Source organism: Mus musculus, chromosome 11, assembly GCF_000001635.26.
Source record: "Mus musculus strain C57BL/6J chromosome 11, GRCm38.p6 C57BL/6J".
NCBI classification, from domain to species: domain Eukaryota; kingdom Metazoa; phylum Chordata; class Mammalia; order Rodentia; family Muridae; genus Mus; species Mus musculus.
The window spans coordinates 99,570,427-99,714,605 of record NC_000077.6 but is presented as its reverse complement, the minus strand read 5'-3'; the positions used below and the strand labels follow the sequence as shown (position 1 = coordinate 99,714,605).

Genomic DNA, 144,179 nt, shown 5'->3' with positions numbered 1-144,179 from the left:
AAATGATAGACCTAAGCTCCGCCTTAAGATCAACGGAAAAGAGTTTGAAGGCATCCTTGATACCGGAGCAGATAAAAGTATAATTTCTACACATTGGTGGCCCAAAGCATGGCCCACCACAGAGTCATCTCATTCATTACAGGGCCTAGGATATCAATCATGTCCCACTATAAGCTCCGTTGCCTTGACGTGGGAATCCTCTGAAGGGCAGCAAGGGAAATTCATACCTTATGTGCTCCCACTCCCGGTTAACCTCTGGGGAAGGGATATTATGCAGCATTTGGGCCTTATTTTGTCCAATGAAAACGCCCCATCGGGAGGGTATTCAGCTAAAGCAAAAAATATCATGGCAAAGATGGGTTATAAAGAAGGAAAAGGGTTAGGACATCAAGAACAGGGAAGGATAGAGCCCATCTCACCTAATGGAAACCAAGACAGACAGGGTCTGGGTTTTCCTTAGCGGCCATTGGGGCAGCACGACCCATACCATGGAAAACAGGGGACCCAGTATGGGTTCCTCAATGGCACCTATCCTCTGAAAAACTAGAAGCTGTGATTCAACTGGTAGAGGAACAATTAAAACTAGGCCATATTGAGCCATCTACCTCACCTTGGAATACTCCAATTTTTGTAATTAAGAAAAAGTCAGGAAAGTGGAGACTGCTCCATGACCTCAGAGCCATTAATGAGCAAATGAACTTATTTGGCCCAGTACAGAGAGGTCTCATGCTGGTTAATCAACTCATAGATCTTGTCCAGATACAAATAACTCAGCAGGGATGTGAACAAAAGTTTCCGGGATTGTGTGTTATTTCCATTCAGTATGTTAAATTTACTAGGGCAGCTAATTTGTCAAAAAGTCTTTTTCAGTATATGTTACAGAATTGGATGGCTGAATTTGAACAGATCCTTCGGGAATTGAGACTTCAGGTCAACTCCACGCGCTTGGACCTGTCGCTGACCAAAGGATTACCCAATTGGATCTCCTCAGCATTTTCTTTCTTTAAAAAATGGGTGGGATTAATATTATTTGGAGATACACTTTGCTGTGGATTAGTGTTGCTTCTTTGATTGGTCTGTAAGCTTAAGGCCCAAACTAGGAGAGACAAGGTGGTTATTGCCCAGGCGCTTGCAGGACTAGAACATGGAGCTCCCCCTGATATATGGTTATCTATGCCTAGGCAATAGGTCGCTGGCCACTCAGCTCTTACATCTCACGAGGCTAGACTCATTGCATGGGATAGAGTGAGTGTGCTTCAGCAGCCCGAGAGAGTTGCACGGCTAAGCACTGCAATGGAAAGGCTCTGCGGCATATATGAGCCTATTCTAGGGAGACATGTCATCTTTCATGAAGGTTCAGTGTCCTAGTTCCCTTCCCCCAGGCAAAACGACACGGGAGCAGGTCAGGGTTGCTCTGGGTAAAAGCCTGTGAGCCTAAGAGCTAATCCTGTACATGGCTCCTTTACCTACACACTGGGGATTTGACCTCTATCTCCACTCTCATTAATATGGGTGGCCTATTTGCTCTTATTAAAAGGAAAGGGGGAGATGTTGGGAGCCGCGCCCACATTCGCCGTTACAAGATGGCGCTGACAGCTGTGTTCTAAGTGGTAAACAAATAATCTGCGCATATGCCGAGGGTGGTTCTCTACTCCATGTGCTCTGCCTTCCCCGTGACGTCAACTCGGCCGATGGGCTGCAGCCAATCAGGGAGTGACACGTCCTAGGCGAAGGAAAATTCTCCTTAATAGGGACGGGGTTTCGTTTTCTCTCTCTCTTGCTTCTTGCACTCTGGCTCCTGAAGATGTAAGCAATAAAGCTTTGCCGCAGAAGATTCTGGTTTGTTGCGTCTTTCCTGGCCGGTCGTGAGAACGCGTCTAATAACACTTTTTAGGTTAAAATCTAAAATAAAATGTGTCTTTTGCTGCAATAAATTGTATTAAAAAGAAAAATAGCCTTAGTAATATGAATGGTCAAGGAAAATATTCATTCAAGTTTAGGTCCAAGGATGACGCCAAGGAGAAGTGGGAGGGGGGAGGAGGGGGAGCTGGAGAGGTGGCTCAGCAGTTAAGAACACTGACCGCTCTTCTAAGAAGTCCTGAGTTCAATTCCCAGCAACCACATGGTGGCTCACAAACATCTGTAATGGGGATCTGATGCCCTCTTCTGGTGTGTCTGAAGACAGCTACAGTGTACTCATAATACATGAAATAAATAAACCTTTTTTTAAAAAAGGGAGTGGGTGATTCTGTTATGAGTGTAGAAGAGAAAATGGGTGATTTCAAGACTTCAAAAATGAGATCTATGACAGACGACATATTTCTTAGTAAGAACTTTGTTAACCTACAATAAAAAATTTTCGTTTTCAACTTGTAATTAATATAAGGAGCAAATAGATATATCTAGTGTTTTGGGCTCATAATAAGGAGCATATAGAATAGAAGATAGACAAAACTACTGCTTTGAACTTATGCTGAACTTGTAAAAATGAAAGATACAGAAAAACTATTTATTTAGTTAGTAATTTAATTGAAAAACATATAATCAAAACTTGTGCTATACCTCCCTCCTGTGTAACAATTTTACCTCTTTTTGAAGGAGGCAATGTTTCTTAGTATGTAGAGAAATTTGTCTTAGGGGGTAAAAATAGGCCAAGAGAAAAATAAAGTTCGTAGGGCATGCTCACTATAGCTTTGCTTTATCCACCAAATGCATGTATTTGTATATACAGATGCTCAGAGATTTCTGAGCGAAGGCTTTAAGTTTTAAGAACCAGATATTAGTTCTGTGAGCATACTTTGGTTCATCAGGGAGACCAGCATCATCTTGGGTCATCCCACCCTCCATCACCAAAACATAACCCTTCTTACCTCTCTTCCCCCAAAGACTGATGGATAGACGACAACACACCGTTGAGTAACCATGGATTGGAATACAGGATTTGACATTGTCCATTACATAGCATGTCCAAATTTTGCACGTTTCAAACCTGTCTGCAATGAGGTGTTTCCAAAATTGAGATGTAATACTGTATAAAGTCTGTCCATTTAATGTAACTAGCAAACTTTAGAGCAAAGCATATGGATGATTCTAAAACATGCCATATAGTGAGAAAGCAGATGTCTTTGGAAAGTGAAGTTTTTGAAGATCCAGTATTGGTTCACTGAAGGCAGAGACAAGCAGTCCACAAAGAATGTCCTAGCTTTCCAAAGCTGGAATCTTTGACAAAACACATTTAGAGCAATCCTGAGATTCTGGAATAGATTTATCTGCTCTCTTAGTAACTGCACTTTAGAGACAATACAACAGCATCTTATTTAAGAGAACTGAAATTAACCATTTGTTTAGGGTCATTTGGCAAGCAGGGACAATGTTCCTTAGTCATCTGAAGCCCAATGAAGTGCAGTTCATGCATAGGAAATACAAGATAGGTGGCATATCTCCAAGAGAAAAATGTGCGGTTTATAATTCCACCAGAAGGAAACACTCTAGATGCATTTCCTCCAAAGATTGACCATGGATAAGAAGGAGATAGTTTGTAATTTCATTTACCACCCTTCAGTCAACTGACTGAAAAATGTGTCTAAGAATTTGAAGTGTAAATGAAGAAAATACCTAATTTTTAAAAACCCCTTGTTTGAGAGCTGCAAAATACACTCAGATTCAAACTGAAAAAAAAAAAAAAATAATAGATTTGTTTCATTCACATAGCCAAGGAGATTAACTAAAGTAGTCTACCAGTCCAGCTCATTATGTTCCTTAGACTTTGGCTGGCTTGCATTCCAGTAATTTACAGGTCTAACATTTAAATTCTGTTTCAATATACTCTTCTCATAACCATAATCCCAGGAAAACCACACAGCACAGCATGGCATTACCCAAATCCATCCAGGACAGAGCAAATTCCTAAAGGCCTCTGTGTCCTCATGCCAGTGGCCTTTCATACTCCATACTCTCTGTAGAAACATGACCCATTAAGTGTGAGCCATCAAAATAATAAGGCCCCACAATCCTGAAGAGAGTCAAGTTTATGCTACAAACCAAAATGGAAACACAAAGCGTGAATACCAAGATTATCAGGTGTCACTTGGATTGGAAGCAAAGACAGGCCAAAGTAATTCCCATAGGCTTCAGCCTCCTTTGAATTGACTCCCCACCCATCATGAGTAGAAACCCACGATTTTCATTCATCTTGAATATTGACTCAGGAGAAGACTCTGGCCACTTTTGATAATTTATTTACTAACAATCCATCAGAAGGAAGGAATGCAGCACAAGAGGACAGAGGACCCTCAGCAGGGTATAAAAGCACACCTGGGCATAGAGGCTTCCAAAGTATCAAAGCCTCCTTCTTACCAACTAGACCCACCCTCCAGCCTCTGACACCATGCAGTGTTGTGGCCCATGCTGTTGCCAGTCATGCTGCTGCCAGCCATGCTGCTGCCAGACTACCTGCTGCAGGACCACCTGCTGCCGCCCCTGCTGCTGCCAGCCCTGCTGCTGTGGGTCCAACTGCTGCCAGTCTGGCTGCTGCTAGACCACCTGCTGCAACAACAGCTGCCATTGACACACCTGTTACTGCCCAACTTCTTCTCTTAGGTCTTGCTCTGGGGTATGCTCACCAAATCTTGTCCCCTACAATGTGAAATTGACCTCATTTAGGTCACTTATAACCTTGACCCTGAAAGGCCATTCCATATAATCTGCTCCAATTGATAATGCTTTTGTCCAAAAAAAATGTATCCCAAACCTCGCTCTCCTTTTCTGAAACTTACACATTCCCCTACCTTTCTTGGGAAACTCTTATCTGGAACCTATAAAACCTTGGGACTTTTGCCATGGCTTTGAAAATTCTATAAATAAATGTGACCTCAGTACCAATACCCAACTACAAGTGTCATGAGTATTCCTTTCTCCTTTATGCCAATATCTGGTCATAAATTTGAAAAACAATTACATCATCTCTGCAAGTTGAAAAAAGCTACAGCAGCCTTTGTCACAACGCCACTTCCATTTGCTTGGGAGTACAAAAATATTTGAATAAACAGACAGATATATATGAGTAAGTTGATCTCCAGTGATAGAATCATATGGAAAGGATTGGGAGTCAGAATATTGTTGGACAGGTAGACAAGTAGGGAAGGCTTTAGTGTTGCTTCAAAGGCTCAGGACTTTCTCAGTTACCTCACTTGTCTCATTGTGGTACCTCCAGCGTTTCAGCCTCAACACTTGTTCCACTGCCTGCATTCATTATCACTGCTCTGAGGTTCAAGCCATCCAATCTCCCCGAAGTTAAAGTCAAAGTCCCATTGGCTATGAGGCCTCAACTCAGGAAGACTACAGGGCTTGAGTCCCCAGATATTCCTTCTGTGTTCTTCTTGAGGACTTAAGAGGCATAAAGACCAGACACATAATGACTCCTTGATGGCATTTCTGAATCATAGAGAAAAACTTAAGGAAGTGCGTTGGAAGTGACACTAAAGCTGTGAGAGGAGGAGAAGGATCACCCACTCTTCTTCCCTCTGCTTGAATCCAATCATGGCCCCATGCACTTTCATTAGCATTGTGAGTAACTTGGAGCACTGCTGAACCCAGGGATGTCCTGTTTGTCATTTCCCTCTTGTGGAGAACATTCTTGCTCTCAAGCCCTTATTTATCTCTCTACAAGGCTTTCTAAGTTGTTTTCCAATAGTAGTATATTTGATATGAACTTTAATTAGCAGACTCCATGAAGGAGGAACTGCAGTGGGCAAGTGACCTTCTTGTACACTAACCACCATTTTTCATGGCTCTGATAGGTGTGCCTTACATAAGTCCAGCCCCAGGGCACTTGTCCTGAGATTGCTTCTTGTTTCTGATGTTTTTTTTTTTTTTTCCATGTTCATCATTGTTGTATTCCTCATTGTGCTGACAGGGTGTGATTGGGCAATGAGAGACAATTTTGGTCTTTAGTCTTTATGATTGATTCCTGGGAATGAGTTCAACCATATTGGGCAAAGTACCTGCAGATCAACACGAAGATGAAATTTCATGAAATATTGCTGGTTGCATGAATTGATGATTTTATAGTCTGTTATAATGAGATTACATAATTACTGATTTGATTCAAATTATTTTATGTCTTTAGATAGTTAAAAAACATTTTAGGTTAGAATCTATAATGACATTAACCTCCTCCTGCAAAAATAGTAAAGACTCCATAGGCTGTAACTAGGGTATTAGGAACTTACATGTGTTTCAAGCAACTAAACTGCATTAGAAAAAAAAAACCCATGGGAACATGAATGATCAAGGAAATCATTCCTTCAATGTTAGGTTCAAGGATGAAGCCACAGATATACATGTGCACCATGATAAGAAAGATTATGAAGAAGGAGTGGGTAATTCTGTTTTGAATATAAGAACAGAAAATGGGTGATTTGCTAGACTTCAAAAATAAGATACCTATTTCTTGATAAAACTTTGGTACATAGAGAACTTTGTCTTGGGGGTAAAAATAGTCTAAGAGAAAAAATAAAGTTGGTAGGGCATGCTCACTACAGCTTTGCTTTATCCACCAAATGCATGTACATGTACGTAGGTAAAATGGGAAGGGCTTGGTCACTAAAGCTTAGCTCTATCTACCCAATGTGGGAATGTCTGATAGACTGCAGGTGTGTATATCTCTCTGTTTATTTGCCTATTTTTATGTATATATATAAATGAATGTATTTATATACAAATGTACTGACATATGTAATTATGTATGTATGTGTGTGTGTGCATGCCGTTAAGTGGAGTTGTTGGAACTTGTACCTTGGAGCTTGCTTCTATGAGAGTGCATTGCTTCATGCAGTAAGTATGTGTTTGTGAGTGTATGAATTTTCTCTCCTTTTCTTCTTGGCATCTCCTAAAGATTTAAAGAAGTTCAGAGCATATTGCCCATTACAGAGAGCACCAACCCCAAATAATTAAGTGTATTCATGTCAACATTACCAGCCCTGTCTCTGTAAATCACCTGACACTATCAGAGTGGCACAAGTAGGTTGCTCTCAGCATTGGCCCAATTCAGTTACTACAAACTGGTTTCTCCTCAGTTTATCCTATGACATTTGAGCTTGCCTTCCTGAACATGGTTCTTTGTGTTCTTCCAAAGATACCAAAACCATGTTGGTATGGTTCTCATTTAATTATTGTTGCCATTCAAACATGATTTGTGCGGTTTAGAGAGTTCCATGTTTTGCTGAAATTTCTGATTCTTCTGCCCACCCATGTGGAGAAAGATTACTGGCCACCTTTCTGTCTTAAAATGTATACACAAGACTGTTTCATAAAACTCTTTCCTACCTTATATATTTTAATAAGAATACTGGTGTCAGATGTATTAATTAAATGAAAATATAAGCTAATTCAACATCATATATCAGAAACCAATAGAACAGGTTTTTAAAAAATCATTTATCCTCATATTTTAAAGATTGTCCTTATGATCATCTAACACATGGTGTGAGGATACCAAGAAAAATATCTACTCAGTGAATATATTAGAAATACCAGAACATTCCTCACATGTAACACAGTTCAGCCATGACCACAGAAACTTATTCACATTCTAGAAGAGTTGGGCAGTAGCTCAAGATTTTCATTCATGTTGGAAACCTTGGTGCTCACTTTGATGTAGATATCCATTGATTTCTGATGGGAAGCTCTAAAGAGATTGAGTGAGACTTAAGGGGCTTTTGAGAATAGGACATGGGTTCTGTGAACATGTTTTGGGTCATCAGGGAAGCCAGAATAAACCTGACTGTATTCAGTCTATTTTCCATCACTACCACATAAACTTTCTTATCCCTCCATCCCCAACAGCTGAAGAATAGATGACAACACATTGTTGAAACACCATGGATTGGCATATAGAATTTAATATTGTCCATCATATACCATGGCTGAATTTTGCAAACTTCCATCTTGTCTGTACTGAAGTCTTTCAAAAATTGAGATCTAGCAGGGCGTGGCGGTGCACACCTTTAATCCCAGCACTTGGGAGGCAGAGGCAGGTGGATTTCTAAGTTCAAGGCCAGCCTGGTCTACAAAGTGAGTTCCAGGACAGCCAGGGCTTTACAGAGAAAACCCTGTCTCGAAAAACCAAGAGAGAGAGAGAGAGAGAGAGAGAGAGAGAGAGAGAGAGAGAGAGAGAAAGAGAGAAAGAGAGAGAGAGAGATCTAATAATCAAGAGTGCCTGTGCAATGAGGCTGACTAGCTGACTTCAGAGCTGAGCACAAATGTGATTCCAAAGATAAAATATCATCTGGTGGAAAACCAGATATCTTGGGAAAGAGAAGTTTTTGGAGATCCTGTGTTGGTTCACTGATGGCAGGTTCTGCAGTATACAGAGAATTCCCTAGTTTCCCAAAGCTGGAATCTTTGACAAAACACATTTAGAGCAATCTTGACATTTCTGCTCTCCTTTTCAGTAGCTGAACTTTAGAGACAACACTCCAACACTTTGTTTAAGGGAACTGAAGAAAACTGTGTGCTTAGGGTCACTTGGCAGGTAGGGATCATGATCCTCACTCATCTGAAGTTAGGATCCCAAGGAAGTGCAGGTCATACAGAGGAACTAGAAGAAATGTGGCACATCTCCAGGAGGAAACTTCCACTTTTCTTTCTACAAGAAGGAAACACTCTAGAAACACTTCCTCCAAAGATTGACCAGAGATGAGAAGGAGGCAATTTGGAATTTCATTTACTGCACTTCACTGAAATGACTGATAATTGGGTACAAGACCACGTTGTGTGACATTCACATGGATAGATGAATGACAGTAGTCTTTCAGTTTCTCTTGGCATATTCCTTGGAATTTGATTAGGATGAGTTTCAGTAATTTATAGGTCTGACATGTAGATTCTGTTTCAATATACTCTTCTTCAAACCATCCTCTTTGAAAACATACAAGGAACAGGATTGCCTTTACCCATAGACATCCAGCAGGACAACTCCTAAAGGCCTCTTCATCCTCATGCCAGTGAACTTCATATTCACACTCTCTGTACCAACATGACCCATTATGTGTGAGCCATCAGACTCATGAGGTCTGACAGTCAAGAAGGGAGGTAAGTTATGCCACAAACCAAAGTTCAAACATGGGATGAATACCAAGAACATCAGGTGGCACTTCTCTTGGAAGCAAAGACAGGCCAAAGTAATTCCCTGAGGCTTCAGCAGCCATTGACATTGAATCCTCACCTATCACGAGTAGCAACCCATGATTTAAATTCCCCATGAATACTGACTCCTGAGCGGAGAATCTGGCCTCTTTTGATAATTTATTTACTCACAATCCATCAGGAGGAAGGAATGCTGCACATGAGGACAGTGGATCCTCAGCAGGGTATAAAAGCACACCTGGGCAGAGAGGTTTCCAAAGCATCCAAGCTACCTTCTTACAAACCAGACCCAACCTCCAGCCTCTGACACCATGCAGTGTTGTTGTGGCCCATGCTGCTGCCAGCCATGCTGCTGCCAGCCATGCTGTTGCCAGACCACCTGCTGCAGGACCACCTGCTGCCGCCCCTGCTGCTGCCAGCCCTGCTGCTGTGGGTCCAACTGCTGCCAGTCTGGCTGCTGCTAGACCACCTGCTGCAACAACAGCTGCCATTGACACACCTGTTGCTGCCCAACCTTTTCTCATAGGTCTTGCTCTGGGGTATGCTCACCCAATTGTGTCCCCTAGAACATCAAATAGACCTTGTGTTGGTCACTGTACCCTACACCTAGAAGGCCACTCCACAGAGTCTGCTCCAAATGATAGACACTGCTTTAATCCAAAAAAAAAAAAAATGCTCCCCTATGCCTTGCCTTTCTTCTCTGAATGTTACACATTCCCCAACCTTTTCTGTAGTCAGTAAACTCTCATCTTGGAACTATAAATCCTTGGGAGTTTTGCCATGGATTTGAAAACCACAGATTTCCTCCTATATAAATAAATGTGACCTTGGTACCAACACCCACCTATAAGTGTCATGAATTTTCATTTCTCCTGTATGTCAATACTTGATCCTATATTTGAGAAACAGTTTCATCATCTCTGTACTATAAAAAGAACGTCAGCAGACTTTGTCACAATGCCACTTCTTTTTGTTTGTTTGTTTGTTTGTTTGAGAGTGCAGATATATTTGAATAAACAGATAGATATACATGGAATCATTTGGGAAGAATGATTCAGAAGACTGCAGAATGCAGAGGGAAAGAGGAAAAAAGAAGATGTTGCAGAGAGCAGAAGGAGCAAGCAGGCTTCTACTTACCATGGGGCAGAACAGATCCCATGGTAAGGACAAGGCAGGTTTAGTCTTATTTAAAGAAAAGAAACAAAGCTTTTTTTTTTTTTTTTTTTTTTTTTTACAAACATGGGTTCAATTCATTTAGCATTAAAAGAGTAGAAGCCTTTTTCTTTCTCTATGTTGGAAAGATTGGAACGCATTATTCATCCAGAATGAGTGAGTTCTTTTTGTACCAGTGCTTGGTCTTTTGCTCCATATGAATATGTAAGTATGGATGTGTGTGTACGTATGCATTTGTGAGAATGTATACATGTGTGTGTATAAGTATGTAATTGTGAGAATGCATGCAAGCTGAGCCCAGCCTAGTGTGGGTGAAAATGAATAAATGAGCATGAATGAAACTGAATATGAATTTATGTGAGATTATGCACATTTGCTTATGTAAAAGTTTCTCCTTCTGCGAGTGATATTCTCTTCTCCTGGTTCAATAGAAATTTTATTGCTCTAAACTTCCCCCTAGCCCAACAAGCAAGAGGCATCTGGACAATAGGGAAAAGGCTCTAGCAATTAATCCTTTACTTCATCTCCTGCTGTTTTAGGATGAGGTGCTAAGTGCCAGAGACTGCAGTTTCTGGCTCCAGAGGATCACAGAAGGCAGGTCAGCTATAATAGCATAGTAACTTAGATTTAGATAAGTAAACTTTTTTATTATACAGCAACCTTAAATTTCTCATAAAACAAAGTCTTACCCCAGAAACTCGTAAGACAAAATCTTATGCTCTTCCCCTCTCGGCTGCCTGAAGAAGAACCAACAAGAAAGAAGAAATACCTCACGCAAGGAAGGGCTGGCCCCTGGCAAAGTGGCAGACTCCATGCAGGAGGATCTGCAGTGGGCAAGTGACCTTCCTAGAGACTAACCACCATTTTGTATGACTGTGAAGAGCATGTATTAGGCACAGTCCCAGGGCTCCCACCTTTGGACTGCTTCTTTTTGCTGATGGGAGTTCTCATGTTCATCAGTGCTCTGTTCCTAAATGTTCTGATATGGTGTGGTTGCATCATGAAAGACATTATCTGGTATTAGTCATTTATGATTAATTTCTGGGTATTGATCCACCCAATTGAGAATAATTCCTGCAGATGAACATGAAGTTGGAATTTCATGAAATAATGCTGGTTGCATGAATTGCTGATTTTATAGTCTCTCATAATGCACTACATAATTCCTGATTTGATTCAAAGAATTATAAGTCTTCAGATAGTTGAGAAAACATTTTAGGTTAGAATATATAATAAAATGTGATTCCTCCTGAAAAATAGTAAAGACTCCATGGGCTGTAACTAGGGCATTGTGAACTTTCATGTGTTACAAGCATACAAATTGTATTAAAAAGAAAAATAGCCTTGAGAAAATGAATGATCAAGGAAGACATTCATTTAAGGTTAGCTCCAAGGATGAAGCTATAGATCACTGAGTGCACCACGATAAAAAAGATCATGAAAAAGGAGTGGGTAATTCTGTTCTGAGTGTAAGAATAGCAATATGGGTGATTTGCTAGAATTCAAAAACGAGATGTATGATACATGACCTGTTTCTTGGAAAGAACTTTGATAACTTATGGCATGAAAATTTTTGCTTTGAACTTATACTTAATACAAGGAACAAAAGATTAATAGCTTTGGTCTCATAATGAGCAGATCGAAGAAAAGATGGATAAAACTAAGGCTTTGAACTTATACTGAACTTGCAAAAAAAGATACACTAATTAGGTAGGAGTTTTAATGGAAAAACATGAAACCAAAAATTGTGCTGTATGCTGCTCCTGTGTAATAAGTTTACCTCTTTTGTTAATGAGATAATGCTTCTAATATGGAAAGAACCTTCTCTTTCGGGGGGAGGGGGTATAAATAGGCTAAGAGAAATTATAAAGTTGGTAGTACATGCTCACTACTGCTTTGCTTTATCCACCAACTGCATGTATATGTATGTCTGTAAAATGGTGAGAGCTTGGTCACTAAAGCTTTGCTCTATACAACCAATGTGTGAATGTCTGTAAGTCTGCTGGTCTGTTTGTCTGTATGTCTGTGTTTATATATGTATATATAAATATATTTATGTACACATTTACCTATGCATGTATGTAGGTATGTATGTATGTATGAATGAATGAATATGTGCATGCCTGTAAATGAAGTTGTCTGAGCTTGTTTCTAGAAAGTTGTTTCTAAGAGAGTGCATTGCTTCATCCAGTAAGTTTGAATTTGTGAGTGTGTGAATTTTCTCTCCTTCTTTTCTTCTTGACATCTCTCAAAGATTTTAAGGAGTTCAGAGCTTATTGCCAGTCAGAGAGAACACCAACCCCAGACAATTAAATTGAATCATGTCGACATGATCAGCGCTATCCCTGTAAATCACATGCCACAATCAGAGGGTCAAATATAGGTTGCTCTCAGCAATGGCCCAATTTGCTTACTACAAACTAGTTTCTCCTCAGTTTATCCTATGAAGTTTGAGTGTGCATTTCTGATCTTGGTCTTTTGTGTTCTCCCAAGGATACCAAACTCCATGTTGCCATGGACCTCATTTCATTATTGCTGCCATTCAAACGTGATTAGTAAGGTTCAGAGAGGTCTATGCTTTGCTGAAAACTCTGATTCTTCTGCCTACCCATGCGGAGAAAGTCACTGGCCAATTTCTGTATTCAAATGTATGCACAAGAGTGTTCCAGAAACTCCTTTTTCTGCCTTACACACTTTACTGAGAATACTGGTGTCAGATTTATTAATTGAATGGAAATATAAACCAATTCAATATCACATATCAGACAGCAATGGAAAATTTTTTTTAAATCATTTATCCTCATATTTTAAAGATTGTCCCTAGATCTTCCAGTACCTGGTGTGATGATAGCGAGGAAGATATCTACTCAGTCTACATATGAGAAATACCAAAGCATTCCTCATATGTAACACAGGGAAGACATGACCACAGAAACGTATTCACATTCTGGAAGAGTTGGGCAGTAGCTCAGGATTTTCCCCCATGTTGGAAACCTTAGGTGCTCACTTTGACATAGATGCCCATAGATTTCTGATGGTAGACTCTAAAGAGATTGAGTGAGACTTAAGGGACTTTGAGAACCAGATATGTGTTCTATGAGCATGCTTTGGATCATCATGGTGAACAGCATAAACTTGAATGGGTTCAGCCCACTACCCCCAACACCAAAACATAACCCTTCTCATCCTCCCTATTCCAAAGGCACAAGATTAGATGACAACACACTGTTGAATCACCATGAATTGGAATGCAGAATTTAACATTCCATATCATACACCTTGGCCAAATTTTGCAAGCTTCCATCTTGTCTGTACTGAGGTCTTTCCAAAACTGAGATCTAATACTGTGGAGAGACTGTACACTGAGGCTGACTAGCGGACTTCAGAGCTAAGCACATAGAGGATTCCAAAGACAAAATGTCATCTAGTGGGAGAGCAGATGTCTTGGGAAAGAGAAGTCTTTGGAGATCCAGTGTTGATTCACTGATGGCAGGTATTGCAGTCCATAGGGAATATCCTAGTTTCCCTAAGCTGGAATCTTTAAAAAACACATAGACCAATCCTGAGATTCTCCAACAGATTTGCTACTCTCTGAGTAACTGCACTTTGGAGACAACACTCCAGCATCTTGTTTAAGAAAACTGAAATAAATTAATCATATGCTTAAGGGTCATTTCGCAAGCAAGAAATTTTGTTCTGTAGTTATCTGAAGTTAGTTTCCAATAAAGTACCGGTCACCCCGAGGAATTGGAAGATATCTAGCATAGCTCCAGGAGGAAATGTCCAGTTTATAATTCCACAAGAAAGAAACAGTCTAGATACAATTCCTCCAAAATTGACCAGGCATAAATGAGGTAGCTTGTAATTTCATTTACCACACTTCACTCAATTGACTGATACTTGGATCTAAGTCCAGCTTGTGTGTCATTCACGTCGTGGTGGATACTAAGGAAGGTAGTCTCCCAGGCTAGCCCTGTCATGTTCCTTGGACTTTGGTTGGGATGAATTCCAGTAATTAAGAGTTTTGAAAAATAGATTCTGTTTCAATATACTCTTCTCATAATCATCATCCCAGCAGACCTTTACAGAAAAGACTGTGTTAACCACAGACATCTAGCACAGGACAAGGTTGTAAAGGCCTCTGTATCCTGATGCCAATGGACTTGCATACTCATAGTTTCTGTACCAACTACCCATTATGTGTGAGCCATCAGACTAATGTGTCCTTACAGGTCTGATGAAATGCAAGTTATATAACAAACCAAAGTGGAAACACGGGGTGTGAATACCAAGAATATCAGGTGTCATTTCTCTTGGAAGGAAAGACAGGCCAAAGTAATTTCCATAGGCTTCAGCAGCCATTGACATTGATTCCTCATCCATCATGAGTAGTAACCCATGATTTGCATTCATCTTAGAAACTGATTCCTGAGAGGAGACTCTGGCCTTATTTGATAATTTATTTACTCACTCTCCATCAGGAGGAAAGAATTCTGCATATGAGGACAATAGACCCTCAGCAGGGTATAAAAGCACACTTGGGCAGAGAGGCTTCCAAAGCATCCAAGCCACCTTCTTACGAATCAGACCCACCCTCCAGCCTCTGACACCATGCAGTGTTGTTGTGGCCCATGCTGCTGCCAGCCATGCTGCTGCCAGACCACCTGCTGCAGGACCACCTGCTGCCGCCCCTGCTGCTGCCAGCCCTGCTGCTATGGGTCGAACTGCTGCCAGTCTGGCTGCTGCTAGACCACCTGCTACAACAACAGCTGGCACTGACACCTGTTCCTGCCCAACCTTTTCTCCTAGGTCTTACTCTGGAGCATGCTCACCTAATCTTGTCTACTACAGCATGAACTTGACCTCATGTAGGTCACTTGTACATCAGAACCAGAAAGGCCATTCCATATAGTCTGCTCCAAATGGTACTTTTTGGTCCAAAAATTAATATGCTTCCCAAAACTTGTATCACCTCTCTGAAACATACACATTCCCAAACCTTTCTCTGCAGTTAGAAAACTCTTACCTGGAATCTATAAAACCTTGGGACTTTTGCCACAACTTTGAAAACTGGACATTTTCCCATCTAAAAATAAATGTGACCTTGGTACTAACACCCAACTATAAGTGTCATGAGTTTTTCATTTCTCCTTTATGTCAATATTTGTCTTAATTTTGAGAAACAATTACATCAACTCTGCACTTTGAAAAGAGCCTTTGTCACAATGCCAATTCTGTTTGTTTGAAAGTGCCAACATATTTCAAGAAACAGATAGATAGATAGATAGATAGATAGATAGATAGATAGATAGATAGATAGATAGATAGATAGATAGGAGTAACTTTATCTCCACTGGTAGAATCATCTAGCAAGGATTGGGAGTCGGAATATTGTTGGAGAGGTGTACAAATAGAGTAGGATTTAGTGTTGTTTCAGAGGCTTAGGCTTTCTCAGCTGGCTCACTCATCTCATTGTGGTACTTCTTGAAGTTCGGCCTCAACTCTTGCAGCCTATCTATGCTCAGCTGCCTGAATCCATTACCACTGCCTTGAGGTACCAGCCATCAAATCCCCCAAAGTGAATGAATGTCACATTAAAACACATTCGTCTCTTAGGGCTTTGGTTATGAGGCCTCAACTCAGAAAGAGTATAGGGCTTGAGTCCCCACATAGTCCTTCTATGCTCTTCTTGAAGCCTTGGGAGACACGAGGACCAGGCACAGAATGACTCATTGATGTCATTTCTGGATCATAGAGGGAAACTGGAGGAGGTGAGTTCCAATATCTAGGAAGTGACACTAACGCTGAGAGAGGAGAAGGAGCACCCAGTCTTCTTCCCTCTACTTGAACATGATGATGTCCCATGCACTTTCCTCAACCTTGTGTGTTCTGGAGCACTGCTGAACCCAGGGATGTCCTGTTTGTCACTTCTGTGGAGAACCTTCTTACTCTCAAGCCCCTATTTATCTCTCTACAAGACTTTCCAAGGTCTTTTCCTGGAGTAGTAGTTTTGATATGAACCTTAAGTGGGAGACACCATGCAGGAGGAGCTGCAGAGAGTCAGTGAACTTCCTCGACACTGACCACCATTTTACATATTTGTGATGGGTGTGCTTTAATCTTTATGATTGATTTCTGTGTATTAGCCCACCCTACTGGGCAAACATCCTGTAGATCAACACAAAGATGAAATTGAGTGAAATAATGGTTGTATGAATTGTTGATTTTATAGTCTCTCATAATATCATTCCATAATTCCTGAGTTAATTCAAATAATTTTGAGTCTTCGGATAGTTGAGAGAACAGTGTAGGTTAGAATATATAATGACATGTGCCTCCTCCTGCAAAATAGTAAAGACTGCTTAGGTTGTAACTAGGATACTGTGAATTTTTGTGTTTTACATCACCTAAGTTGCATTAAAAAGAAAAATAGCCTTGGGATAAATGAATCATTAAGGAAATCAATCATTCAAGCTTATGTCCAGGGATTAGGCCACAGATCACGATGTGCAGCATGATAAGAAACATCAAGAAGAAGTGGGCAATTCTGTTATGAGTGTAACAAAAATTGGGTGATTTGCTAGAAATCAAAAGTAAGATACATGACCTGTTTCTTGGAAAGAATTTTGATAACCTATGGCATGAAAATTATTACTTTGAACATAAAATTAGTACAAGGAACAAAAGATTGATAAACTATTACTTTGGTCTCATAATGAGCATATAGAAGAAAAGATGGATAAATATAATGCTTTGAACTTATACTGAACTTACAAAAGATAAAAGTTACACAACAAGAATTTAGTTAGATAGGAGTTTTAATCTAAAAATATGCAACCAAAAATTGTGCTCAAACAGAGTGTCCTGCTCTCCCTTTCAGTAACTGAACTTTAGAGACAACACCACTCTAGTACCTTGTTTAAGAGAACTGAAGTAAATCACGTGCTTAAGGTCATTTGGCAAACAGACAATGATCCTTAGTCACCTGAAGTTAGGGTCCTGACGAAGTGCAGATCACAGTGAGGAACTAGAAGATACGTGGCACATCTCCAGGAGGGAACATTCCATTTATAGTTCCACAAGAAGAAACCACTCTAGATAGACTTCTTGCAAAGAATGACCAGAGTTATGAAGGAGCCAGTTTTCAATGCCATCTACCACACTTCACTGAAAGGACTGATAATTGGGTCCAAGACCAGATTGTGTGTCATTCATATAGGTGAGGAGATTAATGACAGTAGTCATTCAGTCTAGCCCATCATATTCCTTGGAATTTCATTGGAGGAATTCCAGTAATTCACAGGACTGACATGTAGATTCTGTTTTAAAATACTCTTCTTATAACCATCATCCCTTAAAACCTACAGAAAACAGCATTGTCTTTAGCCACAGCCATGCAGAACAGTGCAATTCCTAAAAGCCTGTGTGTCCTCATGCCAGTGGACTTCATACTCATACTCTCTGAACCAACATGACCCATTATGTGTGAGCCATCATACTAATGAGGTATGATAGTCCTGAAGGGGGGCAAGTCATGCTGCAAATGAAAGATGAAACACAGGGTGTGAATTCCGAGAAGTATGGTATCACTTGGAAGCAAAAACAGGGCAAAGTACTTCACTTAGACTTCAGCTGCTATTGGTCTGGATTCCTCACCCATCATGAGAGCCAATCCATGATTTACATTCACCTTGAATACTGACTTGAGAAAAGAATCTGGCTTCTTTTGATAGTTTATTTACTAATAATCCATTAGGAGGAAGGAATGTTGCACGTGAGAACAGCAGACTCTCGGGCAGGGTATAAAAGCACACCTGGGCAGAGAGGCTTCCAAAGCATCCAAGTCACCTTCTTACAAACCAGACAGACCCTCCAGCCTCTGACACAATGCAGTGTTGTGGCCCGTGCTGTTGCCAGCCATGCTGCTGTCAGCCATGCTGCTGCCAGACCACCTGCTGCAGGACTACCTGCTGCCGCCATTGCTGCTGCCAGTCCTGCTGCTGTGGGTCCAACTGCTGCCAGTCTGGCTGCTGCTAGACCACCTGCCTCATCAAAAGCTGCCATTCACACACCTGTTCCTGACCAACCTGTTCTTATAATTCTTGCTCTGGAACATGTACCCTAATTCTGTCCCCTACAGCATGAAATTGACCTCATGAAGTTCACTTGTACCCCAGAGCCAGAAAGGACATTCCACAGAGTTTTTCCAACTTATACTGCTTTGGTCCAAAAAATATATATGCTTCCTAATATCTTTCTTCCCTTTTCTGAAACATAGCCTGTCTCCAACCTTTCTCTGCACTTGGGAATTTCTTATCTGAAAAGAATAAAACCTGGGGACTTTTGCACTGCTTTGAAAACTTGGTATTTCCCCTATTTAAATAAATGTGACCTTGGTTCCAACACCTAACTACAAGTGTCCTGAACCTTCATTTTTCCTTTATGTCAATATTTGGTACAAAATTTGATAGTTTCATCATCTATGCAATATGAAAAAACTCTAGCATGCTTTGTTACAATCCCACTTCTTTTTGTTTGATAGTACAAGCCTATTTGAATAAACAGATCAATATACATGAGTGACTTGATGTCTGATGGTGGAATCATCTGGGAAGGACTAGGACTCAGAACATTTTGGGATAGCTGAACAAGTAGGGCAGTCTTTAATGTTTCAATGACCCAGGACTTTCTTAGTTGTTTCTCTCACCTTATGGTGGTAGCTCCATCTCTTCAGCTTCAGCTCTTGCAGTGGATCTCTGCTAGCTGCCTTCACTCATTCCCTTTGCCTTGTGGTACAAGCCATCTAATCCCCTCCAAAATTAAAGTCTCATTAAACACATTCTTTTCTTAGATGCTTTGGTTATGAAGCCTCAACTCAGGATAAGTGCAGGGCTTTAGGCCCCAGATATTCCTTCTGTGTTCTTTATAAAGCTGTGGGTTATATGAGGACCAGGCACAGAATGTCACCTTGATGCCACTCCTGGTTCATAGAGGGACACTTGAGGAGGTGTGCTGCAACTACTAGGAGGTGAAACTAAAGCTGAGGGAGGGGGGAAAGGAGCACCCACTCTCCTTCCCTCTACATGAATGCAAACCTGTTTCCAAGCACTTTCCTCAACCTTGTAGTAGGTTGGAGCACTGCTGAACCCAGGGATGTCCTATCTGTCATTTTCCTCTCTTGTGGAGAACCTCTTGCTCGCAAGTTCTTATTTATCTCTCTACAAGACTTTCCAAGTTCTTTTCTCACCATAGTAGATTTTATATCTACCCCAAGTTCTAGACTCCATGCAGAAAGGGCAAGCGACCTCCTTGGACATCAACCACCATTTTTCATGTCTGTGATGGAGGTCCCTTAGGTAGGCACAGTCCCAAGGGTCTTGCCCTTGGACTGCTTCTTGCTGCTGAAATACCTTCTCATGTTCCTTATTGCTGTATTCATCATTGTTCTGACATGGTGTGAATTGGCAATGAAAGACATTTCTTTTCGATATTCTGGTATGATTCAGTTCTGGAAATTAGCCCACTGTATTTGACACTTTTTTTTTTTTTTTTACAGAACAACACAAAGTTGAAATTTTATGAAATAAAGGTTTTTAGGGGTATTGTGGATTTTGTAACTTCTGGTAATAATTTTACTTAACTCATGATTAGATTAAAGTGTTTCTAAAATGTTAAGATAGTTGATGGAATGGTTTAGTCTAAAACCCAAAATAGATTGTGTCTCATCCTACACGATATTAAAGGTTGCTTCAGTTAGAGAAGGGATGCATTTGGCACAAGCTGGTACATTTCACTATGGAGGAAAAGAGTCATGAAACAATGAAAGGTCATGGAAAACATTCATTCCAGGCTACGTATGGGGATGAGGACGCAGATCTTCATGTGCACCATGATAAGTAACATCATAAACAAGCTTGGGTAGTTCTGTTACTAGAGTAAGAATAACAATACAAGGATTAACTAGAGTTCTATAAGACATAAGATAGATGACCTCTTTGTTGCTAAATACTGTGCTAACACATGACATTAAAAAAGTACTATTGACTTGAACATGTAAGTAACATAATGAACAAAAGGTATATAAGTAGTGCTTTGACCTTATAATGAATTTGTGGAGTAGATAGCAAGGAAAACTATTGCTTTGAATTTTTAATGACCTTATCAAATAAAACTACTATTTTGAACATATAACAATCTTGTAGAATAAAAGATATATAAAAATATCTAGTTAGGTAGGAGTTTAAAGGAAAAATAATTGTGCTGTACCTTCATATTATGTAACAATTTTATCTGTTTTTGAATGAAGTAATTCTTCTTTATAAGTAAAGAAATTTTTCTTAGGCTGTATAAATACGCTAAGAGAAAAAAATAAAGTTTTCATGGTTTTCTCGCTACAACATTGTACTTTCAACTAAGATGTGAATTATATTCATTGATATGTCAGTTTCTCTGTCAGGGTGTATAAATGAATGTATATACATATGTATGTACATAGGCATGTATGTACATGTACTGTATGCACATGTGTGTGTGTGTGTGTGTGTGTGTGTGTGCAATTATTGGAAATTACTCATGGTAGCTTGTTTGCATGTGCCTCCTTTGCTGCATGCCCTAAGTTTTTGTGTGTGAGTGTATGACTTTTCTAGCTCTTTTCATTCTTGACATTTCCAAAGAGCTTATAGTGTTCAGAGTTTCTTGCTATTCACAGAGTACATGCCCCAGATAATTAAATTTGATTATGTTAGTACTTCCAGTTTTGCTCCCTTAAATCTAATGAAATTCTCAGAGGGGCCAATGTTGTTTGCTATCAGCACTGGCCCAAATTGCCAGATCCATTCATTTCGTTTTGCTTTGTTTTGTTTTGTTTTGTTTTGTTTTGTTTTTGTTTTTGTTTTTTGAGACAGGGTTTCTCTGTGTAGCCCTGGCTGTCCTGGAACTCACTCTGTAGACCAGGCTGGCCTCGAACTCAGAAATCTGCCTGCCTCTGCCTCCCAAGTGCTGGGATTAAAGGTGTGCGCTACCGCACCTGGCTGCCAAAACCATTCTTAATTCTTCTCAGTTTAAACTATAGTGTCTAAGCTGGCCTTTCCCACCTCAGTACTGTGTGTACTACCAGAGATCACAAAATCCATGATGCCACAATCCTCATTTCATTATTACTGTCATTCAAAACATTATTTTAATGTGTAGAGAGCTCCACGTTGAGTTGACACCTCTGAATTTTCTTCACACACATGTGGTGAATGATCATTGGCCATCTTTCTACTTTGTAATGTATGCAAGCTAGTGTTTCACCAAATTGATTTCAATATCATGCCCATTTTAATTTGAAATACTGGTGTCAGAGTATTGAGTGGAAATAAAAAACATTTCACCATCATACATCAGACAGCACTGAAAGATTTTGGTTTTTGTTCTTTGAGGGTTTTTTTTTTTTTGTCATTTATCCACATACGTTAAACACACTGTCCCTCTGATCACTCAGCTCCTTGTATGATGGTAGCAAGGAAAATACGTATTCTGGATACACGTGAAGAACACCAACCTTGATTCCTCAGGAGGAATCTAAGTTAGCTATGAATACAAAAACTTAATTTGCTTGTTGGAAAGTGGGGAAATGCCTGAGAATTGTCCCTCATCTTTGGACACCTTACTTTCCACTCTGAGCTAATTGTTCAGATTGGACAGGTGGAGAAATTAGGACTTAGGGGAATTAATTAGGGTGAGCTAATCTTTTCACTAGATCTTCTTACATTGGTGTCATTCATCATGTATTAAAATTGTCTGTGTCTGTAGGTGTGTGAGTTAGAGAGAGAGAAAGATAGAGACAAAGAGGGGGAGAGAAGGAGAGAGAGAGAGAGAGAGAGAGAGAGAGAGGAGAGAGAGAGAGAGAGAGAGAGAGAGAGAGAGAGAGAGAGAGAGAGAGAGAGAAAGAGAATCTATACCAAATTGTTAAAGATGTTTACAGATTATTGTTGTTAGTGTCCAAACAGTTTGAGTGAGAGTTATAGGCCTCTTAGAGAAACTGACATAATGTCTGTGAGCACACCTCAAGTCACCATGGAGACGAGCGCATCCTTGGATGGATTCAGCCCACCCTCCAGCACCAAAACTTACCCTGTCCAAGCCATCCTTTCCCTAAACTCCAGACTACATGATAAGACACTGTTGAATCATCAGTCCATGGAATGTAGTGTTGAGGTTGCCTATCATATACCATGGCCAAATGTTGCTTGACTGTCCTTTGTTTCTACTGAGGTCTTTCTAAAATGGTGACCCAAAAATGTAGAGAGTGTATCCACAGATACTGACTAACATACTTCAACGATAAGTATGCAGATGCTTGCAGAGACATAATGTTATCTTTTGGTAAAGTAGATGTCTGGTTAATGTGATTGGGAAAGTCAAATCTATGGAGATCCAGTGTTTGTTCATTGATGCTAGATACTGCAGTCCAGAAAAAGTGCCCTGGAGTCCCTGAGCTGCATCTTGGACATAGTACATTCAGGCAGCCCTGTGATTCTCTCACAGATTTACCTGCTCTCTCTTTCTCTGCAGCTACTCTTCAGAAACAACACTCCAGCTACTTGTTTAAGAGAACTGAATGAAACCATGTGTCAGGATCATTAGGGGGAAATATTCTTTAGTTATGTTAAAATTATAATGCATATGAATTGCAGGTTAGGCAGAGGGATGAGTGGAGATGTGGGATATCTCCCAGACGAAACGACCAGTTTATAATTGTTCACCAAGTAAACACTGTAGGTACAGTTCCTCCAAAGATTGGCCAGGGATCAGGAGATAGTTTGTGATTTCATTTTCCACACTTCATTCAATCAGGCCTAAGAGCAGGCTCTGTGTCATTAACATAGATAAGGAAATTAAGGACTGTAGTCCTCAAGTCTACCTGTCATATTCCATGTGCTTTGAATGGGATAAATTTCTGTACTTAACAGGGCTCACATGGATTCTGTTTCACTATACTCTTCATATACCCATCAACTCTGTAAAGCTACACAAAACAGCACTGGTATTACTCACAGTCATACAGGAGAAGACAAGTTACTAAAGACCTCTGTGTGCTCTTACCAATAGCCTTTCATATTCATAATCTCTGTATCTACCTGAATCATTAAGTGTGAGCCATCAGACTAATGAGACCGGATACTCATGATTGGAGGTAATTGTTGCCACAAAACCTATGTTAAAAAACAGATAGTGCAGAGAACATCAGCTGACTGCTCCCTTAAAAGCCAAGGACATGCAAAGCCCTTTCCCATGAGCCTTGGTAGTTATTGACATTGAGTCCTCACCCATCACGAGAGGCAACATATGATTTGCATTCGTCTTGAATACTGACTCCTGAGAGGAGAATCTGACCTCTTTTGATAATTTATTTACTCACAATCCATCAGGAAGAAGGCATGCTGCACATGAGGAGAGTGGACCCTCAGCAGGGTATAAAAGCACACCTGGGCAGAGAGGCTTCCAAAGCATCCAAGCCACCTTCTTACAAACCAGAACCACCCTTCAACCTCTGACACCATGCAGTGTTGTTGTGGCCCATGCTGTTGCCAGCCATGCTGCTGCCAGCCATGCTGCTGCCATACCACCTGCTGCAGGACCACCTGCTGCTGCCCCTGCTGCTGCCAGCCCTGCTGCAGTGGGTCCAACTGTTGCCAGTCTGGCTGCTGCTAGACCAATTGCCTCAACAACAGCTACCATCGACACACCTGTTCCTGACCAACCTGTTCTTATAAGTCTTCTTCCTCTGGGCCATGATCACCCATTCTTGTCCCCTAGAGCATCAAATAGACCTCTTGTAGATCATTTGTACCTTAGACCAAGAAAGATCATTTCACAGAGTCTTCTCCAACTGATATGCTTTGGTCCAAAGAAAATATGCTTCCCCACACCTTGCATCCCTTCTCTGAAGCATACACATTCTCCAATCTTTCTCTGCACTTGGAAAACTTTCAACTAGAATCTATAAATCCTTGGGACTTTTGCAATGGCTTTGAAAACTGGGCATTTCCCCCTATATAAATAAATGTGACCTAGGTGCCAACACCCAAATACAAGCGTCATGAGTTTTTATTTTTCCTTTATGTCCATATTGGGTCTAAAGTTGAGAAGCTGTTACATAATCTCTGCATTATGAAAAGAACTACAGCAACCTTTGTTACAATACCACTTCTGCTTGTTTGAGAAGAGAAACACATTTCAATAAACAGATACATGTAAATCAGTGACTTGATCTCCAATGGTGGAATAATCTGGGAAAGATTTGGTGTCAAAACATTTTTGGAGAGCTGTGCCAGTATGAGAGGCTTTAATGTTTTGCTAAAGGCTCAGGACTTTCTCAGTTGGCTCTCTGGCCTCATTGTGGTAGTTCCAGTTGTTAGACCTTGACACTTACAGCCTATCTATACTCAGCTGCCTGCATCTATTGCCAATGTCTTGAGGTACAAGCCATCTAATCCCCCTAAAGAAAAAGCCATATCACACATATTCTTCTCTTGGGAGCTTTGGTTATATGGCCGCAACACAGGAAAAGTACAGGGCTTGAGTCCTCAGATATTCCTTCTGTGTTTTTCTTGAAGCCTTGGACACATAAGGACCAGGTACGCAATGACCACTTGATGCCATTCCTGGATCATTGACTTTAGGAGGTGAGTTGCAACTACTAGGAATTGACACTAAATCTGAGATGAGAAGGAGCACCCAGTCTTCTTCCCTCTACATGAATGCAATCATGTCCTCATGCCCTTTCTCAAACTTGTGAGTAACTTGGAGCACTGTTGAACCCAGGATGCCCTGTTTGTCATTTCCCTCTCCTGTGGTGAACCTTCTCGCTCTCAAGCCCTTATTCATCTCTCTACAAGACTTTCCAAGTTCTTTTCCCATAGTAGTGGATTTAATATGACCCTTAAGTGGCAGACTCCATGTAGGAGGAGCTGCAGTGAGCAAGTGACCTTCCTGGACCCTAACCACGATTTCCCATGCTTATGATGGGTGTGCCTTAAATAGGCACAGCCCCAGGGCTCTTGTGCAGGGAATGCTTCTTATTGCCGATTCTACTTCTCATGTTCATGATTGCTCCATTCCTCAGTGTTCTGATATGGTGTGATTGGACAATGAAAGACACTCTCTGGCTTTAATCTTTATGAATGATTCCTGGGTATTAGTCCATCCTATTGGGCAAACTTCCTGCAAATCAACACGAAGATGAAATTTCATGAAATAATGTTGGTTGCATGAATTGCTAATTTTATAGTCTCTCATGATGACATTATATAATTCCTGATTTGATTCAAATAATTTTAAGTCTTCAGATTGTTGAGAGAACATTTTATGTTAGAATATATAATAATATGCCTCCTCCTGCAAAATAGTAAAGACTCCATAGGTTGTCATTAGGGTATTGTGAACGTTTATGTGTAACAAGCACATAAATTGCATTATAAATAAAATTATCCTTCGGAAAATGAATGATCAAAGAAAGCATTCATTCAAGGTTAGATCAAGGATGAGACCTTAGATCTCTGTGTGTACCATGATAAGAAAGATCCTGCAGAAGGAGTAGGCAATTCTGTTTTGAGTTTAAGAACAGAAAACAGGTGATTTAAGTGAAATTCAAAAATAAGATGAACAATACACGACCTGTTTCTTAGTAAGAACTTTGATAACCTACAACATAATAATTATTGCTGTCAACTAATAATTATAACAAGGCACAAATGATTGATAAAATTATAGCTTTGGTCTCATAGCATATAGAAGAAAAGATGGATAAAACTAATGCTTTGAACTTAAACTGAACTTGTAAAAATAAAAGCTACATGAAAACTATTTACTTAGGTAGGAGTTTTAATAAAAAAAAAAACATCTAACCAAAAATTGTGCTGTACCTCACTCCTGTGTAACAATTCTCTTTTGTAACTGAGGTAATGCTTATTAGTATGTAGAGAACTTTATCTGAGGGGTATAAATAGGCTAAGGAAAAAAGTTGGTAGGTCATGCTCACTACAGCTTTTCTTTATCCACCCATGTACATATATGTATGCGTGTATATGTATGTAAGTAAAATGGTAAGAGCTTGGTCCCTAAAGCTTTGGTCTATCCACCCTAATGTGTGAATATCTGTAACTTTGCTGGTCTGTCTGTTTATCTGTTTGTTTATTTGTCTGTTTCTATGTATATTTCTATGAATATAGTTATGTACATGTGTAACCAATGTATGTAAGTATGAATATATGATGTATGTATGTACATATGTATGTATGTATGTATGTGTATTTATGAATGTGTGCCTGCCTGTTAGTGAAGTTGTAGGAGCTTGTTCATGGGAACTTGCTTCTACAAGAGTACTCCGCTTCATCCAGTAAGTTTGTGTTTGTGAATGTCTAAAATTTCTCTCCTACTTTTATTCTTGGCATCTAACAAAAAAATTTAATGAGTTCAGAGCTTATTGCCAGTCATAGAGAGTACCAACAACAGATAATTAAGTTTGATCATATCAAGATTATGAGCATTGTCCCTGAATATCACCTGACACTATCAAAAGGGCTTATTTAGGTTGCTTTCAGCACTGGCCTAAATTGCTTACTCCAAACTGGTTTCCCCTCCATTATCCTATGGTATTTGAGCTCACCTTTCTCTCCTTCATCCTTTAGGATCTCTAAAAGATACCAAAATCCATGTTGCTATGGTCTTTATTTCATTATTGTTGCCATTAAATAGTATTTAAGAGGCTCAGAGAGTGCCACATTTGGCTGACAACTCTGAAATTTCTGCCCACCCATGTGTAGATGCACAAGAGTATTCCAGAAAATCGTCTTCTGATCTTACACATGTTAATAGAAATACTGGTGTCAGATGTATTGAATGAAAATATAAACCAATTCAACATCATATATTCAGACATCAATGAAAAAGGATTTCTTATCATTTATCCTCATATTTTAAAAATTGTCCCTACGATTATCCAACACCTAGTGTGAGGATAGCAAAAAAAAAATATTTACTCAGTGTATACATGAAGAACACCAGCAGAGGGTCATTACATGCATAATCGGGCAGCCATGACCACAGAAACCTATTCACCTTCTAGAAAAGTGCAGAAGTAGCTTGAATATTCCCTCTCCTTGGGTGCCTTAGGCTCCTATTTTGAGATAGATGTCCATAGATTTCTGATGAGAGGTTATCACAAGATTGAGTAAGACTCCTGATACTTTTGAGAACCAGACAAAGGTTCTATAAGTGTGTTTTGGAACTTTAAGGAGAACAGCATAAATGTGAAAGGGTACAGCCAACCCTCCATCACGAAAACATAACCCTTCTTATCACTTTTTCCCAAAATGCTCAAGACTAGAGGACAATACACTGTTCAATCACCATGGATTACAATGCTGGATTTGACAATGTCCATCATGTACTGTGGCCAAATTTTACATGCATGCATCTTATCTGTACTGACTTCTTTCCAAAATTGAGATCTAATCGAGTAGAGAGCTTGTAAACTGAGATTGACCAGCAGACATCAATGCTAATCACATAGATAGTTCCAAAGACATATGTCATCTGGTGGAAAAGGGGAATTCTTGGGAATGAAAAGTCATTGAAAATCCAGTGTTGGCTTACTCCTGGCAGGTACTGAATTCCAAAGGAATGTCCTAATATCCAAAACATGGATCTTTGACAATACACATTTAGAGCAAACCTGAGATTCTCTAATACATTTGCCTGCTCTTTCTTTCAGTAGCTGCACATTAGAAACAACACTCTAGCATCGTGTTTAAGAGAACTGACATAAATAAATCATGTGCTTAGGGTCATTTGGCAAGTGGGGACAATGATCCTTAGTTATCTGAAGTTAGGATCCCAAGGAAGTGCAAGTCACCCAGAAGAACTAGAAGATATGTGGCACAAATCCAGGAAGAATCATCCAGTTTATAATCCTGGAAGAAGGAAACACTCTAGATACATTTCCTCCACAGACTGTCCAGAGACGAGAGGGAGTTTGTTGGGGATTTTATTCCCCCCACTTCACTTAGCAGAATGATAATTGGGTCTAAGAGCAGATTAGGTGCCATTCTCACAGGTAAGGAGATGAACTAAGGGAGTTTTTCGCTCTAGCTCATCATGATGGTTGGAATTGTTTGGGATGATTTCCAGTAACAAACAAGTTTGACATGTATTCTGTTTCAATATATTCTTCTCATAACCACAATCCCAGCGAAGCTACCCAGTTCAGCATTGGCATTACCCACAGCCGTCCTGGACAGGGCTAGTTCCTATAGGTCTCTTAGTCTTCATTCAAGTGGAATTCATACTAAAACTCTCTATACCAACGTGACCCATTATGTGTGAGTCATCAGAATAATGAAGCCTGACAGTCCTGATGGGAGGCAAATTATGCCAGAAACAAAAGTGGAAACACAAGGTGTGAATAGCGAGAACAGGCCAAAGTAAGTCACATAGGCCTCTGCTGCCATTGACATTGATTCCTCCCCCATCATGAGTAGCAAAACATGATTTGCATTCACCTTCAATAATGACTCCTGAGATGAGATTCTGGCTTCTTTTGTTAATTTATTTACTCACAATCCATCAGAAGAAAGGAATGGTGCACATGAGGACAGCGGACCCTCAGCAGGGTATAAAAGCACACCTGGGCAGACAGGTTTCCAAAGCATCCAAGTCACCATCTTAGAAACCAGTCGGACCCACAAGCTTCAGACACCATGCAGTGTTGTTGTGGCCCATGCTGCTGCCAGCCATGCTGCTGCCAGCCATGCTGCTGCCAGACCACCTGCTGCAGGACCACCTGCTGCCACCCCTGCTGCTGCCAGCCCTGCTGCTGTGGGTCCAACTGCTGCCAGTCTGGCTGCTGCTAGACCACCTGCTGCAACAACAGTTGCCCTTGGCACACCTGTTCCTGCCTAACCTATTCACATAGGTCTTCCTCTGAGTCATGCTCATCCACACTTGTGCCTTAGAGCATCAAATAGACCTCATGTAGATCACTTGTACCTCAGACCCAGAATGACCATTCCACAGAGTCTTTCACTATCACTATCCAACTGATACTGCTTTGCTCCAATAAATATGTTGTCCCACCCTTTGCTTCTCTAAAACTTACACTTTCTCCAACCTTTCTCTGCACTTTGCAAACTCTCATTTGTAACAAAGAAATCTTGGGACTTTTAACCTGGCCTGAAATCTTGAGATTTCCCCCTATATAAATAAATGTGACTTTGGTACAAACACTCAGCTACAAGTGTCATGAATCTTCATTTCTCCTTTATGTTGATATTTGGTCCTAAATTTGAGAAAGAGTTACATCATCTCTCCACTGGGAAGAGAACTGCAGCAGCATTTACCATACATAATGCCCATTCTGTTTGTTTGAATGCACAAATTTATAGGTATGAACAGACCTATATGAATAGCTGTAACCTCCAGTGGAGGAATTGTGTGGGAAGTAAGCGTACAGATGCTTCTAATGACATAATGTCATCTCCTGGTAAAGCAGGTGTTTGGTAAATGCTCTTGGGAAAGACAAGTCTGTGGATATCCAGTATGTGTTCATTGATGGAAGATACTGCAGTTCAAAAGGAATATCCTGGTTTTCCTATCTTAAGATTAGCGTCTCTGTGTAATTCATGTTAACAAGAGGAAGAAGAGGGGATGTGGCACATCTCCAGGAGGAAATGGCTAGTTTATATTTCTTCATGAGGAAATCACTACATATATACTTCCTCCAATGAATGACCAGGGATCAGAAGGAGATATTTAGAGATTTCATTTTCCACACCTTATTCAACTGACTGACAATCAGACCTAAGAGCACACTGTATGTCATTCACATAGGTAAGGAGAAAAAGGACTGTAGTCCTTTAATCTACCCTGTCACATTATTTGTGCTTTGGTTGGGATGAGTTCCTGTAGTTAACAGAGATCACATGGATTCTGTTTCAGTATACTCTTCACATAACCATCATTCCAGCAAAGCTATATAGAACAGCAATGACATTACCCATAGACAAACAGGACTGGGAAAATTCCTCAAGACCTCTGTGACCTCATACCAATGACCTTTGACATTTACACTCTCTGTACCTACCTGACCCATTACATGTGAGCCATCAGACTAATGGACCTTATACTAGTATAGGGAGACAAGTTATGCCACAAAGGAAGTTGGAAACATGGGTTGTGAATACTGAGAACATCAGGTGTCGCCTCCAGTGGAAGCAAAAACAAGCCAAAGTACTTAGACTTTAGGCACCATTGAAACTGATTTACTTGCCCTTCAAGAGAAGCAACCTATGAGTTGCATTCTCCTTGAATACTGACTCAAGAGAAGAGTCCGACCTCTTTTGATAATTTATTTATTCACAATCCATCAGAAAGAAGGAATGCTGCAAGTAAAGAGAGTGGACCCTCTGGCACGATATAAAAGCACACCTGGTCAGAGAGATTTCGAAAGCATCCAAGACACCTTCTTACAAATCAGACTGGCCTTCCAGCCTCTGACACCATGCAGTGTTGTTGTGGAACATGCTGCTGCCAGCCATGCTGCTGCCAGACTACCTGCTGCTAATCCTGCTGTTGCCAGCCATGTTGCTGTCAGTCCAACTGCTTCCAGTCTGGCTGCTGCTAGAACACCTGCTGCAACAACAACTGCCATTTGACCTGCCTGTTCCTGCCCAACCTGTTCTTTTAGGTCTTGCTCTGGACCATGTTCACACACTTTTGTCCCCTATAGCATCATATAGACCTCATTTAGGTGACTTGTACCCTAGACCCAGATGGCCATTCCACAGAATCTTCTCCAACTGATATCCAACTGATACTGCTTTGGTTCAACAAATATTCTGTCCATGACTGTGTTTGACATCACTGAGATCTACACATCCCTGAATGTTACTGTGTACTGGGGAATCTCTCATCTTGCAATTATGAAACCTTATGACTTTTTCTGATTTTGTAAACTGGAAGTTATCTCTTAATAAATAAATGTGACCTAGGTACAAACACCCAAGCATAAGTGTCTCGAATCTTCATTTCTCCTTTTGTCAAGTTGCCCTAAATTTGAGAAACAGTTACATCCCCATTCACTTTCCTCCACCTTGTGAGTAGCTTTGGTGCCCAGTTGAACCCTGGAATGTACATTTTGTCATTTCCATCTCCTGTGGAGATCCTTCTTGTTATCAATCCCTTATTTATCTCTATACAACACTTTCCAAGTTCCTTTCCCTCCATAGTAGATTTGATATCAATGCTAAGTGGCAGACTACATGCAGGAGGACCTGTAGTGGGCAAGTGACCTTCTTCCAAAATACCCACCATTTTGTATGCCTATGATGGGTGTACCTAAAATAGGAACAGCCCCAGGGCTCTTGTCCTGGGACTGCTTCTTGTTGTTCATGCTCATTCTCATGTTCTTTATTGCTCTATTCCTCATTCTTCTGACATGGTGTGATTAGGCAATGAAATACACTTTCTGGCTTTAGTCTTTTAAGATCAATTCCTGGGTATTCGTTCACCCTATTGGGCAAACTTCCTGAAAATTAACACAAAGATGGCATTTCTTGAAATAATGCTAGTTGAAAGAATTGCTAATTTTACAGACTCTCATAATGACATTACATAATTCTTGATTTGATTGCAATGATTTTAAGACTTTAGATATTTGAGAGGATATTTTAGGTTAAAATCTAAAATAAAATGTGCCCTTTCCTGCAAAACAGTTAAGATTACACAGATTGAAACTAGAATACAGTGAACTTTTATGCTTTCCAACACACAAATTGCATAAAAAAGAAAAATAGCCTTGGTAAAAATAAATGATCAAGAAAATAATTCATTTGAGGTTAGGCCCAAGGATGAGGACACAGATTCCCCTATGCACCATGATAACAAGGAACATGAAGAAAGAATGGATAATGCTGTTATGAGTGTAAGAACAGAAAATGAGTGGTTTGCTAGACTTCAAAATTAAGATGTATGATAGGTGACCTGTCTTTTGGTAAGAACTTTGTTAACCTAAAACATAAAATATTTGCTTTCAACTTATAATTAATACAAGGAACAAAAGATAGATAAAACTATTGCTTTGGACTCATAATGAGCATATGCAATAAAAGATAGATAAAATTACTGCTTTGAACTCATACTGAACTTGCAAAATAAAAGATACATAAAAACCAATTAGGTAGGAGTCTTAGTACAAAAACATGTAACCAAAGATTGTGTTGCACCTCCCTCCTGTGTAACAATTTTACCTCTTTTGCCAATGAGGAAATACTTCTTAGTATGTAGAAAACTTTCTCTTAGGCAGTCTGAATAGGCTAAGAGAAAGAATAAAGTTTGTAGGGCATGCTAGATACATCTTTGCTTTATTCACCAACAGCATATATATGTATATTGGTAAGATCTTGGTCACTAAAGCTTTGCTCTATCCACCCAATGTGTGAATGTCTGTAAGTCTGCTGCTCTGTCTATCTGTTTATGTGTGTGTGTGTATACACACATATATATATTTGTTTGTATGTATGTACAACACTCAAGCATCTTGTATAAGATAACGGAAATAAATCATGTGCTTTGTGTCATTAGTCAAACAGAGACAATGTTCCTTAGTTACCTGAAGTTAGGGTCAGCAAATGTAGCTTAACCATAGGAACTAGAATATAAGTGGCACATCTCCAGGAGGACACATCCAGTCTCTAATTCTACAAAAAGGAAACACTGTTGATATATTCCCTCCAAAGATTGACCAGGAGTAAGGAGATAGTTTGCAATTTCATTCATGACCCTTCATTCAACCGACTGATAATGGGTCCAAGACCAGATTGTGTCACTCACATAGGTGAGGAGATGAAAGAAGGTACTTGCCCACTGTAGCTGAACATATTCCTTAGATTTTGGTTGGGATGAGTTACAGTAATGAACAGTTCTGACATATAAATTCTGCTTCAATATGCTTCTCATAAATATAATCTAAGCAAAGCTAAACAGAAAAGCCTTGGCGTTGCCCACATCCATCTAGGACAGGTTAAGTTCCTAAAGGAGTCTGTGTCCTCATGCCAATGGATTTCATAATCATTCTATCGGGACCTATATGACCCATTATGTGTGAGCCATCAGACTAATGTGGTCTGACACTTCTAAAGGGAGGCATGTTATGCCACAAACCAACATGCAAACATGGGATATGAATACTAAGAACATCAGGTGTCACTTCCCATGGAAGCAAATGTACGACAAATTACTTGCCATATGCATCAGCCACAATTGAAATGGATTCCTCACCCATCATGAGTAGTAACCCATGATTTGTGTTCACCTTGACTACTGGCCCAGGAGGAGAATCTGGCCTCTAATGATAAGTTATTTTCCTGAAATCCATCAAGAGGAAGGAATGCTGCACATGAGGACAGCAGGACCTTCGGCAGGGTATAAAAGCACACCTGAGCAGAGAGGCTTCCAAAGCATCCAAGCCACCTTCTTACAAACCAGACCCACCCGCCAGCCTCTGACACCATGCAGTGTTGTTGTGGCCCATGCTGTTGCCAGCCATGCTGCTGCCAGACCACCTGCTGCAGGACCACCTGCTGCTGCCCCTGCTGCTGCCAGCCCTGCTGCTGTGGGTCCAACTGCTGCCAGTCTGGCTGCTGTTAGACCACCTGCTGCAACAACAGCTGCCATTGACACACCTGCTCCTACCAAACCTCTTCTTATAGGGTTTGCTCTGGAGTATGCTCACTCAATCTTGTCCTCTACAGTACCAAACAAATAGACCTCATGAATGTCACTTATACCCAAACCCAGAAAGGCCATTCCATAGGCTATGCTCCAACAGGTAATTCTTGGGTCCAAAAAAAAATATGTTGCACTACACCTTCATTCCTTTCTCTGAAACATACACATTCTGCAACCTTTCTCTGCACTTGGGAAACTCTCATCTGGAACCAGTAAAACCTTGGGACTTTTGGCATGGCTTTGAAAACTGGGGACTTCCCCCTCTATAAATAAACGTGACCTTGGCACCTACATCCAACTACATGTGTCATGAATCTTCATTTCTTCTTTATGTCGATACTTGCTCTAAACTTTATGAACTAGTTGTATGATCTCTGTATAATAAAAAGAACAGCAGCAACCTTTGTGACAAAGCCACTTCTGTTTGTATGAGAGTACAAACTTATTTCAATAAACAGATAGATATACAACAGTAACTTGTTCTCCTCTTGTGGAAACATCTGGGGAGGATTTGGAGTCAGAACATTTTTGGAGTGGTGTACAAGTAGGGTAGGCTTTAGTGTTGTTTCAGAGGACCAGAAGTTCTCAGTTGGCTCACTTGTTTTATTGTGGTAGCTCCACATATTTGGCCTCAACTCTTGCAGCCTATCTATGCTCAGCTGTCTGCATCCATTGCCTCTACCTTGAAGTACAAGCCATCCAATCACCCCAAAGTGAAAGTCACATTAAACACGCTCTTTTCTTAGATGCTTTGATTATGACGCCTCAAGTCAGGAAGAGTACAGGGAACGAGTCCCCAGATATTTCTCCTCAGTTCTTCTTGAGGCAGTGGGTAACATGAGGACCAGGTACACAATAATTCCTCAATGACATTCCTGGATAATAGAGGAACACTTCATGGTAGAGATGCAACTACTAGGAAGTGAAATTCAAGCTGAGAGAGGGAGTATCTATTCTTCCCTCTACTTGAAAGCAATCTTGTCCACATACACTTTCCTCAAAATTGCAAGTTCCTTGGAGCACTGCTGAACCCAGGTCAGGGATATCCTCTTTGTCATTTCCCTCTCCTATAGAGAACCTTCTTGCTCTCAAGACCTTATTTTTCTTTCTTTCTTTCTTTCTTTCTTTCTTTCTTTCTTTCTTTCTTTCTTTCTTTCTTTCTTTCTTTCTTTCTTGGGGGGGTGCAGCAAACTTTATTGATGGTATTCAAGAGGGTAGGGAGGGCTCCCTAGGCCCCTCCTGTTATAATGGGGGTCTGGGATGGAAATTGTGAGGGAGATGCTCAGTGTTGGGGGCCGGGTTGGGATAGGGACTCATCAGCAACCGAGGGCCTCTCTCTTGCTCTCAGTGTCCTTGCTGGGGTGGGTGGTCCAGGGTTTCTTACTCCTTGGAGGCCATGTAGGCCGTGAGGCCCACCACCCTGTTGCTGTAGCCATATTCATCGTCACACCAGGAAATGAGCTTGACAAAGTTGTCATTGGGAGCAATGCCAGCCCCGGCATCGAAGGTGGAAGAGTGGGAGTTGCTGTTGAAGTCGCAGGAGACAACCTGGTCTTCAGTGTAGCCCAATATGCCCTTCAGTGGGCTCTCAGATGCCTGCTTCACCACCTTCTTGATATCATCATACTTGGCAGGTTTCTCCAGGCGGCACGTAGGATCCATGACGGACACACTAGGGGTAGGAACACAGAAGGCCATGCCAGTGAGCTTCCCGTTCAGCTCTGGGATGATCTTGCCCACAGCCTTGGCAGCACCAGTGGATGCAGGGATGATGTTCTGGGCAGCCCCACGACCATCATGCCACAGCTTTCCAGAGGGGCCATCCACAGTCTTCTGGGTGGCAGTGATGGCATGGACCATGGTCATGAGCCCTTCCACAATGCCAAAGTTGTCATGGATGACCTTGACCAGGGGGGCTAAGCAGTTGGTGGTGCAGGATGCATTGCTGACAATCTTGAGTGAGTTGTCATATTTATCATGGTTCATACCCATCACAAACATGGGGGCATCAGCAGAAGGGGCGGAGATGATGACCCTTTTGGCTCCACCCTTCAAGTGGGCCCCGGCCTTCTCCATGGTGGTGAAGACACCAGTAGACTCTACGACATACACAGCACCGGCCTCACCCCACTTGATGTTAGCGGGGTCTCACTCCTGGAAGATGGTGATGGGCTTCCCGTTGATGACAAGCTTCCCATTCTCAGCCTTGACTGTGCCGTTGAATTTGCCATGGGTGGAGTCATACTGGAACATTTAGACCATGTAGTTGAGGTCAATGAAGGGGTCGTTGATGGCAACAATTTCCACTTTGCCATGTGGAGAGCAGAAGGCAGCCCCGGTGACCAGGCGCCCAATAGGGCCAAATCTGTTCACACCGACCTTCACCATTTTGTCTATGGGACGAGGCTGGCACTGCACAAGAAGATGTGGCTGTCTCTGGAACAGGGAGGAGCAGAGAGCCCCTTATTTATCTTTCTACAATACCTTCCAAGTTCTTTTCCCTCCGTAGCAGATTTGATATCAACCCTAAGTGGCAGACTCCATGCAGGAGGAACACCAGTGGGAAAATGACCTTCTTGGACACTATCCACCATTTTTTGAGCCTGTGATGGGCATCTGTTAGATAGGCACAGCCTAGAGCTCTTGTCCTGGGACTGCTTCTTGCTCCTGACCTGTGTTCTCATGTTCATTATTGCTGTATCCCTCATTTTTCTGACATGGTGTGCTTGGGCAATGAAAGATGCTTTCTGGCATTACTCTTTTATGGTTGATCCCTGGGTATTGGTCCACCCTATTGGACAATCTTCCTTCCTACAGATCAATAAGAATTTTAAATTTTGTGAAATAATGCTGGTTGTAAGACATGCTAATTTTATAGTCCCTCATCATGATATTACATAATTCCTTATTTGATTCAAATGATTTTATGATTTCAGATAGTTGAGAGAACTTTTTAGGTCAAAATCTAAAATAAAATGTACATCCTCCTGCAATATAGTAAAGATTGCATAGTTTTTTAACTAGGGTTCACTGAACTTTCATGTGTTCCAATACATGAATTGCATTAAAAAGAAAAATAGCCTGGTGAAAATGAATGATCAAGGAAAACACTCATTCAAGGTTAGGTCCACGGATGAGGCCGCAGATTCCCATGTACACCATGGTAACAAGGGTCAAGAAGAAGGAGTGAGTGATTCTGTTATGAGTTTAGAAGAGAAATGGGTGATTTCTAGACTTCAAAAATGAGATATATGATAGACTACCTGTTTCTTAGTAAGAATTTTGTTAACCTACAACATAAAAATTATTATTTTCAACTTATAATTAGTATAAGGACCAAAACATAGATATATCTATTGCTTTAGAATCATAATGATGAGCATATAGAATAAAAGATAGATAAAACTACTGCTTTGAACTCATACTGAACTTATAGAATGAAAGATACCTAAAAACTATTTATTTAGGTAGGAATTTAATTGAAAAACACATAATCAAAACTTATGCAGTAATAATTTTACCTCTTTTTGAAGGAGGTAATGCTTCTTAGTATGTAGAGAACTGTGTCTTAGGAAGTATAAATAAGCTAAGAGAAAAATAAAGTTGGTAGGTCATGCTCACTATAACTTTGCTTTATCCACTAAATGCATGTACTTATATGTATATAAAATAATAAGAGCTTGGTCAATAAAACATCCATCTAGCCACCCACTGTATGAATGTCTATAAGCCTACTGCTCTGTCTGCTTATTTATGTTTCTATATTTCTATATACAATTGTATTTATATACCTACATAAATGTATGTATGCATGTATGTATATATGCATGTGTGTATGTGTGTATGTATGTATGTATTGTATGCATGCCTATAAGTGAAGTTCTTGGAGCTTGTTCATGGGAGCTTCTATGAGAGTGCATTGCTTCATCCAGTTTGTGTTTGTGTTTGTGTTTGTGTTTGTGTTTGTGAGTGTATGGATTTTCTCTCCTTCTTTTCTTCTTAGTATTTAAGAAAGACTTTAAGGAGTTCAGAGCTTATTGACAGTCAGAGAGAGCACCAACCCCAGATATTAAGGTTGTTCGTGTCAACATTACCAGCACTGTCCCCATAATCACCTGACACTATTAGAGGAGAACACATAGGTTGCTCTCTGCAGTGGCCCAAACCACTTACTCCAAACTGGTTTCTTCTTAGTTCTTCCTGTGCTCTTTGAGCAGGCCATTCTGACCTAGGTCCTTTCTGTACTTCTACAGATACCAAAGTCCATGTTGTCATGATCCTCATATCATTATCATGGCCATTCAAACATAATTTGTGAGGTTCAAAGAGCTCTATACTTACTGACAACTTTGAATTTTCTGCCAACTAATATGGATAAAGATCACTGGCTGGCTTTGTCTTCAATTGTATGTACAAAGGTATTCCAGAAAATTGTTTTCCTTCCTTATACATTTTACTATGAGTACTATGGTCAGATGTATTAATTGAATGAAAATATAAACCAATTCAACATTATATGTCAGAGACCAATGGAAAAATTTATCCTCATATTTTAAAGATTGTCTCTGTGATCATCCAATACCTGGTGTGAGGATAGCAAGGAAATTATCTACTCAGTGTTCATATGGGAAATACCAGAAGGGATTCCCCAGGTACAATATAGGACAACCATGAACTCACAAATTTATTCCGATTCTGGAATAATTGAGCACTAGCTCAGAATTTCCCCTCACTTTGAAAACCTTAGGTACCCACTTTGATATAGACGTCCAGAGATTTCTGATGGGATGCTCTAAAGAGATTGAATGAGACTTAAGGCACTTTTAAGAGCCAGACTTTGATTCTGTGAGGAGGCTTTGGGTCATCAGGGAGATAAGCATCAACTTGAATTGGTTCAGACCATCCTCCATCACCAAAACATAACCCTTCTTATCCTTCCTTTCCCAAAGGCTCAAGACTACATGACAACACACTGTTGAATCACCATGGATTGGAATGCAGGATTTGACATTGTCCATGACATAGCATGGGGCCAAATTTGTATGCTTGTGTCTTGGTTGTATGGAGTTCATTCCAAAATTGAGATGCAATACTGTAGAGAGTCTGTAAGCTTAGGCTGACTAGCAAATTTCAGAGCAAAGCATATAGATGATTCCAAAGACATTATGTTATATAATGGAAACGCCGATGTCTTGGTAAAAAGAAGTCTTTGGAGAGCCAGTGTTGGTTCACTGATGGCAGGGACAGCAGTACACAGGGAATGTCCTAGTTTCCCCACGCTGGAATCTTTTACAAAACACTTTTAGAGCAATCCTGAGATCCCCTAACAGATTTTCCTGCTCTCTTTAAGTAACAGCACTTTTGAGACAATACTTGTTTCAAGGAACTGAAATAAATCATGTGCTTAGGCTATTTGGCAAGTGGGGACAATGTGCCTTAGTCATCTGAAGTTAAAGTCCCAATGAAGTGCAGGTCACACAGAGGAAATAGAAGATAGGTGGCATATCTCCAAGAGAAAATGTCCAGTTTATATTTCTGCAAGAAGGAAACACTCTAAATGCACTTCCTCCAGTGATTGGCCATGGATAAAGAGGAGTTCATTTGCAATTTCATTTGCCACCCTTCAGTCAACTGACTGATAAATGTGTCTAAGAATAGATTTGTTACATTCACATAGGTAAGGAGATTAATTACAGCAGTCTACCAGTCTAGCTCGCTATGTTCCTTGGATTTTGGCTGGCTTGCATTCCAGTAATTTACAGGTCTAACATTTAAATTCTGTTTCAATATACTCTTCTCATAACCATAATCCCAGGGAAACCACACAGCACGGCACTGGCGTTACCCACATCCATCCAGGACAGAGCAAGTTCCTAAAGGCCTCTGTGTCCTCATGCCAATGAACTTCCATACTCCATACTCTCTGTAGCAACATGACACATTAAGTGTGAGCTATCAAAATAATGAGGTCCCACAGTTCTGAAGAGAGTCAAGTTATCCTACAAACCAAAATGGAAACACAAAGTGTGAATACCGAGATTATCAGGTGTCACTTGGTTTGGAAACAAGGACAAGTCAAAGTAGTTCCCATAGGCTTTAGCTGCCATTGAAATTGACTCCCCACCCATCATGAGTAGCAACTCATGATTTGCATTCACCTTGAATACTGACTCAGAAGGAAACTCTGGCCTTTTTTGATAATTTATTTACTCATAACCCATCAGGAAGAAGGAATGCTGCACATGAGGACAGTGGACCCTCAGCAGGGTATAAAAGCACACCTGGGCAGAGAGGCTTCCAAAGCATCCAAGCTACCTTCTTACAAACCAGACCAACCCTCCAGCCTCTGACACCATGCAGTGTTGTTGTGGCCCATGCTGCTGCCAGCCATGTTGCTGCCAGCCATGCTGCTGCCAGACCACCTGCTGCAGGACCACCTGCTGCCGCCCCTGCTGCTGCCAGCCCTGCTGCTGTGGGTCCAACTGCTGCCAGTCTGGCTGCTGCTAGACCACCTGCTGCAACAACAGCTGCCATTGACACACCTGTTCCTGCCCAATCTATTCTCTTAGGTCTTGCTTTGGAGCATGCTCACCCAATCTTGTCCCCTACAACATAAAATTGACCTCATCTAGGTCACTTGTAACCTTGACCCAGAAAGGCCATTCCATATGATCTGCTTCAACTGATAATGCTTTGGTCTAAAATAATATATGCTTCCCATGCATTGCTTCCCTTCCCTAAAACCTATACATTCCCCAATCTTTCTCTGCACTTGGGAAACTTCATCAACAATAATATTTTGAAACTTGTGCCATGGGTTTGAAAACTGGGGATTTCCCACTATAAATAAATGTGACCTTGGTCCCAACACCCAAATACATGTGTCATGAATCTTCATTTCTCCTTTATGTCAATACTTGGCCCTAAATATGATAAATAGGTTCATCATTTCTGCGCTAGGAAAAGAACTGCAGCATGCTTTTTTACAATGTCACTTTTGTTTGTTTGAGAGTACAAATATATTTGAAAAAACAGATAGCTATATATGAGTAACTTGATCTCCTGTGGTGGAATCATCTGGGAAAGATTAGTAGTCAGAACATTTTTGGAGAGGTGTACAAGTCAGGCAGGCTTTAGAATTTGAGAGTCTCAGGAGTTTCTTAGTTAGTTCTCTGCCTCTTTGTGTAGTCTCTAGATTTAGCACCTTAGCTCTGGCACTAGAGTTGTGCTCAACTGGCTTGATCTGTCACCATTGCCATGAGGTACAAGCCATCTAACCTCCCAAAGTATAAGTCAAAATAAACAGTCTTTTCTTATGTGTTTTGTAATGAGGCCTCATCTCAGGAATAGAATCATACTTAATTCTCTAGGTGTTATTCTGTATTCTTCTCCTTGTTAGAATGGGTGACATGAGGACCAAGCTCACAATGATTCCTCAATGCCACTCCTGAATCATAAGGAAAACTTGAGGAGGAGAGCTGCAACTACTAGGAATTGACACTAAGGCTGTGAGAGGAGGAGAAGGATCACCTACTCGTCTTCCCTCTACTTGAATCCAATCGCATCCCCATGACCTTTCTTCCACCTTGTGAGTAGTTTGGAGCACTGATGATCCCAGGGATGTCCTGTTTGTCATTTCTCTCTCCTGTGGAGAACCTTCTTGCTCTCAAGCCCTTACTTATCTCTCTACAACCCTTTCTAAGGTCTTTTCCCTTAGAGTTTAATATCAACTCTCTTTGGCAGGCTTCATGCAGGAGGAACTGCTGTGGGCAAGTGAGCTTCTTGAAGTCTGCCCTCTGTTTTGCATGGCACTTCTGGGCACATCATGGAGAGGCACAGCCCCAGGGCTTTCATCCCAGGATTGCTTCTTGTGACTTATATGCCTTCTCATATTTGTCATTGCTGTATTTCTCATTGTTCTGACATAGTGTGATTGGGCAAGGAAAGAACCTGTCTGCGTTTAGTCTGTCATAATTGATTTCTGGGTATTGTGTAGGTTTGTATGTACGTATGCCTGCATGTATATTTGTTAGATCTTGCTTGTGGGAACTAGCTTGTATGAGCCTGCCTTGCTTTATTCACTAAGTGGATGTGTGGGTGTGTAGATTTTTCTCTCTTTCTTTTCTTCCTCCCCATCCTCCTAAGAGGTTAAAGAGTTCAGATTTATTGCCAGTCACAGAGAATACAAACCCCAGATAATTAAGTTTGCTCCCATCAGCAGTACCTGTGCTGTCCTGGTAAACCATCTGCCACTATCAGAGGGGCCTCTATGGGTTTCTATGAGCACTGACCCGAATGGGAAACTCTATCCCTGGTCCTCCTCAGTTTACACTATGGTGTTGGTGCTGGTCTTCCAAACCTCAATCCTGTATATACTCCCAAGAATGAAAATTCTATAATGCAATGATCTTCATTTTATTTTATGCTCATTCAAATCATTGTTTTTATTGTTTAGAGGGCCCCACATTTAGTTGGCACCTCTGAATTTTCTGTCTACCCATGTGGTGAAAGATCACTGGCAATTTTTCTATCATTTTGGGGGGGTGTTTTGGTGTTTGTTTGTTTGTTTGTTTGTTTTAGGCTTTTCAAGACAGGGTTTTTCTGTGTAGCCCTGGCTGTCCTGGAACTCACTCTGTAGACCAGGCTGGCCTCGAACTCAGAAATCCGCCTGCCTCTGCCTCCTGAGTGCTGGGATTAAAGGTGAGCACCACCACATAATATTTCTGCACAATATTTCTATCTTGAGATGTATACACAACAGTGTTACCACAACTTCTTTACACTACCTTGAATGTTCAATTAGAAATACTGGTGTCAGAAACATTCATCACAATGAAAATAAAAACCTTTCAACAACATATATCAGCCGTTCCTCTGATCATCCAATGACTAGTGTGAGAGTACAGAGAAAAATATCTACTCAGGATACATATGAAGACTACCATCACACATTATGGTTCTTTAAATAGATTTGAATGTTTGAAATGACTTTGATGTGTGTCCTTGTTCATGGGGTTTTGTCACTTGAGGTAGCTTTTGATGTTTTGGTATCCCATGGAATTTTCATTCGTGTATATGTCAGTGTTAAGGTATATGCACATATGAGTACAGGTCCCTTGTGAGTTCATATCAGAATGCCCTATCTAATGGATCTAGAGTTCCAGAGAATGGGAACAATCACACATGAATTGGGTGGTCTGTAGGTTCAGTTGGTGATTGCCTGAAAGAATGCTAGAGAAGAAAAAAAAAATACTGAGAATTTTTTGTAACAACACAGCATGCCTGTTGAGCATTCTGAGAGGAAATTTACACTGGACAGGTACTTGGGACATTGTTCATTCACTATTAATCTTAATAGGATATTCATTTTACCTACCTATCTAGAATATTTAAACTAGAAAAGAAAATTGTCGAATTTGACAACTTGTCAACAGAAACAATAACAAGGGAAGAATGCTGCGTGTGAAGACAGCAGCCCCTCAGCAGAGTATAAAGTAGATGTGGTCAGGGAGATTCCCAAACATCCCAAAGCCATCTTCGTTAAAGCCAATCTAGAACCTCCAACCTATAAAACCAAGGTCAATTCCTGCAGCAACTCATGCTTTGACCATGACTACTGTCAGAGCACATGCTGCCCACAAGAAGCTTTCGTTCTTGTGGTTTCAGCTGCTGGGTATCTCACCCAAGGGCTTCTGCTCTTCATCAACCAATGTTCCTGACATAGACCACCTGTGAGAGGAATACTTCAAGGCCTGCTCTAAAGCGTCTGAGATGATTGACATTAATTGGGACGTCAATTATGCTGCCTCCACGCCTCCTGCTTACTGTCTCTAAAGTGTACACGAGTGTCAATCTCCTCTGGAATTTTTGTAACATCCCTGCATGCTCATGGAACCAATTTGCTCCTTGCCATGTTTTCGGTACTAAAATATTTGACATTCACAAGTAAATGTGAATTCTCAAGTATATGAGTAACAAGCCATCGTGTCTTCTGCTCAAATTGTTGTTCGATGTTTTTATTTCGAAACTCTTTACGCAGTGAGCAGACTCCAGCAGTTGACTTCGGAAACATCAGCTTTGTAGCTTCTACCTCTTCCCCCTAGTACAGAGAGGTGGTTTCATGGTCTGCAGGCATGAAACTCACTCCCTAAGGATTCTCTTTGACTGAGGATGAAGCTTAACTAAAAGAGAGAAACTCCAGGGCAGAGTTCCCACACAGTGAGAGGGTCAGCACATACATGTTCTTGATCCTTTGTCCTTGAATGCAAAAGTATCCTCCCAGTATCCCAGAGGAAATGAGTTGCTTGTAATCCTGATGCCTCCAAAGCAGCTCACATCATTATAGCACTTTCTGCTGGCTTCCCTCCCTGACCTTAATAACGCTCTAGTCCTCACAACATGTTCTCCAACTATTCCTGCATGGAACATATTTACTACAACCTTCAGTATCATGTCTACTCCTGTGGCCATACATTTCTCAGACACTCACGGCCTTAACTTTAATATTGCTGCCATTGAACATATCTTCCAGACTATAAGGGGATTGCCAGGTGATAGCTATTCATCTTGCATTTGCTGTCCCCTGGATTGTCGCGTCCACTCTCGACCAGCAAGAATGACAAGACCACCAGTCCTTCTAACAGCAGTTTATTCAGTCCTGTTTCTTCTTGTTTATATCTCCCCCGAACCCTGGGCCTCTCACTCTTTTATACTCTCAGTTCCCATCCACGCACAGCAGGCCACGCCACCTCACCAGGCACGCAGCTTCAGCTAATCAGGGCAGCAGGGGCATATCTCCATCAAAATGGATTCGCCGGTATCCTGGTACACCTGCGCAGCTCTCAAGAAGTTTGTGGCTTATATGAGGAAGTCAGGTGCAAGTCATATGACTTAGCTGCAGTCCCTGGCGCCTTTGGGACTGCCGCCACACCCGCTCCTCACACTGGATGGTAAGTTTGTAGCACATGCTCTTGTGTTTTTGTTCTACTTTCTGCAAAACGTTGGTTATTTTTGGTGTCATCAATATCTTCGTGATGTAACTTTCAATAATGTTGGTACTGTCTGTTCATATTATGCAAATTAGCATCACATATGTGATACATACATTGTGTGGATGACATTTTGCATTTATCCCATATATTACCTACACCTGTCTCCCTTCTGCTTGGTTAGTTCCTCTTCTCTACTTTCATATATTTCCTTCTCATTTCTCAACTCTTTCTTTTTCTGTGTATGGGGTGTGTGTGTGTTTGTGTGTGTGTGTGGTGCAAGTATGTGGCAATGTGTGTATGTGACACATATCTGACAAAACTTTGATATGTGTATTTCTGACTTTGGCTGATTTTGCTTAACGTGACAACTTTTCTCCTTAATCCACTTTCTTACAACTAGTATGATAAATAGCTTTGCTGTTTTCTTAATATGTAAATAATTCTCCACTGTATAAAGGTTTCAACATGTATATCCATGCATTCATGGGATCCATTTAGTCTGTCTCCATTATTGCCAGTGAGTAGTCCTACAGAGTACATGGATGTATAGAAGTCCCTCTTGTATTCTATTTTTTTTTTATTTCTTTGGACATAATATCTGAAGCAGTGTAGCTAGATTTGATAGTTTTATTTTAGTTTTGAGTAAATTCTGTTTCCTCTGGCCAGAACCATTGATTGTATGGGGTCCTGAAAAGCTGGACACTAGCATTCAATTGCTCTCTGCTTGCACACTATAGACTTGACCAGCTTCTTCAATTTCCTCCTGCTTCACTATGATTGACTGTCTCAGAATAAATGTTCTCTTCTGTTGGGTTTTTTTTTTCTCATTATTTTATTACAGGAAGGGAAGCTCAAATCTGAAAACTTCCAAAGTCTTGATTTATCTGTTCTTACTGGATTGTTTATATACAGTCAGCATATCTCTACCTAAGAACTTCTAGAGTGCCACAATGTGTCATTTAATGCTTAATGTGTTCCTCTCACTTCTACTGCCCAGTGCTGTTCCAACTCTCAACTTCCAGGATTGTCCACTGACATTTGAAGTCTAGAAGGATGGTAGCAATGGTAGCTTTCAATCTAAGGAAGCATGGATGTCTCTCTCTCTCTTGGAGTTCCCTCACCTATGGAAAAACAACTCCGATATATACAGAGCCTGAATTTACATCAAGAACACATCTTCCCAAATGATCACTGAGAGTGTGTCTGGGTAATTTAGCTCATCCTTTGATGCAGTCATTTCCCATATTTAGATTCTGTGGTGGTGGCATCATGCTAATTTCTCATTTGTATTTTGATGATATAGTGTGGAATACAATAGAACAGTGGATCCCGTGCCTGCATCCATGTTTTCAGTGTTCCACAGCCATTGTTCTCTTAGGTGTGGTTATTCAGGATTCCATGTGCCAGTTCCAAGGTTTGGGTCTAAGAACACTAAGACACTGCAAGTTTGAGGGGCAGGCTCTTTCACTGGCAGAACATGAAACAATCAGTCTGTTAAAGTTCTCAAGCGGTTGCACTGGTCTAGAGGTTCCCCATTAGTCTCTCGCTTGTATAGAGTATATTTAACAGAGAATGCTCCAAAATCTTTGTCTGATTTCCCTACCTCTCCTGAAACACATATGTCTTACGGAGATGTCTTGAATATCCAGCTTCTTGTTCGTTAGTCCTGACTAAAATGATGTCGTTAATATCATGAGACAATATTGAGTTCTGTAGGTGTCCAGAGGTTTATATATCACTGAAATTTGTTGTGATGGAGAGGAGATTTAACAACACTGAGGTGAGTCAGTAAATGTATATGTCTGCAGTGGATATCCTCCTCCTTCTCCTTGCTTGGGTATTTTAAGAAGTTGAACTGCCAGTCCAATTTCTAGCTCTTAGTCTAGACACCAAGAATTTGTTCTAAGCCACACTGCACCATCCCACCAACTTCTCTTGGTAGGCTACATGGTCATCCACTGCTGTCTATCTGCAGCCATTTTCCATGGGTCTTCACATACAGAGACATAGAACAGATTAGCAGTCCCTCTATTTCCATACCTTTATAAGTAGCTTTAGTGTGTGATTATTTATTTTCTACCTTGCTTACAGTATCATGATGAGGATTAGGTGGTTGCAATGGATTCGTGTGACTTTTGTATTGTATAGTGTTTAGTTCATGGCTCGAGGAAAGAAGTTGCTGGATTTCACATGTATGAACTGAATGTTTCACATGTATAACCTTCAGGAACACCTATTGACACAGTAGGCAGACCATGAGTGAAACATGGAGAAGACACACTTGTTTTCTGACCGTCACTGACAGATTCTAATGGGCACCTTGTTGACATACCCATACCAAGTTGTCTGGGTCATCTCTGATCTACTATCTAACAGCATCCAAACGCACGTGTGTTATTCCCCTGAATGTGTGCATAATAAAGAAGTGAGGAAGTTATTGTTGCATATACCAGCCGTGGTCTTTTAACTTGGAGAACTGGCCCATTTTAGAGTTGATGTGATGCAGATATCGGTACTATGCCAGGCCTGCATTCTCGAGGAAGGAAAGAAGCACTTTCTAGTGCAACACCTCATTCCATCCCTTGCCTATTTACTATTAAGATCCTGTTTTCTGTTTTAAAATTATTTCCTTTAATTTTTTGAGATTATAGTATTAGTACAGAATCCTCCATTCTCTTTCTACCCTCCAACCCTCTCGTATACCAACCCCTTCTCCTTTTCAAATTCATGGCCTCTTTTTGTCATTTTTGTTGTTACATGTATGTTGTATGAGTAAATGAGTACATATATACATACATATGTATATAGCTATGATCTGCTCAGTCTGTATAATGTTACTTGCATGTATGTTTTCAGGTTGACATAATTACCTAATGTTTCTAATGATATCCATGGGTGCCTCTGAGTTACATACCACTCTGTCTCAGCTGCCATTCCTAACTTGTTCTTCATAAGTCATTATACCCACATCCACTCTTCCAGTTAAATTATGTCATCTGAACTGTGATTCTCTACAATCTTATCACTGCCATCATCCCTAGAGAGCTAAGGTCTGTAACAACATCCACACTAACAAAAGCCTGTGAGGACAGAGACTCATCGTAATGCATTCCTGTTCCTGAGCCAGTGGTCTTTCACAATTAGACTTTCCATGCTCACCTGACCTATTACGCATGAGCCATCAGCCTAAAGCGTCTTTATCTTCTGGGGTCACCAAACGAAATTATATAAGTATACAAAAGTGTGACTACTTACAGGAAGCAAAGAAGTGCTTCAAAAATGACACTAAAACCCAGAATGTCAGGTGACAGGTCTCTTGGAAGAAATTTTTTTAAAAAGCTACTTAGGATATGCATCAGCCAGAACTGACTATGAGCCCCAACACACCAGGAAAGAAATCACATTTTTCAATTCACCTTGAAAGTATAATCAGGAAAAGAAGCTGGCCTAATGTGATAATCACCTAATAATTAACACAAACAATAACAAGGAAAGAATGCTGCATGTGAGGACAGCAGCCCCTCAGCAGGGTATAAAAGGGGATGTGGGCAGGGAGACTCTCACTTCCAAACCTTCCAACCCATCTTCTTGTAAACCCATCCAGAACCTCCACCTCTGACACCATGGCCAACTCTTGTTGTGGCTCTGTCTGCTCTGAGGAGAGCTGTGGCCAAGGCTGCTGCCAGCCCAGCTGCTGCCAGACCACCTGCTGTAGGACCACCTGCTGCCGCCCCAGCTGCTGTGTGTCCAGCTGCTGCAGACCCCAGTGCTGCCAGTCTCTGTGCTGCCAGCCCACCTGCTGCCGCCCCAGCTGCTGCATTTCCAGCTGCTGCAGGCCCACCTGCTGCCGCCCCACCTGCTGTATTTCCAGCTGCTGCAGGCCCACCTGCTGTCGCCCCAGCTGCTGCATTTCCAGCTGCTGCAGGCCCACCTGCTGCCGCCCCAGCTGCTGTATTTCCAGCTGCTGCAGGCCTTCTTGCTGCCGCCCCAGCTGCTGCATTTCCAGCTGCTGCAGGCCTTCCTGCTGCCGCCCCAGCTGCTGCAGACCTAGCTGTTGCATTTCTAGCTGCTGCCGCCCCAGCTGCTGTGTGTCCAGCTGCTGCAGACCCCAGTGCTGCATCTCCAGCTGCTGCCGCCCCATCTGTTGCCAGACCACCTGCTGCAGGACCACCTGCTACCGCCCAGCGTGCTCTAGTGGTTCTTGCTGCTGAGCACCTTCATCCAGTCTTCATCACCCCCCCACTCTTAATATAGACCATGAATGAGGTGAACCCCAAGAGGTCAATCAAAGCCTCTGTTGGATCTTGACTTAGGCTCCAAATGCACTCAGTTTCTTCCCCAACTAGGTTTCTCTCAAATAAAAGCAAATTTCTAGGGTTTTTTTTTTAAATAATCTATCATTTTACTCCCACATTGATGTTTATGTCATATTTATATAAGTATTTTTATATTTCAAATAAACCTGAATTTTAGACATCTGAAAGTAAATGTACTGTGTCTCCTTATTTCTCCTTTAATTGCACTCAGCTCTCAATTTTTTAGCTCCTCTCAAAATAATAAAGATCCCAGAAATTAATTTAGCTGTGTTCTGTGTCCCCTCTGCTCCTGCTGCAATACAGGATGGAGTTTCCTTGGAGCAATCACATGGTTATCTCTACTGGGGCTTTCCCTGGCGGAGGGAGAAACTCTGGGCAGAAGAGTTGAAACCTGGAACCCAGAGCAAGCAGAGGAAGGACGTGAGCACATGTTCCTGTCTGTACCCACTCACTGAACGGGTCTCAGCCCCATGTTCTCAGGTGGGAATGGAAGCCAGCCCCGGCTAGGGTGTCCTGTTTCTGTGACCTCTACACTGGCTTTCTTCCCATCCCGGACCATTTCCCAAGTGAACTACCTCCTCACAGGCCCCATCTTCCTAGTCTCAGTGTTGCTGTCATTCTACACATTTTTCACACATCATGGTTGGTTACCCTGGATGGTGTCACCTTTGGATTGCTTCGCACTTATATGCAAATTTTCTATCATTTTTCTCTTCCCTCTTGCAAGTTTTGCAGCATTATTTTCATCTACTAATCTTCAGTTGTCCATTTTGTCCCTTTACTGGACCTGAGCCCTAGAAAGCAATGTTCATGCCAGTAACGCTCTACAAGAGGTTTAAAGGGGTGCCCCCTTCTGGTATGTGAGCAAGAGGGATCTCATGAAAAGCACAACCAGACACAGGAATTTTTGCTAAATGAAAAGTCTGATAACCAAATCTTCTCTGACACCATCTGGAAGAGTTATGGAAGCAAGAAAGAATCCTAGAAGCCACTAAGCCCAAATCACTTTAATAAAACTCACTTTTCCAATGTCCAGAAAGTGCCGGCGTGTGAGTGACTTTCCCGGAGTGTGATTGACAAGTTGGCTGGCTTTTGCTTTGCTGCTCAGAGTCACCACCTTAGGCCTCCACAGTGTGTGGGGAGAGATGGGTAGACAGCACATACCTCCTGCTGACAGCATTTCCACCCACTGAAGGCAGTTACTGAGAGAACAGAGAGCAAGCTGCACTGGACCTCATACCAGCACATGGACAAGGGCATCTTTTTTGGGTTCTTCACACTTGCCAGAGCAGAGGTAGAGAAAGAGAGAATGAAGTTGGATGTTTAGGGAGATAGAAAATAATCAGGGAAGACTTGGGGGGAGGAGAATGTGCTTAAATTATATTGCATGAAAATATTTTTTAAATAGAAACAAAACTTCAAATAACGATATTTGAGAGAAAGAGAAATAGGACATTTTCATAACACTACACAGATAAATTGCATGCCAGAGTTTAAGGATATGGAAGATGATACAAAATCTGCAACATCTGGCCAAATCCATTTCAGTGACACAGGTGTCATTAACATTGCATATGCATACATCGGTATGGTAATTACTAATTAGCATACATCAGTAAGCTAGTAGGATGACCTGAAAAGACCTTTTCCTCTTGCCCTACAAAATGCCATAACAATGAGCATCATTCCCATTGGTTAGTGAAAAGAATTACGTAATAAGGAATATGTCTGCACAGCCATCCTTATGGTAAAGATACAGATAGAGAGGGACAGGGCTGTCATCTCCAATGCAGAGACTCACATGACAGACAGCCCTCTGAGAGGGAGATAAAAACAACTCACCTCAGAATCAGATGTGAGTCAGAAGGAGACCAGACCAACAGAATTTATTACGACTTGAGAAGAAAATTTTGTCTCTAATAAGTTAAGCCATTAAGTGGGTAAATGCCCTTACTCAAACTGATAATTACTCATCTAAGCAGCAAATAAAAATAAGGAAAGCACATTCGCACGGTGTGTAAGAGGCCGCCAGTGGTGCGGGAGACGTCTAAACCCTAGAACCTCATTCTCTTGGAAACCCTGCCAGGTCCCAGCCTCTGACACTGTGGTCAGCTCCTGGTGTGGCTCTGTCTGCGCTGTGCAGAGCTACAGCCGAGGAGCTGCTGCCAGGAAAGGGTGCTGCAACTCCAGCTGCTGTCAACCCACCTGTGGTGGTCCCAGTTGCCCTGGCTCAGCTGCTGCAGCCCTGCCACTATACCCAGCATACGGCTGAGTCTTCTGCCATACCACTTACCGCTGTCCAACCTATGTCATCTGTCCCCATCAAGCAATCTCCTCTGGTTCTGAGAAGGCTCGATGCCCCAGTGTAGGGGAATGCCAGGACAGGGATAGGGTGGAGTGGGATAGGGGGGTTTCAGAGGGTTAACCATGAAAGGGGATAACATTTGGAATATAAATAAAGAAAATATCTAATAAAAAATATTTTTAAAAAAGGAAAGGAGTCTCCTTGCTGTTGATTTCTGCTTGGAATATTTGTGACATCATGGATGTTTTCACTAGCCACATAAAATGCATTATACCTACCCAATGACTCTCGGCTGCTAAGTCCTCTTTGATGGACCAATATTCAGAGCTGAATTAGATTCCTCTGGGAAATAGTAAGAGTAAATACAAGGGTCGAGATATTTTAACCCAAGCTGAGCACTATTTTTAGACAGGTCATGTCTGCCTGCTGTGTGCCAGCTAATTATGATGACCTCATAAAGCACTGTTTCCACAAATTCTCAGTTAAGAGCTTTTTCCCGTCTTACTAAAATTTTGTGATGCCTTAAATGTGTGTGTGTGTGTGTGTGCGTGTGTGTGTGTGTGTGTGTGTGTGTGTGTGTGTCTGTGTGTATGAGAGAGAGAGAGAGAGAGAGAGAGAGAGAGAGAGAGAGAGAGAGAGCACCTGAGCACACACACATGTGTTCATTTCTTTTTCACTTCATACCAAGACCACTTTTCTCATCACCAATGTAGAACATGCTGAGGAACAAGGGTTCTCTGTTCGTCTCACCTGGACTAGAGTCAGGACAGCTTGAGATATTTACAGTGTGCCATAGAGGGAGCTATTGACATCTTCAGGTCTTAGACTGTCGATAAAATATGGATGATACATTGCACCTTTCAAAGATTTAAAGATCTAATCCATGTAATATGTGTATTACAGGGGCTGGCATGTAATATAGGCTCTCTGTATGTGAGTTTTGTTGGTTTTTATTTGTTAGTTTTTCACAGAAATACTACTTTGGTGGCTTGAATATGCTTGGCCCATAGGTCGTGGTACTTTTAGGACATGTGACCTTGTTGGAGGCAGCGTATCATCATGGGAATGGGCTTTGAAGCTTCACCCAGTGTGGTAAGTCAGTTTTCTCTTGGTTCCAGTCAGATCAAGATGGAGAACTCTCAGTTCCTCCTGTGTCATGCCTGCCTGGAAGCTGCCATGCTCCCACCTTGATGATAATGGACTGAACCTCTGTATCTGTAAACCACTCCAATTAAATGTTGACCTTTATAAGAGTTGTCTTGGTCATGGTGCCTCCTCACAGCAATGGAAACCCTAACTAAGACAGAAGTTGGTACCAGGGACTATGGTATTGCTGTGATTAGCCTGACCATGCTTTTGTTTGGAAGAATGTTGATATCATATTTATAAACAAAAATGAAACTTAATTTTATTTTATTTCATTTTTCAATATTATTTCAATTTTATTTTATTTTTCCGTTCCTTCTTCGCCTCCAATCCATGTCCCTCCCTCCAAATTCTTTCCTGCCCTTCCACCCGTTCTCAAATTGATGGCCTCTTTTTCTTTGATTACTATTGTCACATGTATATAAGTGAATAACCATATAAATGCCACCTGCTGAGTCTATTTATTGTTGCTCTTGGTCATATCAGTTTTGCCTAAAAGTATAGTGGCTATGTTTTATAAATTAATAAAATGTTAACTACCTCCTGGCTCTCATTTTGTTTAACTTGAATTCTAAATATGTATGTCTGAGCTTGGTCAAGTCCATATAGATAGTAAACAGTAATTTATAAATAATTACAGGGTAGCAACAAAAGATGCTCTAATCAATAGCTGAAAAGGGATTTTTAATCCTCCCCAAATCCTTTTCCATTGGAGTGGCCAGAATGTAAGGAAAACAGTTCCTGAAGATTAACAGACAATTCTTCCTGAATAAACAAAGTAGCTTTCAGCTACCTCACTGGCAATAACGTGTAACACTTACAAGAATCACAAGCCTAGAAAAACTGCTATTTCAGTAGAGTCTGGTCAGGGGCAGTCACATTCTCAGGGCAAGGACTTTACTGTGCTTATTATGTTGTCATATATACACATATATGTGTGTGTGTGTGTGTGTGTGTGTGTATATATATATATATATATGTATATATATATATATATATATATATATATATATATATATATATATATATAAACCATTACAAGTAAATTAATTTCATACATTAATTGCTGTGGCACTGGTACATAGAGAATAATTAGTGGATTGAAAATCAAATCCAGAGATACACCAGATTACATAAGAGAAGTTGCTGTTTTTAAGTGGTGGCTGTAATGATTGGTTTTAATTGTCAACTTTATACAATCTAGAATCATGTAGGAAGACAGTCTCTATGAGAGACTACCTAGATCAGGTTAGCCTTTGGGCTTGTCTGTGGGAGACTCTCTTGATTATTTTAACTGATGTAGGAAAAGCCACCTGTTGTAGCCAGCTAATCAATCTCCTGGCTTCCTTAAGTAATTTTTAAACATGAGTTCTTATAGCACTAAGAGATCACATCATTATGTGAAGCTTTGCTTTGAACACCAATCATTTTGTTCTCCTTCTTCTCTCATATATTACATCCAGACCACAGTTTCTGCTTTCTCCTCTCCTCCCAGTCCCCCCCCCCTTCAGAAAAGAGAAGGCCACATGGCATAATGAGTTACAATAAGACTAGATAGACATCCTTATATCAAGGCTGGACAAAGCAACCCAGTAGGAAAAAGGTCTCAAGAGCAGGCAAAAGAGTCACAAACACCCCCACTCCCACTGTTGGGAGTCCTACAAGAACACTCAGCTACAAAACAATAGCATGTATTCAGAGGACCTAGGTGAGATCCACAGGCAACAGAAGGAGACTGTGCACCACACTGAGTGTAGCTTGAGAATAGGAGACCTCAAAGCTCACCCTCAATGGCACATTTCCTCCTACAAGTCCACACCTACTTTAATAAGGCCACACCTCCTGATAGTGTCACTCCCTACGGGCCAAGCACTCATACACATACGTCTATGTCGGCCATCCCTATTCAAATCACCACACCACAGCTGAAAGCAGTATTTCTCTAGAATCCGGTGTCTGACGCAAACGCTATGAATGTAATTTCTGTGTAAGCACATATAAGATTGAAAATAGGTCTTGTATCCATCTTAATGTCTCTAAAAAGTAAACACAAACCATATTACAAAAACTTCTAGAACATACGAAATTATTTCGGTAAAAATGTCAATAAAGCATAATAATGAGAGGTCTTAATGTTCCAGAGGAATGTACTTAAAACTATTAGGTATATTACTCTAGCTCAGCCTGGAAGGCAACTCTAAAAACAGATCTCAGCCCCAGAGATCTGTGGGGCATTAAAATACTGATTCATGAGTCATGCTTAATCATTTCACGGTGCACCGGGGTGCGGAGACAGACCCATCTTGGAAGGCCTTAGGAATTTCATGAGTTCAGTGGGTTCCTACATAGGCATCCTGGATTCTCACTTTTGAAAAGGGTGACTTCACTTCCTGTTTCCTTCCAACAGTGCACCTGACTGCAGCCAGAATTTATCCACTGCAGATTCCACCTCCATCTGAAGCTCCTCTGAATGCATGTCTGGGTGAGAGCTGCCGCCCAGACAATGACTCTCCCATGTCACATGACAAGCAGGGACTGAGGTGTCATGGAATATTGCAGTTTGGGGGGAAATGCAAGAGATGATTCATAGAGAATACCAGGAAACATGAGAAAAGTGAAGTCATTATTTCCTACATATTAGTAGATTTTTCTAGAAAACTACAACGTATTAAGTTGCTTTTGTATCATATAAACAATAACAAGGAAAAAGTATTTTCATAATTACAGAAACAACTTAGCTGAGTATAAAAGGGGACCTGCAGCAAGAAGACTCCAAAACATAAAACTCACTCGCTTGTAAACCCACCAAGAACCTCCACCTCTAACACTATGGTCAGCTCCTGTTGTGGCTCTGTCTGCTCTGAGGAGGGCTGTGGCCAAGGCTGCTGCCAGCCCAGCTGCTGCCAGACCACCTGCTGTAGGACCACCTGCTGCCGCCCCAGCTGTTGTGTGTCCAGCTGCTGCAGGCCTCAGTGCTGCCAGTCTGTGTGTTGCCAGCCTACCTGCTGCCGCCCCAGCTGTTGCCGCCCCAGCTGCTGTGTGTCCAGCTGCTGCAGACCTAGCTGCTGCCAGTCTGTGTGCTGCCAGCCCACCTGCTGTCGCCCCAGCTGCTGCCGCCCCAGCTGCTGCATCTCCAGCTGCTGTCAACCCTCCTGTGGTAGCTCCAGCTGTTGTGGTTCCAGCTGCTGCCGCCCCTGTTGCCGCCCCTGCTGCCGCCCCTGCTGCTGTTTGAGACCAGTCTGTGGTCAGGTCTGCTGCCAAACCACTTGCTACCGCCCCACTTGTGTCATCTCCACCTGCCCCCGCCCCATGTGCTGTGCCACCCCCTGCTGCTGAGAACTTTCTTGAACATAGCCACTCTTTTCAGCCTCCTGTGTACCTCATAACCATCTTGAGAGAGCCCTTTCCTGTCATTTGTGTGTTCATGCCCCAGACTCAGGAAAACTGCCTCTGGTGACTTCTATGTCATTTCAGGCTAAACCATGGAATTGGAGGTTAAGAAATTAATATAGAAGGAGATGAAAGTGGATCCTGAAAGGGTGACAGGAGGAATGGAAATGTTAATGTGATCAAAACCCATTGTATGCATGTACGAATCTCTTAAATAATTAATATGAAATACTGAATTTTTGAAAAGAAACTAATAAGAGTGCAGCCTTCTCAGCTCACATGTGGAAATATATCCAGCATCCGTAGAGTCAGGTCAAACCTTCAGAGCTGAAAGTCTCATGGTACTGTCTTGTTTTCCTTCAACTGTAACATTTCTGTATCTTGCTGCTGTTATTTCTAAATAAAATTCATTTAACTGGAATAGAAATACAAGGGGTTTTGTGTGTGTGTGTATGTGTGTGTGTGTGTGTGTGTGTGTGTGAGTGTGTGTGTGTGTGTGTGTGTGTGTGTGTTGCTTTAGAACTATTATTGAATTTGACTAAGGAAAATTATATACCAAGCATAACTACACCAAACTTTCCTGATCCTGCTATCACAACTTCGGAAAATTTCCAACACGGTGAGTTTAAAAAAAAAATTGCAAACAGGAAGTAACTAGTCAGTCACAGTGAGTTCATGAGCACACCACGCTGTCATCACGCAGAAGACACTGACTCGTAGTCTTTCCATTCTCTTCTCTGTGATGCTCCCTGAGCAGTGTGCATGCACGCATGCGTGCGAGTGTGCATGAGTGCGTGTGTGTGTGTGTGTGTGTGTGTGTGTGTGTGTGTAAGCGTGTGAGCGTGCCTCCACACATGCATATGTGATAAGATGCCCTAAATTCTCTGCAGTGCCGTATCCTCCACTTTGATAGTTTTGAGTCGGCATTAACTGCTCATGTCAACTGCAAAGAGAAACTTCTTTGATGAGGCCTGAGAGATGCCTATTTTCTTCAGGAGCACAGGCACTGAGAAGCTGCCAGTGTTCCAAGAAATCACCTCCTAGCCACGCTCATGCTGGCAGCCCTGCTTACACTCAGTAGGTCACACCCACCCATGGACAAAGGCATGAAAGAAAGAAGGGAGTGGGCTAGTCAGGAGGGAGCTCTGAGTCTGGGAGGAGATGAGAATGGATGACAGGGAATAGTCCCCAGGGCGTTTAGAGGTCAGGTAGGGTGGGGGTGGGGCATCCATGTGGAGCCGAGGTAGGGTGGGGAGGAGGTGTGGGATGTGGAGCAGTGGGAGAGTGGATGGGGGAGGGAACGAGAAATGGAATATGAAGTGTAAAACAAAAAGACAAATTAAAATTTTTTTAAATTTAAAAAACACGAAAACACGCAGAAATGAAACTGTCAAAGAATAAAAATTAAACAAAAAGAGCCAACAAAAAGAATTTGTACCTATCATTAAAACTCCAGCCAGTATTGTTTTGATTTGCACTTCTCTGGTGACTAAGGATTTAACATTTCTCTAAATGCTTCTCAAACATTAGAGATTGCTTTGTTGAGAATTCTCCGTTTAGAACTCTACTCCATTTTTAAAATTGGGTTATTTGGTTTGTTGATGTTTAGGTTCTTGAGTTCTTGATATACTTTGGATGTCAGCTCTCTGTCAGATGTGGAGTTGGTGATCCTATTCCACTCTGTAGGCTGCCATTGTTTCCTTTGTCTCATGGAAGCTTTTCAGTTTTATAAGGACCCATGTATTAAGTGTTGATCTCAGTGCCTGAGCTGTTGGTGTTCTGTTCGGAAAGTTGTCTCCTGACCAATGTGTTCAAGGCTGTTCCTCACTTACTCTCCTATCAGATTTAGTGTATCTGGTTTTATGTTAAGGTCTTTGATCCACTTGGACTTGAGTTTTGTACTGGGTGACAGATATGGTTCTATCTGCATTCTTCTACATGAAGACATCCAGTAAGACCAGGAAAATTTATTAAAGAAGCTTTTTTTCCTTTTGAATAGTTTTGGCCTTGTCAAAAATCAAGTGTGTATAGGATGTGGATTTATTTCTGGTTCTTCGATCCAATTCCATTGGTCAACCTGTCTGCTTATATGCCAATATCATGTGGTTTTTATTATCAGGGATTATGAGACCTCGAGATGTTCTTTTCCTGTACAGTATTGCTTCAGCTATTCTGGATTTTTTTGTTTTTCCATATAACATTGAGTATTGTTCTTTCAAGACCTGGAAAGAACTGTGTTAGAATTTTAATGAGAGTTGTGTTGAATCTGTAGATTGATTTTGGCAGGATAGCCATTTTTACTGTGTTAATCCTACTGATCTGTGGACATGAGAGATACTTCTGTGTTCTGATATCTTTTTTCAATTTCTGAATCTATGAGGGTGATTAAGACTCCTAGGAATAGGAGATATGGAGCCTGAACTGGCCATCTCCTGTAACCAAGCAAGATTTCCAATGGAGGGATTGGGACAACAACCCAGCCATAAAACCTTAGATCCACAATTTGTCCTTCCTACAGGATATGCAGGCATAAAAGATGGAGCAAAATTTGGAAGGGCCATCCAATGCCTGGCCCAGCTTGAGACCCATGCCATGAGAGGGAGCCCACTCCTGACACTGTTAATACTACTCTTCTATATTTGCAGGCAGGAGCCTCACATAACTGACGTCAAAGAAGCTTCACCCAGCAACTGATGGAAACTGATGAAGAGCCCTATAATCAAATATTAAGTGGTGCTTAGGGAATCCTATGGAAGAGGAGGAGGATGAATCGTTGGCCCCAGAGGGGTCAAGACACCACAAGAACACCTACAGAATCAACTAACCTGAGCTCAAAGCAGCTCATAGACACTAAACTGCCAACCAGAGAGTATGCATGGGATGGACCTACGCCCTCTGCACATATATAACAGTTATGCACACACACACACACACACGGAGGGAAAATGTTTTAAAATGCCAATGCGTGGCTGTTTCTATAAGCATTAAAAAATGTGAAGATTAATTTTTGGGTATGAAGAAACAGAGTTACAGACTAAAACTTCCTAGAAGTATTATCTTACCCACATTCTCCCACTCTGCTTCTGGATATCATTTCTACCCATTTATAGGAAAATTATTTTCTCTGGAGGACAAGCTCATCGTTCTAAGATGTTTCCAGAAAACATGAAGTGGAACACACTCATTCAGTGAGTACAGAGTGGTCCCTCAGACCCCTCCACGCTCTCCCCTTAACTTGCTCCTTCAAAGGCTTTTCCTTCTCCCACTCCTTTCTCCTCATGCCTATTCCCTTACTAAAACAGAGATATCCTTTCCATAATTAATGTAAAGTTTTCCTTCTACCCCAACAACAGCTCCAAACACACCCCCACATCCTTCCTTTTCCTTTCCGCAACTCCCATATGTACACTTTGACTCTTCCCAAATACCAAAACCACCTCTCTTTCCCTTTCTGAACTTCATAAAACCCTATTATACTCAAAGACCCTTCTGCCTACATCGCCACACCCCATACCCTCTACCCCAAACCAACTTCAGAGGCCTCAAACTCATCATTCAGTCCCTTTCATCCAAGTGGTTTCTGTGCCTCACCTCTTCACCCTACAATACTCCCATACTGACAGTCAAAACCCAAACCCCAATAAAACCTTCGACCTAGTCAAAGACCTTTACTCCACTAACACTGCAATTATCCCACTCCCTTCTGTCATCCCCAACACTTACATCATCCTATCTGATATCCCCAGTAACACTACTCACTTTTCAATCCGAGATATTAAAGGTACTTTTATCACGATCCCTATATACACACTGGTACTCAACAACCCCAACAACTGACCTGGACTGTCCTTCCCCAGGGATTCAAAGATACTGCTCACCTTTCCAGCCAGGCACTCCCTGTGGACCTGGCCTAGCTTCCTGCTTTTCCCTTCAGCCTGCATCAGTACCCGGATGACCTCCTCCTTTGCAGTCCTTCCCTCTCAGACAGCCAATCGAACACTGCCTCATTCCTCAGTTTCCTTAGCTCCAAAGGTTACCAGATCTCACCTTCCAAAGCTCAACTCTTCTCTCAAGTAATCTATCTTGGATTCTATTGCATCCCAATAAACATGTCATTTTAGACCACCTTGTCCATCTCTGTTCCTTATCGCTACCCTCAATTAGATCCAAACGGCTTTCCTTTTGGGGGACGGCCAACTTCCTCTGTTCATAAGTACCTGGGTATTCACTTCAAATACACCCTCTATACGCAGCTACTTCTGGATCTGCCCATGAGCCTCGCCATCCCAATGACAAACAAATCTTTGAATGAAAAAACAACAAACAAAAATAAACAACAAAAATAAAAACTACCCTCCTTTCAGCCCCAGCCCTCTGTCTCCAAAATCTATGTAGACTTCTCCATAATTACACTTCAAAGAAAAAAACAAAAACAAATAAACAAAGCCAAAATTATACCCTGGGGGTCTTAGAACACTTTCTAGGACTGACTTTTGACCCTGTCACTTAACTCTTCAAAACTCTAGACAACACCGGTCTGTGGCTGACCTCTCTGCCTACATGTTTTTGCTGCAGCCTTTTCTGCTCCTCTCTAAATCCTCCCTCTCCCTCTCCCTCTCCCTCTCCCTCTCCCTCTCCCCTCCTAACTTGCAGAGGACTACAATCCTTTTCTCTTATCAAAAACTCATCACTCACATTTCTTACCTGTCCTCCCCTCAGTCCCTCCACGCTTATCTCTTTACCCCAACATCCCCCAGACCCTCTTCACTCCTATCCAGAGACTCTCAAAGGCCTCCTCCTCAATCCCTCTCACACACAAGTGTGTCCTCTAGCTACTTCTGTTTATACTTTTTATTCAGATGGCAGCTCTATGCTGTCAGATGATCACCATGCTACAGGATGTGCATGGGTGATGCCTTTGTGAAGGTGACCTCCTTACCCCCAGATGCTACTAATCAACAGACACAGTTAAATTCCTCACTACAGTTCCAAATCATTAACGGTGTACACAGACTCCAAATATGCTTTCTATATTTTGATAACAAACTGAGCCATCTGGGAGAAGTAAGGGTTTCTAAATACAAAAGACAACTCAATTACTAACTCTGCATATGCCCATAACTTCCTCAAGGCCTGTCATTCATCCTCTCATGTTGCCTTGGTTCATTGCAAGGCACACAGACTGACCCCTCCACTGTAACTAAAAACAATAATGGCACCAGATGGCAGCCCCTTTATCACCCAACTTTCCTTCAGCTCTCCTACTACATAACCCAGGTGACAACACACCTAACTCTCTTTCAACACAGGACACCATTCCTTCTTTACATCAAGTCTTTCACCCCAATACATAATTCCCTCTCTCCTTTCTCCAATGCTGCTAGCCCTTCCCTAGCCCCAGATGGTCCCACAGAGCCTGGACATCAACTGACACAGCCTGCTATTTCTGACCCTGACCCACACAGTCCAGCTTCCTCGGGTCCCTAACAACAATGCCCAATAACAGTAGTAAGCAGCCAGAAAGAATGATACCCACTTAACCAACACCCAGGGACCCAATAATAAAACAAAATGGTGAGAAGAAGGCTTGCTAACAGGCCTAAACCTGGCAAACATGGCACCAACAGGTTTTGCCCTTTACCCATCTCTTTCCCTTGCTAAAAACCATTATATTACATTCTTATACCTAGCCCCTAGAGTCCTTTCCCTTATTTGGTCACAGACTCATTCCTGAAACTAAACACCAAGGTCTGAAAATCCAAATTCATTATTTGGTTACACTGGCTAATATGTCTAATCAGGACTTACAAACTCTCCCTAGCACAGACTTCTCCTTTTCTCCTTAAAAACTTACTTCTGCAAAAAAACACCTGCTGCTGCTGCTGCTGCTGCTTGCTCTCTGCCTGTTTGATCCAGAATTAGAATTACCCCTGCATGCCCCTTCAGGGTATTAAATATGTTTTGTGCTGAGAATTTACTGTCTAGGTGTGTTCTTCACTGCCTCAAAGGGACCACAAATTATAAATTCATAAACTAGGGGAATTTTTAACCACAATACAGCTATGAAATTATTCAGAATTTTAACATTTATAGCTACAATACAGATATAAAGTTGAATTGTGTTTAAGCTATACTATTGTCTATTGTCTAATGTGCATTCCATATTCAAATATTGTTAATTCTGCCATTTAGAGGAATTTCTGTCCATACCTATACATTACATTTGAATATCACAATTTTTTTTCATCTTAAATTTAAAACATTTCCTCAGCCTGTCGCTATGTTAGAAGGTTCTGACCATGCTAAAGAGGATGAGCCAGTCATTATGTGGAGAATGCCTCAGTCTTTGTTTATCTTATGTTTCTCAATAGCTACAGTAAAATTATGCCTTTGACAGAAATAATAAACTGGGTGTCTTTTCAGGGAGTGACGGCATGTATCGTGTGTGTACATATGTGTGCATAAGCATGTGTGCCTGCACACACATGTGCATTCATGTGGGTGCAGCTGCAAATGTATGTTCATGTTTGTGGAGACGAGAGGACAACCTCACATGTCATCTGCCACTTTGTTTTTGTGAGAAGATCATTCACTGGCCTGCCTGGCTCTACCTGACTCTGCCTCCCTAGTGCTGAGATGCCAAGGGCACACTACCATGCTTGGAGCAGCTTCTGGAGATTAAACTCAAATCCTCATCCCAGCAGAACAAGTACTCTGCCCACAGAACCACCTTCATGGCCCTAAAATGAACACTGGTTCCCAGATGAAGTATTCTTTCACATTAAGTTAGTATTTTTCCATTTTGAAATTAATAAAAGTTTGATAGAGAAATATTTTGAAATATACAAATATCATGTTCCTGGTTAAACCCATGATTTAACTAATCTTCACTCCACTGTTGTGCATAGCTTTTGCCTTCTTTTGTTTCTCTACTTGGTCTTAGTATAGACTGGTTATTTTTATTTCACTTGATGAATTAAAATCCATCACTGTCATTATTAGTTTTGGTGTTTAAGTGATCCCATGCTGGAGCTATGAGACTCCCTAAATGCCCTGTTGGAGACTGGTTCTAATCCTTTGATTCAATCAGGAATTTGAGTGTCCAAACACTAAAGATCCTTGTCCCAATTGGTTTTCGATCAGTCAATAAAGATGCCAGCAACCAACGGGTGGGCAAAGGGAGATGGAGCAGGACCCTTAGAGTTGCATGGGCTAGGACACAGGAGGGAGGAGAATGGATCACCATGCAGTGGTGGGAGACAGAAGGACATAGGAACTGCAGGAGATAGAGTGAGCCAACCAGCCATGCGAGCTTTCGGGTAAGTGGCCACTGGCCACTTCACCAATTGGGCCTAGGGTAGCAGGGGAAGGTTTAGGAATGCCCAACCTTTGAGATAGGCAAGGCATTTTAAAATTAACTTGCGTGCATGAGTGTGTGTGTGTGTGTGTGTGTGTGTGTGTGTGTGTGTGTGTGTTCCATTTGACAATCCAGATAGCTCCTGGGCAGGTTAGTGAGTGAGATCCACCAGGAGCCAAAGCAGTGTCTCCCAAACCCACCTCTGCAATGTCCTGTCATTTGTGACAGTTTGAAACAGGGTAAAGGAAGTATTGTTTCTGCTGCATACCTTAGAGTACTTCTGACAGCCCACCATCTAATGAGCATCTATGACTCGGAGACAAGATTCACTTCCTCATGGCTCAATGGGAGCTATCTAACAAAGATAAGCTTTCCCCCTATTTCCCAACTATAATTATGCTTCTCTTTGCACATCAAAAGAGATGTGAGCATCATGAGACAAATTAGCTTAAATAGCATCATGAGTGATACACAAAGCACAGGTATACACCAGGGACCCAACCCATGTGATGAACCCACCCAAGAAGCAGGGTCCACAAATAAGGAAGCAGGGAAGGTGCTTCTGTGACAAAGACCAGATAAAATCATCTTAATGAGCCCGGAAAAGGAAATCTTATACACTTTATCTTCAAGAATTTAAAAAGGAAAACCAATGGTCTGACTTAATGATGACTATTCCTTCAGGGAAAAGAAAAGCAACTAGGAAATCCTCTAGGCCAGGGTCACAGCACCCTTAGCAGGGTATAAAAGGGAACATGCAACACTGATTTTCAGATTCACTGCACTCACTCTCTCCAGTACTACTCAAAACCCCTACCTCTGACGCCATGGTCAGCTCCTGTTGTGGCTCTGTCTGCTCTGAAGAGGGCTGTGGCCAAGGCTGCTGCCGCCCCAGCTGCTGTGTGTCCAGCTGCTGCAGACCCCAGTGTTGCCAGTCTGTGTGCTGCCAGCCAAGCTGCTGCCGCCCCAGCTGCTGCAGACCCCAGTGTTGCCAGTCTGTGTGCTGCCAGCCAAGCTGCTGCCGCCCCAGCTGCTGCAGACCCCAGTGTTGCCAGTCTGTGTGCTGCCAGTCAAGCTGCTGCCGCCCCAGCTGCTGCAGACCCCAGTGTTGCCAGTCTGTGTGCTGCCAGCCAAGCTGCTGCCGCCCCAGCTGCTGCATCTCCAACTGCTGTCAACCATCTTGTGGTGGTTCTAGTTGCTGTGGCTCCAGCTGCTGCCGCCCCTGTTGCCGCCCCTGCTGCTGTCTGAGACCAGTCTGCGGTCAGGTCTGCTGTCAAACCACTTGCTACCGCCCCACCTGTGTCATCTCCACCTGCCCCCGCCCCATGTGCTGTGCCACCCCCTGCTGCTGCTGAGAACCTTGCATGGATCCACTTCCCTTTCTATAGATTCAGACCTTTTGTTTATGTGTTACAACTTGAAACACACCAAATGTTTTGATGCTGCATAATTCAGCTTTATGAGTCTGATGAGAAGCCAGACTGTGGATGGTGTCTGGAACCTGGATTTCACCTGGAATCACTAACTGCTCTTACGAAGGTTCTGAGTTCAAATCCCAGCAACCACATGGTGGCTCACAACCACCTGTAATGAGATCTGACACTCTCTCCTAATACTTCTGCAGAGTGCTACAGTGTTCTTAGATATAATAATAAATTAAAAAAAAAAAAAAACCTTCTCTTCACACTCTGTCCACAGGGTTTTGCAGTTGCAGTAATCTATTTCTGTACCAAAGGAAACCTCACATTTCTCTGTAATAAAAATTCAATGTAATTGTTGCTTTTTAAAAGATGGTGTCTACTCTTCTTAAAAACAAGTGGATTTGGGGGGTTTGTAAGATAGTTCTGTCAGCAAAGCACCTGCTGCAGAAGTATGAGGGCCTGAATCCTGTCACCAGAATGCATGTAAAAGGCCAGGTGTGGTGTGGTACATATTCATAAATTCGGTGTTGGGGAGGCAGAGCAAGAAAATCCTTTGGGCTCCTGAGATAGCCAGGTTGGGCAAACTGGTGAACCCCAGGTCCCAGGGAGAGACTGTTTCAAAAGATAAGGTGGACAGACCCTTCTGAATGACATCAGAGTCTGACCTCTGGTCTACTCAAGCACACACACACACACACACACACACACACACACACACACACACACACGGCAAGTGTATTTTACCTACAGAACACACAAGGAAATTTTCTTGCTTTTCAGGTTCCATTAGTCAATGCCTGAATTTTCCCCAAGTGCCTTATATTTCACAGGCACACTACTGATCATAACTCGAGTTGCAAGGAATCCAATACCTTCTTCTGGCCTATTGTGAGCACTAGGTACATACATGGTACACAGACAGAAGTGCAGACAAAACACCCATATTCAGAAAAAACAAAATGAAATAATAATAAAACATATAAAAATAAAACCTTCGTTCTCTTCTGTACATTTGTACATAATATTTTTGCTTGTAATTTTATTCAGAGGGATGAAATTGAACTTTAGAGTTTCATGTTAGATAAAAAAATGGAAAATATTCCCCTTAAAAGATATATTTACTAACAACATTTTAATTATGACCATCTTTCCATTCTAGAGTGCACCTGAAATCTAAGAGTTTGGAGAGAAGCCAGAAGTGCATGTCCAGGGACAAGACACACAATGGAGTTAAGTTCTCAGCTATTTGCTTTGGTAAAAAGCTAAATGATCCGAATTTAACCCAAAAGGCATTGCAGTAGACAAATTGCAGTTTACCATTACACTGATGGTGTATATAATACATAACTATAGAGCAAATCCTCCAACTGGAAACTACGTCAGTGGCTCTCAACCTATGTGTCACCACCCCTCTGAGAGTCAGATGACTCTTTCGCAGGGGTCCCTTATACCATCGGCAGCACAAACATTTTCTCTGAGATTCGTAACAGTAGCAAGATTACAGTTACGAAGTAGCAAAGAAAATAATTTTATGGTTGGGGATCATGACAATGGGAGGAACTGTATTAAATGGTTATAGCATCAAGAAGGCTGAGAGCCATTGCTCTAGGAGGTGCAAAAATCAGAATGAAAGTCAAAAATACTGTGCAACTATACAAAATACTGTACAACAATAAAGCATACAGAAAAATTGATAGAATTTGAAATAGTTAATCTGTAAGGCAGAGTTTGTACTTGGCGATCTCCAAACCAGAACAAAGTAAAACATGCCCCCTCCCCCATGAAAACTTGTTTTCAAATACAAAGTATCATTGCTATAACAAATCTGGAATAACTTAAACATTTCTCAGTAAAAGACTGGCCAAATGAACTATAGTATGTCCACAAAATTGAGTATTGCATAGCTGAAATGCAACGAGAAATATCTCAAGCCACTGCTGTGGAATAGATAGTAATAGGCCATTGCTGTGGTGCAGTTAAGTGAACGGAAGCAAACGATAACTAAGTGTGCATAGTATAAGGAGAGTTATCAAAGCCAACAGTAAATATGAAGTTGTGTTAAAACAATAATGTGGAGTTGGGCGTGGTGGCACACGCCTTTAATCCCAGCACTTGGGAGGCAGAGGCAGGCAGATTTCTGAGTTTGAGGCCAGCCTGGTCTACAAAGTGAGTTCCAGGACAGCCAGGGCTACACAGAGAAACCCTCTCTCAAATAATAATAATAATAATAATAATAATAATAATAATAATAATAATAATAATAATAATGTGAAGACAACTTTAAACTTAAAAAAAGGAAACCTTTAAGTTGGTTGATATGCTAATTAGCCTGAGTTAATCATTACCTAATATACACAGAAGCCCTGTACCTCATAAATATGTACAAATAGCATCTGTCAATCAAAAGCAAGTTCTATCGGTAGGGAAGAGTGTGTGTGAATGCAGAGAAGAAAGACTTCCTTGCTTCTACTAAAATTGGTTTCCTAATTGTTTTCTTGATTATGTCAATAAAGACAGCAGAAGGCAATATCAGGGTGAAGAGAAAAAGTGGGTCCCAGGAGGAAGAGAAGCGAACACAGAGAGGATTGGGGATTCGGACCAGGCTGTGGAGCAGATAGGAAGTAGCAGACATTTAGGTCTGTTTGGGCACCTACCATATGTAGCCTCCGCCACTGGCAGAAGCCAAGGAAGATGGAAAAGGCTACTGTTAAGACTAGGGTAGGAAATTCTTCACCCAGCCTCTGAGTTATCTGACACAGTTTAAAAATAATAAAAGGCTCTAGTGTTTTAGCCTCGGGGCTAAGGGGAGCAGGAGAAGAGAGCGGGCAGCCGGAGCAGTTAGCCTGTAGCGTGCAAACAGCAGTCCCGAGCGATTTCGGGAAGGGCGGTTGTTGGCAGCTAGGAAAAGCCAGCGAGAGGAATGGGCGGCATTCTCAGGAAAAGCCAGCTGGCAACTGGCAGGGCCGAGTGAGACAGCCGCATGGCCGTGGCTGTTCTCAGAGCCTAGCTGGAAACTCGAGAAGAACTCCCAAGAAAGAGCAAGCGTGTTTCTAAAATTACACTCAACAGACATGTCTCACATTGTAAAAATTATTTGGGAGCCCAAAAATAATTTACATAGTTATAAAACAATTGAATTTTAAAGTAATTTTTAGGACTCTGAGAAGCAAACATGAGCTATGTAGCCAATTCCAAGTAACCCTTGAAGCGAGTATTTCATCATTAGACTATGAGAAGCAAACATGAGATGTGGAGCCAATTCATGGTCAAATACATGGCAAACACAACTTAAGGATTTAAGGCTTTAGGGACAAGGGTAAGCTTTTACCCGTTATGATGGGAAAGACGGGCACTGAGGAACGTGTGAGGTGGCTGGTCACACTGCATGTGTAGTTGGGAAAGGAAGAGAGATGATCACTGGTTCTCTGATTCCCTTTTCCCTTCATTCTGCATGGAACCACCACCTATAGGGCATATCACCAACATTCAGGATGAATCTTCCTTGCTTTGTTAAAGTTTCCTGGAAACACTCTCTTTGACACCCTCATATGTGAGTTTCCATCGAGATTCTAAAACCCATCAAGTTAATGAATATTGTACATCACACCAAGTGTGATGATGACGTGATAATACATATCTATAAATGCTCGCCTCAAGAGACAAAGTCTGGAGCTGAGACAGAAGGAAGGACCATCCAGAGACTGCCCCACCCGGGGATCCACTTCATAAACAACCACCAAACCCAGTCACTAGGCAGATACCAACAAGAGCCTGCTGACAGGAGCCTGATATAGCTGTCTCCTCTGAAGCTCTGCCAGTGCCCGGCAAATACAAAACTGGATGCTCACAGTCATCCATTGGACGAAGCACAAGGTCCCCAATGAAGGAGCCAGAGAAATACCCAGTGAGCCAAAGGGAACTGAAGCCCCATAGAAGGAACATCAATATGAAGTAACCAGTACCCTCAGAGCTCCTTGGAACTATACCACCAATCAAAGAAATGACATGGTGGAACTTGTGGCTCTAGCTATATATGTAGCAAAGGATGGCCTAGTCAGTCATCAATGGGAGGAGAGGACCTTGGTCCCGTGAAGGTTCTATGCCCCAGTATAGGGGAATGCCAGAACTAGGAATGGGAGTGGGTGGGTTGGGGAGCAGGGAGAGGGGGGAGGGGATAGGGAATTTTTGGAGGGGAAACTAGGAAAGGGGATAACATTTAAAATGTAAATAAAGAAAATATCTAATAAAGAGTTACCATTTGGGACAAGACAGTTGAACACATTCATATTAAAGTCATATGGGCTCAAGTTGGGCTCTTCCCAGTATAAAGACAAGCAAGTGGAGAAGTTTAATTTCCCATAAACTAATACAATAATGCCAGAGAAAACACTGGGGAGGGAAGAGAGAGGGGCTGCTGATTGACCTGAAGTAAAAAGAACTTTCTGGAAAGAAGCTGAAGAAGGTCCATTCTAAGGAGATGGAACAGGGCAACTGAAGGTATAAAAATTAATACAATATCTTCTCAGTGGACTACTGAAGGCTATAACAACTTTAACTGACTTCTGCATGAGCTGTAGTGACGTGATGCCTTGTAGATTCTATGGAAAGTAAACTCACTACAATGACCACAAAGCACGAACAGGAGATCTTGGAGCGTGGCCAGCGCTCACTAACAGTGATGATTCCTGTGATCTTGCTCTTCACTGATAAGTACATGAGATATGAATATGTGACTCTTGGTCTGGATCCTGGTCTTCAGAACTTTACCTTTGTGTCAGAATTCCCTTTGTAACATAGCATACTTTAGTGTTAGGAAAACAAGCAAAACTACTATGCGCTCATTTTCCAGGTAGAGTATCTCAAACCCATAATTATTGAAAGAGTGGCAGGGAAGGATTTTTGCATGGAACTTTTTTTTCTTTTATAGAAAGCAGAATCCACTGCATATGCTGGCTTATCAGGAGACAGATGAAACCCATTCATATTCCATATGCCACACACAGAGAGGATCCCTAGGGGGAGAAGTTGGCTCCTTAAACGAGTCTTTGGCATTGAATAATGCTCATAAAATGCTAACCATGTGGGTACAATAATTACAGCTATGAATATACTTGTCCCTGATTGTATACAAGTAACTGCACCGATGCTCTACCAGGCAATAGATTAAGCTTATCCACAGAAAAGGAGCCATTCTCAAAATATTATCAGGCAATCGTAAGTGACACATGTATTGTGTGCTAGTTTCAGTTTAGAAGGTACATAGGCAGAAATAGAAGCACGAGTGTCATTTCACACGCCTTAATTCAATGAATCATAAGAATGTAGGAAAAGAAAATGATGCCCTTTCTAAACATTGGGATATTTAACCTTGTAAACATGATTATGCTTTAATAGCACTAATTAATTTCCTGGTTAGGAAAACAAGGAAGGGAGCTTTGCTCATGGTAACACCACTTGCTGAGCAGAGTATAAAAGGGAATACCAGCCCGGAGACCTTCAGATCCTCAAATCACTCTCTCAGAAACCCACCCAGAACCTCCACCTCTAACACCATGGTCAGCTCCTGTTGTGGCTCTGTCTGCTCTGAGGAGGGCTGTAGCCAAGGCTGCTGCCAGCCCAGCTGCTGTGTGTCCAGCTGCTGCAGGCCTCAGTGCTGCCAGTCTGTGTGCTGCCAGCCCACCTGCTGCCGCCCCAGCTGCTGCATCTCCAGCTGCTGTCGCCCCAGCTGCTGTAGGCCCAGTTGCTGCAGGCCCAGCTGCTGTGTGTCCAGCTGCTGCAGACCCCAGTGCTGCCAGTCTGCGTGCTGCCAGCCCACCTGCTGCCGCCCCAGCTGCTGCCGCCCCAGCTGCTGCATCTCCAGCTGCTGCCAACCATCTTGTGGTGGTTCTAGCTGCTGTGGCTCCAGCTGCTGCCGCCCTTGCTGCCGCCCCTGTTGCCGCCCCTGCTGCTGTCTGAGACCAGTCTGCGGTCAGGTCTGCTGCCAAACCACTTGCTACCGCCCCACTTGTGTCATCTCCACCTGCCCTCGCCCCATGTGCTGTGCCACCCCCTGTTGCTGAGCCTCCATGCCTTGATCCAGCTTCTATTTCATCTTTGTCCCCACAGTTGGCGACAGGGGCATACAGAGTCATATCGATGGATGTTGTTTTGCTGAGTAACATCTCTATATTTCATTGGACCCAACAATGGCTATTCTAGCTTCAATCCACATTCTTTATGTGGACCTTTCCTTCCCATAGAAGTGTGAATTAGCTTCTACTGCACCAGCTGCTGAATTGAATCATCCCCAGATTCTTAACACTTAGGTCCAAGTTACAACTCTCAAGGGTCCTCAGGTTGACTTCAATAGTTCTCTACTGTTGATCTTCATAGTCCCCGACTTAATTGTTCAATGAAGATGCTCTTCGGTCATTCTTATTCCCCCAGGTGCCCTGTGTTGTGTCACTGTGTCAAAATAAACCACTACTTTCCCACTTAGAAAACCAGTGTGATTGTATCATTCTCTAATATTTCTCTTTCATCCTGAAGACCTTGTGTTTTGCCCATACCTGTAGGGTGGATGACAAGCCTTTTCTAGTGAAAAAGAAAACGTTTAACTACATTTATCTTTTTTCATCAACCATCTCCTTTGTTTTTAGGCAGCAGTGAAAAGCTCATGGATAAAAATCAGAAAATTCATTTTAGAAAGACTGCAAATCATGTTCTACGCATTGATATTATGCATTTGCAAACATCTCATACATTCTACAAGGATAGTAGAATTCAGTATCAACTGATTTTTTTATTGGTTATTTATTTCATTTACATTTCCAGTGATATCCCAAAAGTCCCCCACACGCTCACCCACCTACTCCCCCACCCACCCACTCCCACTTCTTGGCCCTGGCGTTCCCCTGTACTGAGGCATATAAAGTTTGCACAACCAATGGGCCTCTCTTTCCACTACTGGCCGACTAGGCCATCTTCTGATTCATATGCAGCTAGAGACACGAGCTCCGACGGGGGGAGGGTGCAGTATTGGTTAGTTCATATTGTTTTTCCACCTATAGGATTGCAGATCCCTTCAGCTCCTTGGGTACTTTCTCTAAAAAGAATGAATTTATGAAATTCCTAGGCAAATGGATGGACCTGGAGGGCATCATCCTGAGTGAGGTAACCCAATCACAAAAGAACTCGCACAATATGTACTCGCTGATAAGTGGATATTAGCCCAGAAACTTAGAATACCCAAGATATAAGATACAATTTGTTAAACGCATGAAACTCAAGAAGAACGAAGACCAAAGTGTGGACACTTTGCCCCTTCTTAGAATTGGGAACAAAACACCCATGGAAGGAGTTACAGAGACAAAGTTTGGAGCTGAGACGAAAGGATGGACCATCAACTGATTTTTTAAAAAAATGCAATTAGCACTCAAAGTGCTAAATATGAAGACAGAGGATGAATGTGAGAGATTGGGGGATTTATATTAAACATCGTGTGTGTGTGTGTGTGTGTGTGTGTGTGTGTGTGTGTGTGTGTGTGTGTGTGTGTGTGTGTGTGTTTGTGTGTGTGTGTGTGTGTGTGTGTGTGTTTGTGTGTGTGTGTTTGTGTGTGTGTGTGTGTGTGTGTGTGTGTGTGTGTGTGTGTGTAAACTTTCATTTGCAAACAGAGGAAAGATGAAGTTGAAGACAATTCTGATTTAAAGTAACTAAGCTCCAGGATGCTTCTTCTCCCCATCCAGACAGTTCTGCCACACCAAGTTAGATTCCCTAACTAGGAAAGAAGACACTAGGATATGGAATGGTAGCATCATCGTGGTATAACTAAAGACCTTATGTCCCTGAGCACTATGGAGAAGAAAAAGATCTCTTTTGTTGTTGAAAGACAAGGTATCTCTTTGTTTAAAGATGATATAGATGCCCGAGTCTTGAAAGACAGCACAGATCTTCTCCTTCTCCTCCACCTCTTCTCTCTGCCACACACCAGCAGGCCCAGTCTCCAGCCCTACCTGACAGCCAGTATCTGCAAACCTATGTTCCCTTCCTGTTTGGCCTTTCAGTTGTCTTAGACAAGCAACTAAACCCACCCCGCTACTCTATCGTCACTTCACATGGAGATGCTTTCCTTTCTTCCTTTCTTTCTCTCTTTCTTCTCTCTTTCTCTTTTCCTCCTCTCTCTTTTTCTTCTCTCTTTTCCTTCCTTCCTTCCTTCCTTCCTTTCTTTCTTTCTTTCTTTCTTTCTTTCTTTCTTTCTTTCTTTCTTTCTTTCTTTCCTTCTTCCTTCCTAATGGCCTCACTTCCTCAACTTGAATGTGTGTGTGCACAGTGTTTTAAATATATTTTATGTGTGTGAACATTTCATCTGCATGTATGTCTGTGCACCACATGTGGGCCTGGTACCTTGGAGACAATCAGATGCAGTGGAGCTCGAGTTACAAATATTTTGAGCCACAGTGTGGGTGCTAGGGATCAAAACCAGATCCTCTGGAAGAACACCAGATGCTCTTGACCTCTGAGCAATCCCTCTAGACCACAGGTATTTTTACATATGTACCTTGGGCTGTTTGGAATGTATAAAATGTTTAGAATGTATAGGATTGATGCACATTTTACTCACTTGCTTTACAACTGCTTACAATATACTGCTTCATAACAGCACAGAGAGAGACCCCCTGTTCACTTTTAGGGCTGCCCACTGCTGCATTTTAGAAATGTGCCAGAATTTACTCCTTTGCACCCTATTAAAGAGTGGCTGGTCTTGTCCAGTTCTGCTCTGTTATTTTATTTCCCATTGTGAATAGAACTGATATAAATAATCCTGTAAAAAATACTGTCATATAGATATGTACAAGAATAATGCTGCTATTTATTGACAAATCTTTATAAGAAAATCACAAACATGCTTATTTCTATATTGTCAAATTTGGGTTTGTTTGAAACCCTAATGGATGAAAAGTAGCATCTCTTAGTATTTTATTTCTTTTATTATGCATGAAAGGGTCACATGACTTATTCCACCTCCTGTCATTGACCCCTCCAAATATTTTCAAAGCCTTGAAGTAGATTACACTTTTCTTCCTGCTACAGTCTAACCTCTATTGGGTATCCTGTCTGTGGGGAACGAGTTTCTGGTTGCAGGTGGGCAAGGAGCAAGTGGGCAAGGAGTTGGCGAGAGTGGGGGTGACAAACAGACACAACACAAGGGAGTGTGGATCAGAATGTATTGTCCAAACGAACACCAGGCTTTTTTATACAGAAGGAAAACAAGAAAAGCCAGGCAAACACATCCTCCAAGTTACATTGACACAAAACAAAAAAGAATGCATACATAAAAAGATGGCGGGGAGCAGGCTGAGTTTACCACTTAAAATGGAGCCAGGTGAATGCTCTGATGCAATGCTAGTCTATTGTTAAACCCACCACCAGGGCTTCTTTAGTAAATACCTGATTATGCTATTCCTCTGGGCCTAGTGAAGAAACCTGTACTAGAGGAATTCCCTTCCACTAACTCTTTCATTCGACAACCCACCTATTTGCTAGGCCGTTGTATATTCCTGTGTTTAGGTGTGACTTGGCTCTTGTCCTAAGTAATTACTATGCAGACTAGCCCTGAGATTTCCTAGCTCTGTACTTTGTAATGCCTGATTATTTTCACTGTCTCTACTAGAAGTAAATTTGAATGTTACTGAATAGGTAACATTCTTACTGAATTCCAAGCTCACCTTCGGCTTCAAGGATTTTCTAGGAACCATTGGAACACTGGTGGAGGCTTAGCTATGTCAAAAATCAATTCTTAAAGGCACTTATAATAAAACAATAATGAAAGAGAGCACACAGATCCAGACGCCAGACTAACGCGGGGACAGGTTTTGAGTATATGGGCTATGAGAATGCCAAGGTTCCAGGAGGCTGTTTCCATGAAACTCTTTGCCTCATGACTGCTTTCAGGCTTTAGGCCTATCAAGCAGACTGCACTGGAGTGGTTGTAGCATCTTCCCACTTTCATGCATCTTTTCAGGGAACATATTTCTCCCTTTTAAGCAACTGATCTTTTTCTAATCTATTTTTAAGTTTAAATAATAAATTCTATTTATTTAGAGGTAATTCCTCCATCTCAAATATCAATGAGATTTTTTAAGTTATTTGATTCACCCTTTTCTCTCTTTTTATTTAAGCTTTTTTTCATACAAAATATTTTGATATTCTTCCTTTATTGTGTTCCTTTCATATCTTCCCCTCACACCAAACTTTGTGTCCTTCCTCTCTAAACAAACAAAAAATAAGCTCATGTGGTCAGGGCAGACAGACCACAGCTGAAGCAATGTCAGCCTGGTCCCACACAGCACAGGCAGGGCATAACACTCCTGAGACAATCCCAGACATCCAGAAGTCCGGGATGCCACTAAGATGAACAAGTAAGTTGTGGAGAGATGGAAGAGAAAGAGAAGCAGAAGGATGTGTGCACAATGAGGAGAGGCAGAACCGGAGACTCAAGAGTACTGAGGGGCAGCATGATGTGAGCAGCCAGCCACATACAGCCATAGTGAGGTCCTGCCGGTCCCCCACTGCAACCCAGGACTATATCTGCGGGGTTTGTGGCCCCACAGCAGCTAGGATATGTTACCACCAAACACCAGGCAGGCATGCCTGATCTGGGCTGCCATCTGGGGCCATGTTAATATCTGAGGGCTATATGGAGCTGACCCCACCCCTCACCTGGGCACTGTGAGAGAGTTGGCCCTGCCCCACAGCAGCTACAGCTCTCAGGAGAATGGGCATCTTCTGCACCTCAACTGAGCAGCACAGTAAAGCTGACCCTGGTGGTGAGGGCTCAGGTGAGCCACACCAAGGGCATGAGCATGGAAGAGCTGGTGCTGAAACTTGTCTACTGTGTGGCAATGCCCCCCACCCTCTTCTTCCCCCTCTGTGGCATGCAGGAAATCTGGCCTGAGGGCATGAGATTGGGAGAGCTGGGTTTGCACGTTGCTGGCTATGGCATTGGGTGAGCTAGCCGGGATAGTGCTAGAAAGCTCACCCTGGTGGCGTGGGCTCAGGAACATTGGCAGGCTGATCAGTTCAGCTACAAGCCAGGTCAAGATCCAGCCTTTGAGTTGGCCCATCCCAACATATACCCCCTGTATGAACTGCTGTGTGGATGGGGACGATCCTGCAGATCCAAAGCTATTCGATCTCTATGACCCAGGGCAACAACAGGCTATCCGAAAGGAGCCCCAGTGAGGATCCAGTACTGATAGTATAGTATAAGCCAGTGGCCTCAAACCAGACCAATGACTCATTGCAATGAACATTTGCAAGCAAAGAAGTGTGGACTAAAGGGTAGAGTGTGGGACACACTGTAGCATACTGCAGCTTCCACAATGAAGGTTTTTTTTTCTTTCATGGGAGAGGTTATAAGGGTTGAGGGCGGGTGCAAGGGCACAGGGAGATGAACGAGACCAAGGTACATAATGTGAAATTCACACAGAATCAATGAAGAGGGAAAAAATACCCTCAAAAATGAAAGTCAAAACAAACAGTAAGACAAAAATAGCAAAGCAAACCAAAAGCCTGCAAAAGGAGTGTCTTCCTAACATCAGAAACATAATTATAAATGTGCACTTTTCATCTGCTAGTGAATTAGCTTACCTTTCTCAAGCATCAAATCTGTCCATCTGTCCCATGCCCTTTCAAGACATTATGTCCTGGAAAATGGGAGTTGAGCATGATTATACCCTACTCATCACAAATGTCCAATGTCTGAAGTTATGTAGTTTCACATTTTTCACTTTTTTATTGATTACATTTCTTCTTTGCAGATTTCATATATGAGTATAGTATATTTGGATTCCTCTCACCTTCACCGTCTCTTAACTCCTTCCCACCCCACCAGTTCTCCTTCTCCCTACAAATACTGTTCCCTCATTTACGTCTTTTTGTTTTGTTTTGTGAAACACTTGGCTTTAATCAGGCCCATGTGTGTGATACTAAGTTTGGTGCCTGGTCCACTCCCCAGTGAGTATAGAAATTAAAGGCAAGGACTCCACCTACCCTAGAATCTATCAATAGCCAACAGTTGAATGATTAGACAGCAGGAATGATTAGAGCCCCACCCTAATCCATGGCTGACTGCTGACAAGGCCAGTCTTGTTCAGAATCAGAATGGGTGGCTCTGCATCTGTCCTGTTAGAAGCTGTGCCTTGCTTGGAGGATGAAGGCCAACAGCCCTCCTCCCTATCCTCTGATCTTATATTCTTCTAGTCCCCTCTTTGGCAATGTTCCCGAAGCCTTAGAGTGTGATGTAAAAGTCTAATTTAAGGCTAAGCATTTGGCTGTCAGTGATTCTCAGCACTTTGAGCAGCTGTATAATCTGCATTCATTGCTGCTGGCTGCAAATAGAAGTTTCTCTGCTTAAAACTGAAAGTAGCACTTGTCTACAGGTATAAATATACACATCCAGAAGACAGCTTGCCTCTATATGAATTTAGCTAAACAACAGTAGTAAGTTTCCTTCTATGACTTTTCTAGACATGCGTTTTCACCTGGGACTGGATTCCTTCTAATTTATCTTAGAAGCTCTTTACATTGTACTAATGTGTGTGTGTGTGTGTGTGTGAGAGAGAGAGAGAGAGAGAGAGAGAGAGAGATGACTTAGTTTGTAGCATTTTAAAACTGTCATTGACTTCATTCTTTGATAGTTTCATAGATGTATAACATGTGTACTGATTATTAGTGTGTATTTTTCATGCTAAGACTATCAGGAAGGATTTGACTGCAAAAGAGTGTATTTTTACATGCATGAGACAGAAGCATATTAAACTGAGCTTCTCCGTGACGGGTGAGGCTTCGTTATGGCTGTTGGCTTTATAACTAGCTCTAGCTAATGTCATTGAAATCTGTTTTACCAATGTTTTTCCTTTCTACATTTATTCTTACAACCCTAGGCAGGCATTCACCTTTCCCTCCTGCACTACAACCATGACCTCGGTGTTCTTCCTGCCTCCTGTCATCCTCACACCTCCAAATGTTTGCAAAGCCTGGGCGCGGCTCACACTCCTCTTTCCTCTTAATGGCACAACATTCAGTATAAAGTCAAGAAAATCCTCAAATTCTCTCATCGAGTATTGTCTTTCTCTGTGATCTACACGGGTGATTAGACATGTTGACAATTCTGATGTGATGTGACACTCTAGGACAGAGGCAGTGGGGAAAGGAAGAGTGAGGGCAATAAATGTAAACAATGATCGGAAGTGAGCTGTGCTGGGTGTTGAAGGATGACTAGGAGTTTGCTAATGTGACAAGGAAGAAAACTTCCTAGGAAAATAAAATACTCTAGTTGTAAGAAATTACACCAGATTATCATTCTTCATATTCTATGAGAGACTGGCTATGTCCCTTCAGTCCATTTAGGACCGTAGTGTAAGGAATTAACAAGAATTGCACCCATTTCACAGAGTCCTCGAGAAATGTAAATAAGACAACAATTACAGAGGACTCCAAAAATGCCAGGCACACAGTAGGTATTCAACCAATTTTAACTATCAGAATTATCTCACTGCCAACTGGGAATGCACTGACTTAAACACATGATTTTATTGACTTTATTAAGCATGTGATTTCCAACAACCCTTGGAAAATCTGACAAGCTCTTTACCATGTACGTATCATGTTCCCTTAGTTATCTGCAAAAGAATGCTTATGACTTTATCTGTGTCTTATCTGAAGCAAAAACTTCTCCAATATACATTATTGAGAAAAATAACTCAGAATATGAACAAGACACAGCTTTTTAAATTATTTTCATTTATTCTTTAGGAATTTCATGCATGTAGACAATATATTAAGATCATTACTTGTACATATTCACTAGGCTTGTTGACTTACCAAAAGGCTGATCAAAATATGCCTTTAACTCTTCCCACTCTGATGAACATAAAACTAAAAATTTAATAATTTTTAAGGACCCATCATGCCAACATGCTTTTGCTATTCAAAAGTAATTATCACTGCAAGATTGTTTTACCTTTGAGAGATTAAATAAGACAAAACTGCTAGGACCCTCCCTAAACTAGACTATTTGAGAAATACAGTATTCTTTGTTGATTACAAGCTTCCACCCGCCTTCACACTCCCAAAATAACAGTATTTCATCCTGTTTTCCCACTTGTATCTCTAAAGACCCAGTTCTAACCTGTTGTGGCCAGAGATACAATCACCATAAAGTCCATTCTGAACATATTTCCCCAGGATAAGACCAGAAATAAGCAATGAACACTCAACCCAAAGAGACAAGTCATGGACTGTGTCTACTTTAGGGGATATAATATCAAAGTGAGAAAAGGAAAGTTGATTCTCTTGGGCTTTGCCAAATTGGATAGCTTGGAATATAGCAGGAAAAGGAAGCAGCTTTTTCTATATATAGATAACACAACTAATTAACTCAAACTAACTGATCTTCCATAGTATAAACAAGAGTCATGTGACCCTCAGCAGGGTATAAAAAGCAGGAGACAGCAAAGGAAGAGACTAGACAAGGAACTCTCCCCATCTTGTAAGCCTACCCAGAACCTCCACCTCTGACACCATGGTCAGCTCTTGTGGCTCTGTCTGCTCTGAAGAGGGCTGTGGCCAAGGCTGCTGCCAGCCCAGCTGCTGCCAAACCACCTGCTGTAGGACCACCTGCTGCCGCCCCAGCTGCTGTGTGTCCAGCTGCTGCAGGCCCAGCTGCTGTGTGTCCAGCTGCTGCAGGCCCAGTTGCTGCAGGCCCCAGTGCTGCCAGTCTGTGTGCTGCCAGCCGACCTGCTGCCGCCCCAGCTGCTGCATTTCCAGCTGCTGTCAACCCTCCTGTGGTAGCTCCAGCTGCTGTGGTTCTAGTTGCTGCCGCCCCTGCTGCCGCCCCTGCTGCAGCCCTTGCTGCAGCCCCTGTTGCCGTCCCTGCTGCCGACCCTGCTGCCGCCCCTGTTGCCGCCCCTGCTGCTGTCTGAGACCAGTCTGTGGTCAGGTCTGCTGCCAAACCACTTGCTACCGCCCCACCTGTGTCATCTCCACCTGCCCCCGCCCCATGTGCTGTGCCATCCCCTGCTGCTAAATCTCTTTGAATATGCCATTTATCTCTTCAATCTCAGCAGATGAAGTCCTTCCTTCTAAAAAGTGCATAGTGTTTGAGGGACTTGATCTCCTGAGTCCCAGAAGTCAGACTTGTTTGCAATTGTTCCGTGTGAACATTCTGACTTCTGTCCAAAACTCTTGCTTAAAATGATTTTATCAAATACCTCCAAATAGCTTAACAGATCTCCCACAACATGTCTCACCTTGTATTTTTATCTATTCATCATGCTGGAGGAATTTAAATTATCCCTGGCACTTAGATGAGTATGCATTTTTAATCCCCATGACATTAAAATCCACTAATTGTCTTTTATAGCTTTTGCAAAGATTTTTCATACTTTACTACTTCTGTGTAACAAAAATAAACATCCAACACAAGGATAATAAAAATTGAATGCGACTGCTTCTTTCTTTAAAAATATATATGTAAATATGTTAAAAAATCAAAAAAAGAGGGTGAGTGAAATGGTACAGTGGATAAAGGCAGTTAGTTAATTAACAAACCTGCTGATCAGAGCTGTAAACCTGGCAATCACGGGGTGGGAGGAGACTGACTACCATGAGTGGTTCTCTGAGTACATGCATGCTGTGGCAACTGCAAACACACACACACACACACACACACACACACACACAGAGTGGGGGGGGGGATTAAAATTTAAAAAGAGAGAAAGAAACCTTGAAGCCTTTGCATATGTTTCCTGGGTAAATGTATTTTTTTTAATCTTAGTTAAATAGTTAGTTACCTAGCTATTTATTGAGATTGTATTTTAATTATGACATTTCTCCTTCCAAATCCTTCCATATATCCCACCTTACTCTCCTTCAAATCTACTGCCTCTCTTTTCAGCAGTTGTTGCACACACATATTCCCAGATATAGGTTGAGCCTACTACCAAAAACCACAGCCAATCATTCTGCAGAGTTGTGGAGCACAGTCCCAACAGATACATCTATAAAAAACATTCCCTCACCCACAGCTCAGGGAACATTGTGGAAGAGAAGATGGAAAGATTTTAAGAAATAGAGGATCAGGGAATTTGCTGTGAGATTGTGTCTCCTAGTAACATCAAAAACTACACCCAAAAATCTCACAAACTTCTGCCCACGTGAGAATTGTATTTTGGTACACTTAAAAAGCAGAGCACACCCCCATCAGTTGCAGAGCTCCATTCATTTTCGTGGCCATCTAGCCATCTCTCCTGTCCTTCCCCTCACCTGAACCCGAAACCCCCACTCCTCTCCCCCAACTCCCCTCCCTGTCAGTCCCCTCCCTCCATCTGCCTCTTATGAATATTTTATTTCCCCTTCTAAGTGAGATTCAAGCTTCCTCATTTGGCCTTCCTTCTTGTTTAGCTTCTTTTTGTCTGTGGAGTGTACCATGGTACCTGTATTTTATGGCTAATATCCACTTATCAGTGAGTACATACCATGCATGCCCTTTTGGGACTAGATTAGCTCACTCAGGATGATATTCTCAAGTTTCATCCATTTGCCTGCAAAATTCACGATGTCTTGGTTTTCATTAGCTGAATAGTATTCCATTGTGTAAATGAACCACATTTTCTTTATCCATTCTTCAGTTGAGGGACATCTAGGCTGTTACCAGTTTCTGGCTATTATGAATAAATCTTCTGTGAACATAGTTGAGGAAGTGTCTTTGTGAAATGTTGGGGCATCTTTTGGGTATATGCCCAGGAGTGGTATAGCTGAGTCTTGAGGTAGTTTTGCTTGCAGACAGGAGCATATTGTGCTCTGAGAGGCTTCACGCGGCAGCTGACTCAGACAGATACAGACACCCATAGCCAAACAGTGGATGGAGCTTGGGGACTCTTATGGAAGAATAGGAAGAAGAATTGCAGAGCCCAAAGGGGATAGGAACTCCATGTGAAAACCAACAGAGTCAACAGAGACCCTTGGAGCTCTCAGAGTCTGAACCACCAATCAAAGAACAAACACAGGCTGGACCTAGGCTTGCCCCACTCATATGTACCAGATGCGCAGCTTGACCTTCATGTGGGTCCTGAACAACTAGAGTGGGGAGTATCCCAAAAGCTGTTGCCTATGTGAGGGATATGTTCTAGCTGGGCTGTCTTGTCTGGCCTCAGTGGGAGAGGCAGCACCTAGCCTCACAGACACCTGAAGAGCTAGGGTAGCAAGGATACCAAAGGGGCCTGCCCCCCACCTGCTCAATGGAAAAAGGGAGGGGGAGAATTGAGGAAGGACTGTGGGAGAGGGTGATCAGAGGAGGGCAGTGAGTGGGCTGTAAAGTAAATTTAAAAAAAAAAGCAGACAACATATATGAGTCAAACTTCTGAGAGAAATGCGTGTTGATCACTCCCTCGTTTTCTCTAGAAAGTCTTCTTTGTTTCAGATAAATTAATTGCTTGGTAGTTTTTTTTTAGGGGAGTAGGATTAAAAATGATGAAGCAGCCGTGAGTACATAACAGGGAGAATTATCTAGGAAGACTGCACACAGCCCACATGACCTTTCAGACTTCAATGTTGAGGGAATTAAACACAACCAGTGGTCAGCTTAGCAATATCATTATATGTTCTACTCCAGAGTCAAGTGTGGTAAGCCTGTGTCCACATCCAGGCTTCACCGGGGGCAGATTATCAGTGGGACATACATCCTTCTGCATAGAAAGACCATCTCTGAGGCAGACAGGTAATGTGGATGAAAACTGGGCAGAACTCATTGCAGTTGCTGAAGGTGGTGACATTTCCCCAAGGCTGCCCCTTTCCCGGGTGGCATGATCAAAAAGCACATTTCCCTCCCGAATTTAGACGTGCTTCAAACACGTCATTCCATGTTCTGAACTCCGCAGAAGACAGACTTAGCCTGCCCGTGAGGTATCCTTCCAGTTTTGTTTTGTCCCAGTATCTAATCCCAGTATCTCTTTCCTTCCCTTCCAGGACAGTTGATCCCCAGAACATGTCCCCATGAGCCTTCAGCATGCCGATCTCTGCCTCAGCACATGCTCTCTGGAGATTTCCATCTATTCCAAAAACCTGCCCACGATCGATGACTTGAGAGCTGTAACTATTCATTAAAGTGAATGTTCAATCTGCCTGTGCCTCGTAGAAATAAGAATACAAGCATGATGGCAGAAACTCGTTGCACATAATCCATGAAGAAAATTATTAAGTTTATTCAATTAACATTTATCATTTATACCTTTCTAGGATAACCTCTCTATCCTCTCTCTCTCTCTCTCTCTCTCTCTCTCTCTCTCTCTCTCTCTCTCTCTCTCACACACACACACACACACACACACACACACACACACACACACAAAGAGTCTTTAGAATTTAAAGCAACACGATAGTCTGTGACCAAAGGTAAATTTCTCTTTGTGAGTCATTGCTAATCTCATTCAGGATCCACTGGTATGCAGTGCAGCCTTATTAAACCATACGTGTAGTGAGCAAACATCACTCACTCACACACCTAGCCTCTGCCCACAGTATAATCTCATCATTAATACAAATGCTTTGGGTTTTTCCTTCCTCTTTGGACCATTTTCCCCATTTCCTCTCTCGAACTTTCTGGGATGGAGTCTTTGTTCAAGGTTCTAGAGTGTATACAATTCAAGCAAAGTCAGGGGACGTTCAGAAATATTTTCGCCTAATTGATAGTTTTCCTAGCAGTAAGAGTAAAACTGGGAAGTCTGGGGCAATAAAAAAAAATAGGTGTTATGATTTGGTTAGTGCCTCCCTTCCTACCCTTGCCCTATGGCTGTAGACAAGTGAGTTGAGCAGTGTGTTTGTTGATGGACATCTGTAAACGAGTCTTCCCCTGCAAATCAAGTTTTCTGCAGCTTCCTGCACATAGCCTTTATGTGGTGACAGCACTATAAACGCCTCATAAGCAGTATGAATATCTGGCTATGGATTAGATAAATAAACAGTCACCTTTGAACTACTTCATGTCTTTTCTTCAGTCTATACAATGCCCTGCTCCTATGCCTCCATCCATTCCACAAACCACTTGACAAGGAGGGTCATGACATGTGAGAGGGCCATTTAGCAGGACAGACACCACGCAGGAAAGAACATCTCTGTTGAGCCTTGATGGCTGAGCAGCATTCCAAGAAGATAAAACACCTCCAGCAAAGGCTCCAAGCTTAATTCTTCATTCTCCTTCTGCTACTCAGAGGCAGGTTCAGCTCACGTTGTGTTTCCTCTTGGGCAGATGTTTTGATTTTAGCCTCTCTGTGCTTCTTTAAGCTCCTCTATCAAAAGAAGAATGAGTAGACTTCATAGAACTGTTAAAAACAGAAAAAATATAATCACACAATGTTTGATTCATGGTGACACTTTACAATTTATTCCCCCTAGACACAACCCACACAGTGTCTAATATGTAGGGACATTTTACAAACTACACTCCCACCAAGAGTACATGGGACACATTCATATACTGCATATTTTGATTTTAGTTGCTTCATTTAAGTCATTGCATTAAGATTAAGTCTTAATCTTGTGCCAAATGCTTCCCTCTGCCTGTGTCCTATCCAACCACTCACAGAAAGGAGTAAGGGCTACTTGTTCTGTGCTAAGAACAGTCAGCAAAAACTCTTTCATATATATTGCCAAAGTCTTTCTCTCTCTCTCTCTCTCTCTCTCTCTCTCTCTCTCTCTCTCTCTCTCTCTCTCACACACACACACACACACACACACACACACACACACACATACACCACAACAGTCTCTGACCAAAAGTAAATTCCCCTTTATGAGTCATTGCTTATCTCATTTAAGATCCTTTGGTATGCATTACAGCCTTATGATATAAAATATATTATTAATAATATTATATGGAAATATATTATATATTAATAAAATATAATATTGTATTTTATATTATATATTATATAAAATATTTCTGTATGTCTTTCTGGAGAAGGATTAAGTGTTGGGAAATTTTATTTATCTTTAAATCGTGAAACTGAACAGTAAGTTTTTCACTCACCAAGTCATTCAAAAAACGTACAGAGTAGGTTCTATACTTTAGTAACATTTTGTCACATTTATCTACCTACCTACTTATCTATCTATCTATCTATCTATCTATCTTTCTATTTATTTATTCATCTATTTATTATTTATTTATTTATTTATTATGTGTGTGAGTGTGGGTACATGCATCATGTGGATTCCAGAGTTGGAATTCAGATCATCAGACTTGGCAACATATAGACCTGATAAGTCTACATAATATATATTTATAAATGTATAAATATTATATAAAATATGTACATGTATATGCACATGCACATACATATGCATATATGTATATATATGTATATATGCATGTATGTGTGTGTGTGTGTGTGTGTGTGTGTGTGTGTGTGTGTGCGTGTATGAATGTGTATATTTCAGACCAGTAATGAGACTCAGAGACTCAGCAGGTAAAGGCATGTGCTGTCAAGCCTGGTGACCTGAATTCCGGCCCCAGGTCCCACATGGCGCGTGTACCCACACACAATAAATAAACAGGTGGATAGGTAGAGAAACGTGATAAAATGCTAATAAAATATAGTACCTACTCTGTACATTTTTTAATGTCTTGGTGAGCAAAAAAAAATCTACTGTGCAGTTTCATGATTAAAAGATGAATAAAATTTCCCCACTCTTAATCGTTCTTCAGAAAGACATACAAAAAAACTGAGTTTCTATTATTTCTAGGTAGTTGCACCACTGCCAAGCTCTTCGACTTAAGAGACTGGAATGAGATCTGATAATTTAGAATGTTCTCAGGTCTGCACATTTCCCAGATCCTCTAATGGACACACAAAATCACCATCATTCTCATGAAAGATGGACAGTCTCCTTCTAAATGGCCTTTCCTTCTAACTCCTTCTAATCTCACCTGGGAGGAACACTCCTTGATAGCAAAAGGCATACTGGAATTTGTGGAAGAGCATTTCTATGATTTTCAAGGAATGTACGGATGGAAGGGAATGCCACGTTTAAAAAACAAAATGCCAGAGAGTCCTGTGACAAGTTACTTGTAGCAACAGGTGACCCACTATGGAAAAAAATGCGAACAGTGTTTCAGTTGCAAACACAGGAGCCATCAGGAAAAAGAAATGTCATGTTTTCTTTCTTTTGGAGTATTTAACTAGAAACATTACAATTATGTAATTAAATAATTAACTTTTCCAAGAAGGAAAATACTAACAAGGAAATAATGATGTAGTCATATGAGGTGTTCAGCGAGGTATAAAAGGGGGCGTGGGGCAAGGAGACTTCCAAACCCAACATCTTCACTCTCTCAGAAACCCACCCAGAATCTCCACCTCTGACACAATGGTCAACTCTTGTTGTGGCTCTGTCTGCTCTGAGGAGAGCTGTGGCCAAGGCTGCTGCCAGCCCAGCTGCTGCCAGACCACCTGCTGTAGGACCACCTGCTGCCGCCCCAGCTGCTGTGTGTCCAGCTGCTGCAGGCCCAGCTGCTGTGTGTCTAGCTGCTGCAGACCCAGTTGCTGCAGGCCCCAGTGCTGCCAGTCTGTGTGCTGCCAGCCCACCTGCTGCCGCCCCAGTTGCTGCATTTCCAGCTGCTGTCGACCTTCCTGTGGTAGCTCCAGCTGCTGTGGTTCTAGCTGCTGCCGCCCCTGCTGCCGCCCCTGCTGCAGCCCTTGCTGCAGCCCCTGCTGCCGCCCCTGCTGCCGTCCCTGCTGCCGCCCCTGTTGCCGCCCCTGTTGCTGTCTGAGACCAGTCTGTGGTCAGGTCTGCTGCCAAACCACTTGCTACCGCCCCACCTGTGTCATCTCCACCTGCCCCCGCCCCATGTGCTGTGCCACACCCTGCTGCTGCTGAGATCCCTAATCTAGGCACATCTCCACGTACAGATATGTACCATTCTTGCATGTGAACCCGTAGGACACGTGGAATCTGTTTGGCATCATTTAGCAGGATGGACCACACAATTCTTGTGAGCCACCATCTTCCGCAGAATCAGTCAACACCTCCTGGCTCACATTACATTCTCTTGTTTGCTACCATGTCTTTCTAATGTTTGCACTGTGCTGAAATTAATCTCTAAGTTGTGAGCTAAGAATTCATCCTAGTTCTCCAAATGGATTGACTTTGTAGCTCTAAATTATTCTTCCCAGTAAATAAGACACTTTCTACAGCCTTTGTCTTAGCATTGACTTTACAACCCCAGACCTGAGGGGCTGGGTCTATTCTGTATGTTTTCCCCTAAAATGAATTTCTTTTATTCTGTTGTTTCTATTCTTTCTAATAAACTTTCTTACATATAAGAATTCATTGGTACTGTCTGTGTCTTCCATAACCATTGCACTCAATCATCGAGGACTTCGGACTGGCTGGTTATGAGCAGCCACTGCTCTTTGCAAAGGATCTGAGCTTATTTAAACTCACCGCAGCCCCGGGCTCAGGGGACTGGCTACCCTCCTTTGGCCTCCATGGGCAACTGCACTCATGTGCACATGCAACTCCTCCACACATATACACAGATACACACACACGTACATATCCCTTAAAATAAAAATTAATCTTTAAAACATAATTGAGGGGACTGGAGAAATAACTTTACTGCTCTCTTCCAGAGGATCCGAGTTTGGTTCCCAGCACACACACTGGATGGTTCACAACTACTTATAACTCTATCTCCAGAGGATCTGATGCCTCTGTCCTCAGTGGACAGTTATATACATGGAAACATAAAATTAAAACTAAGATAAATCTTCACAAAATTGAAGATTTACATTTTATATAAATACAGTAGAAATTTAACTATATATAAATCATTTAAAAGATAAATGCTATGTGATATAAACCCACGAAATGTGTATTTGTATACATGTGTCTATATTGGGAAAATTTTAACTCACATCTTTGTTCTTAATTAAAATACTTATGCCTTTAGTATATGACACCTTTAATCCCAATCAAATCAATTTTGTAGAACATAAAAGCAAATTTCTGAGGGAAAAAAAGTACATGCCAGTGAAATAAAAAAAAAATCTTTTAAAAATGCAATGAACCAGGTGTGGTACTGAATGCCTTTAACTCCATTATTCAGAAAAGCTGAGGCAGAAGAATCTTAAGTTGAAGGTAACCAAGCTACGTAATAAGTATTAGGCCAGGCAGCGCTAGATGGCAAGGCCATGTCTCAATTAATTAATAGACTAATATAAAACAATGTCCTCAACTTATTTCAATTAAAGAATCAGCATGTGAAAATTTATAATCACAAAGTGACTTGTATTACTCATGGAATTGCACTCTGAAGAAATGCGTATTTTGTTGTGTTTTCAAGGGCCTGTGACTCATCTGGATAGTGTGGAATGTTTCAGAACGTGGTCTTTTGGAGTCTTTGTACCTCAAGCATTTCCATTCTTAATATTTTATCAGAAACATACCTTCAAGACTGGAATTCTTAAGCTCCTTTTCTCTTTTTGAGGAGTTTAAAAATTAGGTCATAGTAGCCACGTGTGGATGCACATCTATTTCAAACAGACCCTATTCTAACAGCTCTTTAAGACACAAAGCTAGCTCATCAGTGAGTTAGCCCAATGTGGTGGTTCAAATGACCCCCATAGGCTCATAAGGCGTGGCACTACTAGGAGGTGTGGCCTTGTTGGAGGAAGTGTGACACTAGGGGTGGGCTTTGAGGTTTCAGAAGCTCAAGCCAAGCCCAGTGGCTTTCTTTCTTCCTGCTGCCTGCCCATCCAGATGTAGAACTCTTGGCTTCTTCTCTAGCACCACATTTGCCTGCATGTTGTCCTGCTTCCAGCCATGTCAATAATGGGCTAAACCTCTGAACTGTAAGCCAGTTCCAATTAAATGTTTTCTTTTATAAGACTTGTAATGGTCATGGTGTCTCTTCACAGTAATAGAAACCCTAACTAAGACACCCAGTGGTGCAGTTATCATTCTCATGGTCGAATTGCACCGCAGCTGGGAACCAAGTCCTAACACAGGAGCCTTTTAAAGGTGTCATTCTTTCACACATGGGTCCCTAAGGGACACTCATCCAAACCATTTGTCAGCTGGATGCCTGGTCTTTCGTCTCCTCATGGGCTTACCCCAGCTTCTTTGTAGGTTGCTGAAGTTGTTTCAGAGAGAAGGATGAAACATCAACACCTAAGACTCAGGTCCCGTAACTTGTATAGCATAAGTTCCACCATGTTCTTCTGGTCCCAGCAAACTGTTAAACCACAGCCAACACCTGTTAACACCTCTGGCCAACTAGCACTCAGGCAGACAAAATCTGTGACAAGATGATGATAACCTTTTAGGTCCTTGCCTTGCTGTCTTGCTTACAGTGACTAAGTGAGAGCCTCTCTTGCATAAGTTATGATTGGAAAATTGTGGCCATGGTTGTTCACAAAGGAGAGATCGCAGGTGTCAAATGCTTTTCACATTTAATAAGTGAAATAAGGAGGAGGATGGGAGCTCCAGATTGCCTGTGGATCTGAGCACCCGAGACCAGCTGCCCATGGAAGATAGAAACTTCTTGATAGTTAGAATCTGGACCACCCACAAGAAGAGGGTGTGGTAAGATGCAAAATAATCATGAATAAACAAAAAATACACTGTCTTCTCTGCTACCTTGATCACAGCAAGAAAATATCTACTTAACTGAGATTTACTGAACCTGCACAAATGACCTCCACCAAAGCTCATGGGCTACTATGGGTTAGTAGGACCCTTTGTTCTCAAAAAGGTCCTTTCACTAAGGAGTGCCAGGCCATGGCATGGTATGCCACCATTTTCACTGCCACCTACATAACCTTGTGTGGCTTTGAGGAGGAAGTCATATCCATCACTGTAACACTGAATACACTAAATAGAGGGGATGTCCTACAATTTAGACATAATTGAGATCGCCAGTTCTATGATTGATAAAAAAATAAAACAATCAGCTGGGCATTGGTGGTGGTGGCACACACTGTTAATACCGGCATTCTGGAGGCAGAGGCAGAGATGGGGGGTGGGGGCGGGGGTGGAGAGGCAGAGGCAGAGGCAGAGGCAGAGGCAGAGGCAGAGGCAGAGGCAGAGGCAGAGGCAGAGGCAGAGGCAGAGGCAGAGGCAGAGGCAGAGGCAGATGGGTCTTTCTGAGTTTGAGTCCAGCCTGGTCTACAGAGTAAGTTCCAGACCAGGGCTACACAGAGAAACCCTGTCTCAAAAACCAGAAAACAAAAATATAAACAATAAGGACATACCTAGAGCCAAGGAATATGAAACTTCTTATAGGTGGAACAAAACATGTAGACTATTAAATAATCATGACAAATAATGGTACATGAGATGGGAAAGATAGATGGCCTATAGTATTTCTCACAATGGTTTCCAGTTTCCTATAAGCTCTCTGACCTGAGACAAGTCAATATCTTAGCTTTAGATCCTGATATAACCATCCAAAATTGGATTTGAAACCCACATTAGCTTTTAGATCTCAGTGTAAGCACAGGGCTTACTCTTCTCCCATTTAATCTCTCCAAAGAACAGGACTTTTCTTGATCAGTGGACCTAATTTTTCTAGTTCTCCCATCTGTGTCAGGGGATTCCCATCAAAGTCTCAGCTTTTAATGGGCTTGAAGTAAAGTCACATGACTTCTGTAAGAAGATGGTAAAATCCCAGCTCTGAGAGGATAACTCACACCAGCAAGTTGTAGTACCAGTTCACACCAGGTCACACCAGTTCACACCAGGTCACCAGTATGGTCTCCAGTTGCTTACAAATCCCACAGAATAGCAGCTGACTTTCTTCTGCCATTTGGATTTTCTTTCCTTTCTGTTCAGAAATGTATTAATTTAAAAGTTATATACTGAATTTCTTTAACTCTGCTGTCAAGCAGAACTTATTAACCCATCTCTCAATGGGTCTCTTTTCCCAGGAGAAAACTTTACCTGTCAGTCATTGGAACCATTTAAGCAATGAAATAGAATTTCAAAGGAAATGTTTAATTAAGACATCTACTTCTCAGGTTAAGGAGAAAGCTCAGTCAGGAAAGCGCTTGCCATACAGAGACCCGAGCTCACTCTCCAGAACCCATGGAGAAAAAGCTGAGCATAGTGGTACCCGGGTGTAATCCCAGCACCAGGTGGAGAAAGGCAGAACCCTGGTACTCACTGCCCAGTCAGCCTATCCAGTCCAATAAGTTCTAGGCTAGTTGGAGAACCTCAAATGAGCAAAAGTCAGATGACACCTGAGGAACATCAGTCAAGGTTGTCCTCCTGACTTAACACATGGGCATAACATAGATGTGAGTGCATGTGCGTGCACACACATATACACTCAGGAAAATATCTATTTTCATAAAACTGTGTCCTTAATATTTTGGTCTTTGTTCTGTCTTTCGGATCACAAACTCACAGGCAATAGAAAGTGTGAGCTTCTAAACAGAAATCAGGTTGTTTGATAACTGATGACTCTTGACTCTCTGGAGCAGGAGGAAGAAAAAGGAATATATGAATATAGGCCATGATCTCACTCTCTAAAAGGCATTGTGTAAGCAGCCCAGTAGAAATTACTAAAATAGTTGATTCTTAACTTAAGTAGATTTTTCTGCATTATCTCTACACTCTCTCTTCTCCCATCCAAATAAAGACTTAATAATGTGTTGTGGGCTCCTCTCTCTAGCAGGAGTAGGACTGTCACCTAAAACACAGGACAATTCATTAGATTTTTAACTTCAAATAAACAACAAATACTTTGAAAATGTAAATATGGGTAATCTACACTCAGATACAATTATTATACAGTTATTCATTGTTTATCCTATATTTGCATGTGTCTAGAAAATAGATAATTTTATTTTTGAAATACGACTCCCTTAATTCCTAAAGAAGTCCCACACTAACCTGTGACCAGAAGCCACGCCCAGGTTTAAATCAGTCAAACTAAACTGCAGACAGGTAACCCAGAAATAAACACGTATTATTGTGCATGGTGAGAGTTTGCAGATGCTTATTATAGACCACATTTGAATGCAACTAACTCAATCACAGTCATAATAAACTAACTCAGTATGCCAGACATTGTGCAAAGATAGGAAGATAGTTTTCCACAAAGACAGTAAAAATTAAATGATGTTGAAGAATATGTGCCAGGTTAAATTTTGAATTTTAATAAGTTTTGTGATCATAAATTAATAAATCTGGAGGCTAATAGATAAAACTGTGAATATGGAGAGTGTAAAGCCAACTTATTAGCATTAAGTTGTAGAATGATTCCATTGTTTGTAATCATCTTAGTTTAAGCATAAATTTACCAGTGAGGCACAGCTGACTTTGTATCCAGACTCTATTAGTAAACAGCTATGTGATCTCAGGAAAACTAGTTACCCTGTATAGGCTTCAGGTTACTCTTCTCTAGGGTGGAGGCAATAGTAGCCACCTCCATTGATTATTATGGTAGTTAATCAGTTATTAAAATATCTGTTAAACAGTCCTTGGAACAGATAAAGTGTTTGTTGAGTGGTAACGTAAAGTTCCCATGTGGTAGGCCCCTGAAACCTAACACTCATGAATGGGATCCATTCAAGGGGGGAACCATGGTAAGCTGTTCTTAAGAGTGGAAGCTTTTAGTACAAACATGTTATGAAAGAAAATGGGATTCCCTACAATAGTATGATGTGAATCACCCATTCAAATTACTAAGACCAACAAAATGTCCAAAGGTTATGAGTAAACAAACTGGGAACTATTTTCCTTCTTCTAGATCATAAAGCAGTACAGAGGAAAGAAGGGGAAAACATCTTTGAGGGTATAATGGATTTGATAAAAGTCACAGCTGCATTTCCATGATGTCGTTCACATACAATAGAGCTAATGGCCCCATGATGTCAAGAAAAATCCTCACCATTAAAACCTGAGAGGAGTCATTTCAGGATAAATTACATCTAAAGAGCACTGGAGTCAGGTTGTTTTTATTTTTAACATGTATCGTGTGTTTGTGTATGTGTGTGTGGGGAGGTGTGAGTTTACCATCAGGGAGCCAGCCTGATACCAACACATGTTGTCCTTTGATGACCTTTGAAGAGAACCTTCTGGGCTTGGTCCTCAGCCAGGAGTTACCTGTTTCTGTGGTCAAACGTTTCCCCACTCCACTGATGGCATCAGTTAGCAACCCTGCATGAACATAAAAGGAAACTTCCTACTCACTTCGATAAAATGATGGTTTACAGAGCGCTAAGCATAGACCTTAGGGCAGATACAATTTACTGATAAGTAAGGGGACTCAGAACTCAGATCTCACACTGCACCCTTGCTGTGTGACCGCAGTAAACCCTAAAACTTCAGCCGCAAGAGGGAAGGGATATGTGGGCCCATAGACTCTCCACAATCCTTTCCCAGAGTCTACTGATGCAGTGACTAATCCTAAATAAATCCCAAAGATAAAAAAATCTTGAGGGATCTCGGAAGCAGGTTTTATGATCAACGTGGAAGTTGAGTTCAGGTTCTGAGGACAAGAAGGGCATTCCAGGTCAATATGAAAACAACAGCCAGGACTGGAAAGCCCTGATCCTCAGCCAGAGAGAGTGATCAAGCCAGTGTGACAGGCTATAAATGCCCGTGTGGTCCTTCATCAGATGTGAAACCACAAACCTGCCAGAAATGCATCCTGGGAGTTCTCTGGGAAGCAGATGCGGATGGTCAGGCTTATAGTGGTGGTATTAATCTACTGCTGTCATGTCCATGTGTACTAACAAGGTAAGTCACTGCTTGGGTGGCAACCTGGGGAGGCTTTGAAGACAAAATGATGACGTCAGAGACAAGGAGAGAGTGGTTAGATCTTATCTGGTTTGGAAAACAAATTCTTTTCCTCTTTGATGACTTAGAAATATTCCAAACTCATCGTAATTCAATCCCGTGTTTAGAGTCAGTAAGAATAAACCACAAAAGAAAATAAAGGGATATTTGTGATGTGTATGCATGATATGTAGGGAGTGGGGACAAAAATACCATTAGTCAATGCTAACTCTTCTCTTAATTAGCCAGAGCATTTACAAGAGTGATCATGTGCCTGGGGGTCATCAGCACTGTCCAGGTATATAAAGGGACCCAATCCAGAGGAGACATCACACCTGAGAACTCCCAACCTCTCCTCACTTCTCAGCCCCACTCCAGCCCAGACACCACCATGACAGGCTCCTGCTGTGGATCCTTCTCCTCCCAGAGCTGTGGAGGAGGCTGCTGCCAGCCCTGCTGCTGCCAGCCCTGCTGCTGCAGGGACCCCTGCTGCTGCCGCCCAGTGTCCTGCCAGACCACAGTGTGTCGCCCTGTGACCTGTGTGCCCCACTGCACCAGGCCCATCTGTGAGCCCTGCCGCCGCCCCATCTGCTGTGACCCCTGCAGCCTGCAGCAGGGCTGCTGTCGCCCCATCACCTGCTGCCCCACCTCTTGCACAGCTGTGGTCTGCAGGCCTTGCTGCTGGGCCTCCACCTGCTGCCAGCCCATCTCAGTGCAGGCTCCCTGCTGCAGGCCCCCTTGCTGCCAGCCTGCTCCCTGTCGCACCACCTGCAGGACCTCCCCATGCAACACCTGCTGCTGAGCTCCTGGCATCCCCACCAGGACATGCCTCTACATGCTTGTTCACTTGGGCTTTTAATAAAATTGAAAGAAAATATTTTCCTCCCAAAGGTGGCAACAGCTTAACATCCTCCAGCCTGAATACCATGTGAGATAAGGAGATGGCCATTCCTGCCTTATTCCAAATTCCCAAACATCTCTATCAGCGGACATCATTTGCTGTGGATGGTAAATGACCTTCAGAAGTCCCCAGAATGGACTGGACAAGCCCATTTTGAGCCCTTTTGATTCAGGCAGATCAAATCTTCACCAGTATCTCTGCCATGTGTTGTTCACTGTTTCAATAAAATGATTTTCCTGGCATAGCAAATGCCACACTCTTGCTTCATTCATTAGTATGTGTTATTAGTGTGTGCTGATGAGCAGGAGTCTAGACTCTGCCCAAGGAAACTGAGTTCATTTGTCTCAAATATCCTTTCATCTACTTAGCTCTGATTCATTTCTAAGAGTCATTTCCGTCTCTCCAGAAGACATGTCCTAGATCTCAAACCACATATGCGCATGTGCACATCTACTTTCGTGAAGTCGGGCTATATCATGTGCCCTGGTGTACTCTGGTGGCATCCTGAGCTATCCCACTGCCTGATAAAGCCCTATACTAAGATTACGTATTTCTCTGCATCTGTGGAAGAGACTGTGATTTATCGGCTTTGTCTGTACAGAGGTAGCTCGGTGCTTAGCAAAAGGCCAGTGTTTGCCTCCCCTTTGTTAAACTAAGCTGCAAAGGAACTGCCTTTACAAGAATAAAAACAAGAGATACTTACTTAAATCAAAAGCAAACAAAACAAACAAAACAACAACAAAAAAAAGCAACAACAAAACTTTTCATTGTATATAACTTAACTTCTCTACCTTCTAATTTCTGTTGTAATTTCCTTCAAACACTGTGTCCAAAAGCAAATTGGAGAGGAAAGGGTTCGTTTCGTTGTTCAGGTTAGTCATCTTCAAGAGGAGCCAAGGGCAGATGCTCCAGACAAGATCTGAAGCAGAGGCCATGGAGGAATGCTGCTTACTGCTGGCTCCCTCTGGCAGCTAGCTTTCTTTTGTAGTCTAGACCCCCCCTACCTAGGGATGGCATTGTAAAATGGGAAATTGAGAACTTTTCAGTATAGCTCTCCAGAAAAGTTGAGCGACTTCAACCAGTCACACACCGAGTGTTCAGTGCAATAAGTTGTGCTATTAGACTGTGTCAGGAATCTTTAGACAAAATAAACTTAAAAGAAAATGCTCTCCAGTTCAAATGAAGGCACTGAGGGTCAGACAGAATTCAGGAGAAATCATACCCACCCATTTCAATTTCTTTTTCCTGAGATACTTCATATGTCCAGCAGAAATATATTTTCTAATTAATGCCAATATACCTTTGTATCAAATTAATGTGGTCTCGGAATGAAGGAAATCTTTAAAACCTGTCACAGTTTTAAAATCAATAGAAACAAGACCTGGACTGTAGGACTTCCAAGAAGGCTTTTTTTTTTTTAAGATGTACCCATTATAATTTCTAATAGTAATTTAAAGTGAATTTTAAATTTTTTGCCTTTAAAATTTTTTGCTTATGAAACCTGTTAATGAGATACAGTTAAGACGCACACTTTTATGTACTAATATAAAGCTAAAACCTAACTCTCTGTGTCCTAACAAAGTACGTAATGGGTGCCACGCTGGATTACATAAGCCTTCTAAGATGTATCGCTTAGGAGAGTGCTTTACCTACTTTCTTCTTGCAGTGATAAGACACCATGACAGTTGGAAGAAAGAGTTTCTTGGAGGCTTGCTTACAGTTTCAGAGGCTTAGCATACATGATCACCATGGCAGGGAGCATGGCAACAGTCAGATGTGGTGCTATAGTAGTAGCCGAGAGCTTATGGTCTCATCCACAGGTAGCAGGCAGAGTGAGAGAATTAACTGGGAACGGTCTGGCCTTTTTGAACTTCAAAGCCCACTCCAACAGTGACACACCTCCTCTCAAAAGGTCACACCTCCTAATCTTTTCCAAACAGTTACAACAAATGGGGACGAGGCACTGCAATATATAAGCCTAACAGGACCATTCTTGTTCCAACCAGCTCAGAGTACTTGCCCAAGCTAGTTTCTTCCAAACTAGAGTTGTTGGTAGAACTAACCTTTCCCAAGGTGGTTCCTAATTGCATCATTAACTAACCTTTAAGCAAGGATGGCTAGGTAAGCCCTAACACTGGGATGTTTAACAATTAAATCAAAGACATTAGCCATTGGGTGGTATATCTATAAGCAAGTATGCAATTTTCAAACTTTCCAAGAAGGCTTAAATAACCAGAACAAAGAGCAATACTATGCACTATGTGTATCTGAAAGCCTTTCTCTTGTACCTGCCCATTCAAGGGAATTTAAAATCTAAAAGCAATATGAGATTCCAAAAGACTGGTTGAATTTTCCTGACTTCAGGCCGATGAATATTTAAACTTAAGAAAGATTAGTTGGATGTATGGTTGATAGATTGTTTATATATAATTTTATAATCTGTGATATATACATGTACATTACACACACACACACACACACACACACACACACTTAAATATACATGCTACAGAAACAAATTCACTGAGTTCCCTAACCATTGCTTTTCTGAATTTTGAAATTTGACCATCTTCTCTTTTTGGTTAATTATATTCATCCATTTGTGTGAATAAATCAGTCTGTGAAGAACTCCAGGCAGTGATGACTCCACTTGACAGATGCAGAAGCTGTGGCTGGGAAGATGTCCTTTGCCTGAGATACACAGTTCCCTCTTCCCTCAACCCTCCCCATCCTCATTTCTGGCTCCTATGACTATGAATGGACTCTCTATGAAAAACATACTCTGTTTTCAGAATTGTAGACACCCCCTGACATCTAGAAGCCCCCGCCAACCTAGTTCCTGAGAGGACACAATCATAAAACTATTGAGATGAGGACACGGCCTACCAACAGTCACCATCATTATGTTCTTTGCCAATCAAATGACAAGTCTCATGATTAATTATCATTATCCTTAAAATGTGCATATTCCCACTGGTGATTACACTCTTGCAGAATGCTTGGAACTAGAATAATATGAGATTAAAAGATCATGTCATAAAGTTTAGGGACAGTCTCCATGTAACAAGTCCATCCCTGACTGTGTGTCAGCAAGAGCTCTAGAGCAGAAGAACCAAAAGTGGTCGTAGGATCTGACCGTGGCAGCGTTCTGGTATCCTTGCACGGGATTGTGTCTGGATAAGCTGAACACGACTGTACACAAAACATCCAATGTCAGTGTGGGTTATGGAACAAACATATGACCCATCTTCCAGAGGAAATAATGATATGGTGAAAGGAAAGAACAGTATTACAACTTCACATCTCCTACCTGAAATTTGGAGTCTTGTACTAGTTACTATCTGTTGTGACAACATTCCTGACTGTGGCAATTGAAGGAAGCAAGGCTTTTATTTTAAAGTGCAATTCCAGGTCTTGGCACATCATGATGGGGGAGTGGAGTCCAGGTGGCAGGAGGTTGGAGCAGCTGCTCACAACACATCTGTAGTCAAGATCAGAGAGCAATGAGTTACTGCATGCACCGTGGTACTCAGCTCACACTCACTTGCATTTACTCCAGAGCCCAGGCCACGAAACATTGGTACCCCCACACAGGGTCAGTCTACCCACAGACAGGGTCTGGCTTCCCACCTCAGTTAACTCAATTAAGGAAACAACACACAGGCATAGCCACAGGCTGACCTAATCTAGACAGTTGTGACTCGTTCCCGGGGTTGATTCTCCACTGTGACTAGTTGACAATCCAAACTAGCCATCACACACACTCAGAGGCAAACTTGATCCAGAGTCCTCAGCAATCCTTGTCCAATGCATACAGCAGCCTCCCAAACCTTGACTTATCTCTGGTATCTGACTATTGTAGTGGTGATACATAAAATTCTTTATGCAGTCACTACTCCACTAAGTCTTGTCCTTCTAATAATCTTATATCATATTTTATAAGCAGTCACAATTCTCAGCCATCAATCCACATATTGACTACAGTAAGATAATTGATTCCTCCTCAAATATGTTCAATAGATTTTATTCAAGCTTTTTATTTTGTGTATGGATGCACACACATGTCTGTGGGTGCAGTTGTGGCAGGGTGTAGGTGAGGAAGTCAGAGGACAACTTGCAGGAGTCCGTTTCCTCTTTCCACCATGTGGCTTCTGGGATTTGTCTGGCCCGGTGGCAGGAGCCATCTCACCAGCTCCACAATAGATTTTTAAAGAACGTAACGTGCCATTGCCTCTGTCGCACTTAGGAAGCAAGAAATATAATAATCAAGAGACAAATTTAGAAGACAGGCATGAGTAAAACTGTCACTTGGTTTGATCTTATTTACAAAGTTTTTCACCTTAAATGGCTTTTAGTTTTAGCTTGTCTCCTTACAAATCGTCACTGCTCTGTGGTAGGAAATTTCAAGGCCTAGTTTTTTCTTCTCTATCCCCCAAATTGTCCTGTTCACATATTAAGTGTCTCATGAGAAGTTTCCAGTTACGGGACAATTCAAGACCTTTCTCAAATGCCACTCTGATGCTTTGGTGACTCAGTCTCCAGGAACAAGGTAATAATCCATTTTCCAGAAGCCCTGGGGCATATTTTCCATAACAACATAGACACACACCTACTTTTATGAGCCATCTTGGCTCTTCAGGAATTGTTACTGGGTCTGGATGTCACTCAGAGCTCAGGCTGGTGACTCATGTGCATTGTAGGCTCACACCGACTCAGAGACTGTGAACAAGGGGAAAGTGACATCACCAGTGTGTCCTCTGGACTTTCAATCTGTCACATGGTCTAGCCTGGGAGGATTGACTGACAGGTGAGCAATAGTTCTGATGATACAAATTACCAAGTGTTCATTCCAAGGGAATAGGAGAAGGCTAGGAAGAAAAGCATCCTTGCAGATATTAGAAATGTTGCCTGGCAACTGAATCCAGGGCTCTCTTTTCATTGGGTAACCACAAGTCCAGGAAATGGCCGTTGGTCAGCACTGTTCAGGTATATAAAGGGACCCAACCTAGACAAGACATCGTACCTGAGAACTCCCAACCTCTCCTCACTTCTCAGCCCCACTCCAGCCCAGACACCACCATGACAGGCTCCTGCTGTGGATCCTTCTCCTCCCAGAGCTGTGGAGGAGGCTGCTGCCAGCCCTGCTGCTGCAGGGACCCCTGCTGCTGCCGCCCAGTGTCCTGCCAGACCACAGTGTGTCGCCCTGTGACCTGTGTGCCCCACTGCACCAGGCCCATCTGTGAGCCCTGCCGCCGCCCCATCTGCTGTGACCCCTGCAGCCTGCAGCAGGGCTGCTGTCGCCCCATCACCTGCTGCCCCACCTCTTGCACAGCTGTGGTCTGCAGGCCTTGCTGCTGGGCCTCCACCTGCTGCCAGCCCATCTCAGTGCAGGCTCCCTGCTGCAGGCCCCCCTGCTGCCAGCCTGCTCCCTGTCGCACCACCTGCAGGACCTCCCCCTGTAACACCTGCTGCTGAGCCATCACATAGGCAGCTTCTCCGGGTGAACAGAACTCGTCCTACTCCTGATGGAGCAGAGAGACACCACTTTTGCAGCCCATCTGTACTTCCCCAGTTCACCCAACCGTAAAGGCCTATCAAGTTCTCCATATATATATTCAGCTAGTCATCTGCATAGCTCTAGACATATTCTAGCTCCCATCAGCAGAATTCTTGGCATCAAAAGCATATGTAAGCAAATGTTAAGTTTTTTCATGAAGATCCATCCCATTGAGTCACTGTAATTTTTTTTTTTTAATTTCAAGGTTCAGATGGGATATGTTTTCAGCATGGTATCCTTGTGCTATGGTTTTGCATGATAAAAAAAATAAAATTTTATTTTTGGTGAAGTACACACATCCTTTTTGTATTCTTTCTTGATGTTTGAAACCTCATTGATGTGTAAATTACACTGTTCAGAATGGGATGTCTAGAAGGAGAAATGTTCCTAACAGCTGTATTTTGACCTTCCCTCCCCACCCCCAAGAGCCTTTGAGGTGCATGGTCCATGATGGTGAAAAGAATTTGAACATTTCAGATCATCTCGCCAATGGGCTTTCGTCTTTAAAGACACAGACTTCGGTGGTAACAGGACAAAAATAGTGAGACAGATCTTCGATCCTGAGTATGATTTGGGAGTGGTTCATACACACAAGAAAAGGAACAAAGTCCGAGTTACAGCCCCGCTCGCTTCCCAACATAGAAAACTATGCCATGGTCATCTCACCCAGAAACCCCTCATCACTGAGGTCTTCTTTAGCTCCTGGGTCAGTCTTTCTCTCATCTCCCCAGCCAGCACCACCACAGCAGCTAGGTTTCTGATGCAGCTGCTGATGAGAACAGAATTATACAGCCTTTGCTAGAATCTCACATACCGTGTCACTGAAACAGTGCCGACATGGGTTCATATAGGGTATATGAATTACTAATGTAATCAGGTGATTACATTAACCCTTTGTGGGGCAGTTTCACTGTTGTCAGATAAACCAGTCAGGAAGGCTAACCACTGGTTTTGGGTTTATTTATTTATTTATTTATGGTTTCCCACCCCACTCAAAAAATGCCATCTACCAACTCAGCAGGGTAGCACATGTCTTTATCCCCAGCACTTGGGAGACAGAGGCAGGAAGATCTCTGTGAGTTCAAGGCCACCCTGGTCTCCAAAGTGATTTGACAGCCAGGGCTGTTACAAAGAGCAACTCTGTCTTGGAAAACAAACAAACAAACAAACAAAAAAGGGCATCTACCACAGAAGTCATTCTAAAGAAATAACAGACTCAAACAAATTACAAAACAAGAGCTAAAAAAAAAAAAAAAAAAAAAAAAAAGCAATGTAAAACTTTGTGTCTTTGGAACCAAATATAAGTGAATCTTTTAAAATGTGCTGCTTGTACGCTTAGCCCTACGCACTGATTAGTGAGAGAAGTCAAGTAAGAAAGCTTTGTGAGGAGAGGGTCTGGGCTGGCTTCAGTCAAGACTGGATTTTTATTCATCTGCACGATACATGGCACATAGAAAATAATAAATTATATTGAAAATAAGTAAGCGTTAAGTAGGTGAGAGGAGAGGAAGACACATTCCTAGCCCCATTCTCCTTTCTGATATGTGTATTCTTATTCTGCTAAGCTGGCTTTCTCCACAAAGTGTTGCAACAAGAAGTAATATGTACAGGGTGTTCTGTGGCTAGCAACTTTTAGGAACCATTTGATAAAAATTTAGTATGTGTACAATGGGTTGTTACTATTATCATTTGTTTATTACTATTGTTGTTATTATTGAGGGCAATTATTTCCCAGCAGGCCTTTGGTTTACAGATCCCATTTCTTTATATCATTCTCTCAGTGCTGGGGTTGGAGCCTTACAAACATTAAGCAAGAGTTCTATCACTGAGCTACATCCCTCTCTCTATATAAGTCAATCTCTTTCTACATATCTTTTTTTATGTATTAGTCAGGATTTTCTAGAGTCACAGAATGTATGGAATGTCTTTCTATATTGGGGGAGTTTATTACGATGACTTACAGTCTGTACTCTAACTCCCCAACAATAATCAGCTGTGAATTGGAAGTCCAAGGATCTAGTAGTTGCTCAGTCCCACAGGGCTAGTTGTTTCAGCTGGTCTTCTGTAGAAGTAGATTCCAACAGATGTGCTGGAAAATAAATCCAAAGAAGAACAAATCTTCCTTCTTCCAATGTCCTTATGTAGGTCTCCAGCAGAAGGTGTGGCCCAGATTAAAGGTATGTGTGCCACCAATGCCTGGATCTGGGACTTGTTTTGTTCCAGGCTGACCTTGAACACAGAGATCTTCTTGTCTTAGTCTCCTGAAATTAAAGGTGTGCACTACCTCGCCTAGGCCTAAGCTTTTCATAACCACTATGCCTCAAGATCTCCATGCCAAGATCCAGGTCAGAAACTTGTGTCTTCCAGCCACAAGATCTGGATCACAGGTAATCCCTTCAATTCTGGATTGTAGTTCACTCCAGACATAGTCAAGTTGACAACTAGGAGTAGCCATTACAGCTCACCATTTTAAAATAATCTCTAAACACCTCTGCTTTATTCCCCTCAGTACTTTTAGTCTTAGACATATAGAAACTTTCTCTTTATCTTGCTGTGCTTTCTCAGACAGAAGATGTTGTGTTGTCTTCCACACTATCTTTATTATCATTCATTTGTCTCTGTGGTAACCCTGTGCCTGTGTCAACTACACTGGCTGCTAGCATGCTGAGTGACCCTGTAAGGAACTGTATAAGCAGCAGGACGGATGGCAAGGGGTAAACCAGAGCCTTCAACCACAGATCTAAGGCAGAAATAATTGCAGAGAAAGGACAGACACAGGAGCTGTAAAATCATGACCTAAGTTTTGCAGAAGGCCTGAGAGTTTGACGCAATTGAACATCACAGTTGGTTCTGTGGGTGGGAATGAACTTGAGGAGGTGTTGGAGATACTAGATATAGACAAGGTAGACGAAGACTGCTTTGTATTGAAACTAGCTAGGACTATTCTCCTCAGGGATGGAAGCCCCTCTGGATAGGCTCAAGGTCTTTGACTTCCTCACCTGTTTGGTGGCTTTGTTCAAAGTGTCCCATGACCGATTAACTATGCCCAATTGTGACACTCTGTTTGGAGGCATGTTTTAGAATTTTGAGAATTCCCAAATTATGTGAGACTCAATTCTTCTAGTTCCTGGAGATACTTGGTAAGAGAGAATGTGTACAGATGACTCTGAAGGTGTCACAAATAACAATTATAAAAGTATATACACCATTAAAATTCTTAAAGCAAATACTCCATTAGACCTGGTCATGTGGTCCTCGTCATTAATTCTGCAGCTCGTTGGACTTATGAACAATATCATGGCACATATTTGGGGACTGAGTATTGGCTGTAGCATTTACTAATGTTTGACATTGAGAAAATCACTTACCGAGTCTGATATAGGGAAACCAAAAGATATCATAATCCTCACCTTGTAGGGATTTATTAAGAATAAATTAATACATGTATTTAGTTAAGCATGATGTTTGACACAGATAGCATTGAGCAATATTAAATAAAAATAGTAAACAATGGAATTCCTTTTGTCTCAGAAAAGTAAGACCCTGAAAATCAGCGAATGTGTATCCAAGGCCATTGAAAATACAGGCCTGCTAGGGTGTGTTCCTGGAGCTCCCGAGGAGATAGAAAATTCGTATTAACTCTGTCAACACTCTTGCTTTGTTTTGTGCAGAGAGTTGAACAATGGAGAAGAAACAGCAAGATGATTTGCTGAATTCACTTCCACTGTGAGTAAGTAACCCCAATGGCACAGGAGCTCTTTTGCGACATCAAAATACTACCTAGCAAAACTATGAACGTAATTGGCGACTTTGAAGTTAGAGCCATTAAGTTCATATTTGAACCATAAATAGCAAGATATAATGAGCTGTCATTAAGTAAGGGACACAAATAATCTTTTACGAGGTCCTGAGCACTTGAAACACACCCAGAGAACTTACCAATCCACCAATGCCCTTCTAGAAGGGACAAACCCAAAACAAGGAAATTGTCCTCAGTCCTGGGGGGTCATCAGCACTGCCCAGGTATATAAAGGGACCCAATCCAGAGGAGACATCACACCTGAGAACTCCCAACCTCTCTTCACTTCTCAGCCCCACTCCAGCCCAGACACAACCATGACAGGCTCCTGCTGTGGATCCTTCTCCTCCCAGAGCTGTGGAGGAGGCTGCTGCCAGCCCTGCTGCTGCAGGGACCCCTGCTGCTGCCGCCCAGTGTCCTGCCAGACCACAGTGTGTCGCCCTGTAACCTGTGTGCCCCACTGCACCAGGCCCATCTGTGAGCCCTGCCGCCGCCCCATCTGCTGTGACCCCTGCAGCCTGCAGCAGGGCTGCTGTCGCCCCATCACCTGCTGCCCCACCTCTTGCACAGCTGTGGTCTGCAGGCCTTGCTGCTGGGCCTCCACCTGCTGCCAGCCCATCTCAGTGCAGGCTCCCTGCTGCAGGCCCCCTTGCTGCCAGCCTGCTCCCTGTCGCACCACCTGCAGGACCTCCCCATGCAACACCTGCTGCTGAGCCAACTGACATTACCACTAAGGATCCCTAGGTGATGGCTAGGTTCATCCTGCTGTCACTCAGGACATGATTATATATATAATTTCTTTAGTAGTCTAGTCTTCAAACTGTTTCAACCTATACATGGAAGATATCTTCTTTTAGGGCCCCTTTCTGATAGAGAACATTGTTCCCTCTTTATACTGTGATCTAACCGTGGTATTGTCTGTTTTCTAATAAACTCAGCATTCTCAGCATAGATATCACGAGTGTTATGATGTTTTCCTTTGGTCTGTTGCTTCAATCACCAGAGAGGTTCTTTTTCAAGACAAGGTTCAGAATAACCTTCAATTTTTCTGAAAAACAACTTATGTCTGAGTTGTTCTCTTTGGGCTCACTGCAAATGGCACATGACGAGAATGGTGACAGTCAGTCACCATCTGTTCATTACATAATCCAAATTCCACCCTTACCAGCCAACTGAGAACCTGCCTGCATTGACCAGCCTGTTAGGAAGCAGTGTTCAGACAGCATCTGCATGCCCAGTCTGGTAGCTTGTCACTTGAGCAGCTACCTGTTGGTACATCATGAAAATCTTCAAAGCTGAGGTGGGAGAAACTCCAGGCTATGTCTGCTGAATCATCTCTGAGTTTGAAGTAAAGAAATAGCTAATGGGTAGAAAATACATTGGTTATTAATTGAGGTCAAATGTAATTATAGTTATAGGTGTCAATAAATTACCTCCCAGAGAGTAGAGAATTCCCCAAAATTCCACCTTGAAGTCAACACTTGTGCTCCATATGGTAGAAATGAAAGAAGCTTGTTCATCCTGTCCAAGTCCTTACATCTCCTTAGCTTGTTGCCAGAGCAACTGCTGCTTTCAACGATGAATCTCCTTCTATGTGCTTCAGAGGAGACATTTAGAACACGATTGACAGTGCCATCTCTTAGGGATATTAAGTCTGCAATGGCCTTCCATATCTGCTTAGCGTTGTGCTCAGAGAGTGCGTGACAATGACATTTTTCAGGTACATCCATTCCTGTTCATTGGTATGTTTTTATTGTACAATTACTACAAATGAGGCACTGTGCTCACGCAGTGAAGACTCTACCAAGGACGAAGCGTGAGATCCTGCTTGAGAGAGTATTTACTGTATGTAGGAAGATGATGTGCAAAAACTAAGCAAACTACGTACCATAAGCAGCATAAATATAAACATTTTAAAAAATTAGCTAAGCACGGTGGTCCAAATTTATAATCCCAGAACTTGGGAGGTTGACACAGGAGAACCATTAAAACTTTGTGGATAGCCTAAGCTATGTAGTAAGGTCCTGCAAGAGAGAGAAATGGAGGAAAAGAAAGGGAGATAAAGAGAGACCAGGCATGGTGGCACACACCCGTAAGCCCAGCACTATGAAATCAGACGAGGGGGGATCAGGAGTTCGAAGCCAATGATGGCTACATGGTTTGAGGTCTGCCTGGATATATGAGAGCGAGCCTGTCCTCCTTGTCTCCTGCTCAAAAAGGAGAGAAAGGGGGGGCGTAGATTTAAATGGATGAAGATGATAAACTACTAGGAAATGCCACACAACTGTCCATAAACTACATCTGTTTATGCCTAAATTATAATATTACACAAAACCTAGCCATAGTTGATAATATTCAATTTCTTCTTTAGATTTTTAATTATATATTTTTAAGTAAACACATGCTTCTACTATGAATTAATATAGTATCTAAAAGCTATTATTGGAGGTAAAAAAGAGGGTAATAGAATTTATATATTATAAAAGCAAGAGAGGGAATTATTTAAATGGGGGATAGAAGATCCAGGAAAATAGTATTTAGAGCAAATAAGTATATGATGATATCATTAATATTAAAAGTATAAGGATATATTTGAAAGTGTCGCAGTGAGGCCAATTTCTTTGTGTGCTTACCAAAATCAAAATAAAAAATTAAGAGTTTTAAGAAACTGTTACCATCCTGGAGAAAACACTTAAGTCACTTTCAATTATCTTTTGATTTCAAAAACTTACCTATTTATCAAAGTCTCGTTGAACCTACAATAATGTTTTGTATTGTTAAAGAATTCTGTCTCTCTCTCTCTCTCTCTCTCTCTCTCTCTCTCTCTCTCTCTCTCTCTCTCTCTCTCTCTGGAATGCCACTAGATATAGTGGGATTCTCTGGTATTTTAAAAATATAACCAAATTATAACACATTTAATTTATCTTTTAACGCTTGAAGATTGTTGCTCAATTGTATAAAACAATCAGCGTGTTTATGCTCCAAATTAAGAATTTTGTAAGCTGTAAGCTATTCATATTATATATACAATGGTTCTTCCACTTGTATGAACAATCAGGAGTTTGAGATCACAAAAGAATATCTTCCACACAAAATATATTCACAACAATGTTATTGAATGGAGGTCTATGATTTGATAATCAAAATATATTACCCACCACTGCTAGGAAGCTTTCTAAATTCTTTACAAACCTTTACAAAAAAAAAAAAAAGACTGTTGCTGGGTGGTGGTGTTTGCAGTAACACACACCGTCCAGGGCTCTGAAGCATACTTGGCCTCTGGCCTCTTCACTCAGCAGGAGTCTAATTCCCCTGGAAATGGTTTCTTCTTTCTTGGTACATTAATTTTACTTTATGATATTAAGAAAACTCACCATTAAATATTCATCTTATTTGGTGGGCATCCTGTGGCGGCTGCAGTGGCTCACATCACACATGCTGACTTTACTCTGAATTCAAATTTTAAAGTGTGAGGTGTGTGTGTGTGTGTGTGTGTGTGTGTGTGTGTGTGTGTGGTGTATTCATGCACATGCATGTTTATTTGGGGCATGAACCTTGGGTGTTACTTCTTAGATGTCATCACCACTGGTTAAGGTAGGCTGGCTGTCCAGGTAGCCCAGGGCATCTGCCTATCTCTTCCTCCCCAGCACAGGATTATGATAATATGCTACCACACCTTGCTTTTAAAACAAAACAAAACAAAACAAAACAAAACAAAAACATGGGTTCTGGGAGTTTAACTGAGGTCCTGATGCTTATAACCCAAAGCTCTTTACCCTGAGATAGCGCCCTTTCCAATAATGTAATCTTTTAAATACATTTTTTTAGATAGCATCTCACTACACAGTTGAAGCATTCCTCAAACTAGAAATGTCCCTGCTTCCGCACCCTGAGTACTGGGATTACAGTCTAAAAGCCAGCTAAAATGCATTCATTCATCTAACAAAAATGAGACACGAAATGCCTGACTCTGCTCTTAGTCCTTGGTGAGTATTTGCTCATTTAATCCCCATCACAACCAGATATGCACAATTACATGACCCCAGGACACAAAGCCAGTGAGTGGCCCAGCTTTGTGTGAGTGTTGAGTGTTCCCGGATAAGTGGTTTCAGAAAACAGCACCTGTCTTGCTGCCAATGTGAGAGCAAGTCATTGAGTACTCTCAGCCCTGCATCATTGATGATGGGAACATGAACCATATATCCAATGAGGATGAGCTAGGAAGCCAGGCTAAGTATGCTACAGTAACAAAAAGAGCCTGAAGAGTTTGCTGAGCCATCCTCAGATTCTTTTCTTGTAGATCGCTATATAAGAGGAAGAAAAGATCCCTATGGGGTGACTGATAAGAAGTATATGTAACAAAAATTTGTGTTATGAAGTTGTTGCTGTGTGTCTTTAGAGGAGACTCCCAGTGGGGGGGGGGGAAACTATGATACTCCATAGCAACAGGAAGTCTGATTGTTAATGTGAACCAAACATAAAAGTTTTTATTTATGTTACTGTTTGAAAAGGAAGAGGAGGAGGAGAAGGAGAGGGAGGGGAAAGGTGAGGGAGGAGAAGAGAAGGCGGAGGAGAAAAGGAAAGAGAAGCAGGAGGAGGAAGAAAAGGAGGAGAAAGGGGGGAAGAAGAGGAGAAAGAGGAGAAGGAAGAGGAGCAAGGAGGAGGAGGAGAAGAAGGAGATGAAGATGAGGAGGATGAAGAAGGAAGAGGAAGAGGAGAGGAAGAGGGAGAGGGAAGAGGAGGAGGAGGAGGAGGAGGAGGAGGAGAAGAAGAAGAAGAAGAAGAAGAAGAAGAAGAAGAAGAAGAAGAAGAAGAAGAAGAAGAAGAAGAAGAAGAAGCCACCTCCTGTATATGAACAAAGGAGAGATTTTAAAGCATGTCAAGCCATAAGACTTATCTACATTTCTCCCTCCTCTATCTCTGGTGTCGGCAGTATATCCAGTCAGTTCACATTGTTTTTTCTTTTGGGGTGATGTCTCATGTAGGCCATGCTGACTTTGAACTTGCTATGTAGCAGATTACCTTGTACTCCAGATCTTCTTGTCTCTGCCTCCCAAATACTGGGATTATAGCTGAGTACCACTATGCCCAGTATATGGGATCAAAGCCAGGGCTTTGTGGGTGTTAGGCAAGCATTCTACCAACTGCACTCTAGTTCCTTTAAAAGTAGTTAAATTATGTTTTAGTTACTACTGAAGTGGCTTTAGATCCTGGAGCTGGGACAAACTTGTGCATATGTGTGTGTTGTGACAGGGATCATTCTAAAATCACCTAGATGCTGCCTCAGAAGTTATAGAAAGATTTGCAAAGCTGGAAATTAAGGAGACCCACCCTGAAGAAGCACATCCAATGTGTTTTGAGCAGAGCCACAGTATTGTACAACTGTGGGGCAGCCTTCCTGCCTACCTTCCATGGAAGATGGATTGAATAACACCTAGGCAGACTAGGCGTAAAAAACCTTGTATCATTTCCACTTGATGATAGTCATAGGATATCAAGGACTAGGGGGAGGGGATCTCCCCACAGCATCTGTGCTGCGGAAATAGCTCAGTGAGTAAAGTTCTTGCCACAGAAGCATCCCTATCTGAGTTTGGACCTTTAGCCCCAGTGCAAAGGCTGGGTACAGCAGTGTGCATCTGTAAGCCCAGCCATGAGGCGAAGTGGAGACAGGTGGAGTTAATTGGCCAGAAAAATTGGCTGAATCAGTGAGCTAAATTCAAGTTCAGGCAAGAGATCCTGTCTCCAAAAAGTAAGGTGAAGCACAAGAAGAAAACACTGACAGGGACCTCCGGCTTCCACACGTGCACATGCACATGCACATGCACACACATGCAGGCATGTGCAATGTACTCACACATACACCAACACATACATAGAAAAGCCATGTTTCCAGTTAGGCATGATGGTATGTGCACATCTGTAATCCCAACCTTTGGGCATCTGAAGCAGGCGAATCATTAGTTCAAGGCTAGCCTGGGATACACAGTGAGTCCCTGTCTCAAACAAGCAACAAAAAAAAATAGGATTTTGAAATGAAAATCAGTTCCCTGTGACCAGAAACTGGGAAAAATGATGATGCTCAGTGACCTTAGATAATGTCATTTAACACACACACACTTTATAAAAATAAAGTTGGAAGAACTAGAGAGCAGTGACCTTGGATTATATCATTAATTCATACATGATTTATAAAAATAAACTTGGGAGGACTTAGAGAGATGGCTGAATATTTCTAAGAGTGCTTGCTGCTAGCAAAAGACCGAGGTTTAATTTCCAGCATCCATGTGGTGACTCTCAACTATCTGTAATTCCAGGTCCAGGGCGTCCAATGCCCCCTTTTGACCTCTTAGAGGACGAGGCTCGTACATAGTATATACACATATGTATAGGCAAAACAGTCATAGAAAATAAAATAAACACATCTAAAATACATTTTAATTTTCTGCATCTGAGCTGCTGTTCTAGCTGAGGAATTTGTATTATCTTGTACCAAACAGTAAATAAATATATTGTCAAAGAATCCCATATAAAACAATGTGTCTAGTGCCTGTTTGGTTTATGGACACATGCTTCCAGGGTACTCATTAAGGGAGAAGGATCCAGTCCATGATCTCTGCATCTCATACCTTATTATACATAATTATGTTGAAATCCAGGTTATCTTAATGTTGATAGTTAAAATGAGCCCAAGAGATAGTAGAAGGATCTGAGGGAGATTGGTCCACAGGTAAATTCAGTGTCAGATAAGAGAGAAAGTCCCGGGGTTCCATTACATGAAGGGTGACTGCAGTTCATGATGTTGCATAATCAAAATGAGAAGACAGAATTTGGAGTGTCTTCATCACTGAGGAGTGATGAATGTCTGAGATCATAGTAACTTGCCTCAGGAATCAATCAATACATGATGGGTAAGTAGACCCCAACATCACTCTCCACTCCATAAACCCTCAATTTTTCTGTCAAATAGCACTCTATCACCTCATAGCTGTAATTTCCAAGTTTCCACAATGAACAGTGAGTGTAAGATGTTCATATTTAGAGATGCAATGAGAATTACTTAATGAGGGCAATCAATGACTCAACCATTAGCCAAAGAGACATTGGCTTAATTAGTCAAAAGATAAACAAGAGGTGTCATCAGCACAGGTATATAAAGGGACCCGACCCAGAGGAGACATCACACCTGAGAACTCCCAACCTCTCTTCACTTCTCAGCCCCACTCCAGCCCAGACACAACCATGACAGGCTCCTGCTGTGGATCCTTCTCCTCCCAGAGCTGTGGAGGAGGCTGCTGCCAGCCCTGCTGCTGCAGGGACCCCTGCTGCTGCCGCCCAGTGTCCTGCCAGACCACAGTGTGTCGCCCTGTGACCTGTGTGCCCCATTGCACCAGGCCCATCTGTGAGCCCTGTCGCCGCCCCATCTGCTGTGACCCCTGCAGCCTGCAGCAGGGCTGCTGTCGCCCCATCACCTGCTGCCCCACCTCTTGCACAGCTGTGGTCTGCAGGCCTTGCTGCTGGGCCTCCACCTGCTGCCAGCCCATCTCAGTGCAGGCTCCCTGCTGCAGGCCCCCTTGCTGCCAGCCTGCTCCCTGTCGCACCACCTGCAGGACTTCCCCATGCAACACCTGCTGCTGAGCAGTGAGCTGAGCACCTGGGGCAAGAGTCATCCTTTAGAAAATAGTCATGTTCCAGTTTCTTCTTGTAAACTCCTGCCCTGAGCCATCCTAAATCAGCCAGCTTGTGAATGGAGGCCCAGAAGACTTGTGCAAGTCTTTATAGCTGTCTGTGTCCTTCTTTCTCTCTTGGGTCTAAAGTCTTGGATCATATTCATTTAAAAATAAATTTCACTTCTTGGGCCTCACATTGCTTTGATTGTTCTTCCGTGTGCCTTTTAAAATATTTTTAATTTATTCTTTGAGAATTTGCTACACATGCTACAAGTTATGTTGATCACATATGTCTTCCACAATCCCCCTTCAATTCCTTCCAGAGAACTTCCTCTCCTCCCCGCCAACCATGACCCTCTCCCAACTTCATACCTCTGTTTTGTTTGCCCACTGAGTCCAATTAATGCTGCGTTGTTTGCGTGACTGTATAGCCATCCACTGGAACATGGACAACCTACCAGAAGAAGGGAGTCTGTTTATTCGTGCTCTTCTCTTAATTAGGTCTCAAAAATGCTAATTGCTTAGCACCTGCAAGTCACAGACTGCACGGACTATAAGAAACATTCAATTGAGGGTTTAAATTTTTTCCCTCAAAAATGCACAAAGCCCCACCCCTAAGTGAAAGGCTGTATAAAATTAATGACTACTGAAAGGGGGAAAATGAATCTTCCCCATAGATGAGCCCCCAATTGGTTTTCCAATTTCCAATATCAAATGGTCAGCTCTAAAACATAAACACATGAGGAAGACATGAAGCTGTGTTTATGCATTTAGATGTATCTATACATGTGATAAAAAATAAAGAAAAATTTTAATATGTCCATTTCTTTCTTTCTTTATTTATTTATTTATTTATTTATTTACTATTTGATTTCATATGTTTGGGTGTTTTGGCTGTATGTATGTCTCTTCACCATGTGTGTGCCTGGTCCTTTCAGAGGTTGTAAAAGATTATGGGATCCCATGGAACTAGAGTGACAGAGGGTGATGATCTGCCCTGTTAGTGTTGGGAATTGAAACCAGGTCTTCTGGAAGAGAAGCTGTGCTCTTAACCACTGAGCCATCTCTCCAGCTCAAAATGTTTCTTTTATTAAAAGCCTCTGGGAAGATGAGTCATATCTACCTTGACACAACTACATAGATGAATATGAGAAATAGAAGTATACATATAGGATCCACGAAGATGTTACTATTCTTGTTATTAGAAAGAATAAGGAAGTTTGAAAACTGTTAGTATCTTATATGAGTTAAAATTTAGTTACCCAGACTAGAAGGAAAGTGGTGACCTCATCCATGGAAACAGTATGGCCGAGGTATGGGGGAAGTACCTCAAGGCCCATCTATACAATTTGGCTAGAGCACTGGATATATGAAGAGGAAGGATCATTTAGAGAATTAATATGCTTTGCCTATCAGCCAGTCGAGTCAGAAAGAAAGCTCTAAGGAGCTGTCTAAAGCCTCGGGTCCATGCATGGCACAATAGGAGTTGGTGCTGGGATAGTCTGTGATGTTTCTTGTGAAGATGACTCAGTCAGCAAAGTGCTTGCCATGCAAGAATTAGGAGAGAAGTTCAAGCCCCAGGACCCATGGAAGAAGTCGGACATGGCAGTACAGGCTTGTAATTCCCCAGTAGGGAGGGAGGGCAGGCACAGCTTAATCAGCAAGCCCCACGTTTCCATGAGGGACACTCTATCAAGAAAAAAGAAAGAAAGAAAGAAAGAAAGAAAGAAAGAAAGAAAGAAAGAAAGAAAGAAAGAAAGAAAGAAAGAAAGAAGGAAGGAAGGAAGGAAGGAAGGAAGGAAGGAAGGAAGGAAGGAAGGAAGGAAGGAAAGAAAGAAAGAAAGAAAGAAAGAAAGAAAGAAAGAAAGAAAGAAAGGTGGGAGGGAGGGAAGAGGGAGGGAGGGAGGGAGGGAAGAAGGAAGGAAGGAAAGAAGGAAAGAAGGAAAGAAGGAAAGAAAGAAAGGAAGGAAGGAAGAAAGGAAGGAAGGAAGGAAGGAAGGAAGGAAGGAAGGAAGGAAGAAAGACAGACAGACAGGTTGAGTTTTGGCTCCCATTTACATGCATACAAAAACCTGAACACATATGGAGAGAGAGAGAGAGAGAGAGAGAGAGAGAGAGAGAGAGAGAGAGAGAGAGAGAGAGAGAGAGAGAGAGAGAAGTCCACAATGAAGATGACAAGCAAAGAAAACCAGAAAGTCTGTTAAATTCAAAGTGGGAGTCAAGGAACTGCTAGAAGGTAAATGTGACTTCTTTCAATTCTGGGTTTAAAATGCTTAAAGGGGCTATAACATACTTGTACATCTTTGCTGTGTCTTTCACATTATTATTCCATAGTTTATCCTACCCAACACCTCATGTCTATATTTTTGAACTTCTAAAATCTATTTAAAATAAAGGTGATACATAAAAGAGTTTGACTGATACTCACTGAATCTGGAAAGCAGCCAGGCTAGAAAAGAAAAAGAACTGGCTAAGGACAGGAGAGGGGGCTTTATTTTTTATTGGTTATTTTATTTATTTACATTTCAAATGCTGTCCCCCTCCCCGGTTTCCCCTCCACAAACTGTCCATTCCATCCCCCCTTTCCTCTGCGTCCATGAGGGTGTTCCTCTACTCACCCACATACCCACTCCCACGTCACCTCCAAAGCATTCCCCTATGCTGGGACATGGAGCCTTAACAGGACCAAGGGCCTCCCCTCCCATTGATGCCAGATAAGGCAATCCTCTGCTACATATGCAGCTGGAGACATGGGTCCCTCCATGTGTACTCCCTGGTTGGTGGTGTAGTCTTTGGGAGCTCTGGGGGTCTGGTTGGTTGATATTGTTGTCCTTCCTATGGGGTTACAACCCGTTTCAGCTCCTTCAGTCCTTTCTCTAACTCCTCCATTTTAGTCCCCATGCTCAGTGCAATGGTTGGCTGCAATCATCTACATCTGTATTGGCCAGGCTCTGGCAAAGTCTCTCAGGAGACAGCTATATCAGGCTCCTGTCAGCAAAGCCAGCTCTTCCCTATGTGAATTCAGTGCTCATTTAACTTTTGCAAATTTATCTGATCCCAGATCACTGTGTTCTCCTAACAATTGACACTGAGGGAAAATGAGAAGTCACCTCTACCAGCACACAGATGTTCCAATCTAGGATTTTTGAGAATGGCTCTGTATTGAATTCATTTTTTTAAATGAACTCCACTGATACCTTGTGCACCCCAGCAAAATGAAACAGATAATTCTACTCTTTCTTTATAGCCTTTAGTGTTCTGTGCAGAGTAAACCAAAACAAGTTTGTGATACTTCTAATGAAAGCATATTGCTTTCTGCACCCAAAATATGAAGTGGTCGAAAAGATGACTTATTAGTTTTTCTTTGCATTATTCAGTGGTTACATGTAACCATTTTCAACTTCATGTCTGTAGTCATGGCTACCAGACAGCATCCACCTTTACTGAGACTGGTATGCATGCTATTCCAGTGTAATCTTAGCGCTGTTTGCAACAGTATCACCCTCTCCTAAAAGGCAACTTTGTGTTTCTAGCCACATGTACAAGGTCAGTAAACACACTACAGGCAGCAAAAGTGGCTTTTGGCCACTACATGTTTTTCATGTCCACTCACGTAACCCTAAACACTTAGTGGAAATAAATATCACATTGCCTTCTGTTGGCTACCAGGAATTGTTTTAGCTTATTGTTTGTTAAGATTTACCTTAAGTTTTTGCATTTATAACCACTAACACATATTGATAAACCATTTTCAATCTCCCTTACAAACATTATGAAGCAGAAAAAAATACTATTTTCCTGACTCCATTTGTATCCTTGGCTCCTCTTTATAAATTGACCTGTTGTCCTCTTTGTTGCACACATGGCACAATAACATAAATGACATAAATTGAAATCAACTCTGACTTTGAGGGATGTTGCCCGGATGATCCACATAGCATTAATTTTTTAATGCACATAAAGAAGTATAAATTTCACTTGAAGATTTTGTGTGTGTTTTTCCCCAGTTACTATTTATAAAATTTTAGCCTCTTCTTCAAATTGAATTGGAGTGCAACAGGATTTGTTCCATATACTCTTCTGAGTGACAAATGTTTCCTCAAATATTAATAACTTAAGTGTAGAAAATACATATATACTTTTCTAAATATATGTATATATAATATATAAATAAGTATATTTAGAAGAGTGTGTATATATATATATATATATATATATATATATATATATATATATATATATATACATACATATATATGGAGGAATCTGTAAATACCTGTCAATGTATAATATATCACTTTCTGAGCAACAATGTAGAAACTGTGATCTTACCAATAAAATATAACTAGAAGCATAAAGACAGTCTTTTTGAAGTACAACCCAGGGTCAACAACTCTTTCCTGAATACTTGAGATTTGGTGAGTATGTCCCCATTATTATAATTCCGATGAGAGTCACCTTGTCAGGTGCTGTGACCACAAACACAAAACTGAAGCTAAGACTCAAGTGGAAATCACAACTCTGTTTGGGCTTAAAGCATTTAACATGTCTACCTCAGATGAGCATATGTAATGAGCATTAGCTGAGCAACAAAGACACACCCACTTACAGATATGTTTAAAGTAACTCAGAGGGCCAGAAAGTCTGGTTTTAGGAGTAACAAGATAAATATGTTACCTGTCGCAGAGTGACTGGCCAAGGATTATAAAAGGCTCTTGGTAGGATAGGCAGCCAGAATCCAGAAACTCCTCTCAACTACACAGCTCTCAACTCAACGGTAACACAATGGCCTGCTGTGCTACAAGCTTCTGTGGCTTTCCCACTTGCTCCACAGGTGGCTCCAGCTGCTGCCAGCCCACCTGCACCCAGTCCAGCTGTTGCCAGCCCAGCTGTTGTGAGGCCAGCTGCTGCCAGCCAAGCTGTTGCGAGACTGGCTTTGGGGGTGGCATTGGCTGTGGCCAGGAGGGTGGCAGTGGAGGTGTGAGCTGCCGTGTTAGATGGTGCCGCCCTGACTGCCGCGTGGAGGGCACCTGCCTGCCCCCCTGCTGTGTGGTGAGCTGCACACCCCCAACCTGCTGCCAGCTGCACCATGCCCAGGCCTCCTGCTGCCGTCCATCCTACTGTGGACAGTCTTGCTGCCGCCCAGCATGCTGCTGCTACTGCTGCCAGCCCAGCTGCTCTGAGCCCAGCTGTTGAAAGCCTTCTGGCAAGAATCTTAGGAAGATGACACTTCAAAATGAACTAATTACAACCCTTAAAATAATCTTCTAAACTTCAGTATTGATAACTCAGCTATTGACACGGCTACATAATTTCCCAGGAGGTAAATTCATTTGGGGTGGAAGAGCCAACATCTTTGTTGGCTTGAACACCAACAAAAGACCCACTGTGTGGAAAGGAGTGTATACTACATTACTATAAATATTACCAGAACTACTTCAATAGCCAATTGGGATTTGTATTTAATAAAAAGTATTTTGTCTCTTCAATGGTAAAAAGTTATTGTCAATGCTTTCTGTTCCTTGAAATATTTTAATAATACTGAGTATTGGATTCTTTCAAAATCTCAATAAGCCACTACAGTTTTTCATTTTAATAATTCTCTTTCTTTGATTCTCCCTCAATGGCCCATTATTTCTGCAACTGAAATACATCACCCACAAAACACAACAATAATTAAGACACCTGAACAGAGTGGCCCCTGTGTACCAAAGTCAGTTTTACAAAGAGGAAGTTTGTGTCCTTTTGGTGTCTAGGGCATTGCCAAACCCCTCTCGTCACTCAAATGTGAGTCTACATCTGATTCTTTCAAGCATCAAAGGGATTCTGAGGTGTGATGCAGAACAAAAGGGATTCTGAGGTGTGATGCAGAACAAAAGGGATTCTGAGGTGTGATGCAGAATGAAAGACCAGAAACCCTGGCTGGCAAAATAATAACATAAGATGTTTCTACCCACCGGTCCAATGATCCTTGACTCCTTGAGTAAGTCACTTCACTTGGCCTGGGCAACTACTTCTCATCTGGAAACTGTGTTATATCCCTTCCATGGAGAGATATATAGATCATCTAATAAACAGTAGCATGCTGCTATTATCCTCAGACATCCACATAGGAAAAGTACTCAATGACCCAATAATATCACAAGCTTTATGGTTGTCCTGGTTAGCTTGTATTGTCAGCTTCGTGCAATCGAGAGTCACCTGGGAAGAGGGAACCTCAACTGAAGAAATGTCTAGATCTGATTGGCCTGCAAATACATGTCCAAAGAATTCTCTTGACTGTTGATTGATGTAGGAGGACTCAGCCCACAGTGGGCAATACCATCCCTAGGCAGGTCGTTCTGAGCTGTGTAAGAAAGCAAGCTGAACCAGGTGGAAATCTCACCCAAAAATGTATGAAGGATCCCTTTCTCCTCATCCTCACCAGCACTTGTCAGTTATTTTCTTGATCTTACCCACTCTGAGTGCGGTGAGATGAAAGACCAAAGTAGTTTTAATTTGCATTTCCCTAACTTCTACGAATGCTGTGTACTTTCATAGGTATTTCTTAGCCACCTTAAATTCTATTCTGTTCAGATCTGTAGCCCATGTTTAACTGCATCCTTTGGTTTCTTGGTTGTTTGTCTTTTGAATTCTTAGAATATTATGGATATTGGTTCTAGATAGGGATAAGTTTTCAAGCTCTCACCCCTAGATGGAGAGCTGTAATAGGAAATCAATGGCTCCTGACAGAGACAGAATCTGTTTTCTCTAGGGACAGCTCCCTGATATGTCACCCAATCCCAAGGGGTCAGCATATACACATGTGCAGTTTGGCAACACTAAAGAGACTCAACTCAGCAAGAGAAATATTATTTTTAAAAGAAGGAATCATGCATTTGAGAGGGAGTGGTGGCATGAGAGAAGTTGGGGGAAACAGTGGGTAGAAATGATGTTAATATAACACTCCAATGCTCATATGTGAAATTTCTCAGAAACTAAAAATACCTAAATAAAAAATAACAACCAAGGACCAAAAGAAAATGAAGCTTGCTAAGCACAGGCCAGGGAGTTAGCCAGAAGCACACTTGCTTAATTCTAGCCAGAAACACACTTGCTTAGTTCCTTTCTAATTTCTGCACCTGCCTTCCCTCGGTGCTGGACGATGACTTGGAAGTAGAAACTGAAATAAAACCCTTGTCTTCCATATGTGGTCCTTGGTCAGAATGTTTTCTCATAGTAGCAACAAATCAAACCAAGATGACTGTCATCTTGAAGATTTTATAAGAAGTTGCTTTAGAACCTTAACAAGGTCCTGTTGTCCTGCAAGAAGATCATTTCTACCCATCGTGCCCAAACTGAGTAGTAAGCCAGGATGTTTACTGTTCTTATCTTACTTGTTAACATCTTGTAACTAGTGTTCCTAGATATGTACTTTGGGAAATGATGAAAGGAGCTATCAGACTACCAATCTGCAGTTTTGTACCTATACAATCCTCTCGAGTCCCATGAGGCAGAATACAGAACACAATCTTGGTCACATCCTGTCACCATTCTTGCCCTAATCTCCAAAGAGTCTTCTAGAGCCAAGCAAGCATGAAACAGAAGATTCATAATGGAGCTTCTATGCCATAGGATAAAAATCTTTAGTCATAGAATCATCATGGTGAACTACAGGTCATGGTTAGCAAGGTACAGCAAGTGATTTTTGAAGGTTATAGGGTATTCTTCTGGGGTAATAAAAAGCACTTTTGACACCATACATTAAATGCACCATGAGACTAAGAAGATAGCACAGTGGGTGAGAGTGTTTGCTGTAGAAGGAAGAAGACCTGAGTTCAAATCCCCAGTATCCAAATAAAAAGCCAGGTATAGCCATGCCTGCTGGTAAGCCCAGCACTGAGGGAGTTGAGACAGGAGGATCCTAGGAGCATGCTGGCCATCCAGCCTAATCAACATGGAGAACTTCAGATCCACTGAGAGATCTTCTCTCAGACAATAAGATGGAGGAGCCACCAAGATGGTTCGGTGTCATGAAAATCTGGTCATCTCTGGATATCCTCAGAACCCAGGTAAAGATGGGAGGAAAGAACAGACTCCACAATATTGTTCTCTCTACTACGTGTACCTCACAACATGTGCACATCCCTGCACACACACTAATAATAATAAATAGCATGGAAGAAGGGGAGGAGGAGGAGAGGAAGAGGAGGAGGGAGCTAGAGGACAATAATGAAGAGTCCTCATAGTGCCATCTGGGCTCCCCCGTAGGCACATGCCTAGGAATGTGCACTCACATGCTCATGCGTACACGTACTACACAAAACACATACACAAAATGCACTAAACGTCACTTTATTGTACACATTTAAATAGTTATTTCACATTATATGATTTTTTTTCCTTCAATTTATTAAAAGGAGAGGAGTGAGGCCTCCATAGTACAACTTTACAACAATCAGAAAAAAAAACGCCATCTTGACATTAACATATACCCAAGGAACACGGCTTTTCAGACCTACAGTACATTGGCATGAAGAATGATATGTGCCTTCTTCTGTGTGAACACAGCCCCACATCCAGAAACAACCTGTGCTTGGTGAGGTTACAACCCAATCAACGTCCCAGATCCTAACATATAGGTCTCCTGACTCCCAACTGGACTAAAAGGTTAAGGGCTTGAGACATCTTTCGCTTAGAAGGATGTCAACCCACATGCATCAAAATGCTATAGGTTTGTGTTTAGAAAACTTATAGTGACACACGCCTTTAATCCCAGCACTCGGGAGGCAGAGGCAGGCAGATTTCTGAGTTCAAGGCCAGCCTGGTCTACAGAGTGAGTTCCAGGACAGCCAGGGCTATACAGAGAAACCCTGTCTCAAAAAAACAAAAAACAAAAAACAAAAAGAAAACTCAAGGAAGGCCTCATTGCTTGATTAAGGCTAGAAAGCTGGGATGCAAGGAAGTCCTTGAGGCTTATTCGTTGCCCAATTGAGGTCACTGGGACGAATTACAAAACACAGGAGCACAGATGCCCTAAGCAAGGATGCTGTGCTCATGTGGCTCGTGTATCAACCACCAAGCCACATCCTTCAGAGATCTAAAATCAGACTGGCTTAGAGTCCTGGTGAAATGAACATGAAGAAAGCCAGAACACTCCGAAATAGGACTGTGCCATCTTAAACAGAAACCACTCAAAACATTAGGACACTCTTAGACAGAGAGTCAAAGTTAAAAGAAACAAAAACAAACAAATAGCTAAAAAAAAGTACCTTGTTCATATAATGGTGTGGTCTGTGCCCTCCAAGATGATGTAGTGGAATCTGAAGAGAATAAGAAAGATAATGTTTATGACATCATTGTCCAGGCACCTGCATTTCCCCTTAGTCCATAGACACCAGTTCCTGGTATCCAAAAAGGATGGGAAATCTACAAAGAGCAACATTGTGAATATTTTTGGTCTCTTTTGATTTCCACGGAAATCAATACAGATGAAACAGACTCTAGTGGTAGAAAGAAAAAAAAAAGAAGTCTGGTTACATCCGGTGTTCTTGATTTATTCAAGGCTGGTGAGGGAATGTTCAGACTCGGCTTCACCCTGTGACAGAGAAGGAGAGCTCTCAAATTTTGAGTGACAGGTTTTCGACTTTTTTACTAAATTGATTGTGTGTGCATCCATGGATGCCGAGGTCAGGGAAGAGGAGTTGGCTCCTCCTCCCACCACAGGGATCAAACTCAGGTCATCGCGCTTGGTAGGCTTGGTCACATGCTCTTTTATCTGCTGAGCCAGCTCACCTTGAGCTTGGTGTTTTATTGTTAGTAATTACCGAAGTCCATAATCATGAAAGTAGACTTAAATCTTGTACTGTTAAAAACGGTGCCAAGTAGAAAAGTCCAGAAACAATAATGCCACACATAATGTCATTATCTCCAGGGCTTTTATCAACAATGCACTGCAACATCTTAAACACCCGAGATCAGTATCTGTAGTATCAAGCATCCTGCTGAATTCAAATTTCATCATGAATGAAATAGTCCCTGAGATGGTTATCAGGCCACCTGCATATTTCAAGCACTTAAAGTGAAAAAATACCCAACCAAAGAAGCTGGGGGGATAGTTCCGTGGGTAAAGGGCTCACCACACAAGTAGGAGGACTTGAGTTTGACTCTGCAGAATCCACATAAAAGCCCAGGGTATCTGTAATCTCAGAACTTCTATGGAGAGATGGGAACAGGGGACAAGAGAATTGCCAGAAGCCTGAAGGACACCTAGTTTGGCCCAGGCAGTGCAGAACAAGAGACCTCGTTTCAGAAAAGGTAGAAGGTGAGAACCCACACATGAAGTTGTCTTCTGACCTCCACAGCTCCATGGCACATGCATACACTTGCTCATGTACATAAATGTTGACACACACACTCTCGAGTGTGCGCGTGCATGCACACTCATACACACCAACGGGAAAAGAAAGCTACATTTTATCTGCAGTCAGATGGTAGAAGCTCAGACTTCAGATTCACCACTTGGTTTTTTTATGGCTTTGAGGAACTTCTTTCTTTGTTTGTTTCTTTTTTTCTTCTTTAATACAATACATCCTGCCTACAGTTTTCCCTTCCTCTACTCCTTCCAGTGCCCTCCCACCTTCTCTCTCTTCTAGATCCACACTTCCTTCATTCCCTTCAGGAATAGTGGGCCTCCTAGGAATAGCAACAAAAGATGGTATAGCAAGTTACAGTAAGCCTAGGCACAAACCTTCATATCAGGGCTGGATAAGTTAACCCAACAGCAAGAAAGGGGTTCCAAAAGCAACCAAAAGAGAGAGAGAGACACCCCCATTCCTGCTGTTAGGAGTCCCATAAAAACACCAAGCTAATGGTAATGGCTCAGTTTCTTCCCCTGAATTATGACAGCAGCAGTAGAGCCCACCCTTAAGGTTGATGTGAAAAAGAAGTGGATTTATACAAGATATAGACAGTTGTCTAGATACATGATAAGTGCTCAGCAATCATTAGTGATAACGAACCATTCACATTTCCCAGGTGCAGAGAAGGAGGCATCTTTTCTGTCCAGTTGAACCCACCTTTCATCCCAGTCAAAGGAAACAGGCAAAAATATTGAACTTCCATGTGAGATTCAAGAACCAATTACAAATGTCAACACTGAGTAATTTTTGACTCTCCTTAAATAGGAGTAGCATTAGTCAATTAGTCGTTGGCGGTAGGAAGATTATAGTGAATATGGGTGATCCAGGCTCATGTTTCCAATGAACGCTAATGACTACTTCACTGTAGTCAAGAAGTCTAATTGAACACCAAATAAAATCAGCTTTTTACGGGCTTTCAGAAGTCTGAACAAGTAACTCAGAAACAAACAATTATCATTTAGAGAAAAACTACATAAACATAAACAAGGAAGACACTTTGGAAATTAGGGAAACAGCAGCCAGCCAGGGATTATAAAAAGACTGGAGTGGCACTCACCACACAAATTCAAAAAACTTCTCTAAGCAAACAAACCTTCAGCACAGATCAACTTCTGACACCATGGCCTGCTGCGCTACTAGCTTCTGTGGCTTTCCCACATGTTCCACTGGTGGCACCTGTGGCTCCAGCTGCTGCCAGCCCAGCTGCTGCCAGCCCAGCTGCTGCCAGCCTAGCTGCTCCCAGTCCAGCTGCTGCCAGCCCAGCTGCTGCCAGTCCAGCTGTTGCCAGCCCAGCTGCTGCCAATCCAGTTGCTGCCAACCTTGCTGCTCCCAGACCAGCTGTTGCCAGCCCAGCTGCTGCCAGCCCAGCTGCTGTGGAACTGGCAGTGGCCAGGAGGGTGGCAGTGGAGCCGTGAGCTGCCGTGTTAGATGGTGCCGCCCTGACTGCCGCGTGGAGGGCACCTGCCTGCCCCCCTGCTGTGTGGTAAGCTGCACACCCCCAACCTGCTGCCAGCTGCACCATGCCCAGGCCTCCTGCTGCCGTCCATCCTATTGTGGACAGTCCTGCTGCCGCCCAGCCTGCTGCTGCTACTGCTGCCCACCCAGCTGCTCTGAGTCTAACTGCTGTGAGCCTACCTGTTAAGACCCAGGTTGCTGATTCCCAAAGGATCTTGAATTTTGATATGGCTTGTGTTTGGGGCACAAATACTTGGCCTTACTAAACATTTTTTTCCATCTAATACTGGAAAGGCTTTGATATCCTCTATGAAAATAATAAAATACAAACTTGATCCCCAAACAAGAAAATCAATTTACCTTGGGATTGTCCCTATTTTCCAAGGCTTGGTGCTGTCAAGGCCATGGAAGATTCTTCTACACGAAGATAGTTTTCATTCTTCTTCCATTGTTCTGTAAATTCCTCTTATAAATGAAGGCTAATGTATCCAAAATAATAAATTATATCTGTTGGCATATCAAAACTTGCTTCTTTTTATTTAGTGTGCAAATAATAGATACTTCATGGAGATCCATCTAAAAGATTTCTGAGTTTGATTCTATACACTTATCTATTTTGTGTGGGGAGTGGGGCATGTAAGTAGAGATCAGTCTCTCCTTCCACCTTATGATTCTGAGGACTGAACTCCAGTCATCGGGCTTAGAGGCAAGTGCCTTTACCCACTGAGCTGCCTTGTCAGCCCTGTTTTTTTATATTCTTCTTATACCTGTTAGGAAATGGGATGAATTCCAACAGTGGTTAGACCCCAAAAAAGTTGTAGCATTGCCCTGGTCTTGTTTTATTTTGCTGCCGTCAATAAACATTGTGTCCAAAAACATGGGGAGCAAAGAGGTTGTTTGGCTTATACTTCCAGAACACAGTTCATCACTGAGGAAAGTCAAGGCAGAAACTCAGAGTCAGGAACTTAGTGGCTTGTTTTCTAGCTCACTTGTGGGATCAATTTTAGCTAGCTCTCTCATAAGGCCAGCCCCTCCTCAATCAATTAATAATCAACATAGTCTCTTGTAGGGATAGAGACAGTCACTTGGTTGAGGGTCCCTTTCGGGCTATCACAGGCTGTGTCTTGTTGACAGCTATCACGAGCTAGAACACCCAGAAGTGCTGCATCTTACCCAATGCTTTTATAGCTAGATGCATAGAAGCCAGAACTGTTGAGTAAAGAACATAAATGTGGCTTCCTTTTCCATCCACTGGATAAAGATGCTATTTCAATTGATCTAAAGCAGCGATGGACCACGCTAATAAGTCACTCATTTCCATTCACTTAGAGTCTTGAAGGACAGAACAAGACGGACATCAGGATGGCCAGCCTCTCCCAAGAAAAAAAACTCACAAGCAGGTGAAGATTTTAAAACTATTTTTTTCCAGTTGCTAAACTGGAAAGTAAGAATTACCAAGTTTTCGCTCAATATTTAAAACTAAGATAAACTCTTGGGTTTCAGGTGCTACCTTAATAGAAAAATGCATATTTGTTCTACACAAATGTGTTTTGTGTAATATACAGATAAATATACTTTTATATAGTTAGGCATAAGTATCAGGAAATGTTTCATAAATCTAGGCAGCTTTTTAAACTAATATGAAATTGGACTTGGAACTGGAGGGTATAGAAGATGATAGACAGACAGATAAACAGATACATGTATAGATACATAGATAGATGGGCTGATAGACAGACAGATATAATATTACTGGGCCACCAATATGGCTCAGTGGGTGAAGGTGCTTGTGATGAAGACTGACACCCTGAGTTCTATTCTTGAGACTTACACTAACGGAAGGAGAATAACTTCTTCCCTCAAGTTATCCTCTCAGTACCACATGAGCCCTGCAGTACCCCGACCAATGGACATACACATACACACAAAATCAGTTAGTGTGAAGAATTATGAGAATTGTTTCAGGTTAGATTATAATTTATACAGCTCACTTTCTTTTTTTTTAATTAGGTATTTATTTCATTTACATTTCCAATGCTATCCCAAAAGTCCCCCACATGCTCCCTCACCCACCCACTCCCACTTTTTGGCCCTGGCGTTCCCCTGTACTAAGGCATATAAAGTTTGCACGACCAATGGGCCTCACTGATGGCCGACTAGGCCATCTTCTGATACATATGCAGCTAGAGACACGAGCTCTGGGGAGTACTGATTAGTTCATATTGTTGTTCCACCTATAGGGTTGCAGATCCCTCCAGCTCCTTGGGTACTTTCTCTAGCTCCTCCATTGGGGGCCCTGTGATCCATCCAATAGCTGACTGTGAGCATCCACTTCTGTGTTTGCTAGGCCCTGGCATAGTCTCACAAGAGACAGCTATATCAGGGTCCTTTCAGCAAAATCTTGTTAGTGTATGCAATGGTGTCAGCGGTTGGAAGCTGATTATGGGATGGATCCCCGGATATGGCAGTCTCTAGATGGTCCATCCTTTCGTCTCAGCTCCAAACTTTGTCTCTGTAACTCCTTCCATGGGTTTTTTGTTCCCAATTCTAAGAAGGGGCAAAGTGTCCACACTTTGGTCTTTGTTCTTTTTGAGTTTCATGTGTTTCACAAATTGTATCTTATATCTTGGGTATTCTGAGTTTCTGGGCTAATATCCACTTATCAGTGAGTACATATTGTGCGAGTTATTTTATGATTGGGCTACCTCACTCAGGATGATGCCCTCCAGGTCCATTCATTTGCCTAGGAATTTCATAAATTCATTCTTTTTAAAAGCTGAGTAGTACTCCATTGTGTAAATGTACCACATTTTCTGTATCCATTCCTCTGTTGAGGGGCATCTGGGTTCTTTCCAGCTTCTGGCTATTATAAATAAGGCTGCTATGAACATAGTGGAGCATGTGTCCTTCTTACTGGTTGGAACATCTGAATATATGCCCAGGAGAGGTATTGCGGGATCCTCTGATAGTACTATGTCCAATTTTCTGAGGAGCCACCAAACTGATTTCCAGAGTGGTTGTACAAGCTTGCAATCCCACCAACAATGGAGGAGTGTTCCTCTTTCTCCACATCCTCGCCAACAGCTCACTTTCTGATGGACTGTCTAGACACCTGCTTCGACCCAGAGATACCTTATAAGGAGAAGGCATATTCCATCCTCCTGCCCCCTTAGATCTAAGTGAAACCCTGTTCGCCACTTAAACAGCCCATGCTTATAAAAGATAATGAAATACAATCACACACATAAGGTACAGTGTAAAGTCAGCCTTTCATCATTACCACATACTGTTTTGTGCTTGGGGTTTTGTTTGTTTAAAAACAGGTCCTCACTTATCCGTGGATAGCCTCAAATTTACTATGTCGCCAAGACTAATATGTAACCTTGAAATTCTGTTTTTTCTACCTCCACTCCCCAGTGCTATTAAAGGTATATGCCACTACAAGTGGTTTATTATAGCCCTGGGAATTGAGCCCAGGACTTCATCTATGCTAGGCAAGCGCTCTTTCAAATGAACTCCAGCCACAGCCATACATAGACTGTTAGTCATTCTTCAATTATTTTGTTTTGTTTTTTTATCCCTACTGAGGTTATGAATCTTAGAGGAGAGCCAACTACTGACACTTTACTAAACAAGAATAATTCCTAATTGCATTCCAAATATTTACCCTGATACCTACAGATAAGTATACCGCTCATCCCTCGCCAAAGAGGCTTCCCTCTGCAACAGACGAAGAGCATTACAGAAAACCGTAGTCAAAATGCAGAGAACAAGTGATCATATGCACAGTTCCAAGAGCGATGTCGACAACACAACTCCTGCAGCGAAGTCTCAGGAACATTGTGGAAGAAGGTGGATGCTGAAAGACTGTAAGAGCCAAAGGACCGGGAAATCTGCTGAGACTGTGTCTCCTAGAAATCACAGAGAATATAAACCATGTTATGGCTGTCTAAACAAGACCTGAACAAGGACAATACTAATAGTCAAGCTAACATAGAAGGGGGACCTCTCATAGGCCCCACCCCTAGATGAAGAACTACAGGCAATTAGAGAATGCTAAGAGAAGGAAAATTAGTCTTCCTCAAGGGTGAGCCTCTTAATTCATTATCCAAGTGGTCAGCTCTGAAATCATATACATACAAGCAACTCTAAACAAACTTTGCAGATTGTATCTATAAATGTATGTCCATATATATGTATATGTGTATGTGTGTATATATATATATATATGTGTGTGTGTGTGTGTGTGCATAACAGTAATAATTAAAGAAAAAGAAGACACTAATTTGAGAGGAAAGGAGGAATGACATGTGACCCAGGCAGAGCTAGGGAGTAGAAAGGGAAGGGGGACATTGTGCAATTACATTTAAGTTTTAAAAATGAAAATGAAAGAAAAATTCATCAAATAAGTAAATAAACCCTGCTATGGTCAGACCCTAATATTATACAGCTTTCAAAATGAGTTATACACATGACATCTTCAAGAAACTGGGATCAGCTGGTAACTGCTTATACTCAAGCATAGGAGCCTAACTTTGATCCTCAGCACCCACATAAGGAAGGAAGGTGAGTGTGGTCACATACAGCAGCAAGCTCCAGGGTGAGCCACCCTGTCTCTAAAGGATGAAATGGAGAACAGTTGAGGAAGACATCTAGTGTCAACCTCTGGCCCCCACACATGCAAATAAATTGAATAATGTAGATATATAATATGCAGATATAAACACATCTGTGGAGAAATTCCTACTAGCATACAACCTATCAATACTCAGTCATAAAAAAATATCTGAAAATCTAAGGATAGCTCTAACTACAGAGGACACTGAATCGGTAATCAGAAACTCCCCATCATGGAAAGTCCACAGACCAGACATGTCCACAGGTAAATTCTATCAAATATATATTTAAAAAATTAACAATTCCCAAGAAATATCTCAAAAACACATTCATTGTTTTAGCAAATATGAGGTAAAATAAGAAAATAAAATAAAAAAAATTCCAAGCTTAGCCTATAAAACCAGCATCAGTCTGATAGCAAAGACAGGAAAATCACAGAATAATATTCCTGACTAATATTCATACAACAGTATAACAATCATCCATCAACAATTATCCAACAGAGTTCAACTGAACAATAAAAAGATTAAAGAACATTACCAAAGGAGAATTTACCTTACAATGCAGGAATTGTCCAGTATATTTAAAAAAAAATCACTGTAATCGTTAACAGATAAAGGGCGAAACACATGGTTATCTCAACTGTTGCAAAAAAAAATTTTTTTTATATAAATTCCAAAACCCTTTCATCATTTTAAAAACACTCAGTAGGACCAAGGACATGGTAGGCAAAAGTTCCTGTTTCCAATCCAGACAACCTGAGTTCATTTCCTGGACTCACATGATAGAAGACTAGAACAGACTCCTGCAAGTCTTCCTTGAACCTCCATACATGCACACACAGTAAGTAAGTAGATGGATGAATCGATAGACAGACAGACAGACAGACAGACAGACAGACAGACAGATAGATAGATAGATAGATAAATGAGATTTTTACTTTAAAAAACACTCAAAAGTCAAAACTACCTCAGTATAATAAAAACCCTCAATTAAAAAGACAATTATCCACATTCTGAGCAGCAGAACACAGATAGCGTTTCCCGTTAGCTTGGGAATGAGCCAAGGACGCCAACTCTGCTCTGCTGTTTATCGCACCACCAGAAGAGCTAGCTAGAGAAATCCAGCAAAGCGAAGCAACAAATGTCACCAAATTGCAAAAATAAAATAAAATAGAACTATCTCCGACTAAAGATAATAGGATATTATGCTTGCGTGCATGCACACACACACACACACACACAAACACACACCACACACTTGAATTTCTATACACTAACGGTAAGCAATACTGAAAAAGCTACGTGAACAGTTAAATTTACAACAGCCTCAGAAAGAATCAGCTGTGAAGGGACCAACTTGACTGAGGGAAATATTTGGACACCAGAAATAACAAAGTATTACTGAGACAAATTTTAAAAGATACAAATAAGTGGAACGATATCCAATGTCCACAAATTGCAAAACTTGCACTGTTAGAATAACAATACTACTGGTAGATCTACAGATGTAGACAATCCTATCGAAATCTTCATGGTGCTTGTGTAGTGCTCCCCAGCACCCACACTGAGCGGCTCACGGCTGCCTGTTCCCCAGCTCCAAGGGATCCATCCCCTCTGGCCTCCTCAGGTGCCAGCGTACATACCCTCACGCAGACACACAAATAAAAATAGGATCAATCCTTTTTTAAAGAACAAAATTAGTTAAAATGATTGACATAATGTTAAAAATATTGACATGAATTTCCACAACTAAAATTATAATTTACACATGCATAAAGCCAAACTTTATTGAAATTGAAGACACACACATGTGCACGCACACATACAAACACACACACATTATTACTTCAAGGAGCAGGAATGAATAAAGAATAAACACCAACTGCCAATATTGGTTATCTTTGTTACACTAGTTTTGAAAAAGATATTTGCATATGTGTATGTCTGTGACACTAGGGAAAGGGAATATCAGTTTTCCTTATATGACTCTATCACTCTTTGCCTTGTTAAACATATCCATTGATATAATTTTACACACACACACATATATATATATACATATATATATATATATATATATATATATATATATATGTAAGTATATATGAAGACAGAAAACAATGTAGAAGGCAAAGTCGTTAAAAGCTTCGGTTTGTAAAGTGTGCATTGATGACCAAAAGGAAGTAGCATTGAGCCTTAAGGATCTTCTAACCTGCGCAGACTGATCCCAGGAAGGCAGACTTTGTTTGGATGCTGATCAGTTTAATAGTTCATGTTTTTATGACATCAATATTAGTCTTACCGAGTCTGAGTAAACTGTTTATGAAATCATGAGTGGCTGCTTAGGAAATAAATTTTCAGTTTGGATAAACTTGTGCCTAAGGTTATCAAAGGTCAGCTGAGGCAAAGCAAGCCATGGTAGTGTTTGTCATTTGACTTTTATAGAGGGCTGCTGTGTTAGGTAATATACCTTCCCTTAGACCAGAGGGGAAAGAGGAAGCACAGGGCCACTTAATTGATCACTGACTATAGCAGATGATGGAAGCACTGTTTATACGTTTCTAATTACTCAGATACTGACCAATCAAAGACTGACTTTGCAACTTGCGTCAAGGGAAGATGCTAAATGTTAGATGAATACGCAGCTATAGGGAATATATAAAAGACCAGGTGAGGAAGACACAAACCAAACTCAGAAACTTCTCCTCACAGAACAACCAAATTGACTCCAGACACCATGGCCTGCTGCGCTACTAGTTTCTGTGGCTTTCCCACTTGCTCCACTGGCGGCACATGTGGTTCTAACTGCTGTCAGCCCAGCTGCTCCCAATCCAGCTGCTGCCAACCCAGCTGCTCCCAATCCACCTGCACCCAGTCCAGCTGCTGCCAGCCCACCTGCACCCAGTCCAGCTGCTGTCAGCCCACCTGCACCCAGTCCAGCTGTTGTCAGCCCACCTGCACCCAGTCCAGCTGTTGTCAGCCCACCTGCACCCAGTCCAGCTGCTGCCAGCCCAGCTGCTGTCAGACCAGCTGCTGTGGAACTGGCAGTGGCCAGGAGGGTGGCAGTGGAGGCCTGAGCTGCCGTGTTAGATGGTGCCGCCCTGACTGCCGTGTGGAGGGCACCTGCCTGCCCCCCTGCTGTGTGGTGAGCTGCACACCCCCAACCTGCTGCCAGCTGCACCATGCCCAGGCCTCCTGCTGCCGCCCATCCTACTGTGGACAGTCCTGCTGCCGCCCAGCCTGCTGCTGCCACTGTTGTGAGCCCAGCTGCTCTAAGCCCAGCTGCTCTGAGCCCAGCTGTTAAGAACCAGGTTCCTGAATAGTTAGAAATGCAACAGAAAGCCCTGAAGAATTGTGTGGACTGCTGAGGATGTGTTCTGTGTGGTGGATGCTAAGTATCTTCATGTTGTTAACCTGTTCCTGGAGGTGGAACTCTTCATCAGGATCCCCAAAGGCGTGCTGGAATTAGTCCACTGAACACGCGTCTCAATCAGCATGTTCCAGGGACCCTTCTTTGCTTAGATGATGCACAAAGGATGCAGCAGTACATCATTCCAGTGAGGTGTGGACTTTATTCCCTAGTCCTCGGTCCCCACACGTCTTCCATCAAGCTTTCCACTTGAAGAGACCCCGATGCTCTCAAATAAAGTGTTTTGTGCACAAGTGAATAGATTTCTGTGCATCTTCTAATTTTAAGCTGCCCATCTATAGATGATAGTAATCTTCAGGCATAGGCACATAATCTAAAGCAAAATGGTTGTATGAAAATTAACTTATGTTTGAATCGTCTGCTAATAAAATGTTCTGTGCATTAAATAATATTCATGGCTATTTAAATGTGTGAATGTTTATTAAAATGGACCCAGACCAATAGAGTTACCCTTCATGGACTTTTTATACCAACTCAAACCTTGTCCCATTTAATACAGTAGATGATTTTTCTTTATCCATGCACAACATAAAGAAACTAGATTATTATCTACTAACTCTTTTGCTAAATATCTGCCAATACCATTTCCAATAGAACTTGGGTTCAGTTCCTACAACTTGGCCTAACTCCATTCTGCTGATCTCCAGCTGTATAAACTTCAACTCCCAGTATTCACCTGCACTTACTGGGTGTATGAGGGATACATCTGTACTAGATAAGAGTAGAGCAAGCAGCTTTGAGGTATAACTGCTGAATTCCACCACCACATCATACAAATGCCTTAGAAATCTCAAACAGCAATATCACAATTTATAATTTGCAATCCAATTGAAAAAAAATGCCTTTCTTAAGAAGTTAACACAAACCTAGAACAAAAGGAGGTAGAGTCTATCATGTAATTTTAGTTCTTATATAAGCAGTTGACTAAATACACAAAATACATAAAGACTTAAGACTTTTTTTTTCAGGATATTTACAAGTCCCCACCACTTACCTCTCTCATTAAATTGGCAGCAACGATGGATTACAAATAGAATGGTACATTCCAGAAAAGAGAGAATTGAATGACTGTACTCCTAGATATTTTTCTCAAGCTTTTTCCAACCACTAAATTCAGACAAAAATAGCTCACTATTCCCTACTGTCTTCACGGCAAAGAAGTCTTTGTGGGCAGCGCTACAACTTGAAAGTGCTCTTACTCACTCTTGAGTGGTTCAGGCGTTCATGAATCATACCCTATACTCCGCCCCCCTTAGTTAATCACCCCTGAATCAGATTCAGTAAACATTTAATAAGAATATGCGAAAATCAGTCTGGATACTTTCTGAAGAGAAAAAGAAAAAAAAAAAATAAAAACAAGTCATTTAGTTCACAGTGAAAGAACTCTCTGGCCTGAAATACAAATAACGCTTACACATTTCCAATCTATTGAAATGGAAAGAGCTACGAAGACCATTTGATTATGGTGACAGTGTCGATGGGGTAGATGTTACATGTATGCTCAATTTGGCAAATACACCAATGCTTTAAATTCAATAGAATTTAGTCTATCTATGCAAGAGAGAAAAATAATGCTTGAAAGGCAGTCATATGGCCTTCTGCTTCAGAGGTTTGGCTAGACGGCCAAGTGGAATGACAACTATTCAGAGTAAGGGTGTTGTCTTAACCTACAGTAAGAAGACTCTTTGAACATGGAAACCACAAACGCTACTCCAAAGAGTATGCGGCCAATAGAACGAGTCACAGCGACCTTATAAAACAAAACCATCCCCATAATATGTCACAAGTATTTCAATGGAAGCCAATCAGAGGACCACTGAGGAACAAATTTAAACAAAAAACAAGAAAAATATGTTAAGAATTTTATAAACAGCAACTTGCTTGACTATATAAAAGGCCCCATGCTCAGGTTTGCTCCCAAACTCAGAAACTCATCCAACCTACTCAACATCCAACCAACTCCTGACAACATGGCCTGCTGTGCTACTAGCTTCTGTGGCTTTCCCACTTGCTCCACTGGTGGCACCTGTGGCTCCAGCTGCTGCCAGCCCAGCTGTTGTGAGACCAGCTGCTTCCAGCCAAGCTGCTGTGGGACAGGCTATGGCATTGGGGGTGGAATTGGCTGTGGCCAGGAGGGTGGCTTTGGAGGTGTGAGCTGCCGTGTTAGATGGTGCCGCCCTGACTGCCGCGTGGAGGGCACCTGCCTGCCCCCCTGCTGTGTGGTGAGCTGTATACCCCCAACCTGCTGCCAGCTGCACCACGCCCAGGCCTCCTGCTGCCGTCCATCCTACTGTGGACAGTCCTGCTGCCGCCCAGCCTGTTGCTGCTACTGCTGCTAATCCACCTATTAAGAGCTAATTTTTTGATTGCCCAGATCATGGTATTCTTGAATTGTGCATCTCCTTAACCAACTCTGGAGCAGTAACAAGTTCTCCAACCTTTGCTTCGTTGTCTTTTATGAGGCCTCAGAGTACAGGCGCATCACAGCCCTGTCCGAGTCTGTTCTATAACCAATACCTTGACCCTCTACAGTGGATCCAGAAATGCTGAGAACCCACAGGCTGACCACCAAATTGTTCTGGATGTATTGCATCTGAAACTCTTGCAGAATTGAAAATTGTCAAAATCTTGAAGAATATTTTCTTTAGAACAATCTGTAATCCTATTCTTCCTGCTTGGTGACCAACTTTTATCTTCTGTTTACTTAAAGCTTTTCTAACATCAAAGACACCAGCCCACAGCTGAGAGACATTCTTCAGATGTCATCAGAGAAAAATGGAAGTTCCTTAACCAACTTCTGGCTGCTAAGAAATAGGCCAGACCATTCTACACTTTTCCACTGGATCCTTTCCTTATTTTTTTTGGATCATAATTCGTTTGCCTGCTGGCCATTCCATTATATCTGTAGCATTGTGACTTCTGATGTTTCTTAATAAAGCTTATATCCTGGGCAAATTAACTATGGTTTGTTTCTACTTGTGTTTCATCTGCTTATGGTATTAGAAAATGTACTTAAATGAATCCATTTGTTCCCTCTGAGGGACTGAAGTCAATCGTGTTTCATGTATCACTCATTCCATTAAAATGTATTAAGTGCCACTTTAAAGCAGGAAGTTGGAAGAGATGATAGAGACTTGACAGATGATGAAGATCAATTCTTACCTGTGACAACATGGCTATACAGAAAGAAAAATCATATGCTCAAATAGCTACTATGGAATGCGATAAATTGTAACCTCTTCCCAGCTCACAAAAGTAAACTTAGTGGGCAGACTTGTTTGTGGCCAATATGTCTAGAGATGCCTGTTTACAATAAGGTATTAACAATAAGGTTTCCCTACAGGCCACAAAGCACCAGAATCCCACCAGAATGGTGTGAAATAATAACAACTGAGACTGGAAGAAATTTTTTGTCTAGAAATAGAGAAAAAAAGAGAGTATTATGTCATCGGGAGCTTGTGGATCTTGCTATCTGATCTCTTCCTCATTAAACCAACAAACTCAGATAATCTTTGAGACTTTCCATGAAAAGCATTAAAGGGTCTGGGTTTCCTCTGCATGTAAATTTAGAAGAAGACAAAGGTCACCCAGGAGCTGGCTGAACAAAGGAACCACAAGAAAATAAAGCCTCAAGAGCTCTCAGAAATGATCTAGATGGTCTCCACCATGGAAATAGCATATTGGGTTTGTTGACTGAAAAGAAGGCAGAGAGTGAGCAACAGGACATGAAAACGTAAGAAATTGCTTCAACATGGGACTAACACAGTCTGGGTGGGGTGGCATCAGCCGGAGAGGCTGCACAAAGAGGAGAGTCCATACAGAGAGCTTTGAAATCGCTTCCCAGTGGAAAAAAAAAGATGACAAAGTACCTACGCACCTTTTAGAATAACTAAATCCAAAGCAACAATGCAACTAAATGCTGATGAGGATGTAGAGCAAGAGAAAAGCTCACCGTTGCTGATGGGGATGCAGGATGCCATAAGCCCTTGGAAGTCTGGTACCTTATTACAAAACTCAACATATTGTTACCAATGGATCCATAAATTGTGCTCCTGTATATATACCCAAAATGAGACAAAACCTGATATCTACTCTGAGCACTAATGTTGATTCTGTAGGTGAATGGGATAAACAAACTCTGGGACATCTATGCAATGAAATACTATCTGGCCTATAATAAAATAAATGAAATAAGCCAATCTGGAAAGGTTACGTGCTAAATAATTCAACTATACGTCATTCTTCCAAAGACATGGAAGCAATTAATAGTTAAATGTTCTGCATACTATGCTGTGGAGTCATCTGTGATCCAACACTGGAAGACTAAAGAAAGTAAGTTAAAGAAACAGAGAATCAGGGGGCTGTCTAATGAAACCTACAAAGTGGTAGGTTAAGTTTTGTGAGTGCTTTGGGGTTGTTTTGTTTTGTTTTGTTTTGTTTTGTTTTGTTTTGTTTAAGATAAATGGAGCATGCATGGTTCTGTGCCTGAGGTGTTCCTCACCACCTCGGCCAACTCTCCTTATTTGAAACATGCGCCTAATACTTAGAACGAAGTCTCGTGAAATGTCAGAGCCCTAGTCCTTATGTAGATGAGTCTGTACAAATGCTAGCAGCTACCCTACCATGAGGAGAGTGAGTATTCCTCCATCCTGTCCATGCTTCTTGGATTTCCAAACATGAAAGTCTAGAATATTCCTGTTACATGGTACAGATGGCTGTAAACAACTCTCAAAAATGGCAGTTTCCTACATACAGTATCTACTGGCCATAAACAGTCAAGTAATGACAAAAGAACACACATTTAAAATCCCAAAGCAGAAGTGGGAATGTTCCTTCAAAGGAGGAATATTGCCATTGGAAGGTTGATGTTTCTCATCCCAACCAATGGACGGAAAACGAGGTATTAAATAAAGGATGGGGAGAGAATCACAAGATGAAAAAAAGAACAAAATAGTTTATCTGAGCAAAAAGGAAAAGGGGATGAGAGGCAGAGTTAATAAAGAGTCTTGAGAAAGATACCCAGGGAAGGAAAAGATGGAAACAGCCCGGCCTTGTACTTAGCATTGATACTTCATGCTAGGCTTATTTTGTGTAACCCTTGTATCATCCTACAAAATAGACATGTGTGCCCTGGCTCATATGTGAATAAGTAGATCTAAAAAAGGTAAAATGTCTTGCTTTCTGAATCCACCTCTATCTAACTCCAAACTCCATTAAAAGGAAACTAAAGAATTGGATGGAGAGTGTGTGTCAAGGTTCACAAGCCTGGGCCAGCAAGATGGTTCAGCTGGTGATGGAGCTTGCTGCCCACCAACTTGAGTTTAATCTCTGGACCCCATAAAAAGGTACAAGTAGAGCAGCTACCCCACACACTCTGACTTATACATGTGTGTCACAGCATGTGCGTCCCCAAACCACCCCCCCCCACACACACATAAATTAACAATGCAAATAGTAAACTGAATAAAATTCCTAATTTATTTATTTATTTATTGAAAACATTTTTACTTTAGGAATCACGAGTTTTGGTAGAAGTTCCTAGATGCTGGTACATAGGCTCTCGTCTTATAGCTTGGCCACTCCCCTTCCATGCTCTGTTTGGGGAGGCTGGGTGGTGGTACTATGCAAACCACATCACTGCTTCCATGACAGACTTTGTTCAAGCCACCCATCACCCATCCTGGAGCTCCCGGTCCACTGGAGCCATCCTTCAAGTTCAGGACATTAGAAAACATCAAGAAGATGCACAATGAGTGCATCCCTTCAGGACATTCCCCTTGATTTGTATATTTTATTGCTCTCTGACTCTTCCCTTCCCATAGCTGCTTCTTCTATAAGAAACTATTCTTCTGTCTTCTTTTCTAACTACTAAGCTACCTCCTATAGCTAACCAATAATGGCTTATATTAAATTATCAAGGTCAAGGGTAAACTGGCACTTCTTCCCCTCCTTATTAGGTATTTGCTAACACAAAAGTTGGTATCAAGAGTGATTCCAGAAAAAGGAAAAAAAAAAAAAAGAAGCAACAATCCTATTTTGTGGCTACTTTAACAGAATCCCTAAACTTGTACTTTGTGTTAAATTTCTTGTTGATAGGAAATGAAATAGAATCATACCACAATTTTTACTTAAAGTCCATGTGGCTGAACCTGGACTGAAAGAGAGGGGGCAATGATGTATCAAAAGTCCAGGTCATTGCTCACTTAACTTAACTTGTACCATTTGGGCAGTCTCATATCCCCTTTCCATTGCCGTGCATCACTTCTGTGTGTACCTGACCTTACAGCTAAGTGACCAGATATCACTGATTTCATTATAAGTGCTGCTATTTGTTGCCTTCAAAAAGGTTTTGCTCGCAAACATTCCAAAAGTTTATCAGCAAGAATGTAGTTTTTGAGGAAGGTGTGCATTTTCACTGAGCCCCACAGGCCCACTCTCAACCCTCCTGCTGCTGCACCAGAGGCTCCACGCAGTGGTCGTGTTGCTCAGTGCATCCCTGACACTGCTGAATCTGCTGCTTTGTAAAGTTTAAATAAAATAACAACCGGCATTGCAAATGGAAGTTTACTATAATGCCTCCCACTGCTCTTGATCGCCTAGGCTCCAGTAGCATTTTGAGTTTTCATTAAACAGGTAAGACTATCACACTCAAATATAGTAGACATTGACTTCATAATATCTCATAAAGAGTTGGGTATTTTTCCAGTTAAAGTTAGTTCCAAGTAGAGCAATTTGTCTCCAGTGTTAGAGATCTCAGCATGCTCTGTACAACTGAACTCTAAGAAACTCCACTGAAATAATGGTTTTCTTCCTTCCTTCCTTCCTTCCTTCCTTCCTTCCTTTCTTTCTTTCTTTCTTTCTTTCTTTCTTTCTTTCTTTCTCTCTTTCTTTCTTTCTTTTTCTTTTGTTTTTGTTTTTTATTTGTTTGTTTGTTTGTTTGTTTGTTTTTGTTTGGGGTTATTTTTTTTGAGGATTTGCCTCTTTGCTAAGAGATCTACTGCTTTCTACTTCATGCTTATCAGAAGTAGTCAGCATGATATCATCCAGCTAACAGACTGATAGAGCGAGTGGAAGGTCTCAGTGACTAAGTTCCTGCAGTGTACATTATGACAGAGCAGGAGGGCTGGTATAGTCCTGAGGCAATAAAAGGAAGGCTACTGTTTAATCGCACTGGGTCAAGACAAGCTATACCCTGATGTGAGGATGGATGTTTCCAAACAGCATTTTCAGTTGCACTCTGGGTTAATTCATCCCATTAGAAATACTCATCTTGGATATCGGAGCCAATTGGGGTCACTAGCTGAATGACTTTAAGATAATAGTATACAGTTATTTTATTACTCTCCCAAATTGGTCTGCTCAGAAGGAAAAAAATGTGAGCTAAATGGGTAATGTACCAGCATCCTGGCTAGTTTCATGTCCTTCGTAATGGTATCCATCTTCAAGGATTGCCCTCTCAACTGTCAAAATTCTGGATTGATTATCCTAATACCTGAGGGAACAGCAAGCAGCTCCTACTAAGGCCTTCTACTTCTTGTCATTTGGCTGAAATTTGTTCTTTGGGTCTGTGCACAAACGTGGGAATTGTCACAGTTGTCAAATGTGGTTATTTCTATTAAACATCCACAGACTGAGGAGACAGACCGTAGACCACCGTGTTTCAGCTGAAGACTAAGATTCCTTCATTCACTGCCCACTGGGCTTATTAACCTGCATCACCAGACCCAACTCCAACATAAGTTTCTGGAACCCTTAGCTCTAATATACGTGTCTATAATGTATTATTAGACAATCATTATATATTATATAATGTTGTATATATATATGGCTGACATAGGATAGGCTTACTGGCCAGCCAGTCTATTTGAGTTTCACTTTCAGTAAGAGATCTTTGTCTCAAAAAATAAGATGAAGTGTGGTAAAGGCAGACACTCCACATTAACCTCTGGTCTCCACATACACTCACACATATGTACATGTGCACAAGACAGGCATATGTAAAACAAAACAAAACAAAATAATACAATACAATACAATACAATACAATACAATACAAACATGAGTACCACTTTAGGAAGAGGCAATGACGTAAGGAACAGAGTCAGGCCTGTCATCTCAGCCCTCCAAAAGCTCAATCAGAAAAACTGCTTTGAGTTTCAGGCCAGCCTGGTCTACAGTGTGAAACCCTGTCTCAAAAAGAAAGCCAGAGAGCCAGTGAGATAGCTCAGCAGACAATGTACTTGACACCCAGGCTTGACAACCTGTGTTTGAGCTCCAGGAGCCACACAGTGGAAGGAGAGAATCGACTCCTGAAAGTTGTCTTCTGACCTCCACAAGTGCATACTCACACATAAACAGGATAGGAGGGGGCGGGGGGGGGGGAGGAGAGAGACTAAGACAGATAGACAGACAGATAGGTAGAAGATAGATGTAATTTAGAGAGAGAAAAGAAACTAGAAGTCAATGATGTGTGGAGATTCAGGATATCTAAGGATGACTGTCTTGAATTTCTCAGCTCCTCCATTCTGACCTCTGTGGCAATCTCTGAGATGCCTGTAGTGGTACTCAGTAAACCTCTTTGTTGCTCTGCCAGTGGCTGTGCTAGACTTGACCACTAGGGGGCAAGAGAGGAAAACCGCGCCGTCTGCAGAGTAGGGTCCTGTCCCTTCCTCTTTACTGTTTTCTGCTTACTCCTTTGTCAGCTGGTGCCAGCGTTATCACCTCAGATTCGCTGCCTCGATCCAGCAGGCACGCATCCTTGCCCTGGCAGTACCTGGGTTCCATTTGTAGTTCTCTCCACTCTATAGAACTAACTCCACTGCTCTTTTCAGCCCATGACACGAGCTAAGCCTGCCACACCTTTCCCAAAATGCGTTTCACTCTTCAGGGTAACATCCTCTCTAACTCTGTATGTTTTCTTTTTCCTTCTTTCTTTTTTCCTTCTTTCTTTTAAAATGCACATGTTCTGCATTTACTAAACTTATGATGTCGTAGGAGTTTCTTTAAACCTTTTTAATCACCTAACCAACAACTTAGTTAAAAATTGTTTTAAATTAATTCAATGCAAATCATGTGTGTAGTTCATGTCTCCTGACTAAGCCCTGTTACATTTGCCTCCTTTAAAAAAATTAAAATTATTTAGTGAACTATTCACTCAGACTTACACTCACTCCTTTTGGTTGCTCGTCAGAGCTGATTGTGGGGAACATGGAACATATTAGTCTCTACTTTAGAGAAAACACCTAGGGAATCACATTCGGGCAATACTGAATCTAGTTTAGACACTAGAAAGATTGCCAGCCCCACTGAACGTGGTAGCTAAGAAATCTCCCCATTTCTATAGAAACTTTCTTATAGGAAGAGGATAATATCCAGGAAGACCCTCTGTTGACTCCTGAGATGCCCAAACCACAGCTCTAATAGAAGAAACCAGAACCCACTCTGCTCTTTAAATGCCAATGGGCAAAAATCATTTTTAGAAGTCAAAGGACATAGAGCAATTTGGGGAAATTCTGAAGGCAGAGACTGTGAATCATCACATCCACTGAAGCATGGAAGCTTTGGGTGAAGCTAAGGATTTGAGAGCTAAGCAGAGTCGTTTATGTAAGCGTAACAAATGCTAATCCACAGCAGTAAGTGTGACTGCACATAGGGCCTGTTCCTTTCTAAGCGAAATCTCCATTGTGTGTTAACAATACTGTGGGAGGAAGGAGTAACAGGGGATCTCCAGCGAAGCTGGCATCAGGAATGATGAGGGAGTTTGAGAAGAGCTAGAAGTGACAGCGTGTGGGAGTGACGGCTGAGAAGGGCGCAAAGCAGACAGACGGGGTCCGAGGTTCTTCACGACGGAGGTGACAAGGAAGACAAAATGATAGACGTTTGACCTAGCACTCAGAACGTACAAGCTTCGTGTTTTTAAACCTTATTCAAACACTCACTGTTTAGTGAGCAGAGAGGACCTGGATAAACGAAACGGCAGAAAGGCCAGGGAGAGAGTAAAGCTGGGTTTGGGAGGATGCCGGCGTCTCCGTTGATGTGTTGGCATGCGCTAAGCGAAACAAATAACTTGAGTGGTGTTTCCACTGTAGGCAGGACACAGAAGAAGATGATGAAAGGAGTCAGGAATCCCAAGTTCAAACTCAAATCTACTCTCTGGCTGACTGTAGATGGGTCTCAGAGATCCTCTGAAGCCATTTTTAAACCATTGTTTAGGGAGAGTTCAATGTCTCGAGAACTACTGTGAGCACCACTAAAATACTCAATAGGTTATTTTCCCTGCTTCCTTCATTCAAATCTATGTCTTTTGGAGGAGGAAAAAAAACCCAACTCTTTAGAGTATTGTGAGGACAGAAGACACCAGACACTCGGGTGTGGGTGAGAAATAGCTGTGCCAACAAGAAAGGAGATTAACTCGAGTAATTTCTCATTGAGTGATTGGCCCTTTATCCAATTAATCTACTCCTAAAAACCAAACGCATACCCAGGCACGATGGCACAAGCCTATAATCCAACACTCAATACTCACAAGGCTGAAGAATGGGCACTGCCAGCCCAAGGCAAGCCTGGGATTCTGAGTGAATCCTTATCTCCAAAGAAAAAAAAAATATCACACCACTCCTAGTACTCGTGGGAATGTTCTCTGGAACGTTCTCCTCGCACAGTGTTCCTTCCTTCCTTTCCGCTCTTTTCTTTCTTCACACCCGATCAAGAAGCCAAATTCCCTCTCACTGACCAACTAGAATATGAACAGTTCCCTCCTCTCTCATACCCTAACTACATTGCCTAAGTGTATTGAAATGACATCCTTTCTATATAAGTCGTAAGGGTTAATGACATCCGAGGGACAGAGAAGTGGTAGTCAAGCTCACAGAGAATATGGGAGCCAGCTGCTTCTTTCTGGTTAACCTGTCCACACATAGGTAACATCACAGGACTCCAGCAGGGCGAGGCAAAGAGACATCAGCCCTTCTGGAGAAGGCAGGGCCTCCACTGACTTGAAAGGTTTGGATGAAGACTGATAAAGACCTTCCACAAGTGAGACACCACGGAGCTAAAACCTCAACTTTACCTCAGGCTCCCCATAGGGGACAGAAAGAATAATAAAAGAGCCCCGGTTCCCCCACTCCTGTTCAACAACATTCTTAATATAGACCTGACAGTGAGGAAAATCGTTATCCAGTTACTAAATTGAAATCTATTATTGAGATATTTAAATTTATAATTAGTCTATAGTAGCCTTTAAAACTACATGTGTGCACACACACACACATACACTCACACATATTGTTTGTATGTGGATATATGTGTGTGTACCTGTGACTGTGGATGCCTGTGGATGTCAGAATAGGGTGACAGAGTCTCTGAAGCTGGAGGTGAGTATTGAGACCTGAACTCAGGTCCTCTGCAAGAACAGTACATGCTCTTAACTGCTCAACTATCTCTCCAGCACCTTAAACGTTATATTTGTAACTTGTTGTCTCGGTAGCTAAGGGTACTTGCTGGCCAGGCATAATGGCACACACCTTTCATCCCATCCACTGAAAAGTAGAGGCAGGAGAATCTCTGTGAGTCCATCCTGGTCCACATCTCAAGTTCCAGGACATTCAACACCACACAGAGAGACTTGTCTCAAAGCAAACAAACAAACAAATGACAACAACCAAAGAGCCCCGGATGTTCTTCCAGAGCACCTGGGTTAAATTACAAGCACCCACATGGTGGCTCACAACCATCTGTAATTTCATTTCCGGAAGATCTGATGCTGCCTTTTTGGCTTCTGCAGGCACCAGTCATGACCTGGTACACAGATATAAATAGATATACATGCATGCAGAATGTTTCATACATGTAAAATAAAATACTTAAAAAAATAACTGTTTCTCAGTGTCCCTTTTCCTAGACATATTAACTTTGGTAAAGTATTTACTTCTGCATGCTACTCTCTTTCTCTCTACATCCTCTGTAATTTACAATAATACGTGAGACTAAAGCGAACCTACAGACCCCCCCCCAAAAAAAAATGGTTCAGAATTCCAGCCAAAGGAAGCTGGTTAAGCAAGAACTTGAAAGAATATTGCATGTATCATGTAACTAAACACCATGAGGTCTCTACTGGCATATTCAATGAAATCAGTAAGTCCACAGGAAACAGTGAGAGAGTTGCCTCTTTTGCACACCTATACAACAGCCATGGATAACAACTGAGCTCAGAAAATATCACTAAAGCCATCTAAAAACAATGTTACAACTTAAAGGCCATTTTCAGTGCAAGATAATATAGTAGCAAGGGTTATGTCAATTTCCAGGCTTGAGAGATGACTCAGAGGTTAAGAGCACTTGTCTCTCTTTTAAAGACCGGGGTTCAGTTCCGAGCACCCACATGCTGCCTCACAACTGTCTATAACTCCAGTTTCCAGATCTAATGGCCTCTTCCAATCTCCACAGGCACCAAGCATGCACATGTTATACATACATACATACATGTAGGCAGAACAGTCATACACATAAAA

General features: G+C 41.9%; 14 protein-coding genes, 1 long non-coding RNA gene and 1 pseudogene across 17 annotated transcripts; 14 read left to right on the top strand and 2 right to left on the bottom strand.

Moving 5' to 3' along the window:
* Gm11557 (predicted gene 11557) lies at positions 35,272-36,498 on the bottom strand (annotated as a pseudogene).
* Positions 48,646-49,563, top strand: Krtap4-6 (keratin associated protein 4-6). The gene has a single exon (NM_026834.2). The coding sequence runs from the start codon at positions 48,707-48,709 to the stop codon at positions 49,292-49,294; it is 588 nt and encodes a 195-aa protein (NP_081110.1). The 5' UTR covers positions 48,646-48,706; the 3' UTR covers positions 49,295-49,563.
* Positions 49,564-55,646: 6,083 nt separating this feature from the next.
* Positions 55,647-56,664, top strand: Gm11563 (predicted gene 11563). Its single transcript, NM_001126320.2, has one exon. The coding sequence runs from the start codon at positions 55,680-55,682 to the stop codon at positions 56,184-56,186; it is 507 nt and encodes a 168-aa protein (NP_001119792.1). The 5' UTR covers positions 55,647-55,679; the 3' UTR covers positions 56,187-56,664.
* A 7,760-nt stretch (positions 56,665-64,424) lies between these two features.
* Positions 64,425-64,952, top strand: Gm11555 (predicted gene 11555). The gene has a single exon (XM_030246474.1). It carries the CDS (start codon positions 64,425-64,427, stop codon positions 64,950-64,952), a length of 528 nt encoding a protein of 175 aa, XP_030102334.1.
* A 5,564-nt stretch (positions 64,953-70,516) lies between these two features.
* Positions 70,517-71,494, top strand: Krtap4-7 (keratin associated protein 4-7). Its single transcript, NM_029613.1, has one exon. It carries the CDS (start codon positions 70,571-70,573, stop codon positions 71,075-71,077), a length of 507 nt encoding a protein of 168 aa, NP_083889.1. The 5' UTR covers positions 70,517-70,570; the 3' UTR covers positions 71,078-71,494.
* Positions 71,495-79,521: 8,027 nt separating this feature from the next.
* Krtap4-2 (keratin associated protein 4-2) lies at positions 79,522-80,492 on the top strand. Its single transcript, NM_026807.2, has one exon. It carries the CDS (start codon positions 79,582-79,584, stop codon positions 80,083-80,085), a length of 504 nt encoding a protein of 167 aa, NP_081083.2. The 5' UTR covers positions 79,522-79,581; the 3' UTR covers positions 80,086-80,492.
* Positions 80,493-83,346: 2,854 nt separating this feature from the next.
* On the bottom strand, positions 83,347-132,833 carry Gm32730. 3 transcript variants are annotated; one of them, XR_001780332.1, is made up of 7 exons: positions 132,665-132,833; positions 127,301-127,532; positions 121,018-121,068; positions 114,195-114,215; positions 112,139-112,220; positions 98,054-98,224; positions 83,347-84,376 (listed from the first exon to the last, which is right to left on the bottom strand). It is a non-coding gene; the product is annotated as a predicted gene, 32730 (long non-coding RNA). The 3 variants fall into 3 exon arrangements; XR_001780331.1 differs by lacking the exon at positions 127,301-127,532; XR_880207.2 differs by lacking the exons at positions 114,195-114,215; positions 127,301-127,532.
* Krtap4-1 (keratin associated protein 4-1) lies at positions 86,367-87,377 on the top strand. Its single transcript, NM_001048196.1, has one exon. It carries the CDS (start codon positions 86,424-86,426, stop codon positions 86,931-86,933), a length of 510 nt encoding a protein of 169 aa, NP_001041661.1. The 5' UTR covers positions 86,367-86,423; the 3' UTR covers positions 86,934-87,377.
* Gm11562 (predicted gene 11562) lies at positions 94,202-95,008 on the top strand. Its single transcript, NM_001177537.2, has one exon. It carries the CDS (start codon positions 94,234-94,236, stop codon positions 94,642-94,644), a length of 411 nt encoding a protein of 136 aa, NP_001171008.2. The 5' UTR covers positions 94,202-94,233; the 3' UTR covers positions 94,645-95,008.
* On the top strand, positions 99,760-100,589 carry Krtap2-4 (keratin associated protein 2-4). The gene has a single exon (NM_027800.1). It carries the CDS (start codon positions 99,823-99,825, stop codon positions 100,216-100,218), a length of 396 nt encoding a protein of 131 aa, NP_082076.1. The 5' UTR covers positions 99,760-99,822; the 3' UTR covers positions 100,219-100,589.
* On the top strand, positions 104,175-104,812 carry Gm11937 (predicted gene 11937). The gene has a single exon (NM_001099346.2). It carries the CDS (start codon positions 104,417-104,419, stop codon positions 104,810-104,812), a length of 396 nt encoding a protein of 131 aa, NP_001092816.1. The 5' UTR covers positions 104,175-104,416.
* On the top strand, positions 111,298-111,960 carry Gm11938 (predicted gene 11938). The gene has a single exon (NM_001127354.1). It carries the CDS (start codon positions 111,339-111,341, stop codon positions 111,732-111,734), a length of 396 nt encoding a protein of 131 aa, NP_001120826.1. The 5' UTR covers positions 111,298-111,338; the 3' UTR covers positions 111,735-111,960.
* On the top strand, positions 116,500-117,258 carry Krtap9-3 (keratin associated protein 9-3). Its single transcript, NM_029351.2, has one exon. It carries the CDS (start codon positions 116,552-116,554, stop codon positions 116,960-116,962), a length of 411 nt encoding a protein of 136 aa, NP_083627.2. The 5' UTR covers positions 116,500-116,551; the 3' UTR covers positions 116,963-117,258.
* Positions 123,229-124,145, top strand: Krtap1-3 (keratin associated protein 1-3). The gene has a single exon (NM_001085526.2). The coding sequence runs from the start codon at positions 123,287-123,289 to the stop codon at positions 123,806-123,808; it is 522 nt and encodes a 173-aa protein (NP_001078995.1). The 5' UTR covers positions 123,229-123,286; the 3' UTR covers positions 123,809-124,145.
* Positions 130,929-132,057, top strand: Krtap1-4 (keratin associated protein 1-4). Its single transcript, NM_001039502.2, has one exon. It carries the CDS (start codon positions 130,978-130,980, stop codon positions 131,542-131,544), a length of 567 nt encoding a protein of 188 aa, NP_001034591.1. The 5' UTR covers positions 130,929-130,977; the 3' UTR covers positions 131,545-132,057.
* A 756-nt stretch (positions 132,834-133,589) lies between the features above and the next one.
* Krtap1-5 (keratin associated protein 1-5) lies at positions 133,590-134,629 on the top strand. Its single transcript, NM_027157.3, has one exon. It carries the CDS (start codon positions 133,641-133,643, stop codon positions 134,007-134,009), a length of 369 nt encoding a protein of 122 aa, NP_081433.2. The 5' UTR covers positions 133,590-133,640; the 3' UTR covers positions 134,010-134,629.
* The last annotated feature ends 9,550 nt before the right edge of the window (positions 134,630-144,179 follow it).

Excerpts from the sequence above, each read along its gene's own strand:
- Krtap4-1 (NM_001048196.1), top strand. The coding sequence starts at position 86,424 with ATGGTCAACTCTTGTTGTGGCTCTGTCTGCTCTGAGGAGAGCTGTGGC.
- Gm11937 (NM_001099346.2), top strand. The coding sequence starts at position 104,417 with ATGACAGGCTCCTGCTGTGGATCCTTCTCCTCCCAGAGCTGTGGAGGA.
- Krtap9-3 (NM_029351.2), top strand. The coding sequence starts at position 116,552 with ATGGCCTGCTGTGCTACAAGCTTCTGTGGCTTTCCCACTTGCTCCACA.
- Krtap4-2 (NM_026807.2), top strand. The coding sequence starts at position 79,582 with ATGGTCAGCTCTTGTGGCTCTGTCTGCTCTGAAGAGGGCTGTGGCCAA.
- Krtap1-5 (NM_027157.3), top strand. The coding sequence starts at position 133,641 with ATGGCCTGCTGTGCTACTAGCTTCTGTGGCTTTCCCACTTGCTCCACT.
- Krtap1-3 (NM_001085526.2), top strand. The coding sequence starts at position 123,287 with ATGGCCTGCTGCGCTACTAGCTTCTGTGGCTTTCCCACATGTTCCACT.
- Gm11563 (NM_001126320.2), top strand. The coding sequence starts at position 55,680 with ATGGTCAGCTCCTGTTGTGGCTCTGTCTGCTCTGAGGAGGGCTGTGGC.
- Gm11562 (NM_001177537.2), top strand. The coding sequence starts at position 94,234 with ATGACAGGCTCCTGCTGTGGATCCTTCTCCTCCCAGAGCTGTGGAGGA.
- Krtap1-4 (NM_001039502.2), top strand. The coding sequence starts at position 130,978 with ATGGCCTGCTGCGCTACTAGTTTCTGTGGCTTTCCCACTTGCTCCACT.
- Krtap4-7 (NM_029613.1), top strand. The coding sequence starts at position 70,571 with ATGGTCAGCTCCTGTTGTGGCTCTGTCTGCTCTGAGGAGGGCTGTAGC.
- Krtap4-6 (NM_026834.2), top strand. The coding sequence starts at position 48,707 with ATGGCCAACTCTTGTTGTGGCTCTGTCTGCTCTGAGGAGAGCTGTGGC.
- Gm11938 (NM_001127354.1), top strand. The coding sequence starts at position 111,339 with ATGACAGGCTCCTGCTGTGGATCCTTCTCCTCCCAGAGCTGTGGAGGA.
- Krtap2-4 (NM_027800.1), top strand. The coding sequence starts at position 99,823 with ATGACAGGCTCCTGCTGTGGATCCTTCTCCTCCCAGAGCTGTGGAGGA.
- Gm11555 (XM_030246474.1), top strand. The coding sequence starts at position 64,425 with ATGGTCAGCTCCTGTTGTGGCTCTGTCTGCTCTGAAGAGGGCTGTGGC.